The sequence below is a fragment of the Lepidochelys kempii genome, chromosome 8 (genome assembly GCF_965140285.1).
Source record: "Lepidochelys kempii isolate rLepKem1 chromosome 8, rLepKem1.hap1, whole genome shotgun sequence".
Taxonomy (NCBI): domain Eukaryota; kingdom Metazoa; phylum Chordata; order Testudines; family Cheloniidae; genus Lepidochelys; species Lepidochelys kempii.
The window spans coordinates 71,185,298-71,329,476 of NC_136387.1; the positions used below are offsets into that span (position 1 = coordinate 71,185,298).

Consider the following 144,179-nt stretch of genomic DNA (forward strand, 5'->3'; position numbering starts at 1 on the left):
TTGGTCTCTGAGTGCATTCCCTTAGGTGCTAGGCCCTATACATTCACCTCTTTCAAGTGGAATTCTGTGATTCTCCTACTCTTAGACAGGGTCCCTTACTCCTTTAGCTGACTAGACCTTTATTCTAACTCACAATACCATCTTGGCTTTGATCAGTCTTACATTATATAAAAGATCAGGACAAATCTTGTAATTTAGGATCCTGTATTTCTAAGCCTTCCTTTCTGGAGGAGTCACTTACTCAGCAGACCTCACCGGGTATGGGCTGGGTATGGCACTGGAAAAAAAAAAAATCTACCTTTCAGGAGCTTCTGACCAGTGGATAATAAAGGTGACCAGGCTGTTTTCTCAAACCAAAATATTGTTTAATATTAATAGTAGGATGAAGGCAAATCATAAGAGAAAAGGATTTTTAAAACAGTGTATATGCAGGCAGGGTTTGCTTTGTATCCACCTGTTCTCCTGAACAGCCCCTGACAACTGCCTCCCCGTCTCCCTGGAGGGTGACTTTTTAACTGTCTAGTGCCCTTTTGATCTTTCGGCTCCCAGCCTTAGCAAAACAAGTCTTATAATTTGCTGGTACCTGTAGGTAGCATCTTCCCAGCTAATAGCTCAGGAACTTAATTACCCCTGCCATATTACCTTCTTGCTAGTCTCCTAATAGCCCTGCTATTCAACTGAGCAAACATGGGCATATAGTAAACCTTCCCCTAGCCCAGTATACATTCATTATTAGAGATCAGCCCCCGTGTCATTCACATGGAGTTTCCACCATTTCACTGACAAAATAAATGCCACCATCTAAAAGATTTCACTGTCAGGAAATGTTGCATTAAAGCTAGTTTACACTGTAAACATTGCAAAACTGGACACCATTAAATTAGGCTTGAATAAAGACTGGGAGTGGATGGGTCATTACACAAAGTATATCATGCTAGTTTTCCCCCTACTGTCACTCACACCTTGTCAACTGGTGGAAATGGGCCAACCTGATTATCACTACAAAAGTTTTTTTCCCCTCCTGCTGATAATAGCCCACCTTAATTGATTAGTCTCATTATAGTTGGTATGGCACCCATTTTTTCATGTTCTCTGTATATATTATATATATCTTCCTACTGTATTTTCCATTGCATGCATCCGATGAAGTGGGTTTTAGCCCACAAAAGCTTATGCCCAAATAAATTTTAGTCTAAGGTGCCATAAGTACTTGTTCTTTTTGTCAATACAGAGGAGTCTCATTATACGCACATTTAACTTATGTGAATTCAACTATATGAGCTTGGCAAAAAAACTTGCGGTGGTGGAGTACTGTACAGGCGTCAACAAGAGAGCGCTCGGGGGGTGTGTGTGTCGATTTATCATGTCTAGACTAGACACGATAAATCAACCCCCGCTTGATCGATTGCTGCCTGCCAATCCGGTGAACATCTTGCCACGCTGAGTGTGATTCTAGTGTTTAAAGATATACGTATTTTTTGTACAACATGGCCCCCAAATGCAAGCCAACTACTTCATCTGGTGCTCAACTGAAGAAATAGCGATCTGTTCTAATGCTAGAGGAAAAGCTGGCTGTGTTGGACTTATTGAGAGACGGTATGTCGGTGTCCAACATGGTGCGTAAATATGGCTGCAACAAATGTAGCCTCCGTGCCATCAAGATTCGAGAGAGAGAAATTAGTCAAGCCATAGCATCAAGTGCTCCAATAACTGCTAAGGTGACGGGCCAGGTGCGTGATAAGACTTTAGTGAAGACTGAAAAGGCATTAAACTTATGGCTGGACGACATGAACCATAAACGTGTGCTTATCGATGGCAACACATTTTGAGGAAAGCTCTACAGCTCTACGCGCTGTTCAAAGAGGGACAGCCTTCTGATGAGAAGGAATTCAAAGACAGCCAAGGTTGGCTTAACAGTTTTAGGAACCGTGTCAACCGCAAAAACGTGCAGACTACTGGTGAAGCTGCATCTGCCAATGAAGAGGCAGCAAAAGCCTACCCAGAACAGTTAAAGAAAATCATAGAAGAAAAGGGCTATCTTCCAGAACAAGTTTTTAATGCTGACGAGACTGGGCTGTTCTGGAAAAAAAAGTGCCCAACCGCACTTACTCTTTGAAATCAGAAAGACAAGCCCTGGCTTCAAAGCAGCTAAAGACCATGTGATTGTGTTTTGTGGCAATGAGGCCAGGCATTTAATAAAGCTGGGCTGGCTCTACAGGGCTGCAAATCCCTGTGCCCTAAAAGGCAAGAACAAAAATCCTCTGCCTGTGTTCTGGCAATCAAATAAAAAGGCTTGGGTGACAGCAGCATTATTTCTGGATTGGTTCCACAAGTGTTTCATTCTGGAGGCCAAGCAGTACCTCGAAGAGAAAAGACTTGACTTTAAAGTGTTGCTGATCGTAGACAATGCTCCTGGCCATTCCGAGGCACTCTGGTTTGCGCATAACGACGTTGAAGTCATCTTTCTCCCTTTTATATTCTCTCATTCTTCCGTCTCTCTCTTTTTGAGAATGAGATTTTCGCCTTATTTTTTCGCTGATTTTAGAACCTAACCCCCATGTAAGATGCGACTCCACTGTACAGACTAACATGGCTACCACTCTGAAACCTATTGCAATGATTGTGTCAGGCAGCAAAGCCAGGAGACATTGCAGGCCGCCTGCATTTTGCTGAAATGATTTTGCGGCTACCAACCATGTGTGCACTACGTAACTTTCACTGGATGGGAAGAGAGGCAAATAGCTAGCGATAACTTCAATAGAAAAGTTTAAATGAAGAAACCTGTTTTGGCTGGCTGTTGGTATATCCATTAGTTTTATGTCTTTCATGACATGGTATAGTTTTGGAAAGCTCTGAACTGTGTTTGGTAGTACAGTCATTGAGTTTCTGTAGTGCTTGTGCGCAGACACACAAAAGAATAGCACTGTTGAATCACTTCAGATAAACCAGATAGGGAGAGCTACATACATGCTAAAACATTACAATGAAATAGTTTCCAAAGTCACCATTGTAAAGGAACAGTATGTTTTCCAAAGATTAACAGTCAGATTCTGGCATTCTTACTCATACCTCCCAGCCTGAGTGGACAGTGCTTCATGGATTAAGATGTGCTTGATGTGAATAAGAGATTATAATTTTAACTAATTTCTGATTAGAAGTATTGTACAAATTCTGCTGCTGATTTGTAAACAAAATTCCCCTTTGAAAGTAGGGAGTTTTCCATAATAATTAAATACATGATATATTAAGATGAATTGTTTTAGAATCTACCAGAATATTGGTGTGAGGGGATTGGGACTCACCACCGCAGCGCCTCCTGCTGACTCGTCAGGGAATTAGCTCAGTCCAGTGTGGCATGCCCTCCACTGGTGGTGTCCCATCCATCTCTCGCCCTCTCTTGGCACCTGAACCCGTGTGGCTCCCTACTTGTGGCATCCTCTTCAAGACACTGCCCTCCAGAAGTGCCCCCTAGTCCTCATTCACCCCTTTACAGAGGGAGGCAGTTATCAGCAGTCTTTCACTTCATCCAGCCACAGCAGCCAACCACACCCTAAAGTCTAACCCTTTTTGCCAGGGGTCTGGTGCAGTCCACTATCACCACATCCAACGGCTGTGTGATGTACAAGGTGGGGGGACGGACCCAGGCCCACCCTCTACTTTGGGTCCCAACCCAGGGACCCTTTGGCGGCAGCCTTCCTGCCCTCCTTCTCTCCCCTTGTCCACCTCTCTCCCTAGGTCGCTTCCCCTTCGTCCCCTTTGCACCAGCCCAGTCCAGCCCTTCCCTCGGGGCCTGCAGCCTGGCAGATACCAAGCTGGAGTTCCTTCTGTTCCCCTCGCCTGCCCCACACTGTGCTGTCCCTGGTGCTAGTCCCCCTCACACAGGAGACAAACCTTCACCCTCTGAAGGCCTGGGAGAGACTGCCTGCTCCCTTCCTGGGCCGCCTTTATATAGGGCTGAGCCTGGCCCTGATTGACTCTCTCTTACTCAGCCTCTGATTGGCTCTCTAGCAGGCCTTCTCTGATTGGCCACCCACCAGCACAGCCCCTCTGGCCTGCTGGAGCCCCCTCTAGTATAGGAGTGGGGCGGCCACCCCACTACAATTGGTTACTTGGATAAAAGCCCTGCAAGCTACAGCAACATCAGGATGAAGTGTCCTTTAGCACGTTTATGTCCTTATTTTACTGTATGTTAAAATGTGACGAGATTTTGACTCATAAAGCATTTACAGAATGTATACAAACTGCCTTTTATCAAAGGAAACTGAAGACAACAGATTTATACTGACAAGAGCAATTTATTAAACTGAGAAATGGATAAAATAACACAAAATCAAAGAAAAACTGATATCTTGCAGCATTTTCTTTTCAGATGGTGTTTCCAGGAGTAATCCAACACTGTTGTCTTTGGTTTTAAATGGTATTGCATCAAGAGTGCTGGGATAGGTATGATGGAGCAGGAAGCTGATGCCTTTCCTCACTCAGAACTCTGAGTGTAAAGATTTCAGAACTGGTCCCCAGCTAACTACCCATCATTTGGAAGAACACCATTTACTTGCCTTATTCTGGCACAGCTGAACATTGAACATTGAGGAATTGGCTTCATGAAACAACCAGTTTCAAAATCATGAAAATAAAAAAAACCTTGACAAATAAAAGAAATGGTAGGGTGGGGGGGAAATCAATAAGGAACTGCAAGCAGTAACCTCTGACCCCAGTCCAGGAAAACACTTAAGCTCCTGCGTAACTGCAAGCATGTGAGCAGTCCCATTGAAGTCAATGGGAATAATCGCATGCTAAAGTTGTCTTCACTGCAGTGTTAGCTTGAATTATTTAGCCTTGAGTTAACGCCTCTCGTGAGAGTGCTCACACTGTAAAACAACACTTGAGCTACACAGTGAGTGTTTGGATTAGCAGCTGAGTCCCAACTACATTAGTAGCTTGACTGTTAGCAACACCGTTTAGCACAGTTTTAACCCATATCCCCCTGAGGTTATGTTTACCCTGCAGCTGGGAGTGTACCTTGTAGCCCAGATAGACAGATTCACACTAATTCTGCTTGAGGTAGCATGCTAAAAATACCAGTGTGGACGTTGTGGCATGGGCAGCAGCTCGGACTAGCCAATCAAGCTTGGACATGGGGTTGGCTGGACTTGGACTCGGCAGCTAACCTGAGCCACCACCTATGCTGCAACATCCAGCAGTGCTATTTTAGTGCACTAGCTCAAGGAGAGCTAATGCTAGTCTATCTATCCAGGCCAGTAGACATGTCTTGACAGGCCAGCTAGCTTGAGTTTAAAGCAGCACTCAACTGGATTTTTGTGAGTAGAGTCAGGTTAAGGGCTACGTTGGAGTTGTACCTCAAGCTAACACTGAGGTGAAGACAAGCCCTTAAAAGATAGAGAAGGATATGTGATAGAGATGGCATTATATGAACAACATAAGATATTGGAAGAAGTTGCTGTCCATTAGATTTTACAATTACTGAACGTGTATTTTTCCTGATCTGCTTGTTCCATTGTACTTAGTGATTAGGGTGGCCAAGTGTCTGGTTTTCGAATGGAACATCTGGTCAAAAAGGGACCCTGGCAGCTCCGGTCAGCACTGCTGACCAGGCTGTTAAAAGTTCGGTTGTGGGGGGAGGATGAGGAGAGGGCCTGCAGCAGCTCTCTTTGTGGAGCTTACGGGAGGTGAGAGCCGCTGCGGGCAGGGAGTGGATACCGGGGGGGTGGGACTGGGAAAGACATTTGGCTGAAGACTGGGGCCAGCAGTTGCCAGGGACTCCCGAAGCGGGCGTTGTGGCCTTTAGGAAGTGCCTGCATCCCGCTCCCTGCCTGGCCCAGCAGCAGCAGAAAGAGGAGCCAGCCTGGCTCTCCACGAGCTGCATGCAGCCGGTGGGAGGGCCAGGGCGAGCCGCTGCCACCTGTCCTGTAGCCTGCTCCCCAGGGGCTGCTGTGCTGAGCTCGTCTCGGGGCCATGTGGCCAGCAGGTAACAGGCTGTGGGCTTGTCAGTCTCCTCCTGGGGATGAATGGGCTACGCAGAAGCATGGCACTAAAGTTGGGCTCCTGTCCCCAGGAATGGGTCCGAGCAGAGCTGGGCAGCAGCTGGGCAAGGAGGCTCCAGCTGGTGGCCGGGCTGGTGGCGGGGTGAAGGAGAGGGGCTGGCGGTCACTGCAACTGGTGGGGGGATGAGGAGGAGCCCTGCAGCAGCTCTCTCCCTGGAGCTGCTGTGATTTGGGTTACACTGGGGGCGCAGCGAGCCAGGGACCACAGTAGTTGTGGGGAACTCTCGCCCCCCCCCATTCCGGAGAACAGGAAAAAATTTGTCCTTGGTGTGCTGGATAAGCCATGTGTCCAGGATTCATGGCAGATAGAGCAGTCTTTGCGGCCCAGGAAATGCCAGGGCAGCGCTGGTGTAGCTGCTATTTAAGGGGCCACCTGACATCAGAGTCTCCCAGTGCCCCTGCGAACTGCACCAGCCAGAGCCACCCGGAGCCCGCACTGCAACCCCCTACCCCAGCTCAGAACCCCCTCCTGCACCCGAACTCCCTCCCAGAGCCTGCACCCCATGTCCCCTCCCACAGCTCCCTCCTGCACCCCAAACACCTCATTCCCAGCCCCACTCCAGAGCCCACACCCCACCCTCACCTCCTCCCACACCCACACCCCCCAGCCCAAACCCCCAACCCCAGCCCAGTGAAAATGAGTGAATGAGCAAGGAGGGGGAGAGCGATGGAGGGAGGGGGGATGGAATAAATTGGGGCGGGGCCTTGAAGAATGGACGGAGCCTCAAGCAGGGGGAGGGGCAAGTGTTCAGTTTTCTGTAGTTAGAAAGTTGGCAACCCTAATAGTGATATGCAAAACAATAACAAATAAAAAAAATCCATAATAACAACAAATAATTTTAACTTGTGAAACTCTATTTTCTCTGTAATCATCTTAACTTCATTTTGTTTGAGTTGGACATTACACAATAGGCCTCAGCTAGTGTAAATCAATGATGTTATACAGGTTTACACCAGCCGAGGATCTGGGCCTACGTTAAAGGCATATAGAATAATCTCCCTGTTTTCGGGAAAAGTTATTGACAATGGAGGTTGAACACCAGTTTATTTATATCATGCTAGGAGATCCCTCTGATTATGCAGATTGCAGAAAATTAGGAAAAAGCTTTAGTACATTTTGTTTGGCCCAATACTAAAGCAAACCTAAAGCCTAAAGCTCTGTGAATTGAATTCGCAGGAGGATGAAAGTGGGAGTGGATTTGCCTTTGTATAATCTGGTCTGTCAGATATGACATGTGGCTTCACAGCTGCTTAGAGTTCAGCTCTCTGTCTCTAGAGGTGTCCCTTGTACTCTCCTGTTCATCTGCAGCTTTTCACATCGTGTAATTTTGTTTAATTTAGATCTCTGTCTCCCTGTATAGAGGGAATCTCTTACTTCTGCCTGAAGCACTGGTGTGAAGTAAGACATGAAAGACCTTTCAGGGTGAAATTCACCTGTGGTACAGAGGGCCAGCACCATTTAAATGATGCAAAGGGACTATGCAGAAAGACAGCTGCCACACAGGGACGGTTGTATAACCCCTGCACTTTGCAGAAAAAGTCTTTATGCCAGCCAGGCTGGTGCAGAAGGCCAAAATGGGGGAGTCCAGGGCAAACCAGGAAGGAGTCAGGTTTCCTCAGATCCTGTTGTCCCGACACACCCTGTGCAATAGGTGTGGGCTCACTCGCCCTGGGTTAGTAGAGGGTGTTTCTGCTCCCCAGCCACTCTGCACTGTATCTGACATCAGTGGAGTCTTTGGGTCAGGTCCATACAGCCTGATCACTCATGCATTAAGATTGTGCTGTGGATTTCCCCCTTTATGAATATGTGGGTTTTGTATCTTGGGGAAACATATCCTCGTCCTTTTCCTGTTTTTCTTCATTAAAAGCCCATGTGCTTCCCTATCCCCCAGTGCCTCTGATATGTCTTGCCAGGTTTGGCACTTAAAGATATTTTCCTGTTATAAGGATTTTTTTTCCATCATAGCACAGTGACCTTGTTCTCCTATTTTCCTGGTACATTTACTATTCCCCAGTTACATTTTATGTCTACCTTCAGGCAAAGAATTACATTCTCATCATTCTAGGGCATATAAAAGCTACACATAACCCTAATGAATTTTGTTTATATTTAAGTACATTTGATTATTTCAGAACATTAATCTTTACATCCTGTGAATTATTCACATCTAATTTGCCTCTGGCCTGAGTGAAACTCACCCAGAAATTAAGAGACTTGTTATAGGGAATGTGTGGAATGGAATATGCTAATTGTATCTCTCTACTGAATCACAGATTTAGGGAAAACGATGGCAGAAGGCAAGCCTTATTTTTGATGATTTGGTATGATTTTACACCCACTTTGCATTGGGATAATGGACAATACAAGGAGAACCGAGATCATAATGGAGAACCAAGCCGAAGCGGCCTGCATTGCCAGTGCTTCCATTTTTGTTTTTGTTTTGTTTTTTAAAGAAAATGCTGGGAGGGTAAGTAGGTGAGCACCAACTATAAGAGGGCATAAAGGGTGCATAAAGGTTACAGGAATCCCCTCAGCCTGGTATTTACATTCTAGTTCACCAAAAGAATGTCATGTAAGATCTCTACTGAAGGCCCATGTCATACTGGTGTCAAAGTCAGAGTTAGGACTCACATAATTTGTTAGACCACTCTGTTTATTAGCAAAGTGCTTTGCTAATGCACCCAGATGTGAGCCCCTCTCTGAGGCTCAAGATAACTTATTTATACAGCTAAGCCAAAGCCAATTTAACATAAGAGACAAAAGAAAGCAGAAACTGACAAATATACATACATATCTTATTTGCATACTAACGTTTACCAACCTCCTAGCTCAGTAGGAGCTCTAAGTTAATTAGTTTGAGGACCCATTGTCTCACACTCCTTAATGTTTCTCTTCCTGACAACTATATTTCAACAAACCCTTCAAGTAGCATTTCTTTAATGAATTATAATTTCAATATAATTCATTCTACTTTCACAATCCCTCCTTTTGGTCAAGCTACGCAATGACCAGCAATGACTGGGTTCCACATATCAATCATTCTTTATCTCTTTGTTCATCAGTGATACTTAAAATCATCAAATTAGCACTCTGGTTTGGGGCAGCTATCGGTGTAGCATGCCTGACACAATTTTGGATACAACAGGAAAGTAGCTGAAAACATACAAAAGTTATTAGGATTCCAAACAGGAGAGTTAGGGCTCCCGGAAACAACCAGTTTCCTATGCCAGAGAAATTGAAAAGGTTACTTAGCCACTTCCATAAAGAACTTGGCTCTTCGTGGGGAAGATATGCGATTTGTTCTAAGTGGCTAGCACAATCTATTACCTCATTGGTATTGTCTGGTATATACACACAGCAGTCTTTTCCAATGAGAGCACAAGTCCCTCTTTTTGCCGCCAGCACTATGTCCAATGCCTGACGGTTTTGGAGGGCCATCTGTCGGATTGCTCCTTTTTCTTTGGCCAGGGCTCTTAAACTTTCTCCAGTTTCATTTGCCGTTATTTCAACTACTGCTTGTAACCTTAGGAGCCTTTTTACATGGTGTATTACTCCCCCTAATAGTATTAAGGAACCGCCAATGGCCTCTTCCCAGGTTAAGGGGCTTATGTTATTTACATACCATTGGGCATCTGTTAAGTCCCTTCTTTTTTGTCTGAAATTGCGGAGGCGTTCTCGAGGGAAGGTTCCTAGCACTCGGAATTGTGGGAAGAGTCGGGCGGGATAACAGATTCCTGACCAATTATCTGCTAGTGCGATATAAGCTCTGGTCCCACACACCCAGTGATGGCCTATTAAGGCCGGGAAGGGTCGGTTGCACCCATTTGTCATATCGGTGTTTTCAAAGGAGGAGGAGTATCCCCCAAAGGGTACAGGGTAATTCTCCTTACGAGGAATGGTGTTATTTGCATGACATTGAAAGATTGTATTGTTTTCACTAAGGTTACTGTAGGGGGAACATGAGATTGATTTCTCTGTTTGATCCCAGGTTGAGAAAAAATTCATATCTCCATACCCACTTTTTAGTTTTGTTTGAATAATCCCATACACCATTGGCCACAATATGCTGAAGGCAACGGCTTTTCCCCAGATTCAGCCCTGTCCCATTACACACCCAACACCAATGACCTTTTCTCTCCACCACACTTATCCATTTAGATGCATTTATTCCCACCGCTTCCCAAGTGTCATTGCTGTTCCATATTTTGTTAAATGGATGAGGCCCTCCAGTGAGATCTGGGGACTTGAGTGGGATAGCCAGGACAGGAACACCAGTTTGAGAGTGGGCTGTGATGTGGCTGCAACCCAGCAATTAGAAATATTAAGGGTCTGAGCTATCCACACCTGCTGCTGGATAAAAGAATTGTCATCGTGGTCTCCCCAGACCGTAAGATACCAGCAGCCGAGGAACAGGCAGAGGCGCATGTTGGAGGCAAGGCTCTTCTGGTTCTGACAACCTCAGCTGAGGGAACCGCAGTCACGGTTTTATGCCCACCAGGCAGTAGGCGCTAGGCTCGCTACTGCTTTTTTTTTTTTCGTTGTCTGCTTCTGGCAACCCTTACGAGAGCATAGATTGTAAGGTATTGCAGACTGTTCCTCTATGTCTTCTTCTGGAGTCAAAATTGACTCTGCGTTGTCCTGAGATGATGATTGGTTCTCTGGGGATGGTGGCTTCTTACACTGTGAAGCATGTATCCACGCTGTGATGCCAGATAGTTTAACAGCCGTCTGTATAGTAAGCAGTACCTGATGAGGACCCTTCCACCGGGGCTCCAAGACATGCTTTTGATGATGGCACCGTACGTAGACCCAATCACCTGGCTCGAGGTTGTGGCAAGCATCGGAGGTGGGTTCCATGGGCCAGGCGACTCGAACCGGTGAATGGAAGTGACTTACAGCTTGCATTAGTCCCTTGCAATACTGAAGGAGTGCACTGTGAGTCAAGTTCAAATCTGGAACGGGAGTAATGGTAGTCATAGCTAGCATAGGGCGTCCCATAACAATTTCAAAGGGACTTAATTTATGCCTTTGGGATGGAGTGGATCTCATGTCCATAAGGGCTAATGGTAAGGCTACTGGCCAGCTTAATCCTGTAGAGTCACAAATTTTAGCAAGCTTATTCTTAAGTACACCATTTCGTCTTTCAACTGCACCTGCGCTCTGTGGGTGGTAGGGACAGTGCAATAGGCGTTTGATATGCAATATATGGTCCAGGTGTTGAACAAGTTGTCCAGTAAAATGTGTACCCCGATCACTGGACAGAGTAGCAGGAATTCCCTTGGCAGACATAATATGATTTAACAAACATTTGGCAACAGACAGTAAGTCAGCCTTGCGACAAGGAAAGGCTTCAATCCAACCAGAGAATAAACATACCATAACCAATATAAATTCATATTGTTGACACTTAGGCATTTGTGCAAGAACGGTGCTTGAGGCAGGCCCCGGGACCCCGGGCCACTTTTACAGGTTTACCAATATTATGGCTTTGGCAAATGGTACAGGCTGCACAGTGGCGGGCTGCAAAAGAGCTAAAATGGGGGGGCCCACCATCCTGTCTTAGTTACAGCAGAGACCATCCCCTGCTTTCCAACATGCGAAACACCATGTAGCAGGGTGGCCAGAGACGTAGAGTGAAAAGGGGGCTACAAAGGTGCCAGTAGGCGAGTGCCAAAAAGAATCGGGATGTAGAGAGTAACCTTGGGCAACCCAGGATTCTTTCTCGGTTTCTGGGGCAGAGTCCTGGAGCAGGGTGAGGTCAGTGAGGGACCAGGAGGGTAAGAGGAGAGCGGAGAACAAGGGAATCAGACATTTCGACTAGGTACGCTGCAGCAGCCACAGCACACAGGCAGGGGGGTAAGCCTTGGGCAACAGGGTCTAAAGTGGCAGAGAAATAAGCCACTGGGCGGTTCTTTTCTCCATGCATCTGAGTGAGAACTCCAAGCGCACACCCAGATTGTTCGTGGCAGAAAAGGGTAAAAGGCTTAGAATAGTCAGGCAGCCCTAAGGCATGGGCAGAAGGCAAACCCTGTTTGAGGGAAACAAAGGCAGAATTGGCCTCAGGAGGCCATGGCATGAGGTCAGGCACAGAGAATCGAGTGAGTTCCTGGAGAGGTTTTGCAAGGGAGGCATATTGGGGAATCCATTGTCTGCAAAATCCAGCCATGCCGAAAAACTTCCAGACCTGGCGTGGGGAGTGGGGTCGGGGAAAGCTAAGGATAGCTTGGACACGGGTGGGAGAAAGTGCACGGGAACCCTGGGAGAGGAGAAAGCCAAGGTATGTGACAGAAGCTTGACAGAGTTGTAGTTTAGAGCGAGAAGCTTTGTGACCCTTATTTGTTAGGGCAGTAAGGAGCACTAAAGAGTCAGTTTCAGAGGCAGACAGTGAAGGGGAAAAGAGGAGTAGATCATCTACATATTGGACTAGTGTGGACCTGTGTAGGATTCATACGGGGTTCATGCACTTGGCAACATTCAGGGCACACGCGGAGTGTTGTGTAGGAGCAGTGCACACACGGCTCCTCTCAAGGGCATGAACCTTGGAATCTCGCCCAGATGACATGAACCGTGGGAAGCCTCCCAGGACTGGGCTCAAGGCCCGAGAGCAAGGAATGCAGTAGATAGAAATTGGTAAATAAGAATGTTAAACAAAGCCAGTGTATTCCTTTTATCTGTTGGAGAATGTAATGCGCGGGGGGAGAGAAAGAATAAAGGAGAGGGTGGAAAGCTGACATGAGCTGCCCGTTGGCAGACCAGCCTGCTTGCTTGCTTAAAGCTTTGTGCTGTCTTGTATTTGGACCGCAACAGACCTGGACGGGAAAACAAGGTCAGCAAGGTCTCTGGCTAATGCTTGGGAAAAATATGACGGGCTTTCAGTATACCCCTGGGGCAGTGTGGTCCATGTGTAGTGTTGCCCCTTGTAAGAGAAGGCAAACAGGAACTGGGAGTCAGGGTGAACCGGGACAGAAAAGAAAACAGAGCATAAATCAACAACAGTAAAAGGAGTTGCATCTGGTGGGATAGAAGCCAGAATCTTTGAGAGAGGCAAGTTTTGATTCTGTCCACCTATGATTTGCCTCTTCCCACCACTGCATGAAATAATCAACCTCTCCTTTTGCCAATTTAGTTTTAGGTTGGCCGAGTTTGTCTTTTAAGACGGCCTCTCGGTCTTGGTCTTTGTCCCAAGATCCTAACAGTGGCCACTGAATTTTGGGATTCTCCTGAGTTAGCCTTTTGCATTCCCATACACATCTTCCCCCCCCACCCCAAGGTCAGCCTTTTGAAGCCATCCCCCACCCATGTCATGAGGTTTTCTGTTCAGTAAAACACAACAATGCTAGCAACAAGACAAACGCCACAGACAAACAACACAAAACATAGATCCATGGTATTCTGAGTTATTCTTCCACTGGCGCCAGCTTGCTTGTAGAGTCTAAAAAACAAAAGAAACAATTTCCACCCCCCTGGTGGGGACAGATTATTGCTTAATAATAATACCACTTTCTTTTACAAATTTCCTTGCTAATTGCAGGAAAAACAGAAAAATTACCTCCAGGCTGTACTTATTTTGTTCTATAGTCAGGCTGTTCTATAGTCAGGCTAGTGAATTACCCCACTCACTGGTCATTTATGAAATTCATGAGGTGGTGTACCTCAGTTTCCCCTCTTGTGCAACAGGCCGTGTTTACAATAGTTTCTCTGCTGTACCAAGCTTTAAGTTTATTCTCAGGTAATAGCTGAGACACAGCTTCAGATTTTAGCACTATACACACACACACAAAATTCTCTTTTGCCTAACATCCCTTCACTGTGATTACTCTTTTACACAACTGTACCCCAATTACACTTCCATCTTGTACAACTAGACACAACCAGGAGCAGCCAAGTTAAGTTCCAATAGAAACCCCTTACATCCTTTAGTGATTTTGATTACATTACCCAATAGTCAAATAATTTTGATCAGATTCTCTCTCTGCCTGCTGCCTGCAGCAGTCTCTTATAGACCATTTCTGTGGGAAAAGGGCCCATTTTCCCTCAGAATAGCTGTAAAGGCTTCTGGGGACAGAAGTGTAGTGGTGGTAGTAGCCACTCTACCTGACCCCCTTAGCCTAGACCATTTTTCCAGAAATTTACAGGAGTCCAGACTCTTCCTAAAATACATAAACTGAGACAGCGTTCCTTTAGGGAACTGTCCCAACTTAGACGTCTGGTTACCCATACAGGAGGACTTTACACACCAATCACACAAGAAGGAAAGTCGGGTTCGTCAGAGCGATGCCGGTGCAACACACAAAAGGAGCCCACAGGCTACTGCCTCTATCGCCCTTGCTTTCACACCAAGGGTTTTACCCAAGGCGCGGTGTGGCTGCAATTGTGCAGATTTCACTCACTCAGACTGTGGGGACAGGAACCCTTTGGTCAGCCGCTCCCTGGATGGAGATGGCGCCCAGACTCAAACATACCACAGGGAGGACGGATAGACACAGAGACAAGACAGTCCTCAGTCCGGACAAAACACAGAAATAATTACCTGACCAGATTCCTGATGTCAGATCCCGGGATCCCTACCAGAACAGAGTGGGAACCAACAGGTTCGATGGCGTAGACTTCACTGTGGTCATGCACCCTTCCGTTCTGGTGGAGGACCGCTCGTGCCAAATGCCCAGGTGCTGGCTTGCCATGGCTGTCCTAAGAATAGTCAGGAGTCACACAGTCACACAGTGAAGACGGTTGCCATCTTGGTGGGACCTCCAAATTGTCAAAGTCAGATTCAGGGCTTACATCTGGGTGCATTAGCAAAACGCTTTGCTAATAAAGAGAGTGGTCTAACAAATTATGTGAGTCCTGAATCTGACTTTGACAATTGTCATCATAATCATTGCGAGATATATGTGCGGTGAATATGTGAGGAGTTATGTATATATACTAAATATTATGTTCTCTGGGTCTGTAGTTAAAAACATTCAAACTAGCATGTCTTGAGACAAGCTTCTCCAGACAGTGGGTGGGAGGCACATTTCTCTGGGTGGAATCATTGTGTGTTGCATGTCTTACAATGGAAGTCTATCTGCATTCCAAGTCAAATGCTAAGAAAGAGCTGGCAGAGATTTCAGAAGGAAACTAGCAAGAAGATGTAAACAGCAGGGGAGAGGGGAACCCTATCGTGAAGTAAACATCAAAGGTCTGCTCTGGTATATTTAAATGTGCAAAGAGACACCCAAGCATCCTTCACCTAGGAAGTAAACGTACAGTGAATTTGCTTCATGAAAAAGGGATTTCAACCAGTCTTGGTTGAAGATGCTGGAGAGAACTTTGGGTGAGTTTCAGCTTCTTTAGCTAGGAGGATAACTTGTTAGTTAAGTTTAGTCTCTAGAAAATGGGATATGATTTGGTTTTATATGTAACCATTTGTTTCTGCCTTTCATATGGATTTTTATTTGAATCTCTATTCTTTTTAAAATAAGTTTCTTTTTATTTTATAACCAATCTCAAGTGCTGTGAGTAATACTGGAGGTAAGACTGGTAAACTGAAGCATGCTGTTCTTTTGAGAACAGAGGATCTGGTATTTCTATGTGTATCTGGTAATCAGGGCCTGGATACCACAAGGGTCTCTTTGAATGTGCTGCAGTACATCTGTTGTCAACCTGCAAGTCAAAGGCAGGGCTGAGTGGCTGTCAGGCTGGTTGTGTTAGGGAGCTAGCACCCAGCCAGCCCAGACAATACCCCCTGATGCTGGAGGCAGATGATAATATGGTGACTCACAATCCTGTGTGCTCCGAGAGGTAGTCACCCTTGGACACCACTCAAACGACTCCATGATGCCCCTTTTGGGGCACTGATAGCTGTCAACATTGCTAGACAATCATCCTTTGTATCTAGGGAGCACAAGCAACAATCCTGAGGCTGTGTCCTCTGCAGCATGCTGTGGGAAAGGGCTCTCTGTGTGTTCCCATCCCCATCCTCAGTGAACCTCCACAACCAGGAGCTGGCCCTGTAAGCGCCTTGGCAGTGGGATTTTACTTTCTTTTGTTTTCTTCTCTTCAGCATACTCTCCACACTCAGTAAATAATAAATAATAGCCATGCTGGCCTCTCTTTTTAATGAACTGACCCCTAGCCCTAACATGCTGCAGCCATATATGCATATTTCCATAGGCCAGGTTAATAGCTTACATTATATAACAATGTAGGTTGGGAGGAGTGGGTCAATGGGTGTTTTGGCTGAGTAAGGAGTGAAGAACTACAAACTTCAGGATTTGACCTTGGATGAATAAAAGTAAATTGATATATAAAGGAGCCGTCATTTTCTGCTTGTTGGTAAATATGCTCAGTCTTTAACAATCAGAGGCAGATTTCAGGTAACACGTGCCATGCCCCTTGTTTTATGAAGCATTTTCTTCTTCATTGCTTTGTGTAAACATGAGCTGAATGCAAACAGTATTTGCTGCATTTGATATAATTAAATGCTGTCCTAAAAATGATCAGAATGACAGGGTCTCAATGTGAAAGCTACCCACTCCCAGCCCAAGCAATATGGCACTGAACAGGGCTACCACTCGTATGAACATCACCAGATTCTCCCTAACCCCACTCACACCGGGTCCAATAGATACTGTGGGTCTCTGGGAACCAGTTCACAAAGGCGTCACCCACACACTGGAATTTGTTTTTCTGATGTTGCTTGGTAGTGGCTTGTTTGACTCATCTCTTCAGTGCACTGTCTTCTGCATCCTCCAGTCCCTAACTCAGCAAGAAGTATGCAGAAGTAAAGCACAGGATGGAGGGAACTGGGAGGCAGATCATTAAGGAGAAGAACCAGCTGACACTGCCTTCCTTATTAATGCTCTAAATAAAGGAGAGGATACAAAGAGAGATTTGGGAAGCATGTAAGAACGAGATAGGAGAGATGAAGTGTGGCAGGAGAGCTACATGGGGCAGCAGAGAAAAGAAAAGAGAGGACATGGCAAGAACAAAAGACAATTTATAGGGTAATGGGGGGAAGCAAGACAAAGAAGCAAGGGGGAGAAACAGCAGAGGAAAGCCAGGGAGGAGAGAAAGGAATAGAACAAGGCAGGAATGCGGAATGAGACAATGAGAGAGAGAAGAGGAAGAGCAAGGGGCACAGGGAGAAGCAGAGAAGGGGACAAAAGGAAGTAAAAAAAGAATATTGGAAAACATAGGGGTGGGGAGACAATGGGGAAACGGGGAGAGGAAAAGGTCTGTGAGACCAGTGTAAGGGCCGGGGAAGGGGAAAATAAGAGAGAAATGGGAATGAAGATATATTTTCCAGGCAGATTCCCTGAATCCCTTTTAATGCAAGCCAATGCTGCATTTGAGAGAGTTCTAATTCCTATCCTTCCTGGCACAAAGCCTGACCATTATTTGGTCAGATCTTTTGAGTTCACTTAAATAAAGAAGAAGGATTGCATTTTTTTCTGGCACTTCTGCTTTTCATCTAACCTTCCCCACTCCAGGCAGCTCCTGTTCACCATGCCAGGCGATGCTCAGAAAAGTTGGAAGATGGTCACTGTTCATAGGCAGCAAAACTTGGGCTTGACCCCTCAAGATGCTGAGCAACCTCAACTCCCAAGGAAGTAAATGGGAGACACTCAGTACCTTACAGGCTCTTTACGTCCATCCCTATTCAGAAAAGCACTTAAGTATGTACTTAATTTAAGCTCCTGCTTAAGTCCCATTGCTATCAATAGGACCAAAACACAGGGTTAAGTAATTTGCTGAATCTTAGACCTTAGTCCATCCCATGCTTTGCTGCACATTGGGCTACCCACATTTGCCATCCTTGCCTGTCAACTGACCTTCTCTCCAAATCTTCCCATTTCATGTTGAGGTGCTCGATGTCATTCAGAACTGTTAGTTTCCATGTTATTCACAGTCTTCCTCTCTTTCTTCCTGTGTTTTCTGGCTTCCATTCAAGGGCGGTATTGGTAAACATTCTTTTTCCATTCTCAGCACATCCCAGCCACTGATGCCTTCCTTTGTAGGTTATTTATGAGGGGGTACCTTGTCCAGTAATTTTCTGACTTCTTCATTCATCTTCCTATCTCTATATGTTATTCCCAATATTCTTCTCAGACATTTGTGATGAAATGCATCCAGCTTTTGAGTATCTTTCTTGGTAACTTGCCATGTCTCACTGCTATATGTTGTGATGTTGGTAACAATTGCTTTGTACACATTCAGTTTTGTCTTGAGGGAGATGTTTTGAGTTGCCAGATGTTTTTGAGTCTTCCAAATGCAGCATTTGCCTTTCCAATTTTTCTTCATATTTCCTCAGAACTAGTACCATCTTGGCTGATGGTACTTCCAAGATACATAAAATTGTCCGTCTTCTCCAGTTTTTCTTCTTCAATTTTGATTTATGTCCCTATAGTCCCCATTAATATGACTTTAAATTTTTTTGCATTGTATTTGCTGAACAGAGATGGATTATTAGGGTTGCTCAGAACACCGACTTGCAAAGATTTAACTAAATTGATTTTAGGTGTAAATCTCTGTGTGGATACTCTTATTTTGGAATAAACATGGCTACATTCTGTGACATTACATCCTGTACTCTTTATGGAAATATGCTTATGATATGTATATGGCATAACTGAGATATATTTTATGCAAGATGAGTCTTGTAAGGTATCATTGGAAAGGTTATTATTTACTGAATGTGATTATCCAATTTGTATGCATGTATCATTTCTGTATCTAAAGTTAGGAATATTGACTACATAGCAATTACAACTGTTTGTGTATCTGGGAGACACCCACCAGACAACAGACCATCAGCTTTGATGGGCCATTAGGAAGAAACAACAAGACTTTAAAGATACTAATCTCTCTCCTTCCTGAGAGAAGTCCTGGGACATAACTGTGATACTACTAGGTCAGGTGGTCCTGTCACCTGGTACTAAACACTATCATGGACTTCTAGTAATTTTCCACTAAAAGGAGAGTGAGGTCAATACTGGGAAACAAAAAGATTCCTGCCTTATATAAATCTTATTTAAGTCTGGGGAGTAAGGCAAACAGGACTCTTCTCTGTTTGCCTTCCTGCCCAAGAAGAAAGACTGCTGAAAGTACCTGAAGAGACAAAGGAACTGAGTGGTGGGAAAGGCAAGGGCTGAGTCCAGACTGAGACAGAGGAGTCTAGTCTTTAAAGAGAAATAACTGGAACTCTGAGCTACAGAAACTCTGCATCCTGCCTAGTTCAACATTTAGGGTGAAAATTTACATTTTGTAACCTGTTTCTTTAGTGAATCAAGGTTAGTTTGCGTGTTTTGTTTTATTTGCTTAGTAATCTGCTTTGTTCTGTTTGCTATCCCTTATAATCACTTAAAATCTATCTTTTGTAGGTAATAAACTTATTTCTTGTTTATAACATAACCCAGTTTGTGTAATCCATATGGGGGAGGCAAGAAGCTGTGCATGTCTCTCTTCACATTGAGGGAGAGGACGAATTTTTATGAGCTTGCGCTGTGAAGATCTTCTATACAGTCCAAGATAATATTATCTGAGGTTTACCTCTTCACAGTGGTTGTGCACGTGAGTGCTGGCTGAATCTTCTCACACAGATCTGACTAAAAGAAAAGGAGTACTTGTGGCACTTTAGTGAGCTGTAGCTCACGAAAGCTTATGCTCAAATAAATTGGTTAGTCTCTAAGGTGCCACAAGTACTCCTTTCCTTTTTGTGAATACAGACTAACACAGCTGCTACTCTGAAACAGATCTGACTGCAGTCTGTGTCTGCAGCTGGATGTGGTCTTGCCAGGGTGTGTGCTGGAAAGGGGCTTGAGAGCCTGCACAGCAACCCAGGACAAGGGAAATCCAGGCTGGCGGGGCCAGAAAGCTGAGTGAGACCCCAGCACAGCAAGTGGCATCCTGGATGGCGGGGGCGGGGTCTAACCCATCACACATTCAATTTAGCACAGGCCAGTAACAAGCCAACCTTACCAAAGTAAACTTGAATCACTTTTATTCCAGAATTAATGTCTACAAACAGACTGGCACTGAAAAAACTAAATCAGTTGTAATTAACACTTATTTTGGTGCAAGTTTGTGTGTAAACCAGTTCTTATTTGGTCTGCTATGAGCAAACAGTTCTTGACAATGTCAAAATTTCCAGTAAATTCTTGGAATGTATCTGGAGCAACTTTTTGTTCCAGAAAGTGGAGAAGTAAACAGGGGGATAGCCATTTTTGACTTGATTCTGACCAACTAGGAGGAATTATTAGTGAATCCAAAGGTGAAAGACAATTTGGTTGACAGTGATCATGAAATGATAGATTTCATGACTCAGGAAAGGAAGGTGTGAGAGCAGAAGAATAAGGATAATGGATTTCAAAAAAAAGAACACTAACAGAGATGCAGGTAAGTTCCCATGGGAAGAAAATCTAAAGGAAAAAGAAGTTCAGGAGAGCCTGCAGTTCCTCAAGGAAACAACATTAAAGACACAACTGCAGCCTATTCCAATGAAAAGGAAAAATAGGAAGAGTAGTAAGAAGCCAATAGAGCTCAAACAGGAGCTCTTTAATGACCTGAAAATTAAAAGGGGATCCTACAAAAAGTGGAAATATGGTCAGATTGATAAGGAGGAGTACAAAAGAATACCACAAATATGTAAGGACAAAATCAGAAAGGCTAAAGTGCAAAATGAGTTACAACTTTCAAGGGACATAAAAGGCAATAAGAGGCTCTTTAAATACACTTGGAGTGAGAGAAAGAGGAAGGAAGTGACAAGGAAGGCAAGCCAAAATAAGGAAAGGACAGGTTAAAAACTATTTAGGTAAGCTAGAGATATTCAAGTTGGCAGGTCTTCATGAGGTTCATCCTAGTGTACTTAAGGAACTAGCTGAAGCAATCTCAGGGAGGTTAGGAATTACCTTGAGGACTGGAGAGGTCCCATAAGACTGGAGAAGGGCAAATATAGTACCTATCTTAAAAAGGTTTCAGAGTAACAGCCGTGTTAGTCTGTGTTCGCAAAAAGAAAAGGAGTACTTGTGGCACCTTAGAGACTAACCAAAGGTGCCACAAGTACTCCTTTTCTTTTTATCTTAAAAAGAGGAACAAGGAGGTCCCAGGGAATGCAAGACCAGTCAGTGTAACTTCAATACTGGAAAGATACTGGAGCAAATTATTAAACAATCAATTTCTAAGCACCTGGAAGCTAATAGGGTTATAAGAAATAGCCAGCATGGATTTGTCAAGAACAAATCATGCTAAACCAACTTAATTTCCTTCTTTGATAAGGTTATTGACCTATTGGATGTGAGGGAAGTAGATGTGATGTACCTTGATTTTACTGAGGCTTTTGACACAGTGCAGTATACCATTCTCCTAAGCAAACTAGGGAAATGTGGTCTAGATGAAATTACTATAAGATGGGTGCACAACTGGTTGAAAGAATGTCCTCAAAGAGTAATCAATGGTATGCTGTCACACTGGGAGGGTGTATCTACTGGGGCTCCACAGGGGGCATCCTGGGTCCAGTACTATTCAATATTTTCATTAATGAAGTGGATAATGGAGTAGAGAGTATGCTGATAAAATCTGAAGGTGACACCAAACTGGGAAGTGTTACAAGCTCTTTGGAGGACAGGTTTAAAATTTAAAATGACCTTGACAAATGGGAGGAGATTTGGTCTGAGTTGAGCAAGATGAAATTCAATCAAAACCAGTGCAAAGTACTTCTGACAGGAAGGAAAAATCAAATGCACTACTTTTACAAAATGGGGAATAACTGTCTAGGTGGTCATACTGCTGAAAAGGATCTGGAGGTTATAGTAGACCATAAATTGAATATGAGTCATCAATGTGATGCAGCTACAAAAAAAAAGACTAATATGATTCTGTGGTATATTAACAGTATTGTATATAAGACACAGGAGGTAATTGTCCCTCCATACTCGGCACTGGTGAGGCCCCAGCTAGAGTGCTGTGTCAAGTTCTGGGCACCATATTTTCACCACAGTTTAGAAAATATGTGGACAAATCGGAAGAAGTCCAGGGGAGAGCAACAAAAATGATAAAAGGTTTAGAAAACCTGACCTCTAAGGAAAGGTTAAAAAAAATGGGCTTGTGTAGTCTTGAGAAAAGAAGATTGATGTGAGTGAGGGACCTGATAACAGTCTTCCAATATGTTAAGAGCTATTATAAAGAGGACCATGATCCGTTGTTCTCCATGTCCACTGAAGGTAGGACAAGAAGTAATGGGATTAATCTGCACTCAGGGAGATTTCGGTTAGATATTAGGAAAATCTTTCTAACTCTAAGGATAGCTAAGCTCTGGAATAGACTTCCGGGGAAGTCATGGAGTTCCCACTTTTGGAAGCTTTTAAAAACAAGTTGGACAAACAGTTGTCAGGGATGGTCTAGTTTACTTGGTCATGCCACAGCACAGAGGGCTGGACCTGATGACTTCTTGAGGTCCTGTCCAGCTCTACATTTCTATGATTGTATGATTCTATAATTCTTTATGGATGTACACAATGTGCTTTATTTCCTTCACAGGGGAACATGATTTCAAACAGCAGGCATCAGACTCGGAGAAGCTACACAGTTTTACCATGCTTCATATTAGTTGAGGTAAGAAAACACTTGAGATACACTGAAAAGTTACCAGAGATTTTTCAAAGAAAGAGCTCTCACCACATGAACATACTTATCAAAGTACTCTGACGTTTTGGTACACATTATTGAATGTCATCTATTAGCTGGCAATCACATTTCCCTGTATGAATAACATTTAGGTCCCATCACTGCAATTTTTTGTTTCATTTTGAGCATGAAAGGGAAACAACAGGGTCCTGCATATTGGCACTTTCCATTTTAAGTGGATCACATCCTGGAGACTAAAGTACCTCTCAAAAAGACCAGCACAGACATTGGTGGTGGAAGCTTTCCCTCATTGGCTTGCTAATGTACTAATTCTCAGTACTATACTCCTCTAGTTCTTTTCACCCATTGATCTCAGAGCACTTTACAAAGGATGGTAAATATCATCCTCCCCATTTTAAAGATGGGGAAACTGAGGTGATGGGAGGTTAAGTGACTTGTTCAAAGTAATACAGTGGGTCAGTAGCAGAGATGGGAATTAGGGCCATCACAGAATAAATTCATAATGGGTAATTTGACATCTCCTGGAAATGTGCTGGAAATGGCCCACCTTGATTATCACTTCAAAAGGTTTTCTCTCCCCTCACCCCACTCTCCTGCTGGTAATAGCTCATCTTAAGTGATCACTCTCTTTACAATGTGTATGATAAACACCCATTTTTTCATGGTCTGTGTGTATATAAATCTCCTCACTGTATTTTCCACTTTATGCATTCGATGAAGTGAGCTGTAGCTCACGAAAGCTTATGCTCAAATAAATTGGTTAGTCTCTAAGGTGCCACAAGTACTCCTTTTCTTTTTGCGAATATATATACAGTTAGTTAATTAGTTATAGTTATCTATCTATCTATAGTTATATATATTGTTATATCCATATATACATAGTTACAGCCAAGAGAGGTCCAGTAGCTAGAGTGCTTGCTTGGGATTTGGCCAGCTTGGATTCAGTTCCTGTTCCATCACAGACTGCCCATGTGATCTTGGACAAGTCACCTAGTTTCTCAGTGCCTGTTTCCCATCTGCAAAATGGGGATAATAGTACCTCCCTACCTCACAGTGGTGTTGTGAGGAAAAATGCATTGATAATTGCAAGGTGCTCTGATATTGTAGTGATAGGCCCATAGAGAGATATAGGGTAACATAATCTGTTGGAGGGAGACCATAACAACACACCAATCTGTTGGAGGGAGACCATAACAACACACCAAACAAAGAAGTCTTTCTGATGTGAAGGTTGTAACTTGAACAACCTTCTCTGTACAAGTTTCTAATCTCCTCTTTTCTTCTCCTGGCTACATTACTTTTCTCCTTTATCAGCACATTTTAAAAGTTACTTCTGTTTGGATGGTAAATGCCTTCATTGTCTTGTATTATTTCTGTCACATAATTTCAATGAGGTTTGTAACTTGGCAATTTATGTTCACTCCTTTCAGGTAATGTTTATGCTCTGCAGTGACATACATACACTGCAGATCCATTGGCTTTCCTTAGTTGTGTTATGTGGCACTGAGACAACATCAAGCTGCAAGGCTTCCAGACTGTCAAATCTCAAAGTGTTCGGAGATCCAAAAACTCGTTAATGTCCTGATGCTATCTGTACAGTTTGCAACATAGAATCTACTACATAGAATCAGCATAGTCCAGCAGGTAGGGCTGTAGACAAAGAGTCAGGAGGCCTAGATCTTATTCTAGAATCTCTGTGTGGGAATTTGGGAGAAAATCACCTAACCTTTTCATGCCTCTGTCACCTCATATGTAAAATGTGGCTAATACGAATGACCTATTTTTGCTAAAGGCTTTGAGATGCATGGGTAAAAAACACTACTATAGAATATCTATACTCTACTTATAAATACTATGTTGTTATTAATACTATTCATCATCAAAGGCCAGTGCATGTGTTAAACAGCTGTAACTTTCTTTTAAGCAACAGATAGGAGAAATATGTAATCTTTGAGCTCCTAGTGTAGAGTGGAATGGGCTGATGAAAAGGTTTGCCTTCAACATTTGTTCTGAAAACCCTGTTTCGCTTGTCTCATTTTTCCAGGAGAGGAAATTTATTCAATCACAGCCACGGAAGACATGATAGGGTATAAATCATATATTTACTTAGATTGTGGAGGGGTTTAGGAAAGGGCTAGTGGATGCAGATCAACCAGTCAAACCCCCTATGTGCAGCGGGAGGGCACAGGCATCCTGGGGGCTGCTGCAGCACTGAGGCTTCTGTTGTGGCCATGAAATAGCCCCTTGTTCCCTCAGTCTTTGAAGTCCTAACCCCTGTGCAAAGCTCATTTGGCTGGGCGGTGTATTAGGGGGAAGTTTTGTTCCCAAGAGTGCACACTAATAACTAAATGACTTGCCTGCAGCTTCATCCAGTTTTATTTCAACAGTTTATTCTACAACTAACCCAATCAGTGCGTAAATCTATCAGAAAATTTCCTTCCCTGAAAGGTGATGAACCAGTAATTTCTTATCTGCTAGAATACATCTGGAGACAAATACACATCACTTTATGTGATGGGTTACATGTCTTTTAGTGCCCCTTGGGGACTGGGGGGAACCTCATGCCCTGCCACACTCCACCCCAGGAATTTCCAAGGAGAAAATCCTACTGACTCAGTTAGCGGCTGGGGTTTGCAGGGTTAATTCCCAGCCAGAGTACACGGGCAGCTCAGGTAGTCACTCCCAGCTGGTTTTCAAGTAGATGCAGCTGAGGCTGTTTAAATCAAGCTGAGCCTTATATAAGGATCTACTTCCTAAAGCCAGAGAAGAAAAGATGTGGGATTGGTCAGAAGTTAGATCAGGGCGCTCTGGAGATAAATAATCACTACTCTAGTTAGATTCTATTTTTAAGTTTACTCCAGGTAAAGCTGCACGGAAGGAAGGGAGATAACACTCTGTCATAAATATAAAGGGAAGGGTAAACCCCTTTGAAATCCCTCCTGGCCAGGGGAAAGCTCCTCTCACCTGCAAAGGGTTAAGAAGCTAAAGGTAACCTCGCTGGCACCTGACCAAAATGACCAATGAGGAGACAAGATACTTTCAAAAGCTGGGAGGAGGGAGAGAAACAAAGGGTTTGTGTGTCTGTCTGTATGCTGCGCTTGCCAGGGACAGAACAGGAATGGAGTCTTAGAACTTTTAGTAAGTAATCTAGCTAGGTATGTGTTAGATTATGATTTCTTTAAATGGCTGAGAAAAGAATTGTGCTGAATAGAATAACTATTTCTGTCTGTGTATCTTTTTTGTAACTTAAGGTTTTGCCTAGAGGGGTTCTCTATGTTTTTGAATCTAATTACCCTGTAAGATATCTACCATCCTGATTTTACAGGGGGGATTTCTTTATTTCTATTTACTTCTATTTTTTATTAAAAGTCTTCTTGTAAAACACTGAATGCTTTTTCATTGTTCTCAGATCCAAGGGTTTGGGTTTGTGGTCACCTATGCAAATTGGTGAGGCTTTTTATCCAACATTTCCCAGGAAAGGGGGGGTGCAAGTGTTGGGAGGATTGTTCATTGTTCTTAAGATCCAAGGGTCTGGGTCTGTAGTCACCTAGGCAAATTGGTGAGGCTTTTTACCAAACCTTGTCCAGGAAGTGGGGTGCAAGGTTTTGGGAAGTATTTTGGGGGGAAGGACGCGTCCAAACAGCTCTTCCCCAGTAACCAGTATTAGTTTGGTGGTGGTAGCGGCCATTCCAAGGATAACGGGGGTAATATTTTGTACCTTGGGGAAGTTTTGACCTAAGCTGGTAAAGATAAGCTTAGGAGGTTTTCATGCAGGTCCCCACATCTGTACCCTAGAGTTCAGAGTGGGGGAGGAACCTTGGCATGGTGGCACAGTGGTGGGATTAACCTGAAATCATTTTGAGATCCAGTTGAGATTTTTTGAACTAGAAATACAGATTTTAAAAAGGAATTTTTAGGAAGTCCAGAAGGCAGCTTTGAAACTGAAAGCAGCTTGGTTTCTCTCTGCTTTGTGGCCAAGCAGAGACAAAAGGGGATTATCTTGTGAATTGCAGGTTTTCTTTGCCTGGAGGCAGGGTACTTAACTCCTGCAGGGAAATTCACAGTCTTCCAACCCACAGGTTTTTTTTTTTTCTTTTCTTCCTAAAAGTAAATAGGGGGTGTGTGCTCTACCCATTTGCCTGGAGACAAAAGTGGCAGGGTTTTTTTAGGATTTTGATTTTTTTTTTTTTTGTTTTACAAGGAGCACAGGTTTGAAAAGAAATTTTTTTTCTTCTTTGGGCTGGGTAAGCAGGTTTCCAAGTAGTTGGAGGGTTTTTGCTTTAATTTGGGCCCAGAGCAGAGACAAGGGAATTGTCTTTTTCTGTAGGCTGACAATCACTATCAGAGAATAGGTATTCTATTCCAGCACAGCAAAATTTTACAGCCAAGTTTTGTTTGTTTATTTCTAAACCTCGGGTGTAAAGTTAGTTAAAAACAAAGAGGTTAGAATGGTCAAATCCTCAGCTCGACTACAGCTGGAATTAGCCAAATTTCAGGCTGAGGAAAAACAAAGGGAACATGAAAGACAGATAGAACTCATGCAGCTGAAGAAGGAACAAGAAAGGGAGGCAGAACAACACCAAGAGGCTGCCCACAAGAGGGAAATGGAGGCAAGGAAGCATGTGGAGGAGGAGAAGGAAAAAGAGAGGAAGCATGTGGAGGAGATGGAGAGGATAAAGGCCCAGCAGAATATACCAACAAACCCTAGCAATCCTTCTCCAGGTACCACTTCCCATCCCAGAAAGTTCCCCACCTACAAGGCAGGTGATGATACTGAGGCCTTCTTAGAAAACTTCGAAAGGGCCTGCCTTGGGTACAACATCTCTACTGACCAATACATGGTAGAGCTGAGGCCGCAGCTCAGTGGACCCTTAGCTGAGGTGGCAGCTGAAATGCCTAAAGAACACATGAACAAGTATGAACTGTTTAAATCCAAGGCGAGAGTCAGAATGGGGATAACACCCGAGCAGTCTCGTCGGAGGTTCAGAGCCCTAAGGTGGAAACCAGACATGTCATTTACCCGACATGCCTACCACATTGTAAAACATTGGGATGCCTGGATATCAGGAGCAAGTGTTGAATCTCCAGTAAATTTGCCCTTCCTAATGCAAATGGAACAATTCTTAGAGGGTGTTCCTGAGGAAATAGAAAGATACATCCTAGATGGGAAACCCAAAACTGTAATTGAGACAGGAGAGATTGGAGCCAGATGGGTGGAGGTGGCAGAGAAGAAGAAAACTGGTCGCAGTTGGAGCGGAGACCAGAAGGGACCACCCCAGACCACACCCTATTACCGGGGGCCGCCCAAAGCCCCACCTACCTCCCAAAGAACCCTCCAGACCCCTTATCGTCCCACCACCCCGTTCTCCAGCAACCCTCCTCGCCCCAGTGACCCGTCAGCTGGACGATGTTTTAAGTGTAACGAGCTGGGGCATGTAAAGGCCAACTGCCCCAAGAACCCCAACAGATTACAGTTCATTGCACCGGAATCACACCAGAGGTCCACAGGCCCAGATACCTCCCAGATACCCTTGGAGCGGAGGGAAACTGTGAGTGTGGGTGGGAAGAAGGTCACCGCGTGGAGGGACACCGGAGCACAAGTGTCAGCTATCCATGCTTCCTTAGTGGACCCCAATTTAATCAACCCAGAGATCCAAGTGACGATTCAACCCTTCAAGTCCAACTCTTTCAATTTGCCTACAGCCAAGTTGCCTGTCCAGTACAAGGGCTGGTCAGGAATGTGGACTTTTGCAGTCTATGATGATTATCCCATCCTCATGCTGTTGGGGGAAGACTTGGCCAATCATGTGAAGCAGGCCAAGAGGGTGGGAATGGTCACCCGCAACCAGGCTAAACAAGCCGTGAGGCCTAGCTCTGTTCCGGAAACTTCTATCAGGACCCAGTCAGAGGTGATGGACCTGGACCCCAGGCCAATGTCTGCAACAGCAGTAGTGGATCCAGTCCCAGAGACCCAGACGGAACCAGTCCCAGAACCGGAACCAGCCGAACAACCAACACCAGACCCCGTGTCAGCACTGAATCCAGTACTTGCAACCTCAACACCAGCGGGCCCCACCGAACCTGAACTGGCAGCAGCCGATAACCCTACACAAGAGGCTCAGCCAGAGCCTGAATCCCAACATAGTGCACCAGCGGAGAGCGGTTCACAGTCAACAGAAACAGCTCCATCCCCTATATCGCTTCCAGAGGGACCAAGCCTAGGTCCACAATCCCATGAGGAACTGATGTCTCCAGCATCAAGGGAACAGTTCCAGACCAAACAGGAAGCAGATGAAAGCCTCCAGAGAGCTTGGACGGCGGCACGGAGCAACCCACCGCCTCTCAGCTCTTCTAATCGATCCAGGTTTGTTGTAGAAAGAGGACTTTTATACAAGGAAACTCTTTCTGGGGGACACCAGGAAGACTGGCATCCTCAGAGACAGTTGGTAGTTCCAACTAAATACCGGGCCAAGCTCTTGAGCTTAGCCCATGATCACCCTAGTGGCCATGCTGGGGTGAACAGGACCAAAGACCGTTTGGGGGGGTCATTCCACTGGGAGGGAATGGGCAAGGATGTTTCTACCTATGTCCAGTCTTGTGAGGTGTGCCAAAGAGTGGGAAAACCCCAAGACCAGGTCAAAGCTCCTCTCCAGCCACTCCCCATCATTGAAGTTCCATTTCAGCGAGTAGCTGTGGATATTCTGGGTCCTTTTCCGAAAAAGACACCCAGAGGAAAGCAGTACATACTGACTTTCATGGATTTTGCCACCCGATGGCCGGAAGCAGTAGCTCTAAGCAACACCAGGGCTAAAAGTGTGTGCCAGGCACTAGCAGACATTTTTGCCAGGGTAGGTTGGCCCTCCGACATCCTCACAGATGCAGGGACTAATTTCCTGGCAGGAACTATGAAAAACCTTTGGGAAGCTCATGGGGTAAATCACTTGGTTGCCACTCCTTACCATCATCAAACAAATGGCATGGTGGAGAAGTTTAATGGAACTTTGGGGGCCATGATACGTAAATTCGTAAATGAGCACTCCAATGATTGGGACCTAGTATTGCAGCAGTTGCTCTTTGCCTACAGAGCTGTACCACATCCCAGTTTAGGGTTTTCCCCATTTGAACTTGTATATGGCCGTGAGGTTAAGGGGCCATTGCAGTTGGTGAAGCAGCAATGGGAGGGATTTACACCTTCTCCAGGAACTAACATTCTGGACTTTGTAACCAACCTACAAACCACCCTCCGAACCTCTTTAGCCCTTGCTAGAGAAAACTTACAGGATGCTCAAAAAGAGCAAAAAGCCTGGTATGATAAACATGCCAGAGAGCGTTCCTTCAAAGTAGGAGACCAGGTCATGGTCTTAAAGGCGCTCCAGGCCCATAAAATGGAAGCATCGTGGGAAGGGCCATTCGTGGTCCAGGAGCGCCTGGGAGCTGTTAATTATCTCATAGCATTCCCCACCTCCAACCGAAAGCCTAAGGTGTATCATATTAATTCTCTAAAGCCCTTTTATTCCAGAGAATTAAAGGTTTGTCAGTTTACAGCCCAGGGAGGAGACGACGCTGAGTGGCCTGAAGGTGTCTACTACGAAGGGAAATGTGCTGGTGGTGTGGAAGAGGTGAACCTCTCCATGACCCTTGGGCGTATGCAGCGACAGCAGATCCAGGAGCTGTGCACTAGCTACGCGCCAACGTTCTCAGCCACCCCAGGACTGACTGAACGGGCATACCACTCCATTGACACAGGTAATGCTCACCCAATTAGGGTCCAACCTTACCGGGTGTCTCCTCAAGCTAAAACTGCTATAGAACGGGAGATCCAGGATATGTTACAGATGGGTGTAATCCGCCCCTCTGAAAGTGCATGGGCATCTCCAGTGGTTCTAGTTCCCAAACCAGATGGGGAAATACGTTTTTGCGTGGACTACCGTAAGCTAAATGCTGTAACTCGCCCAGACAACTATCCCATGCCACGCACAGATGAACTATTAGAGAAACTGGGAAGGGCCCAGTTCATCTCTACCTTGGACTTAACCAAGGGGTACTGGCAGGTACCGCTAGATGAATCTGCCAAGGAAAGGTCAGCCTTCATCACACATCTCGGGCTGTATGAATTTAATGTACTCCCTTTCGGGCTGCGAAATGCACCCGCCACTTTCCAAAGACTTGTAGATGGTCTCCTTGCGGGATTAGGAGAATATGCAGTCGCCTACCTTGACGATGTGGCCATATTTTCGGATTCCTGGGCAGACCACCTGGAACATCTACAAAAAGTCCTTGAGCGCATAAGGGAGGCAGGACTAACTGTTAAGGCTAAGAAGTGTCAAATAGGCCTAAACAGAGTGACTTACCTTGGACACCAGGTGGGTCAAGGAACTATCAGCCCCCTACAGGCCAAAGTGGATGCTATCCAAAAGTGGCCTGTCCCAAAGTCAAAGAAACAGGTTCAATCCTTCTTAGGCTTGGCCGGTTATTACAGACGATTTGTACCGCACTACAGCCAAATCGCTGCCCCACTGACAGACCTAACCAAAAAGAAACAGCCAAATGCTGTTCAGTGGACCGGAAAGTGTCAGAAGGCCTTTAACAAGCTTAAAGCGACACTCATGTCTGACCCTGTACTAAGGGCCCCAGACTTTGACAAACCGTTCCTAGTAACCACAGATGCATCCGAGCGTGGTGTGGGAGCAGTTTTAATGCAGAAAGGACCTGATCAAGAATTCCACCCTGTAGTGTTTCTCAGCAAAAAACTGTCTGAGAGGGAAAGCAACTGGTCAGTCACTGAAAAAGAATGTTATGCCATTGTCTACGCTCTGGAAAAGCTACGCCCATATGTTTGGGGACGGCGTTTCCACCTGCAAACCGACCATGCTGCACTAAAGTGGCTTCACACCGTCAAAGAAACTAACAGAAAACTTCTTCGGTGGAGTTTAGCTCTCCAAGATTTTGATTTCGACATCCAACACATCTCAGGAGCTTCTAACAAAGTGGCTGATGCACTCTCCCGTGAAAGTTTCCCAGAATCAACTGGTTAAAATCGTCCTTGAGATGTGGAAAATATTGTTAGTCTTTATGTACTTGGTAGTATATTTAGAGATGCATGTGTCTTATTAACTCTGTTTTCCTAGAGCTCCAGGAAGAAATCCCAGCCAGTGTTTCACCCTAGCTGAGATTTGGGGGGCGTGTCATAAATATAAAGGGAAGGGTAAACCCCTTTGAAATCCCTCCTGGCCAGGGGAAAGCTCCTCTCACCTGTAAAGGGTTAAGAAGCTAAAGGTAACCTCGCTGGCACCTGACCAAAATGACCAATGAGGAGACAAGATACTTTCAAAAGCTGGGAGGAGGGAGAGAAACAAAGGGTTTGTGTGTCTGTCTGTATGCTGCGCTTGCCAGGGACAGAACAGGAATGGAGTCTTAGAACTTTTAGTAAGTAATCTAGCTAGGTATGTGTTAGATTATGATTTCTTTAAATGGCTGAGAAAAGAATTGTGCTGAATAGAATAACTATTTCTGTCTGTGTATCTTTTTTGTAACTTAAGGTTTTGCCTAGAGGGGTTCTCTATGTTTTTGAATCTAATTACCCTGTAAGATATCTACCATCCTGATTTTACAGGGGGGATTTCTTTATTTCTATTTACTTCTATTTTTTATTAAAAGTCTTCTTGTAAAACACTGAATGCTTTTTCATTGTTCTCAGATCCAAGGGTTTGGGTTTGTGGTCACCTATGCAAATTGGTGAGGCTTTTTATCCAACATTTCCCAGGAAAGGGGGGGTGCAAGTGTTGGGAGGATTGTTCATTGTTCTTAAGATCCAAGGGTCTGGGTCTGTAGTCACCTAGGCAAATTGGTGAGGCTTTTTACCAAACCTTGTCCAGGAAGTGGGGTGCAAGGTTTTGGGAAGTATTTTGGGGGGAAGGACGCGTCCAAACAGCTCTTCCCCAGTAACCAGTATTAGTTTGGTGGTGGTAGCGGCCATTCCAAGGATAACGGGGGTAATATTTTGTACCTTGGGGAAGTTTTGACCTAAGCTGGTAAAGATAAGCTTAGGAGGTTTTCATGCAGGTCCCCACATCTGTACCCTAGAGTTCAGAGTGGGGGAGGAACCTTGACACACTCTTGTCACCATTTCACTAACCCATGATATTTTCATAGATAGTAGCTAGAATCAGGAGGAGAGGAAAGGAAAGGCAGGTGCTTATACTGGTTTAAATTTAGGGCATACTGAAGAGAGTTGCTGGGGGTGCTACAAACTGGAATAAGAGCTCGCTCTTTCTGAAAGTTGGCTCCCAGGCCAAACTTTCTGCTAGTGTCATACTCCTCTCTGTCTTGCTAGTATTTTCATATACCTGGTTATTTATAAACTGGGAGGGAGGGAAGAATCAAAAGTAGCCTTAAAGTACTCTGAAAAGGGACTCTAAAACACTGTGGGGTTCCATGTTGTCAGAGCCCCAATCATGTCTTGTCCAAACTTTGTTGAATTTTTTTATTTGTAAACAATGAGGTTTTCTGTGTGTGTTTTTTTTTTTTTAAATGCTAGCTTGTAAACTCCTTCTGATCTGGAAGACAAGTTGGGTTCTACTCTATGCTTCTAGAACAAAAGATGTTAATGCAAGTGCAAAGTTGAAAACTCACTCAGTCCTGCAATTCCAGAAGTTAAGGTTTCTTCTGTACTGCTGACTCAATCATTTTATACATCATAGGGGCATTGATGTCTTAATAATCTAGGCAATAATATATTAAAGTTCACATTTCACAAGAAAAACATGAAAAGGAAATTCTAAATATGTGCATTAAGGCTCTGCTGAAGTTGTGACAAAATGTAACTTCAGGACTATCTGGACTGTGTCTGATTATCCTCCAGTCAAACCGGTACAAATCAGGAAGTTAGTGTGGGTGTACATAGCTAACAAACCAGTGTATGTCAGAGAAGAATTGGGTCTCTGACTTTAAGGTGCTTGATTTCTCAATGTTAAGGTTATACTGATGTTAAGTTATGCAGTATAATTTTCCTGTGGCCTTTTGGGTGGTTTTTTTCTTAGGGAAAAATGAAAAAAATCCCAAACGGCATGTCTTCTGGAGCTTACAGGCTCTTCAGGCTTTGCTGATAAAGTTCAAAATACTTTGAACCAGCACTGTTGGGCTTGTAGAATATACACGCTCCACCAGCTTTACAAATAGACCTCAAAAGTTCCTTACATGGCCCTGTAGCTGCAGTATTTTTGATGGCTTAATGCTCTACATAATCAGGCCTGAAGAGTTTATGGAGCTCTTACCCTATTTGACTTTTGGGAGAGAACAAATGCATCTTTAATTGAGCCACCTGTAACTGAAGCCTGCTTATCTGTCATTGTCAATGGAGTCTGCTTTAACTCAGTTGCCATTTAATGAAGTACACATCCTTACAACACATATCCTTAACTGTCCATATCTGAGTGATCCTTAAATATCCCTCCTTAATTGAGGTGTCCTTAAATAGGTGCTTGTAGCACAGCTGTCCAAAGGGCCTTCTGGAAACATTCTAACTATTCCAAAGCACTTGCATAAAATTACTTGATTTAAAGCCCCAATACTCACTGTCACGGGCTTGGGGTTTACATGTTCAGGCCATTAAAAATACTGAACTGGTACTGCTGAACAAGCCAAATGTGAAGTTTCTAGCTTTCATCTGTTTTTGAGAAATATCCATGCAAAATATCTGACTGGAATCTATAGTAAAACTATTTTTTCACCCCCACACTCATATACCTTTAAAAGCTGCTAAACTTATTTTTCTCTAATTCATATAATATAGGCTTGAATTTGGCCTTAACTTTGACAGTCACTGCTTGGAAAAACTGTAATATATGTGTCCAAATACTGATTTTTTTTAAAATTATTATTTGTAAGTCAGATGGTAGATCTACCTTCTGCTACATTCTATCTAAATTTCATGAAAATTTTACTTCTGTGCACTTGGGACATAGGTTTTTCAGAACAGAGCCCCACGCGCTATTTCATCATGCTGATGAGATTACTCTTTTTTTCAGTTTTGATTTTGTGGATATTTTTTGGGTAGCCGTAGAGTAGTGGTTTGAGTTTGTTCCTCAAGACATCCTGACATGATCTATATCTGTGCTTTGGTTCTGCACTCTGCAGAGCATGTTATGCAATCGTTTCCCATTGAATCTTAAGTTTTCTCATAGATGAGCACCAAAATGACTTGGATAATTTACAGCTGACTCAACAGTATGAAGTCAGTCTTATTCTTTACTTTACCCTTTGGGCTTTTCAGTATTTATTTTCTGTCTAGGAAAGATGTTTTAAAACTTACTGCTCAAAAAATTATCACATCCTACCAGTTTCTTTTCCCTTTTTCCCCTGCTACCAGTACCTACATAACTGCTACCAGTACCTATTAATTGTTTCATAAATCTGACCAGTGGGGAATTTCACGTAAGATACAGTAATGCGTCCCAACAAAGCAAGTGAGCAGCAGCTGATTTATCAGTGACATTGGTAAATAAACAAGGAAGTGAACAGAAAAACCTATTAGTATGAAGCTCTGTTATAAATACCTATCACTGCCATGTATTGGTTGCCTTTAAACAGCTTAACAACAGGACTGGATAAAAAAAATGATTATTTTATCCAATTGAAAATACAAGGAAATATAAGAATTTAGGGAAAATCCTACTTATTTTTTTTTCTCTTTCTCTTTCTCTTTCTCTTTCTCTTTCTCTTTCTCTTTCTCTTTCTCTTTCTCTTTCTCTTTCACACACACACACACACACACACACACACACACACACACACACACACACACACACACACACACACACACACACACACACACACACACACACACACACACACACACACACACACACACACACACACACACACACACACACACACACACACACACACACACACACACACACACACACACACACACACACACACACACACACACACACACAGTTTAGCTGGGTAGAGCCTTTATTTCACATGAACGGTGACACCTCCAGTGCCCCTTATCACCTTGCTGGATCATTGGTTCAATTCTGACTTAGGGGAAGCATACTGCCTATTGAATCTCCAACAGCGCTTCCTGTAGCATATGAGTTTTTTTGTAAGCGTCTTTCAACCAAATACTAACTTGACCCAACCATATTTGGCTTATGAGTTCTGATGGGATCACAGCCCAGAAGGCAGAAGAAAGATGCAGAGGATGATCTTGTGACATATGAAGAAATGATGAACAGCTCAGGTGGATCACATGACTGATTTAATTGCAAATCTGTGCACCAAAGGAGTTTTATTGCTGGGCCTTGAAAATCTTATTTGGATCTGATATGTGGAACATTTAATAAGTAGCACTCAGAGACAAATACATTCTTAGGAATTGAATATTGCTCCCACATGGCAATCATTCCTCCTTTCTTGAGATGAAAGCAATAGCCATAACCTGTTTTATTTTAACCCAAGCCTTTTGTACAACGCTGCCATATTCTGATGCTGTAGTAATCACTTAGATTGCTTTGTGGACTGCATTATTTAAACTTATTGCTGGATAAACTTGTTTGTTAAAAAGGAGAATGATTCACTACTAATTTCAATTTATTTTGGTAGAGTTGTATTTAAAAAGTTATGTAAGGCAATCAGTCTTCTGTTAGTAATTGCTAGATAGGAACAATACATTATTAGAAAACAAAGCCATATCTAACGGTGTTTGAGATTTCAATTTTAGAAGTAGCAACAAATTATTTTTGGCAATGAACTGAAAAATTAAGCTTCCAAGCACATCTAATATGGAGATAAATATCAAAGAAGAAGATTTCAGCACTAATCATTCACTGAGAGCAATGCAACTATAACAGGAAAAGAACTGATGATGATGAAAAATGGTAATTGTGCTAATCACTTTTTTTAATGTCCTCTCCTGACAAGAAAAGCACTGGAAGACTGTCATTTGTTCGAAAATGGAAAAGACCAACAAAGCAAAATCATTCAATGAATGCTCTTTATTTGTAGAGCAATTGTCTGAAGCAATTTTCCAGCTTGGCTTTTGTAAGCTAGTTTAACCCGAGTAAGCAATAATCGTTTAAAAAATTTAAAGATTTGCTGAACAGTAGAGAATAAGCTGTGAATAACTGATGCATGAGAGACTCGCGAAAGGGGTAATCCTCTCTCAAATATAGTCAGCAGTGAGCTAACTGCCATTCAGTGTTTCTCCTGAACTACTGGTGGATTTTCAAGAGGAAAACAATTGAAGTAATTAATACCAATGGAACCAGCATTGAGTCTCTCCCCTCCCAATGCCTTTTTCCAAGGGAATTGGGCACAACAAAAGGAGGCACCAATGACAGCATGACTCCCTCAGGAGCTATACTGCCAGGGGAAGCAGAATTCCAGGGGTCAATACCTCCTAACACCCCTGGATTCTAGTTTTCCAGGTTTTGACCCTCCCTAGCCCCTCGTCCCACTATGACTCTTCAACCATTATGCATTGAGAGGAGCTTAGTGAGGAAACTTCATGATGAGGTGTACCTCAGTAGTAGTTACTTCACTTGATCTCCCAGGGAGATGGAAACTGAGCTCCTTACCACACTGATATGAAAAAGAACTCTAACTTCCTTCTCTCTGTAAGCCATGCACTCCTGATGTAACTTTTTGATATTTCTAGTAAAGTAATGATGGAAGGTTTTGTCCTTCTAACAGTACTTGTGGCTTATAAATCTGATTACTTTGTATTTCTTTAAAACACCCAGGTTGTGAATATTTCTCCTGGATGCACAGAAACAGAGTGACCGGTTTAGCTGAAAGCACCTATTCAAGACATTATATAAATTTGGCATTAAGTAGAAACTACTGTCAGTGGATTTAAATTGCTGTATAGAAACAATGATGAACATTTCTCATTCTAAGCCTCTCTACCTTTAAGAGAAGGGTATCTGGCAAGAATTCCCCAGTGTCCCCATTATCATTACTGTTGTCTCTGGAGCTGCTAGCTACAAAGTCAAGAGAGCAAAATTATTAAGTATAGGGTGCATGAACACAATGAGACCTTATGTACAGATATATGCATCTATTACAGATCCACAGCTAATACACTATAACTGATTTTCTTAAGCTTATTACTGAGTTTGGCATCACTGTATATATATATATGCAAGGTCAGTTGGGACAAATCTGAGATCATGTTAATTCCTTCTGGCTGTCACTCTTTGCTAACTGGAATTTTAAATGTTGCTGGATAGAAATTCACCACTCAGCAGATCAGATTAGTAAGGCAAAACACCCATAAACAGTGATCAGTTACTCGCAAGTGGGAAGCTTATTGTAGGAGAGTCTTGTGGTGTCGTCCCAATCAGTTCATGGCTTCCCTAAGTTTTTTTGTTACACTGGCTATATATAACTTTTTTTGTTATCTTTTCTTATACATATGTATTAGCCTTTAATTTCGTTATTAACTCTCCTTTCCTGTCAGTACAGGTTTTCTGCAAATTCAAACCAGTCTTTTCTAGCCTTCTGATTGGTTTATCTTCTGTTTTCTTGGAAACGGGATTATTCTGCATTTTCTTACATATGCACAATTCTGCATATGCTAAACTGTAAAGCCATTAGATCAGAGCATGCTCTGTCAGGCCTGAATGTGCCTTCACTCCCAACAAATGTGTTCCTAATGAAATTAAATAACTGGACATTAGGATGTCTAACAAGCTAAATAATTTGGTTAAATCCAATTTGGTTCCTCTCCTAGTTACTATAAAGACAGTCCTCAGCATGCTGGAAACCAACAATGACTTTATGGAACAAGGCTAAGACCATGAAAATATATGGCCTCCCTAGACATTTATATCTTTTTAGCAAACTGCCCATTGCATTTTCCAAAGGTTATTTCATGAAGGCTTAACAAGGAGGACATGGTTCTGCAGTCTTTATGTAAGATATTCAGGTCTCACACTTATTTTAATGTGTAAATAGCTAAAAGAACAGAGTTCTTATGAGACAAAGACTAATAAATAAAAATATCATTTTAAAATGCTTCTACCTGTGAGAGGGTTGTATTTTAAATGTACAAGTCTGCCACACAGCTTTTATTTTGAAATAAATGGTTCTATGATAGTGGGTTAAAAAATGATCTTCTTTGTTGGGTTTATGTAGGCAAAAATTGCATGATGCTACTGATCCTTCCAAAATGAATAGAAAACCATACAAGCAAGCTCTGCTAGCTTCTTATGGACACACTGGAGTGTGAAGAAGTTTTAGCTGTGACCATCAAAAATAAATAACCATAATTCCTTTTATCGTCAAATTGCAATTTCTCCATTATATATTGGTATTTAGGAAGGAACAATAACCATTCCCTATTCAGCTAAGAACATAAGAAAAAAAAACATAAGAACGGCCATACTGGGACAGATCAATGGTCCATCTAGCCTAGTATCCTGTCTTCTGCCAGTGGCCAATGCCAGATGCTTCAGAGGGCATGAACAGAACAGGCAGTCATCAACCGAGCCATCCCCTGTCATCTATTCCTAGCTTCTGGCAAACAGAGGCTAAGGACACTCAGAGTATGATGTTGCATCCCTGCCCATCCCAGCTAATAGCCATTGATGGACCTATCTTGTATGAACTTATCGAGTTCTTTTTTTAAACCTAGTTATAATTTTGAACTTTACAACATCCCCTGGCAAGGAGTTTCTATGAATGACTAACCACTGAGTAAGAACATAATCGCCACACAGAGGTGCCTAGATGGGCTGAGAACTTTCTCAGTTAACATCAGCATAGATTTTCAAGTGGATAAAAGGCTAAGCTTGTTACCTTGATGTGATGACGGATACAGTGCATTTATGATCATCTTTATAAGAGCTATATAATATGTTTAAATAATTATTGTATTAATTAGTCTCGTTTATTTACTGTGAATGAACTGCAAATACAACTCTTTTTAGGAGAAGAACAGTTAGATCAATAGCAACATTACCAGATCCAAATTGGTGAAATGACTTACATAACATATAAAGGGAGTTTCATGAATTTGAACATAAGACCTTTATGCATTGTGCAAATATGTGAACTAATTTTGGAATGTGTATAAAACCTAGGCATTTAGATATGTATCATGTAATGTGTAAATAGTGCAGGTCAGAGTAATTTTTCAGTTGCATGCTGCACTATTAAGGCAGAACTCTGCTTATATTAGCTATTGTTTCAGCCCACAGCATTCCATGCTAATGTTCCCTGGCCATTATTTCTTTCCCTAAGGAAATGCTACTCAATGACTATATATTCTAAGCTGATGAGACTTGGAAGCTTGTTCTTAATTGCTGAGGTTGCACGTGCAATTTTTATCTAACCAGTAGTGCCAAAAAGTGAGCTAAAGTTTGCCAAATGCAGAGTAATTTACAATCTTAAACTCAGTTACGTATTATGTGATAGTAATGGAATGCCATCTACCAGCGATGACAATAACTTTATAGCAGTGGCAATAATTTTCTAATTTAATTTATAGTTTTTACATCAGATAACATTACCATTATGACAGTCAAATATTCGAGTTACATGAGTATTCTGATTTCTGGGAAATAGTTTAAACTACTAGACATAAAAGACTGACTTATACATTGACTAAAAATCCTGTTCTTTTTTTATAGTAAGAGTTTAACAGTGGGTATGCAACTACAGGCTGTAAATTTTTTGGCAGATGTACAGGCCCAATATATAATGCCCGTTCTGCTTTTCCAAATGTATTGTTCTACCCTGCTGAGAACTTGCACACAACAATGATTTTCACCTCCACTTTCATCTGAGGATAGCAAATCGCTTTACAAAAATTAATCACTTTTGCCATGTGCATCATGGCTAAATACTTGATGTGCAGTGACTGCTACTCATTATTTCAAACTCCAATCACTTCTCTGTTACCCTGTCCTCCTTCCCATTTGTTTTACTTCCAGCTGCAGTATCTCTTCATATGCTTAGATTGTAAAACCCTGTAAGCTTTTTGGGGAAGAGTGTGTTTTGTTTCACATGTGTTGTGTCTAGCATAATGGGACCTTTAAGAGCTACTACAATACCAATAATACTAATTATTTGTCTCGTCATCACTAAGTGATTCATAAATTCTGTTATTCCTATTTCACAGATGAACTGATGGAGAGTTGGGAAATTTAGTAACTTGTCTAAGACCACACATTGAGCTGGGAACAGAACCACAAACTGTTGATCCTCTGTCATATGCTCCACTCCTAGAACATATTCTTCCTTATATCTTCCTAATTAAGGATGTGATTCCTCAAGTACAGGTGTTTTGTAAATAAGAGCCCAATCCAATTCCCAGTGAAAACAGCAGTAGTTTTTTCATGGACATAAGCAGGGTTTAAATTCAGCCAGAGCTGTCGGGAGCAGAACTCTGGTAAATATTTTCAGACCTTTACTTCAGCCTGACGCTGTTGTGGTTCTCAACGGGATGGGGCGGAGGGTGTCTGTTGCCCTTGGGGAGCCATGAGCCAGTTTCAGGGAGTCAGTGGGGCCCTGCAACTGAAGCCCAGAGCCCTGGTGTATCCCTCTGTGGGGCTGAAGCCCTGAGCCATGACACCACAGGTGGAGAAGGGGTGGAGGGGCTTGGTGGGATCCTGGAAGTATTCTATGAGAAGTTAAGCCCTGGACAGAAGTGGGAGTTGGTTTGGGCTGTAGGTCAATGGAACTACTCATGTGAGTATAGTTTTTCATCTGCATAAGTATTTACTGGATGAAGCCTTAAATCAGACCTAGATCGGATCTGCCAACTTCCCCCACTGAAGAATTCAAAATACGCTGTTGGTTAACTCTTAAAGGTGTCTCGGTTATTGAACATGGGAGAGAGAACTGTATGTTTTACTTCTGAAGAGTGTAAATTGCAGCTGGCTTTTTGTTACAAGTGAAAAACAATTAGGAAGTCACATACCAAGAAAGTCACACTGTTTGTGTTGAGTAGAGAGACAAGATTGGAATTACAAGGGGGGTGCAGGTTTTGTATTGGTGCATTAACAGAGCTGTGTGGAGGAAGCATGCACAATGTCTACCTGCACTATGCCTGGCTGTTGTCAAAGCTATTACTTCCTCAGCTTCATTTACATCAGATTCACCCACAACATGTTTAAAAGAAAACAACACAACCCACAATCAGTATTTTCTTCATATTCCACTACAGCTAAAGTAATCAGATATCACAATTCATACAGGATATGGCCTTCATTTTCAGAGGACTGTCAGTACCACTCCTCTTTAATTTCTAATGTAATCCCCATCAGAATCACTTTGTGTTCCAAGCCCCAGGAAGATTTGCCTAAAAATAAACATTCATCCTGCTATTTGCAGGAATTCCTGTCTTGATCCCCTCTGATAAATTAGGGGCTCTTACTAGTTATTTTTTCCTTCTCCTGCCAGAGCAAAGGAACCTCCACAGATTGTGTGTGTGTGCTTTACCTTTTTTCTTGTGCCATACTAACAAGAAATACTCCTACAGAAGGACTGGCTTAGCGTAGCATGGAAATGTGGCACTGGAACAGCAATAGGGTTGGCAGATTCTGTCACTTTGGTAAAGAAAGTGCTAAACAGGAGAATATATTTAGAAAATGGGGGGAAATTATTCTTCCAAACACCCATACATAGCTCTAATTGCAGTTGAGGGGAACTGTGAGGAATATTACCCCTCTGCATGGGTCCCATGGGCCTATGCAACTCAAGGCTTCAGTGGTGTGTAGACTTTATATAAGTCCTCTGTACAAGGGTGACAATCACCTTGTGTGAGTATAACCATGGGTAGAATTGGGCCCTGATATTTCTTGGTTTTTAACAGGAATGGGATGGGAGACAGAAGGTCTCCTACAGCAAGATACACTATCCTCCCCATCCTGAGCAGGTTCCTACACCCTTCCCTGAATGTTTGTGGCACCAATGTCAATGCAGTGAGTTCAAATATACACCAGTGTAGCTGAGGGAAAGAATTTGGACTAATAGATTTAATAACATAGCAGTAAATATGTGAGTAAGGACCCTACCTAACGTCCTGTGAAGGATACTGAGTTGGATGTACTTACAGTAGCTTGTTCATCCTTTCTGACTCACCAGATTTCATTTCAGTAAGTTATTGGCTTTGTTTCTTTCCCACCTTTTTGTAGGGATAATATGTTTTGCATTGGGAAATATTGTCAAACTATGTGAGGCACCTGAAGGTAAATGGATTTAAGTCTTTGAATGGAACAGTGTCCTCAGTCTGAAGGTCACTATTTCAAAATATTACAAGAGAGTGAAGCTTCAGCTCTATTTATGGAAACAAACAAGAATCCATAAGGCCCTTCACTGGAAATATTTCACTGAAATTAATGAGACTATTCCTGAATAAGATACTCTTTGATATAGGTTTTGCCACCTACTTTTTATCTGTGATTAGATGGGCAATTTGACCAATTCACTTTTTTATGCTATTTGCAGCACCTGGTGAAACTGTTGGCCCTTGGCCTTTCTCTGCCAAACTGCCACTGCATGTTATTAGTATAAATCAAAGGAATGCTGTAAGTAGAGAATATACTTAGTAGATTGCATTAATCATTGGGGTTTGTGTCCTTGGTCATGTATTTGTTTATTAAATCAAACATTTGCATATTTAACTGCTTAGCCAATAAATATTACATCCCATAATATAATGTGTAGCTGTGGTTTCACTTGATCAGCCAACAGTGTATTCACAGAATAAAGCTAATTCTGTACAAGATGTTTGTTTGTATGCACAAATGGGGAGTGTTTATGAATATGAAAACCCAAACATTTGACATTTTGGATTCTTGCAGAGTCTGATGCTGTATTCCAAAAGGAATCCCCAAGCATTTTTGTAAACTTTGCCATATCACATAGTTTCCTACTACATTGAAACATTCATAGTTCTAGAGATAAACCATAGCAAACACTCTTCTAGAACTTTTGGTTAAATTTCAGATACTAGATTAAATCACTGGGCCTTAACCTGCCACTTTTACTCATGTGAGTAATCCTTGCTCATGCAGATAATCTCATTGTCAACATTACAACTTCTTCTATGTGGACTAAGGTGGCCCTGCACCTTGGTTTATAGCAACTTCTAGAGGGCCTAATGAGAGGAAGAAACAGATTAATGGAAGATCTTATTGTGCTAGGATTCTAGAACACTTTTTTCTTCAATTACATTTTTAAAAAATGAGTTACAATATATTTGTGTCTGTTAAGTACAACACTGGATTTTGTTAGTCAAACACTCAAAGATATTTGGACTTTGCTCCTTGTTTCACAATATACCAAATATTCTGGACTGTTCAAGCAATTATTTCACAGTATGCAAATATATTTTACAAGTTACTTTTTTTTTAAGTGGCATGTTGATTTGTTTTGAAACAATGGAATTGTGGGGGGCCAATTCTGAGATACCCTGTGCTCCTAGGATGGTAAACATCGGTCCTCAACTCCAGGATGATTTCAATGGGAGTTGAATACTTCTTAAGCCACAAGAATGTCCCTGTATATTAATAGTGGACTCTAGTACTCCTCCAGAACTCGGTGGTAGCTGCTGCTGCTGGAGTCTTATACTTTTCCAGCTTGTTGACTGGCAAGAAGCAAGCATAAAATAAGTAATCTGAGTGATTTTAATCAGGAAATGTATTTCTTTCATTTTTAAGATGCTTCTGATTTAACAGAACACACTTAACAGGCATGAATATCTATAATTCTGTAGTCTTGCCGTGGGGTTTTTGATTATGTGTTTACTGCCATAGTTCAGGTTGTTTGTCACCATTTATATTATAAAATTCTTAAAACATTATCTAAAACAGCCATAAATATTCATTCAAGTCTGAAACTTTGCTTTCAAAATCTGTTTAAAAGTTATTTTATGTTTTTATACTTTTTTGCATAAAAATGTTTTAAAGGGTGGCTTTTAAATTATGAATAAAAAGGGGTGGGGGACATTATCCCTTGGTTCTAGAGGCTTGCTTATCCTCTTGTAATTTAAAATATGCATCCATTTTAAAATTGATTTTGGCTTGTCAAAGATGCAGGACTGATAGTCCTACAGAACCAAATCCTCTAAGGATTCTCAGAATAGCTATAGCAAGGGCAGCAGCTGCACAAGTCTTGTTACACTTTTTTCAAAATATTATTCTATATTGGGTCAGATCCTGCATCAGGATTCTGATACTAAGAACCACAAGCAATTGTGGCTGTGAATATTCCATTTAAACATGTACAATTTTCCACTGGTATTCCACTAATAAAATTTGCTCAGATCATGCACAATTATTCTCAATGAAAAACAAAATGTGTAGATTTTTCTATATAATTTCTCCACTTTTTGGAATCATAACCCCCCATGGAAGAGCTATCATAGTGACAACGATTGTAAACGCCAATTTGACTTTAGGGGCACGGGATCAGACTCTAACTCGGTAAACCTATTAGTAAATTACTTATCCACTTGATAATATTTCCATTAAAATCCAGGTTTTCTTGGTTGGAGTGGATGGCTCATTTTTCATTTTCCATTCGGACATTGTTTTTTCTACTGAGATAACCAACAGGGTGCTAATTGTGTAATGGTGTTTTCTGAGATTTAGTGGGGACTAGATTTTGTGATGTACTGGGAACTCAAATGAAAAATGTATAGGAATTAATATGCTGAATCACATCTATTCCAGTCTGCTGTACAATATATTTAAATGTTTCTGGAAGCCACATACTTTAGAGTGCCCAGCTAATATTTGACAGCATTATAGAGCAAAAGAAAAACAAGAGTAAAGTCTCTTAATTGTAAGCTTTTAATAATTTCTTTAAAGGCCCTATGTTGAACTTAAAAACAGCAGATAATACATTAATCATATTAACAATGAAGACCCAGCAGCCTTAGCTTACTTGTTCTTTCCCAAACATGCATCACTTTTTTGCTACTGATGACCCTCTGTACAAGCTTCAAACAGGCTCATTTTATCAGCACAAGAAAGACCATTTCCTGCCCTTTAATGAGTGTGTGCAATGGCAGTTCTGTTTGCATATCCAGGAGGAGAATTTGCCACACAGCAGGTATTCCAGAATGTAGGATGTTCACATATGTTGCATTAACTAGAAATTAAAAAGATAACATTCTCTTGGTGATTTTGTCCTGCTCCAATACACCATTTGCTGAAATAAATATTCAATTACTTTAAAATTAGTACCCCCAACAAGGAACAATTTTACATTAGTAAAAGACCAAAATCCTTGTTACACAGCACTACACCATATGCTCATATATTAAACATCAAATGTTGCCACTTTTCCTGTAGCACTCCCAGTGAAGTACAGAGGAAGCTATGGGCCTGAACTGATGCCTATCAGCGGGAGTCTTTCCACTGAGTTCAAAGGGCATTGGATCAGGCCCTGTAACAATACTTATGCATATTTTTAGCTAACTAACAATGCACTTAACATTGAGCGATTTTGACACAGATAGGTCATTTTCAGTGACTCCTGGCAGCTGCACTAAGGAAAATAAAAACTATTTTTGGGCAGAGCAGAGTTCACCACTAGATGTCTCACTGTATATTAACAGGTTTCAGAGGAACAGCCGTGTTAGTCTGTATTCGCAAAAAGAAAAGGAGTACTTGTGGCACCTTAGAGACTAACCAATAATAAATTGGTTAGTCTCTAAGGTGCCACAAGTACTCCTTTTCTTTTTGTATATTAACAGTTTATCTAACAAACTAATGAAATCTGATAAATACAAACAAATTCTTTTAAGGCCTCTTTTGGAGAATAAGTTCAAAATGAACAAAACTAGACTTGGTTTGCTCCACAGCTATAAAGAACATATTCTTTCATGCAGTAGTTAGAAATGAGTGCATGTAGATGAACATCATCTTACAAGACCATGATAATACCAAGTTAATGCTCCTGAAGCTGGGAAGTAAACCAATTTTTCAAGTCTCAAGTATGGCCAGGAAAACACTCATATACTGCATGAACAGAGAAAGCAAATCTGGTTCACAACTGAGATCAGACTTCCTGATTGCAGTAACAAAGCCAAGTAAAGTTCTAAATGAATTTAAGGTTAGCAGTGTGGCCTTGTAAAAGACCGTTTGAGCTTTTTGATTACAGTCTCTGGCTTTTGTCCTTTTGGGGCACAACCTTAAAGTTACTTATCTGTATTTGTTTCTGAGTTCTGATCTCAGAGCATAACTTTTTGAAGAATATATTAGTATATCTGTAAAAGAATTTACCATTTTTTGTTTAATCTTTAAAAAGCTTCCATTTTTAAATGAGAAGTCTCCTTTTCCCATTTATACTGTAAGTGTGATTTCCCCAAAGGATGGAGTATTTATTTGTTTTATTTTACCAAGTTAAATATACATTGTCCTCTTTCAGGTAAGATCCAATTCATGTGCTGTAGCAGCTTATATAAAGGAAATATACATATGAAGCATTTAAAAATAACACAAAAAGAATGAGGAGGCACCTTAGAGATTAACAATAACACAGTAAAAGCATTTAACCATTATACTGCTGTAAGATAGCATTGTTATAGTACTATTGAGAAGTATATTGTGGTTTCTGAGAATTTATTAGAAATTTAAACATTCTTAATGCCCATCTGCCTAAATATTTGTTTGAGGAATTAAGTTGTTTTCACATAAGAAGCAGAGCACAGAAAGTGTGTGCTTAGGGTCTGATCAGAGCCTCACTAAAGACAACGGAAAGACGGCTGCCGACTTCAGTGGGTTTGGGATCAGCCTCTTATAGTCTAACCTGGTTAACTAAATTAAAGTTCGATAAGCCTGGCGGTGAAACAGGCTCTGGGGAGCTCTCAGTCCATTCTGCTGCTGTCCCACCCTCTCATTGCCCACTGGAGTGCTCCAGGTGGGACTCTCTCAAGGGTCCTCTAGGGAGCTGCCCGCTGATCGCGAGCTGCACCTAGCGTTGGCACTAAAGAGGCAGCATCAATGTGCTTGTCTTGCAAACAAACTGCAACAGGGCAGGGTTTGGGGGGCAGGGAAGGCTAAACTCCCTGGAATCCCCGTGCAGCGTTTTGGAAAGCGAGGTTAAAGCAGATGATGAGCAAGAGGAGTCTGACAGCGTGCGTTTCTCACGGGCTGCTGTGGAGGAGAGCTCTGCACCGCCAAGTCTAGCAAGCAGCTAGCGTGGAGGAGGCGGCGGCAGGGGCTGTGCGCAAGGCTGCTCAGCACCGGCAATTATTGCTCCAGCTGTTTGGACAAAGACACAAAATCCTAAGGGTGGCGGATTTGGCAGCCCAGGAGCGGCGGCTGCGTTGCCTACCCGGAGCCGGGCTCGTGCGGACTGAGCTGGCGGACTCGGAGTGACTGTGGGATTCCCTCCCTCCCGCGGGAGGCTGGCGCTGGGCAGAGGCGTCAGGCACCTGCCCGGGGGCGGGCTTGGCTCGAACGCTGCGGCCCCAGCGCCACTGGAGGGGAACCCTCGGATCCGCTTCTCAGCCGGGCTCCCCGCTCCGGCGGCCAGGGAGGGGACCCGCCTCCCCCTGCACGTGCCCGCACGGAGCTGGCGCGGCTGCCCGGGTCTAGCCGCCGCCTGTTCCCCCAGTGCACGAGCCTGTGCCCGGGCGCAGCCGCCTGAGAGGAGCAGCCCATGGGCACGGGCTTGTGCCCGGGCCGTGCTGGTGCAGCTGCCCGGCGTTAGCCCATGGGCCGAGCCGCTGCCCGCGACTAACCAGCCTCCTGCGCTGCCCATGTGCTCCAGCCTGCGCCCGGGCGCCGCCGCCGCTGCTGGCTCGGACTAGCCGCCTCCTCCCCCGGTGGATGCCGCCGGGGAGCGAGCGGAGCGCGCAGCCGGGGAGGGGGGCTGCCGCGGCCGCCGGAGCCGGAGTGCCTGCCAGTGCCCTCTGCGCTCACCAGCATGCTTTACTTCCAGGTGGTGATCATGGCAGGGACCGTGATGCTGGCTTATTACTTCGAGTACACGGACACCTTCACGGTCAACGTGCAGGGCTTCTTCTGCTACGAGGGCTCCTATCGCAAGCCCTACCCGGGCCCGGAGGACAGCAGCGCCGTGCCCCCGGCGCTCCTCTACGCGCTGGCCGCAGGGGTCCCGGTGCTGGTGGTAAGCAAGAGCCGCTTCTCTCCTCCCCTCCCCTTCTCCAGTCAGGCGGCGCTCCGGCCCCTGGGCTGCGCTGCCCAGCCAGCGCCCGCGCGTGAGTGAACTGGTTGGCAAGGCACCCTCCGAGCCCGGGGACCCTGCTGAGAGGCAGCTGCGGGCTTTGGTGCAGGGCGAGGGCTTGGCGGAGGATCAGAATAACGGGGTATTTCCTTGGTTAGTATGAATCAGCAGCCACCATTTGCCGTGGCTGAGAGCAGGAGAGAGCCGATTTCTTGGGGGGACAAATGCCGGGGGGGGGGTCTTTCCCTTTCAGTCCCTTCTAGGAAGGGGCCTGCTGCTTTCCCAGATACCCGTGTGTTTGGGCTGCAATATACCCCATCAGTGGCAATGGAAACCAGGGGCAACAAAGCCCCCCAACCTCCCCCCATCCCCAACGCCCGGGGCCATTTCCTAATGTCTGCAGGGGACTGCTCCGAAGTTCATTTTTATCACGGATGTCTTAACCTGCCCCTTTCCGTTTGAAACCACAAATCGATTCCTTTCAAGAAAAAAAAGTGTGTGATTTTATTTATTTTTTTCAAAGCATGTGGGTTAGTCACCGATCAGTGGGCTATATTCGGGGAGCCTATGCTGCTAACGTCCACAAGCCAATATTTCAGCTACTAGTCATCAAAAGCTATATTTCTGTGCATTCATTTTCTGAAAGTAAGTTGATATGCAAACTGGACTAGACAGTGCTCTCTTTAGTGCACTGGGTAGGTGGGAAATAAACCTGTGCACTTGTTACTTTGGTGTGAGCTTCTGTAAATAAGGTTTATGTAAGGTTAATTTCAGTGGTTTTCTTTGTTTAGAAGCATGCAAATGGAACCATAATAAAACATCTGCCTTTAAGTTGATGAATGTACAAGTTGTAATGTGAGATGACAGGGACATTGGCATCATATAATAATCCCTGATCATGCTGTGGAGGAAAGAGTCAGAGGATCAGCCAGGGGAGTATTTAACCATTTGGGATGGGGGGGGGGGGGGGCACACAGGCACGCTGCTGTTGTTTCCACAACACTAAAGACCAGAAGGAGCTTGACAGGCAAGAAAAAGAGCTCTCCAGATTGAAAATTATTTATTTTACACATATATTCCCCTTCAGCAAGTTACCTTTAAAACACAATTGCTTTCTCATCAACTAGATTCTGTCAGTAATCTCTTAAATCTAATTTCATCATGCCCCTGTATCACCATGATGTTTCTGATTGTGTCAGATCCTCCAACACAAAACCTTAGGGCCAAATTCTGTCCTCATATTGAAGTCATTGGGGTTGGATGGGTGTAATTATGATGGATTTGGTCCTTGTTTTCTAGGGTTGAAATTGCACCCTCTGGTAGTATGTGTTGTGGAGGTTTTTAGTCCAGGATTCATTTTGATTTTAACAAGTGTTACTAAAACAACCAATTCTGTCATTTTTTAGGTTGTAGGAAAAAACGTTTTGTATGTCTGGACTATTCTTTTGCTGTTTTCAATGCCCAGATGTCTGTTTTGTTGTGTTTTGTTTTAAACTTTAACTTTTGCAACAATTTGATGTCTCCTGGGGTTATAGTAGGATTTGCTATAGCCAAGATGGTAGTGACCAAAAACTATTAATGTCTGACAGCCACTTGGTGTTTTAGGTAAAATAAATGGGTGGTTTCCATCCATTTTCTAATAGTTATATATCTACATCACAAACACCATCTCAATTGGTATTCGTTGGCACCCTTGTCAAAGGCAGTCTCAACACAATAAACTACTGATTGAATTGGTAGTGCTGTGGAAGTTAAACACAGATAAATTGAGTTTACCCACTTCTCGTTTGGGGAATATGGAGTTTAATTTAGGCTAGTTTGCCCATTTCTTTGTTTACCACTACACCATTGCTCTCTTCCCCTAGCAGAGGCCCCTCTAGAAAAGGGTTTGAGACACATTGGCAGGTCAGGGCATGGAAGCTTGCACGGAAGTTGCCTATCCTGTACCTCTCCCTTGGATAAACAGAAGACTTCAGCCTTTGGGGATGTCAAGCTGGCATCTGTAACAAACACTAAATGAAATTAATAAAGAAAATATGTTGGGCAGGCCACAGGCTAAATTCTACTATGATTCACCCTGGGTAATCCTGTTGAACTCAATGGATTTTCAGGGGATGTATTTTAGTGCACACTTCCAGGCCCATCATGCATAATATGGATGGGCTCTTTTATTTTACTTTGTTGATTTGGCTTGTTTCTTTTCTGTGGAAGAAGTAAAGCTGTTTGTTCTTTCCAAATCCAGAACTATTTATAAGCTGTTGACCAGAGTAAATCATGGTTGAACTCCACTGTTTGAATTTTCCTAGAGATGAATTTGGGTCTTTGCTACTGTACTAAGCACTCCTTTCTACCTTTGTAGTTCTTCCACATACTGGTGTGCAAGAGAACTAGTCAGTCTTTAAAAATGAAATGCAGGGAAGATCTAAAACACGTCACATGGCTAAATCTCTGCATGCATAGCTGAAAATGTAGGCTGAACACGAAGTTATGTTTCCACAAATAGAGATATTAACCTTTTAAAATGTTTGATATGGAAAAACTGTTTAATAAATATCATGTTTTGAAGTGTGTAGGAAAAAAAAAATCTCCCCCCACCTGAAAAGTTATAAACAGGAAACAAAATCCAAACAATACTCTTATTAATGCTAAATACTAGAGCTGGTTGGAAACTTTTGACAAAAACAATATTTTGATGAAAACGGCGGGGGGGGGATCACAAATTCTTGCAACGTTTTCTCTCCCGTTTTCCAAACAGCTCTGATCAGCACATGTTTTCATCCTTAAATTCACATTATTTTCCACTTAAGCTGACCAAGAATGGGAGGGCATCAGGAAAAGCTCTCTGACCCACTTTGGTACCAGATGAGCTGGAGAACACGGGGGGAGCCAACAGAGGGAAGCTTAAGGTATTTCTGCGGAGAAGGTTGTTCTTTCTTTTTATGGAAGAACATTTCTGACTGAAATGGGAGAAGTGCCCTTTAAGGAGTGTTGGGAAGGAGCCACTGTGATTCAGATTTGTTGGGCAGGACAGCTGCTTTTTTGAGGGAGGGGCCTTAGGCCATAATGTCTTACGCTGGTGGAGCTTCTCTTAATAGGTGTGAGTGAAGGCCTCTGTGTATCAAACTTGGGGGCAACTGTGCTAAGTGGGGGAATGAGTGAGCTTCCCAGTGACTTTTCTCTTCCCTAATTCCTGGAGACTGCATAAGTGGGGAGAGTCAGTTCACGGAGGAGCATGTAACGTGTATGTTTGTTTTGAATTGGATGAGTTGCAACATAAACTATCATAGTATATACTGTGATTTACATAATATTTTAATATTATACAGAACATGTTGCTGCTAATGAGAAGTTCCATGAAAGACCTATTCAATTCAATAATAAGCAACTCATCATCCATGCTTTTACACATCTAGTGACTAGAAATCCCTATGTAGAGGGAGGGGCTGCAGCTGCTATTGCTTCCCATTGAATGGAGCAGCAGCTGTGGAAGGCCTGGGGTAAAGTCTAACAGCCTGCTTGCGGGTTAGGGAAAATTCAGACTCCAATGTTATACCTGTTTTATGTGATCTTCTTGCTGGGAGATATGAATTTCATATTATTAGGACATACTATAAGAAAGCAAAGTGTGTGAGGTGTCATTTTGAGATCAGGCTCCATGCTATTCAATGTACATTGCAATATTATTTGTAAATGTTTCCCACTTTTAGTTATGCCTTTAGATATAAAATCATGACATATACAAGAAGACGTAGCTGCACACAGGCATACTGTTTACACTGGGAGATATTAAGTCATATCTTTTTAGAACACACTAAGAATACAGTGCAGTGCAAAATGTGGAAGAAGTTGAAATTATGAGATCTCAGTAGAAGAATTTAAATGGCTCCAGTGATGTGAGGTCAAGATCAATGGATCTGAAGATCCAATAGATTGTCAGTAGAATCCATAGGCTTGGCTTTTCCTCCTGACTTTTAATGTGAGTTGAGGATGAAGTAGCAGCTTTAGCTGAGACTCCTTAATTTTCCCGGTTGAAGAAAAAAATGTCCAGAATGACACTTGTATCCTGAGAAATTATAAAAACCTTCTTTATAACTTGAAGTCAAATGTAAAGGTGAAAAGAAATATGGTCTTGATTCATTCTATTTAAAAATATGAAAAAAGAAGCATAGAAATTGTAAGTTTTCTGTTCGGTGCTATTTAAACCTTTTCCCAAAGTGCCAGATTTTGCTCAGCAGGCTGGTTGCTTTTTTAGATTTGTTATGACAGATGTAGTTTGAGAAATATACGTCAGTCTAATCTTTTAGCTTCCAGTGGAAATGATTTGTAGAATTCTCATCTAGTTGCTCATGTTTTCAAAAGCTACAAAATGATCCGGTCTGCACCATTTCTTTCTGGTAGACCTTAGTAGTGTTTTGTAAAGGTCAAAATGATTAATTGAACAAAAGAATGACTTTAGTGGATCCACATACTATTGCATATGATTGAATTTGACAAAATTATTTAAGCAAATAATCAGTGTGAAACAATGGATGATAGGAACTATAATGTATACTGACTGCTTTATATAAACCAGGAGGAGATGACACATTTTCATTAATACATTGTGTAAACACTAAGAATTACCTCATGCTAATGTTGTTTGCTTTTATATCCAAGTAATAAGCATAAAACATTCACAGTTCTATTTGTTTAGGCAGATTCCTAGCATATTCATATTTTCCCTCTAAATCAATTAGTAATTTGTATTTTAGCATAATCCTCTTAATATCATTGAAAAAATGAGTTTCATGTAGAGCACTGTGTTGGTTTTTTCGGTAGCCTGCATGAACTTTTGCATTGTTGCAACCTAAAGAAGTAACCGATGTCAAAGTCAGATACTGTTTGGGCTAACTTAGATGCAGAAACTCCCTTCTCACTGCTCTTTTGGAGCAAGGACTTCTGCATCATATGTAATGCATATTGAAAAACATAATTCCAAGTATACATACAAAATGATGCACTCTAAATTAGCTGTTACCTCTCAAGAAAGAGATATTGGAGTCATTGTGGATAGTTCTCTGAAAATATCCCCTTAATATACAGCTGCAATCAAAAAAGCTAATAGAATGTTCGGAACCTATAAGACCAGGGGTGGCCAACCTGTGGCTCCGGAGCCATATGTGGCTCCTTGTCTAGGCACCGACTCCAGGGCTGGAGCTACAGGCATCAACTTTCCAATGTGCCGGGGGTGCTCACTGCTCAACCCCTGGCTCTGCCACAGGCCCTGCCCCCACTCCATCCCTTCCTACCCCTTCCCTCAGCTGGCTGTGTCCTCGCTCCTCCCCCTTCCTCCCAGAGCCTCCTGCATGCCACAAAACAGCTGATTGGGTGGGAGGGGGAGGTGCTGATGGGCAGGGCTGCCGGTAGGTGGGAGGTGCTGGGAGTGGGGCAGGGGAAACTGATGAGAGGCTGATGACGTATTACTGTGGCTCTTTGGCAATGTACATTGGTAAATTCTGGCTCCTTTTCAGGCTTAGGTTGGCCACCCCTGCTATAAGACAATATAAGATAATAAGACAGAAAATATCATAATGCCCTATATAAATCCATGATATTCCACACTTTTGTGTACTGCATGCAGCTCTGGTCATCCCATATAAAAAAAGATATATTAGAATTGGAAACGGTACAGAGAAGGGCAACAAAAGTGATTGAGGGTCTAGAACAGCTTCTATATGAAGAGAGATTAAAAAGACTGGCACTGTTCAGATTGGAAAAGAGATGACAGAGGAGGGGATATGATAGCGGTCTATAAAATCATGAATGGTGTGGAGAAAGTAAATAAGAAAGTGTTATTTACTCCTTCAAATAATACAAGAACCTGAGGGTCACCCAATGACATTAATAGGCAGCAGATTTAAAACAAAGAAAAACAAGTACACAAAATGCACAGTCAACTGTGGAATTCCTTGCCAGGGGATGTTGTGAAGTCAAACTACAATAAGGTTCAAAAAAGAACTAGATCAGTCCATGGAGGATAGGTCCATCAATGGCTGTTAGTCAAGATGGTCAGGGATACAACTCCATGCTCTTGATGTCGCTAGCCTCTGACTGCCAGAAGCTTGGAGTGGATGATGGGGGTTGGATCAGTTGATGATTGCCTGTTCTGTTCATTCTGTCTGAAGCATCTGGCACTGGCCACAGTCAGAAGACAGACTATCCAGCTTATACAGACCATTGGTCTGACCCAGTATGGCCATTCTTATGTTCTTATGATCTGGAAAAAACACTGTAAAACTTCACTTTTCTTTATGTCAAATTACATATGTATGCTTGCCCATGTGGGTAAGTTAATACACACTTACGGTTTACAAAGACTGGAACTGAGACCACATTGAGAACAAGGAGAAAGTATCACCACAGCTTTCATAGATCTCTGCTCTTTCCTCAGCACATTTGCCCCTACAGGTTGCCACTATCTGAGTTCATCAGACCTGGGACTACTACATTTAGTTAAGACTGGTTGAAAGTTGTGGGCCTGTGCATATGTGCACCTCAGTTCCTATTTTCTGTGCAGAGCCACAACTACTGTGTTTTTGTGTGTGGGGGGGAGATACAGGAGTCGTATGGCATCCTATCAAAATTGTTTTCATCCTGTTGATGCCTCTTTCAAAACTGCTGCAGGTCTCATACATTCTCCTTCTTATACCTATGATTGATTCCTTGTGCTATTGCTCCGGGGACTGCTCTTGTGTCACCCGCTTAAGAGTGTTCAAAATATTCTTGCAAAAGTGTAGTTTTTAGTTCACTAGTCACTTCATTATAGGTTTAGTCCTGTGTAATTTAGTGTAGTGCATTTTAAAAAGAAGAGTTGCTGGATTGTTACATTTGGGCGGGGGGGGGGAGGTGTCAGAATTTTTGTTTTCTTTTGGTTTTATTCTTCTTGGTGCTTCTTAAAGGATTCAAGTTCTGCCACAAAATATTTCCTGGAGATGTCTCTCAGTGAATTCACTGTGCCATGCACAGGAAAAAATTTCTCCATCAATTACTCACTTCTCAACCCAATCAGAAAGCAGAGCACCTTCACACTGAGTCCTCCATCCACTTTGGCATGGTCAATCATTCCATGCTCATCCATGGTACCAAGTGGATTTGGTTTTGTTTCTCTGTGTGCTTTGGTACCATGGGAAAGATCAAAGCAAAAGAAAAGGAATGCTTGATGACAGATCTTTTAAGATACTTTAATGCCTTTGAGCGTGGCGCTAAAGCCCTTAACATTTAAGTGTGTCCACAGCGTTGGGTTTCATGGCACATGTACACTGAACTCATAGCTTTTCCCAAGGCTTATCCTGATAGCCACCTTAATATTCAATAAGTTGGTCAGAACTGAGACAGGCTGATCTTTTTCATTCCTTGAAAAATACAGAAGTCACCTTTGATGTTCTGTCTTGATGCAGACACCAGGGACCTTCTGTTAGGATTCATATTCACCATTCACCATGTTATTGCCTCCTTTGAGTCTTTCTGCTATGTAAGTGCTATGTGCTTCAGTTAGAGCTGCTTCCTTGGACCCTTTCCAGGATTACACTTGGCCATGTGACCTATATAACTATAGCTATGTCCTCCTCCATAGATCTTTTTATAAACACTGGTGAAATATTCTTCAGACCTGCTTTATGGTGATTCCAAAGTAGATGTCTAAGGGTATGTCTACGCAGCAACTAGACACCCACTGCTGGCCTGTACTCGCTGAGCTGGGCTGCAGAGCTCATCCATTGCAATGTAGTCTTCTGAGCTTTCGCTGGAGCTTAAGCTCTGGGACCCTCCCACCTCACAGGGTCCTAGAGCTTGGGTGTTAGCCCAAGCCCGGAAGTCTACACAGCAATGAAACATCCCCGCAAGCCCGAGTCAGCTGGCACAGGTGTCTAGTTGCTGAGTAGACATACACTTAGTGATTTCTGTACAGTCCTAAGGAGACTAGAAAGACTCCTTTCATTTGATCCCTCCTGACAAGAAATCAAGGAAATTGGATAATTGGGGCAGGAAGGCATACACACCCACAGCTCCTTCTAGCAGGGCAATAAGTCTCTAATTTCTGATGTCCTGGTAAGATCATCTTTTGTGTGGCAAAATATTAATTACTGAGAGTCCTCCAGACAGTAAGTCATTTAAAGGTACCATCCAAGAAAGCTTGGATTAGTCCGAATGTTCTCTCGGGATGGATTTTATACTTGGCACCCATCGCTGTAATATCTGAACTCCTCTGCGTGCTATTCCACAAATAAATGTTTTTCCTCACATTATAGTTGGATACCCAGCTCCTAAATAAACCCTGCATCTACACTTGCACATCAAATGGAAATGTTTTTTTCACGTGTATAATGAGAAAAATCTTCCTTCCTGATATGTGACCTATCTAGTAGTTCTGAAACATCTTTGATTAGCTAAAGCTGATTTACAAGTGACTCCTTTGATGGTACTTTTGACAGCTATTAACACTTGACATGAAAAGCTAGCCAATAAAGCTCTCTTCTCACCAGCTAATCAAATCATTCCCGAAGGGCCCCTGCATCTTTATATCCTGTTTAAATCCAAAATGCAACCATGGGATATGAATTTAACTTCCATATGCTGAATTTAATATTTAAACAAATCAGTGAATGACTGCTACATTTCATTTTCTGAAATTGTTTTTTCTATTAACAATTGTCTCATCCAGACTAGTTATTCAGCTCCAAGCCCTTATGTCTCTACAGTACTTCCACCTTTATAGTCTTCTGTAAGGGCAAAACATGTTTCCATTTTCACACAGAGGTTTTCCCCAAAATGCTTTCAGGATTCCATTTGAACCAGCCATGTCAGCTTTTCTGTGTGAGATTTTTTCCTTCATCCTCATGCTTCACAAGAAACTAATTTCCACAAATTGTATGTATAACATGCTGTCAGTTTTTACCTGTGAGAAAAATGAGTTCTAGAAAGTCTCCATTTTTCTTGTTGGTGCCTGATGGTAAAGCAAAGCGGAAATCTATACTGCATCAGTTTCTGTGTGAAAGAGTAGTTGCATCGCAAACGTCTATTTTTTTAGTTTACTGCTCTCAAGATATCTTAAGGTTCATCCCACCAGATCTGAAGTTATTCAGTACTAATTTATTGATCAGACAGGGTTATACCTTTTGGATTGTTGTCATAGATGTCAGGGCAAATACACTGTTTTAGAATCTCATTCTGCTCTCATTTACCCCTGGGTAAAACAAAGAGGCCAGTGAAGTTGTAACCTGTAAATACAGGATGTAAATCAGGACCTTAACCTTTCTTCATTGGGGGTCATTCAGTTGTGTGTGTTTTCTCCTCCTGTTGACATTTTCTGGGAATCCAAACCACCATAATGCCACAAAAGATATGTATGTATACCAAAAACGGAATTCATAACGCCCACTGTGTTCACTACATGCAGTGCTTAGGAATGCCAGCCAACTCTGGGCCATGTGTTTCATTCTATGGGATGGGTCAGGAGTCTGTTTTCAACAGCTGAATGCCTGTTTGTCCTTAAATGATGCACTTATGGTTAAGGGAGAATGTTGTTAGTTCAACTAATCCTGTGTATAAATTCCCAAATCACACGGCACATTGTTTATAATCTAAAATGGAAAGTGAAAACTACTTACCATGCTAAGTAACTGTTTTATTCATTGTACATAATTCAGGATTGAGGATTTATATGGCCGTATGATGTGTAATAAATGACAGCCAAAATCGAATTATACGTAGCTTTTTACTATTCTTGTTCTGCATTGAAAAGGTGTGATATGTTTGAAATTTTGGAATTTACACACTAACCCCACAGGGTACATTCTCAGTGAACACCATCAGTTTTCACATATGCTTCCACCATAAACAATACTAATACAAATAATGAATAATATATTTTGGGGATGCATATAAAAGCCTAGCTGAGGCCAATAGGTCACTTCTCCAAAACCCAACAGTTCTGTGTGATGTCCTATTTTTAAAATGAATAATATCTGTGAACATTTTTTGTAACCCAGCCTTTACTATTCAGTTATGTAGATGCGGCATGGTCTAGTGGGTAAGGCATCAGAGTAGGCGTCAGGAGATCAGAGTTCTATTCTTGGCTATCACTAACCTGCTGTGTATCTTTAAGAAAGTAATTTCATCTTTCTGTGGCTCAATTTCCACATCTGTAACATGGGGATACTTGTTTTCCTTTGAAAAGTACTTTGAGATCTACAATTGAAAATCACTATGTAAAATATCTGAGATTTGGTTATTTCAATTTCATTTAGTCTACTTGTCTGATAAATTGAATGAGTACATTTAAAAATAAAGTCCTGATCCCACATGTACATGCTGTTTCATATGATTTCAGGGTCATATGCAACATAAACCTCCAATACCTGTACTGTGATCATATTGAGCCTAATCCTGTGGTCCTTACTCAGGTAAACTTTTTTCTTTTTGTTTATGGGGTTAGGGAGAATGAATGCAAACCTTCTCTCACAAGGTAATTGGGAGTTTTGATAGAAATCATAATACACAACCTTTCAAGAATTTATATCAGCCCATTAATGTGGTTTGCTGATTATTCTTCCTTCTCTACATAACATTCTCAAACACCATTTTGGTGGTGCTAGGCATGTGGGTGGCATGCAGTCACTAAAGGAATCTGACTCATGATTTCATTGTCACTCAAACTCTGAATAATTTTCTGAACATTTTCTTTAATCAACTAGTAGCCTGTCTCTCTTTTTATTCAAGAGTGATGTTGGAATCAGTAAGTGGAACTTTGTTTCCATATATAGTTGTCTTGGTTTGTAATAAGGATTTCTGTTACACAGCTATAGCAACTAAGGTCCTAGTTCAGGAAAACACACTTGAGTATTTGCTTATTACTCTGTCCTTATTACTTAATTATGTGCAATTAGAGAGCTGTTTCTTTTGTTTGTATGCATAATTAAAATTAAAATAAAATTTTTTTTGATCTTTAGTGCAATCGTTTAGATCAGGGATCATCAATCTTTGGCATGCAGCCCATCGGGGAAATCCGCGGGCAGGCTGGGACAGTTTGTTTACCCGCAGCGTCCTCAGGTTTGGCCGATCAAAGCTCCCACTGGCCGCGGTTGGTCGTTCCAGGCCAATGGGGGCTGTGGGAAGTGGTGGTCAGCACATCCCTTGGCCCACGCCACTTCCCACAGCCCCCATTGGCCTAGAACGGCGAACCGTGGCCAGTGGGAACTGCGATCGGCCGAACCTGAGGTCAAACCGTCCAGGCCCACAAGCGGATTTCCCTGATGGGCCACGTGGCAAAGGTTGACGATCCCTGGTTTAGATGATATTGAAGTCTTGAACATTCTAAATAAGACAGTGTTCTCAGGTGAAACCAACTCCTCAAATCATCTTCTGGGAGCTGAGAAAAATAACAATGTATTTATGTGAAAGTGAAACTATTACAATTAAATGGAATGGAATAAAATGCCATTGGTTGTATGCAGTCTTGTAGCTGTGTTGGTCCCAGGCTATTAGAGAGACAAGGTGGGTGAGGCAATAACTTTTACTGGACCAACTTCTGTTGGTGAGAGAGAGACAAGCTTTCAAGCTTATACAGAGCTCAAAGACCTGAAGAAGAGCTCTGTGTAAACTCAAAAACTTGTCTCCACCAACAGAAGTTGGTCCAATAATTGCTGGCTTGCAAAATTCAAAGGATAAGCCTTAGTAGGAAAAATGAGTATATATTCTAACTAATTTTCAAAACAACATTTTTGAATATAAATATGTAGGTAAAGTGTCATTTTCCCTGACAGAAAACAGCATACTTGTATGGCTATATCATGGAAACATTTTTCTCATTTATCCTTGTTGTAGCTTCACTGAAGTCAGAAGAGATGGAGCAGGGAGGAATCTGGACAGTTTTGTAACTGGAATAATTTTTCACAAACAGCCCTAAAAGGTTTAATGTGGTTTTGTTTGTCCATCAGAGTGAGCTCTAACCTAGAAAAAAAAAGAGAAATTGTGGCTTTTCCTTGAGCTCCATATGAGGGGCAGCTAGTAGCTATCCTTGTTGTAGCTTTTAGGAGCTACCCGGGAACCAGATTGAGAGTCACAATTTGATTGCTGGTTCCCTGGGATGGGGGAAGTACTCTGCACCATTTGGCACAGGTTACTTCCTCTGGTGCATTGGCTCAGCATTGGCACAGGTTACTTCCTCTGATGCATTGGCTCAGCTGTGTTAATTAGAGCATTGTGTGGGAAGGAAGGGGGGAGCCAAGGCTCTGTCCACTTTCCTGCCCTGCTACATCTCACTCACATACGCAGAAGGGAAAGAAGTGGGCCTGTGGCGGCTTTCCCTTCTACACCCCCTGTTCCTCAATTCCCTGTGCAGCAGCATAGTTAGGTCACAATTTGCTAAAACTGTTTATAATTCTAGCTACATGTGTTTGTAATTCTTCAAGGGGGCGAGGGCAGTTGTCTCATCTTTTGCATGAAAGTCATGAGTTTGTAATATTAGAATGTGATGCACAAGACGACTGAGGAGGAGGAGGAGATGCAGAATGCACATCAGGAAATATAGCAAAAAGCTTGAGAAACAGATTTTGGGCCTGATGGAATCTGTCCTCTGGAATTAGTGAAAGCCAAGGACAATGAAAGAGCCATATAGTCACCCAGATGGAAAAGGAGTGACAAGGCTAGAATGCCAACAAAGAAATAAATCTTCTGTGATTGATACCATTCAAAGTGGCAGGCATATGGTAACACTACTCCTGAAACCTAAACACCTGAAAAAAAATCATAATATCACTGAACATGTATATACACCCAGCAGCACAACTCTGCATTCCCAGCACACCTGGAACTCCTCTTTCCAATGAGAGCTCTGGCTGTCCAAAATATGAGAGATTGGGCTAAATGCTGTGTACACACACATAGCAATTACATATTTTAACGAAATATCTGTTTATTATCTTCACAGAGAGGAATAACAAGCCACAATAACGTCTGCATTGAAGCCCATCCATTTTACAACTTTTCAAGCCCTAGTATTCTAATACATATATATTCAGGTCTTCATTAAAATACTAGTCTCTATACAACTGTTGAGTTTTTCCTCAAGACATTTGATATACTCAACCACATCTAATTACTGTTATTTTACAGCTAAATACAGAATGTATTTTCTTTGAAAGGTAAGTACCACTTGCATTGTTTTATGAAGTAGATAGAGATATACACAAACACTGAAGAGAAGTAACAAGACTTACTCAGCTCACCTTAGTATATAGCCTTTACAATATTTTTACTGTAAGTTCACATACCTAGAAAAAGCTGTTTTATACTCCACTGTCTTGGCAGTAAAGTGCATGATTTTCTTTTTGCAAGGCCTTTTTTATGCTAGAAATGTTTGCTAAAATTGCCCACTGTTGCTACTACTGGTTCTGCTCCACCCAGTGGCATAATGAAGGTACTTGGGACCTCTAGCATTTTAAGCATTGTATTATGTAGACCTCCTAAACTGGGTCAGATAACATGTTGCTTACAATACCAGTAGCCATCTGGAGCGCTATCTAATCTACCACCCAGTACAGCTAAAGCGGTGGTAGCAATAGTGTGGATTTTTTTTGGCAAAAAAGCCTAGTGTAGATACACCATTTAGGTTTCTTTGTCCTATGGAAAAAAATGATGTTGAGCCATGCTATTTTATCGTATACTCCTAAATTAAAGTAAATACCAAATGTGTTTATGCTACTGGTATGTACTGTACTATGAAAAGACTTATTGTATGGATTAGCTAACTACCGTTACATAGTTAAAGTAACCATTAAAATCTCTAATACTCATGTTATAAATAACTCTTTGTTCCCATTTCTGAGCCTTCATTAAATTTTTATCTCTAATAAACATCACTTCCATATACTCATTTATTATAACAACTTTCTCAAGGAGAAATAATTGGACACAGTAAAATTATAGCTCTTCAAGTGTGGAGGGAAAAAAGGACTGCAAGAAGATGGTCTTACACTGTTGTATTTATATTTATTAATCACTACCACTGAACCTGTTATTTTTGGGCTGCTAGATTATTGTTTTCTAGTCCTCTCCCTGCTGATTGGTACACACTTGTAGCATCTCTTCTGGGCCTCAGATTTGGCTATTGATGATTTCTGGGGTAAAATCCTGGTGCACTTTAAGTCAATGGGAGATCTGCTCTTGACTTCTGTGAGGCCAGGATTTCACCTGGGCTCCTTCTATGTGTATCAAACATCCAATAAAGATTGCAATCCCAGTCCCTCTTCAGGGTTCTTTCTTCTGTCTTCTGCATACATAATGTAATTTGTATTTCAGTGTTGGGGTATTCATAATTTTACTGCTGCTTTTGTGCTCAAGATATAGTATCTTTGAGCATATGCTCAAAGTACAGAAGATAAATTACATTACAGTTGAGATTAGACTAATAATTCCATGCCATCAAGTATTTCTCCATTAGGGATGTTAGTGTGTCTTTAATTCATTTCTAGTTGTATTTTGTCCTTATGCAGTAATTGCTTAGAATGTTGAGGAAATATTTTAAGATAATTACAAATGATCATGGGCAAACCTCACATTTTTGTCGAATCTCTTCTGTTTGATTTATATGAACCATTAGAGTCCTTTCCCATATGTTTATACGTAGCCCTTTATCAGTATGCTTTGCTGGCATTACTTCAGCTCGTTTTTGGGACAGCATTCATTTCTAGAATTCATGGTTCAACCCCACATTTTATTTGAAGTGCCTATCTCAACCCTAATTGCAAAACGATTTAGGGGCCAATCCTCTTCCCATTGAACTCATTGGGAGGTTTATCGTTGACTTCACTGGAGAAAGATAGATATATTGGGTTGGTAATTAGATAGTAGCCTTAAGATATGTGTGAAAGGAGAGACTTTTATACAGAGGCACTTATAATTAGAGCAGTGCTAGATGTGTAGCTTCAAAGGAAGCAGTTCCATTGTTCAGAAGATAGAGACGACATTTTGCAAAATGGTGACTTTTTTTTAATTTAGTTTTATTTAAGCTTCTTTGCAATCGTGGCTCAAATAATAATTTACAGTGACAAATAGGAGCCAAGAGGAAGTATAAATATAGGCTTTGCAGATGCATTTGTCTGGCATGAAAAGCCAAAGCAACACTAGTGACAAACATCAGTCAGATGGGCAGCATCATTTGTTTAATTCCAATATTAGAGCATAATGTGTTAATAATGATACAGGGTCTGATTCTTCAATCTCAATGGCTTGAGTAAGGACTAGATGATCTAGCCCAAAATCTGCAAAATATATAAGTTCAGGCAGCAGTTCCATCCAGGAAAAGTCACACCAGAGACTCACTAGTTCCCAGGTAAATCACTAGAGGCACCAGCTCTACCCTCTTAAACACACTAGGCAGTGATATTCAGGAATCCCAGAAGTGCTTTGTTTTTCCTCTTCTTGAGAAAATTGGAGCATTAGAACAGGTGGAGGATAGGCAATGTCCAAAATCCTGCAGAATTACTGAAATTAGTTTTTGGCAAGCTGCAAGTCAATGGCACTGTTGAAGCAGGAAGTACCACCATTATCAAAGCATTGGACAAGAGACAGGACTCATGGGGAGGGGAGAGAAAGTTGTCACCCCATGATTTCTGTTCAGTTTTGGTTGGACTGGGGAGAAGCTGGTGCGAATTGAGGACAGGATGAGAGGCAGGAGATTCAGAATTTCTATCTCCCACCAAACCTTGAGAGCACACACAACAGGGCAGCAGCATGTAAGTTACAAATTCCCCAGTTAATTTGTCACCACGATTTTCAAAGACATACTGTTTGTATGCCCAGTACCTGTTAAGACAGCTCAGGCACTGTGGAAGATAGTATAGCATGAATTTTGCCATTTAAATTTAAGCATAAATAAGGGATTACAGATGTGTAGATCAAGTAAGGTTTAAGGAAATATAAAGGAACATAGCTGTTGGAAATTGCTACGGCGGGGGGGTGGTGTAAATATCCTAAATGTAGGAATTATGCTTAATGATGAATGTCTTTTACACCATGTGCAAGAGACATAAGGAGACAAACAACTGCCCCATATGATAAAAAAGCTTATGACTTCTTTGCACAGTCAAATCAGCACAAAGGGGCTGTCTTGGAGGCAAGGATCTGGCCCAACAGGTAAAGGGGGAGATCTTGCATCAGCCCTCTTAATGGGAGCTTTGCCATTGACTTCAGTGGACTGAGAATCAGACCCAAAGGCATGCTCCAGCTATACTGCATGGCATTTACCTTCTCATAAGAAAGATACATTGTGGGGCCTAACCAGGCTGACATCACTTTACAAATATCAGAAACCCTTTGAAAAGCCAACACTACTAATCTAATGTCTTTACTGATATTTTACATTTAGGATGAGGTGTTCATACTTGATTGAACATGGACAACTTTATAAGACATCTGTGAGCCTGGAGGAGATTAGCCCTTCAGTTTTCCAATTGCTGAACACTGTTTTAGCCTGCAGCTTGTTAATATTACATGGCTGATAGGTTTGCATAGTTAAGCGTGTCTAGAACAATGTCACCAATGCACTTTATTGGGCACAAACAAATCTTTGCGTCCCACCAATTTTGCATTCAATCACCCCGTTTCCCAATATCCCCCAATGTTAACTTGGTGTAGCAATGAATTGCAGCATTCATGCCTTTCTCTGAGTCCCATTTACATTGATTAAGTGGTAATGACAACTGATAATCAACCCCAAGTCCCTCTACAAATAGAACTGGTGAGGAAGGTGAGCAGTGGCATGATGATCTATTCTGCCGCTTGTAGTGTGACATTGCCGAATATGCTCCTTGTCCCAGCAACATGCAGCTGTACCAGTGACAATTTTAAGAGAGCAGCCCCAAATAGCAATACTAGGAGCATCTCCATAGTGATTCCATAGTGTTTTATCCATTTCCTGTTCATCCAAGGAGTTTCCATGCAAAACAGACCACTGGATGCTGCCTTTTTTGTGACACAACACTACAGAGAGGGCTAGACTGTGCCTTTTAATTCAGAGCCTTGAGTAGGGGAGGTAGTGCAGAGCTACACTGTTGGAAGAGGAGTAGCAGAGAGATTATTCCTCAGACAGGCAGAATCTCTCCAAGGCTGCTCCTTTCACACAGGGGCGTATTGTTCACCTCCCCACCTCTGCATGATCAGGCATTAGCATCTCAACACCTAGCCCATGTTGTGTACATTTCAGATCAAGACTTACACTCTTCCCTTATGTGATGGTCATGTAAAGGAGATTCTCATAACAGCATTAGAAATAGCCTAAATCTAAATCCCCATAACCATATCTAAAACCGGTCTTTTATGTGTCTGAACTCTGGCCCCAGGTGATGCATTTCCCGTGTTGGAAGCATAATCTACTATGCAGAGAACTCACCTCTGGGGCCATATAAACATTCCATAGGGAACGGGAGGGTACTCACAGATAAGTACAAAAGATCAGAATAAGAAAGCTTTTAGCCACAATGTCCTTCAAAAGATTCTGTTTCATGCTGCTGAAATACAAAAGTCTAACAAATTATTGTAATTCAAAGGCTGAGGGCTGAGTGACAAAGCTGGTTACTTTTTATAAAGTGCTTTCTCATAGCATTCCCTTGAAGACGTCTGGTTATAAAATGTCTGATTAATATGCATTTTTCACATATAAGCAGGAGTAAAATTTGTATGAAGTGAACAGCTTTCACTGTTTTTACATAATGACTAACCATACCATTTATCATAAAGTGAGATAAAGAGCATTTAATACTGTTAGAAATAGCTAATTTACTGACGGACATGCACCCTACATTTTTCTACATTATAAAAATTGTGCAAAAGCTGCTAATATTTACAAATCTAATTTTATATACTACTGTTTTGTCAGTGGTAACTTTAAATGCATTGAACTGACCCCCTTCCTAATTATGGATAGGGAACCACACTGAAAATTAAGGATATTTTCCAAGTTTTCCTTGCTGCTCATTTACTGATAAATTGTTGCATTCTGTTTTGTCCTCTTACAAAACATGCTGAGTGGTTACTCAATGTGATTGTATTTCTACATGCTGAATGCCAGGTGGATTATTCTCTGTGTAATTAACAACAGATACATTTCCTTCAGAAGGATTTTTTTCTCAAACCTTTTGGTCATATTTACAATAGAAAATGTGTTTAGGAGGAAACTAGCGGTGACTTTCTCAGTCAGCTTAAACAAGCAAGAAGGAATGAGAATGAGGAAACCACAAAGAAAATGGCCTCAAGGGAAAGCTCTGCATAATGAACTTGATATTGCTACTGTTTTCCTGCCAGGGCTATCACCTCATAAGCCAATTTTAGTTTAAAGGAGATTGTAGAGCTAGTCTACAAAATCACTAAGCACCACAACTTATGCTGCTAGATTTTGCATGCTCTATAGGATGTTGATGTCACTTGGAGGTGAATGCTGGCCAGAAATGCAACACCATCTTGTTTTATTTTAAGGAAACAAATCTGAAGGCAGATTAGCAACAACAAGACAAACCCCTCAGTCCTGCAGCCCTTTCTGTGAAAAACTCTTATCTTGCAGGCCCTCACATTGGTTTCAATAAGACTCACATTTTGCTGAAGTTATTTCTCCCACAAAAAACATACTAGAGAGAAACATTCCTCTCATCCATCTTCACTTAAACTTTTTATCTTGGGCTTTTTCCTCTCACTAATTAATGCTTTCTGGAAGAAAAGCAGGACTTGTGAATTCAGGCATGAGGTTCTTGTGCGCTGGTCTCTGGACCAGGTTGATTTGGGGAACTCTTTCAGGTGGGCAAGCGGCTCTTAGTGGACCATGTGGTGCTGTCTGTCATTAGGTACACTCCTGTTGAAGTCAATGAAAAGGCTCCTAGTGACTTCACTGGGTTTTGAATCAGGCCCATTGTTTCCAGCTGAGACAAACAGAACTGGTAGGAGAGAGGAATGAAATGAGGAGCAGAAGTAGACAGCATATTTTCAAGAAGGACAAAACATTTAGCACATTAAAGAACGTGTCACATACATAAATATTTTCCCAGAATTATTTTTTCATGTGAGCAATTGCTGTAATTGGAACATAAACATAAGAATTGACATGGTGGATCAAAACATTGGTCTGTGTAGTCTAGTGTCCTGTCACATACACTGGGTACTGTCTGATGCTTTATTGGGAGGTTCAGTAAATCCTAAAGTACGCAGTGACAGGAGACTCTGTTCCTAGAACCATTTCCTTCTAATCTCCTAATATTATAATTAGATATTCTTATCTGCATACGTGTTCAATCTTTTTTTAATCCTGCTAAGTATAACCAGGGGTGTTATGCAATCGTGAATGAGAGAGGAGATTGAACCAAATAACTGTGAATGAGAGGGGAGGTGGTCCATGAAAAATCTGTCTGTTAGTATGTCAGGAGCCCAGTGCTAGAGTAATTCATCTACAAGGTTGTAAACAGTAGAGGATGCTAAAGAAGGGTGAGTGTTTATGGAGTTAGCAGAAGGTTACTTCTTTATCCAATACATTGAAGAACCAGCGAGGTCACAGCTAGTCTAGATCTAATAATTGGAGTGAGCTAGGTGTATTGTGATATTTCCAAGTTAGAAAAGGGTTCAGAATTTTGGACCTCTGTTCAGAATATACCATATGAATGGTAAGGTGATACAGAAAATAGATATCTAAATGTACACATGATGCTAAAACTGAAAGGCAGATGAGCACCAGTGCAACCTGACTTGAGAAGATTTGGATTGTTTAGGAGATAGTATCAGAAGATGACTACTGCAGAAAAAATGGAAATAATTTTGGCAGTGGAAGCCAGTCTAGGAAATATGTGCTAAATGCTACAATCATCCTGAAAAGTGAACAGAAAAGGGACTTACATTGTAGAACACTATTGAATCTGTGGGACCAGTGCATAACAGCCATGAAAACAAACAAGGTATTAAGTTATATTAAATGAAAGTAATATTGTTAGACTTCCCTCCTCTCAATTTAAAGAACTGGACGTAGTATGGGTCACACCGCAGGAAACTTTGTGGGTTGTTCCAAAGTTCCTGTGGGTTAGCATCTGGTGCCCTTTCTCTGGCTGATTCTTCTTTTCCTGAGTATGTATATCTCTGCCTCTCTCTCTTTGTGGAGATCTTAGTATTCATAATGAAGCTTGCAACATAACATGTAATGTACATATCCTCTGCAATCTATCTTACAGCTTTATATCACTCTCATTATGTTAGTATCTGAGTACCTCACAATCCTTTAATTACAACATTTTGCTGAGGTAGGAAATTATCACTATCTAGAGTGACCAGATGTCCCGATTTTATAGGGACAGTCCTGATTTTGGGGGCTTTTTCTTATACAGACACCTATTACCCCCCACCCCCTGTCCCTATTTTTTACACTTGCTATCTGGTCACCCTCTCACTATCCCAGTTTTACAGATAGCAGAATCACTTCTGGCCATCTTTTGTCTGATGTGGAGAACTGGAACCCTGCCAATCGCCTGGAAGGACAGTATTGTAATCTCACTCTATAAAGACAAAGGACCACAGAGTGAATATAAGAGCTACGGACCGATCACCTTGCTCTCAGTTCCAGGGAAGGTGTTTGTACATGTTCTGCTGGCATGCCTGGAGCCTTTGCAACATCAGAAACATCATCCCCAACAGTCAGGCTTGACAAGGAACAGGTCCATATTAGATGCCATTTTGGCCTTTTGCTTGTTGTTGGAGATACACTACCTGCAGGGGCTTCCTGAACTCGCGATGTATCTTGATCTTAAGGCTGCATTTGATTCAGCAGACCGTGTCGCGTTATGGAAGACCTTAAAGGGTGTAGGTGTCCCTACCACTGTGCTGGACTTGATTAGAGAGCTGCATAATGGAACCACTGCCTGTGTTCGTCTGAGGAACCAGATGTCAGCACCTTTTAAATCAGTACCTGGTGTCAGGCAGGGCTGCATCTTGGCCCCTGCACTCTTTTGTCAGGCAATAGATTTCATAATGCAGCATTCCTTCATGTCCATCGGCATTGAGATTGGTGATCTCTCGCTCACAGACCTTGACTATGCTGATGACGTTGTTCTCTTAGTACAGAGCCCCAACAGGTTTTGTGAGGCACTCCAGCATATGGAGGAGGAATCAGATAAGATTGGTCTCCATGTTTCATGGTCAAAGAAAATTCTGCAAAATCTAGGACTAGGTCCACCTGTGATTCCAATCTCTTTAAACAACGAAACCGTTGAATCAGTTTCCAGCATTTGCTATCTGGGTTCTATACTTACCAACTCCTCCAGTTTTCACATAGAGGTTCCCCCCGCGGATTTGCATCACAGCATCTTCCATGAGCCATTTACAACCAATATGGAATCAACATCATCTTAGTATGACAACCAAGTTCAGGATTTATTCGAGCTGTATCCTTCCCATACTGTTATACGGCTGTGAAACATGAACAGTACGCCACACAGACTGGACAAAGCTGGAGGCTTTCCATACAAAATGTCAATGTCATATACTGGGCATAAAGTAGAATGACTTCATCTGTAATGCAGAAGCTTATGGTCGTTCTGGTCTACAGACTACTGGGGCTGTTGTCCACAGGCGGCGCCTTACGTTTTTGGACATGTCACAAGGATGCCACAAGACATTCCAGCAAATGCCGTTCTCTGGGTGGCTTGTAACATCTGGGATAAAATTCCACCAACTGAGGGGTGAAGGGAGTCCAGAGGCAGATCCACTATTACATGGGTTCATCAGGTCTGTTCTAATGTTGGATTCTCAGGCCGTCAAGCCTTTGCAGTTGCTCAGTAATGGACCAAAGGGTGAACAATCACTATGGCCGACTGTCTGGCTAAGCGTTGAAGAAGTAGTTTTACAGATAGGAAACTGAGGCACAGAGTCTGGGTGACTTGCCCAAGATCATACAGGAAGGCTGCGGCAGAGAAGAGACTTAAACATAGGTCTCCTAAATTCTAGGCTAGTTCCCTTAATCACTTGCACCATCCTTCTCCTGCTAACCCTACTAAGACAGCCAGGTAAACCGCATTTTCACTTAAAGGTTTTTAAAGATGTATATATGGTAAATATTTTATTTAGTGTACAATTTCTTATGTTTGGAAAATTCACATCTTGTTTTTCTGATACCTTATACATTATAATTCTATCTCAACAGTCTCTTCTAAATCTGGGATTCATTCTTCAATAACTATAATAATTATAGAATCCATCCTTGACCTCTGAATTCTTGAATGTGCTCTTCCCTTTAGTGGTCCCAGCTAACAAGCATGTCTCAGACAAAACAACCTAATGAATACTGCTACTATCTTCTCTGTCATTTTTTTCATCACTCTCAGTATGTTTGTATCCCTATAAGTGTATCAATGCTACCATGGACAGCAGGATTACTAATTTATTTAACATAATTTTTCATTTTGGGCTTTGGACAATATGAGGGAAAATAATTTTGTTTGGGGAGTTATTGGGGGGAAAAAGTACACAGATAATCACATTTAATTCAATATACTTGGGATAATCTTCTGTCGTACCCTCCCATTACACATCTTTTCCATGCAAAGCTAGGCACTGTAGCAGCCTCTGTACTACGGGGATTGCAGTGATTGCTCCTTCTTAGTCTGTACTGGGCATTCAAATCACACCAAAGAGGCAGGAAGGTGGTGAGGTCATGGGCCCTTTGCCCCCTTCCCTGTAGAGATGCTACCCACATGGAGATGGTAGGGGCGAGGGATGTGTGCAGTACTAAGATGCAGTGGGAAACAGAATCTGGCCCAGGATCTGCTGTGAGAATCTGAGAGGAGAATTACCTTCTAGCAGCAACTAGAGGCTGAATTCTGGGCAGAATCATGCCCATGTAGAAGGCTGCAGGGAGGGAAGAACAGCTTATCTGAGCTGCCAGCAGAGCTCTGTCACCAAACTCTGGGAGCAATCCATCAGCATCAGGCCTTGGAGGAACACACATGGTTGCCTGTTGTGCACAATGACTTATTCCACTCATTGTACGTTATATCTGAGGGCACAGAGCAGGGCCTTGCACAACAACAGCTCTACTTACAGCAGAGTGCTTAAACATTCTGATCCCCGAAACGGCACATCAAGTACCAGAATAATTTATTTCACTGTTGCATAATATGCCATGGGTAGTACTTGTCTTTGTCTGGCCTACCAACAGAGATAGGAGGTGCAACAGGAGAACCATCACTGCTGCTTGTCAGGGCTCAGATACAACCAATAGAGGCAAGCTGGCAAGTGATGGACAAGGGCGCCTGTCCCACATAGAAACATGAGATACTTGGAAAGCCTGTTTGTCCCATTGAGAAGCCCCAGTTTTCCTGTAAACCAAGAAGGGGAACCCATATTTATGCCTCCCATGGATTAGCAGATTCAGAGATGCTAAGCAACTTTGACATTGTAAGCAGTAGCGGAAGGTTCTGCATTCTTTCTCATGGCATGCACATGTAAGGAATTCATACTAAGGGCCAGATACTGCTCTTAGTTACAATGTGGAAATTTGGAGTAATTCCACTGAGGCTCTTTGGATTGGCACAGGTACAACGGAGGGAAGAACCTGGTACAATATGTTCAAACTGTCTAATATTAAATCCTAGATTATTCTATTCTCCATGGGGGTGGGGTGAAACCTGTGAAGCACATAACAGATCTTAAGAGGTTTCAGCCATCACATCCACTTATTTAAAGCTTTTTTTCATGAAAGCTGTAGGAGTTAAGCTGAGTTCTTATCATTGCCATTGTTTTGATGAACTTAGATTTCAAGGTTGAGTTAAACTTCACACGTGGGCTTCACTGTTTCTGAATCAGAACTTGATAAAAGGAGTATAGAAAGGAATTTACTTCCCAGATGCAGAAAATTTGGATCAGATCAAAATGGAGAGGAAGGAAGTTTGGTAGCTTGTGTACTGGATTTGTTGTGTTTAATCTAAAAGGTATGCAGTTGGACTGGCTTATGATTCTACAATCAGAGAGAATCAAAGTTCAGTGTATTTGACCAAATTTTGCACTCCATTCCAATCATTTAGCCTTCCTGAGTTTGTTTGTTTGTTTGTTTGTTTGTTATTTAGACTACAGTATTACAAACAGGCCATTTCTTACCCTGTGTGGGTAAGTGGTCCATGTCACAATCTATTCTAGCCAAAAGTTTTCTGAGGGAATCTAAATAATAACTGAGTCAGATAATGTGGCATTTAGTTTGTGGCTTCAACTCTGTCATTGCATTTGCCTGCAGTTTTCTTTATACCCTGGTGTGATGCTTTTGTGAATAATTTTAAAAAAGATTATTTCCTATGTGAAGATTTCTAAAAATTTGGGCCATAATACAGAATTGTTTTTGAATAAGGGTTGCTGTGTTTCCAGAATGTAATAGCAAGGCACTCAGTATACTGCTTTTCATCCGAAGTTCTCAAAGTGCTGTGTAAATGGGTATAAGTATTGATATCCCCTTAATGTAGCTGGGTTAACTGAGGGCAAACAGGTCAAATGGTTTGCCTAAGATCACATAGTGAACTGAGCCCTGGCAGACTGGTCTACAGTATCTCAACCCTATGCTTCATTCACTAGACCATCCTTACCCCCACAATACTGTACATGATATAAAACTTCAGTTCTCTGTATACAAAACTTCAGTTGTATATACACATGCAAATCAAGAGCAGTGTATATCCATACAGTAAAATGATGTACACTTTATGAAGGTTATTTTAAATTTCAACTTGGCATTTGTTAGTGTTTCTGAATGTTTCAGTTTTTACTGACAGAGCTGAAAAGCGTGTGATCTAAAAGCATTTCAAATATAAATTCACTTTCGTGTACAGACTGTAAAGTGTGAAACAGGACCCAGTGAGTGTTCAGATATCAGCAATTACATTTTGTTGAATTAATATCGAACTTGACAAACTCGCTTAGCAAAATAGGCAGTAAGACTTAAATAACTACTGTGGCCAAACAATTCCTGATGTGAACAGAAGCTTTAGAGTGAGTGTTTCCTCTGTGATCAAATGATTTAGGGCCCAGTCTTGTGGGGTGCTGAGTGCCCATTGAAATCAATAGGATTTGAGTGTTCAGCACCTCATGGCATCAGCCCTTCACTCCTGATGTTTTTACGCATATTTCAGATATTATGTAGTTCATGGCTCTTGACTAACCATTTTTTTTCCCTGAAAACTGGGTTCTGGGTATAAGTGCCAAGTCTCTGTTATGAAAAGTTAACCTCTATTTTTATGCAAATAAATTAAAACAAGCTATATGGCATATTTCCTTCACAAGTAGATTAACTGTGCAGGACTTGAGTCACTTATGTGGGTTTCTGTTTTTGTATTGTCCTATTGTAACCCTCCCCCAAACCAAACAAACAATAATCTCTACATCATTCGTATTTATGCTTGCTGAACTCTGATGTACCATGTCTTCCCCTTTTGTTTCCCTCCTTAGATAATCATTGGAGAAACTGCAGTGTTTTGTCTACAGCTAGCTACAAGGGATTTTGAAAACCAAGAAAAAACCATATTAACTGGAGACTGTTGTTATATAAATCCACTGGTGCGCAGAACCATCCGATTCCTTGGTATGGGTTAAGTTAATGTTTTTATGGTTTAATGAACGCAAATAGTCATCATAAGATTTCAAATGAGGAAAAATTTTATGTAACATCAAATGCTTCACATATAATCCTAACAACACATGTAATGGGTTTCTTCCCCATGTATGCACTCCTCTGTAGATTTAGCAATGCTCTTTTGGGCAGCCAGTGGGAGTTTTGGGTGAGCAGTTGTTATTATTAGCAGCACAGATAGCAAGAATTGGGTGCAGGCAGTGCTTAATTTATGCCAGGGCTTGCCTGGGCTGAGCCCTGGCACCTCTCGGCTTGACAGTTCATAGCCCCAGCACTTCTGGGCTTGCTGCATCAGTTATGAATGTAAAAAAATTACTTGAGCCCCGGAACCTAAATGCTTGAGCCCCAGGCCTCTTTCATTACAAATTCAGCACTGGGTGCAGGCCAAGTGAGGGGTAGAGACATGGTCAGCGGACTTGCAGCAGGGAAGATTGCCTGACCAGGCCCACTGCAGACAGGGAGTACAGAGGTATCTCAGCTCCTAGGACCTTCGCCTTGGCTGGCAGCAAAGCATGTGCACATGCTCAACTTGAAGTCAGTGGGACTTAATCATGTGCTTAAAGCTAAGCACATGCTTAGTTACTTCACTGAGTCAAAGTCTGAATTACAGTTTTATACCCCTAGGGTGAAACTCTGGCTTCACTGAAGTCAATAACAAAACTCCCATTGACTTCAGTAGGGTCAGGATCTCACTGCTGCTGTTCAGTGCAGTGTAATCTTTCATTGGGGAAAAAATACCACTTAAAATATCCATAAAATAGTTTCCAAATGTCACTTTTTGGAACCTTTGAATAAATATGGAGATGCCATAGCAGGGCTCAGTTGGGTCTGTAAGACTCAGCCCTGAGCAGGAGGTGAAGCCTCAGGGTTGCATAATCCCTCCCTTATTGCCCTAATGTGTAAAGGGAGGGCACAGCTGTGCCATTCTTTACAGCCTGAAAGTTTCTGCGGCATCGCTATCTTACATCAGAGCCGGTCATTCCAGCTGGTTAGCGGGTTTGTACTCGCAATAATATTGGGCTTGTAGAAATCATTAAGGACCAGACTGTGCCGGGGCTTTGCATGGATCTATGGGGATGGGAAGGGATGGTGCAAAGGAAGCTACCCCTACTTGGTTTCTTTATGTAGGGACAGGTATAATCTGTGCCTGCACTCCTGCTCATTCAAGGAGCCCTCGAGTGCACAGAAGCAAAGAGCAATCAGGGAGAGTAGGAAGGAGTAAATTTTACTGTTCTTTAAGGCCAGTGAGGGGGTGGGGCCAAAGCCATGCATTCTCGTCACCTTCCCACCTATCGGGGGGCAGCGTGCCCCTGGGGGACTGAGGGAGTCCTTCCATGCAAACCCACAGAGGCACAATCCACCTTTTAATGATTTCTAGCCATCCAAAATGAATGATCATTGGTATGGAACAGTAACCATCGCCACTTACTGTCTCTGAAGTTAAGAGGTACGAAGCCACCTCAAAAATAATTCTGGTTCTTCTAAGCTTTTCTGAGATGTCTAAAAGAAGAGTGCTACTCTGAAACCTAAAAGAAAAGTGGTCATTAGCAGCATAGGTACTTCTGCCGCCCTCTCCTCCGTAGTATCCAGGTGGCTCACACTTGTTAATATATTTATTGTCACAACACTCTGCCAGATAAGGAAGTAATATTGTCCCCATTTGTGCATGGGGAACTGGGACACAGAGAGGCTTAGATGACTTGCCTAGGAAATCTCTGTCTGGGCCAGATTCTGCCAAGTCTTAGGCTAGTGTTCTAATCACTGGATTGTCCTTCCCTCCAGGGCTAGCTACTGGTCCCAGCAGGAATGGTAAGAAACATGACATGCACATCAAATAGTAGCAAATCTGCCTTTCCTTTGAATAATCAGATACATATATTTTCACACTAATAAAACAATGCACACAAAAGGCTAATACTTCACTGATATGTGTTTCATAATAAATCCTTTGGCATAAATATCTCCTATATAGATCTTTACCATGCTATGCTGATGTTTTGATAAACATGCCATGTACAGAAAGGTACCCAGCGGTAGACAGTTGAAGATGGCTTGTGTACAGCTATATTAAACAATTCATCACTTCAGCCTGTTTATACAGTTGAGGGGGAAAAGAGATGCTTGTCGGAAAATGTGTGGTGCCTAGTATGTCAGACTTTCCTGGTTCTTGAGCTGGTGTGTTGGATGGAAAGCTGAAAGAGCCTGCCCACTGTCCCTTGCACTGCTGCCTATGGGCCAGGCAAGTTGCAGTCCCCATGCTCTAGGTGCCAGTACCACTAGTTAGCCCAAAAGGTTAGAAGGAGGTAGAGCTAGGATCCTCTTCTCAACCGTAAGAGCTAGTGAAGCAGGCAGCCTTCAAAAGGAAAGAGCATACTGCACCAAGGTGCTTGGAACTTCTCCAAGGTGCTGGGAGTTTCGGGTGCCTTCCAGTGCCCCTGCGAGGCTGTGTGGGTATGGACCATCTCCAGCACAAGCCTGGAGCTTAATGCCACCCTCTGACCCTTAGTATGTGTGAGGTGCTTTGAGCTGTCTTGAATGGTAGGGCCTATTAAAGGTATGGAACAGCTTCCATGTGAGGAGAGATTAAAAAAGACTGGAAACGTTCAGCTTGGAAAAGAGGTGACTGTGTGTGTGTGTGGGGGGGGTGGAATATGCTAGAGGTCTATAAAATCATGAATGGTGTGGCAAAAGTGAATAAGGAAGTGTTATTTTCCTCTTCACATAACACATGTGATGGTCAGGGATGCAACCCCATGCTCTGAGTGTCCCTAAATCTATGACTTCCAGATGCTGGGTCTGGATGATGGGATGAATCACTTGATAATTACCCTGTTCTGTTCATTCCCTTTGAAACATCTGACAGGATACTGGTCTAGGTGGACCAGTGGTCTGACCCAATATGGCCGTTCTTATGTATTATTAATATAATAATAAATAATAGAGATACAATATAACGTACTGGAGTAGGAAATTAACTTTGTTTTCCTCTTTAGGAATCTATGCATTTGGACTGTTTGCTACAGATATCTTCGTAAATGCTGGACAAGTAGTAACAGGGAATCTTGCACCACATTTTCTTGCACTTTGTAAACCCAACTATACAGCACTTGGATGTCAACAGTTCACACAGTTCATCAGTGGTGCACATGCCTGCACTGGAAACCCAGACCTTATTATGAGAGCCAGAAAAACATTTCCATCCAAAGAAGCAGCTCTCAGTGTATATACAGCTACGTATCTGACTGTAAGTACATCATACCATGTAATTTCATTGTATTTTGAGCATAGACTGTATATTAGCAATCAGAGATATTTTTATTACTTTTTGAATTTAAGATCATTATCAATAATAGGTCACATATCTGAGATTTTCCATCCACTAAAACTTAGATGTGAAATATTGTGTGAAAGTAATGAGGCTCCTTAGAAAATTTGAATCTTTAGGCCAAATTCTGCTGTCAGTTACATGGATACAACTCTCATAGGCTCTAGAAGTAGGGAGATTAATAAGGAAAATTTTGAGGAGGAATTGGTTTTATGAAAAGGAAAATATGTTTCAGGTTTGTTTGTTTTTAAAAGGCAGTTCTGTTCATCCTTAAGTAATGGAATAGAACAGTGATCAAAGAGAGAACCTCTCTGGGTGAAATTCTGCACTCACGTTAGTGTAAATCATGAGTAACGCCATTGAATTCAGTGGAGTTACTATGGAGTTTTGTGTGTGCATCTAATCTAGTGGTGTCCAGCCTGAGGACCAGACATCTTTCAGAAAGACAAAGCTGCCATAGTCAATATTTTGGAGCAGATTTCCTGTCCTGTTCTGCTCTTTTTGTGCCAAAGGGAAGGCATCTGTAAATCCCCTGCTGGGGTTCAGGAGAAGCCAGGTGAGCCCTTACCCTGCTCTCTTGGCCAGGGAAGCAGGGAATGAAATAGCCAGAACTACTGTTTCCTCCCTCTCCTGTGACACAGCTGGTGGCCAGCAGGGGAACTGCTGAGCATCTGTTGCAGGGCAGGGACAGGAGCTGCTCTGGGTAGACCTGGATCACACCAGAGCTGCTGCAGAGGCCGTAGAAGAAGTGGTGGGAGGTAGTGGAGGAGAAAGTAGCAATGGAGCTGATTCAAACATTACAGTTTAAAAAGCATAGGGTGTAGCTCACAGAGCACATTTTCAATTCATAGCCAACTCCACATTTTTCTTCTGAATATAGTCACCTACAGGGCCTCAATTTAGAGCCTCTTGGTCTAATCTAAGCTCATAACATCTGAGCACCAAGGCAATGTATAGGTCTGTGGTCCTCACAGGGCTGAATAGATAATTTCATTGTTAGATAAACTATTGCCTTCAAATGGGGTAGTCTTTGGATATGTTTATTTTTTAAACTTATTTATATTTAGAAACCTTTAGTGAGCTGACAATTTATATTTGTCAACTGAATTCCTACAGGCAGGCATCCCTTTATGTCCACTGACCCCCAGTGCACGTTAAGACATCGTTCCTAGACTACCTTCTTGCGCTTCTAGAAACTGTGTTAGGGCCAATAAATTAGTGTTTCCAGCACTAAATGTAGCATTTACAAAAAATTCCTTGAGTACTCTAGGAGCATTGATCAACCTTACAACGAGAGTGTTATCTGCAAATAATTAGGGATGCAAACAGTAAAACATCCATCTCAACTATTGGAAAGAGCAACACTCATGTTCAGCAATCTCTCTTGCTTTGGGGACATACCTGAGGCATCATTTCACTCATTTAAACTTACTTCTATATTTGTCTTATCCATCTGTAAAACTGTAACCATGAGTCACGGTAACTAAAGAAAACCAGCTGCTACAGCCACTGCAGAGCAAAAGAAAAAGAAATAGTACTAATATATTTTTTAAAAGCCAAACAATTATAGACTAAGTTTTCTTAAAAAAATATTGTCAGGATTTTAAGGTCCAATATCTAGTGAATCATCAGAGCAAAGTATAAATGCTTTATTTCACATATCACTAATGTTTCCAACTTTCTAATTGTATAGATCATTTTGTTGTAGCCCTGACAGTTTGCAAACTCCCAGTGGTCCAGACCTGAGTAATACAAGTCCTGGTCCTCAGACCTGTGTCATTTTCAATTCCTACTCTTATTTGATCTGAGAAAGAAGAAAACATTTTTATTGTAGGGTTTATTAAGAAGATACTGGTGGCTGTGCGGGAAAACTGATTAACAAGGTTGGAGTGCTTGAAGTATTTCTGGTGCAGTTAGTGTGCAAGTATGCAGGTGACAAGGTCAGAGAACCAAATAAATGGGGTTTATTTCATGTTTTCCACTTTTCTCTCTGGTTTCAGAAATGAATGGAGCCCATGGGTATCATGACTACATATGTCTTTGCATTGTATATATATCAGTATTGTTAATTATACAACAGTGCTATAAAACAGTGACATGAATTGAACTCTGAATTATCTTGTGGTGGATCATATGTATCCATTGAATGATCATGATGCAATTCACCCCCTAAGTCATGACACAAATATAAGTACAAGGTACAACATAGGGAGAAACTTGTCCTTTTACATTTTTAATTCATATTTCCTGCTTTCATCATTCATTTTATAAAAGCTTTGTGGTGCGCATTGTTAAAGCTAGAAAGTCCAGTTTAGTACATGTAAAGGTAAGAAGTGCAATGTCCTGGGATTTGGGATGGCTGTTCCTGATATTTATATGTACCCACTTCTTGTCAGCTGACCTCCCATAGAGTTACTCATCAGGGAGGAAGTGTTAATTTGTGTCTGGGGCTCCATGAGAGCCTTGCTAGCAGGGGTAGTCAGAGGATGCACAGAATCAGCTATGTGCATCAGGTATGTACGTAATGGCCAGGCTGACATGAGCCGTTAGCATTACTGGAGTACTGAGCTGAACTCTTCCCTCTGCTTTCTGTTTGTTACCAGAAGTATTGTTTGGGAATTGTTGCAGCATCCCAGTTTCGCTCCCTTTGCATTCCAGCCAGCTATGCACTAAATACACTTTAGGATATAAACAGGCAAGGAACTATTTCAGTGATTTCACCCTAAGAGCAGGTGGAGTAAACAAAGCAGGTTCGGTGTGATTTTTACGAATCAGTGTGTATGTGTTTAAACCTAAACTCAGGAACCCTACTTGTGCTGTCTTCTATCTTGGTCTATTGACAAACATCTATGGCCCCTGTCACCTAATATCTGAGAAGAGTGGCTTGTTAACAATAGCTTCTTTTTTTGGCTAACTCCTTTGCGGTGTGTTTTTTTGTTTTTTGTTTTGTTTTTGCACGTGGGCGGCTGCTATGGCAACTCTGAATTCCCTCCTGCTGAAAGCGCAGCCTTCTCAAACAATTTTATTTCTAATATTTGAACTTTCCTTTACTAGGGACTTCTCCAGATGGCCTTAGCAACTGAAATGTTGGACTATAGCAATGTGGCCTGATGGCTTCCCTGCCTTCTCCAAACATAGATGATTGCAGTGATTCAAAACTTACCCTTTTTCCTAGAGTTTTCCCCCCACAACAAAACCCAAAACAAAACTCAAAATGAAACAACACAAAATCCAATCCAAACCTTCCATCCAGGCTTGGCTACTCCTGGGGCTCCTCTTTAAAGATTGCTCAGCCCAGAGACTAGATCCTTCTTTTTCCAGAGAGTCACTCCCCATCCCTAATATCCAGTTGTGGTAATGAGTCACCTGCCTCAGTACAGTAGAACCTCAGAGTTAAGAACACCAGAGTTATGAACTGACTGATCAACCACACAGCTCATTTGGAACCGGAAGTACACAATCAGGCAGCAGCAGAGACATGCCCCGCCCGCCCACCCCCTCTCAAAAGCTAATACAGCACTGAACTGTATTAAACATAAACTACTAAAAAAAAGAGAGCAGCATTTTTCTTCTGCATAGTGAAGTTCCAAAGCTGCAGTAAGTTAGTATCCAGCTGTATCTTTGAAAGAACAACCATAACATTTTGTTTCTGAGGTGTTCGTAACTCTGAGGTTCCTCTGTAAATCATCAGAACCCTTTCCCAACAGGATCAACCCTGCTAACACTGTGGGATGTGTCAGGTAACGACTGCCAGTCTGTTAAACAGAACAAAATAATATCACCAGAATTTTGACATGCAAACAAATAGCAAAACCTAGTAGAATAAGCTGAAATTTTGTCTGGTCTCATTAAGTTGGGGGCATATTAAAATGCATCAGTTATGAAAAAACATAAATATATGCATAACCGAACACATGAATGAGAAGTCATGAGTCTTTTGGGTAAAATTTCAAAACAGTGTATTGGGATCTCTCCTAGACTTTAAAGAGTCATGTGGCTAACAACTGTCGCTCTGCTTTGAAAATGTAGGGGCTGATCTTTGCAAGTTGCAACTTGGGAGAGATTTTAGTTCCATTTGGGAGATTAAAATGTTTTGGACTTACACATCTGAAAAATATTCAGTCCATGTTCGGTTTTTGTTCTGTATTTTTTTTATTGCATTGGTGAAGGCCATTAGGCAAATTCAGTTTTTAAGATTACAGTAATATCTAGCGTGTTAAGATCTCCTAGATCCCTTTCTAATTGGATCTAGACTGGATATGGTAAGGAATCATCTCAGGACATTTTATTTGACTTCTTGACGCTGGAAAAACTTTTTGATCCATTGCTTACATTTGATATCATTGATTGTGAAGTGTTGACATGGCTGTGCTCTAGGCAGGGATTGAATTTGGTGTAAAGTGGCTCCATTTTTTCTCTGAAATCCTAATGTTGGGCACTTGATGTTCTGTCCTGAGAGAGTGTCATCATCCTTCCTGTTTAATGCATGTATAAGGCTGTGGGAGGAGACAGTGAGGGAGTTTGGGTTCCATTGCCATCAATATGATGGTAACAGTCACCTCAGTGCATCTCTTATCAGATCCAGATGGTGCAGTCTCTCAGCTTTCCCTGTCTGATTAATGGGGTCTGGATAATAGGTAGCTGTCTGAAGCTCAATCCAGACAAGATGGAAGAATGGTGATAGCTATGGGAAACATCTAGATACGATGGTGGCATTAGTATTCACAGGACTGAGAGAGAGAGAGATAGGGCTGTCCATCTTTTGTTAGTAAGGTGTACAACACAAGAGTCCTTTTGAATCTTTGGCTGCTCTTGGAAATCAAGTTGCAGCAGTATCCACAAATGGGATTTGTTTCCAACAATGGGCATGAAGATTAAAACCTTTCCTCTCTGATACTGATCTTGCCTCAGATATTAGATGCCTCTATCACCTTCAGGCTGAATGACTTCAATGGTAGTTTATCTGGGGTTGGGACTACACCTGAAGACCACTTGGATTCTTCTTCTAATGTCCAATGTGGCTGCCAACTTATTACTGGTGTGTCTCACACTGAACACGTGACACCTGTGCTCCATTGTCTGAATTAGCTTTCAGTTGATTTTGCGTGGACTTCAAGATGTTAGTTCAGATCTATAAAGGCTGTGGTCCTGGCTACATAACAGGCCACCTCTCTCCTTGTATTATTCCCCACCTGTTGAGATCAGATGAGGTACACCAGCCCGCAGATTTACTTGCCTGAAGGCTTGTAGCAGAGCATTTTCTCTGAAGGGCCCACAACTCTGGGACTCGCTCTCCCCTTTGACACAAGAGCCTGACTTTGTGGGTGTTCAAGGCATATTGGAAGGCACACCTACCTGCACAAGTTTTTGCCTGAAGGGAGGACTGGAGGAAGCTGAGGTGGTTCTTTGGAACTGTGATGTTAGAGTCCATGTTAATGTTTGTTTATTTCACTAATGTATTTCAGTATTGCTTGTAGTCTTAGAAGTCTGAAAAGCACATTTTATAAATCTCATGACTCAGTAATTAAAACACTGGAGACTAAACTGAGAATTAGTAATTTGAGTGCTATGTGTGTCAGAAAATCCTGAACCCTAAATCCTGTGGTTCTGAATAATTGATTAGCACAAGTTCTAGGAAATTTTACATTATTTTACTTAATGCCTTCCTCAGAAAAGTTCCCAGAACTTACACTCTGAGCATCTCTAAAGTGGACAAATAAGATTTCTAATAACACCTTATATTTTCAATGCTATGGAAGAAGTGCAGGTTTGAGTATCATAACAGAAGACCTGAGGAATTTTCTGTAGGTCTTGCAACTCTTTTGTTTGCGGCAAGACTCAGAATATTGGAAAACAGACGTCTTTTCTATTTGCCCTAAGGACATGGCCATGGAGTTACTCCAGGACTGAATTTGGCCCAGTGATTATTGTGTAGACCAAGAAGTTGGAGACAGCTTCCAAAAGAATATCAGAACAGGAATAGGGTTCTCTGAACCTGCAGTATGGTGCTCATTAGTCCATTTACTTACCTACAAAACTTTTGCATTCCTTTTTATTGTTTTCTTTCATCTGAGTATCCTACTCCTTGCAAATTCAACCTATATGGTGGTTGCATGTCCCACAGATGGTGCAGATATGATCTCTTTTATCTGTACAGTCCAGGAGTTGCCTGTTTCTACACAGTATGTTAAACAGTCATGGGCTAGACTGTGCTTTTTTTTTTTTTAGACTGTGCAGAAATTACTGCCCAGAGTAAGTGACAGCACATTGATTCCCTTCCTTTTCACCCTTGCTTCATGGGGACAGTAATTTCCCACTGGTCCATACCAATGACTATCCTTCCCTGCACACCGTTGCTTGGCACCATCTGCTTCAGCACTGGAGGGAGTGGGAGGGAATAAGCTGGCAGACAGCGCATCCTTCCCGCGGCACACCTGGCTGTAGGATCTGGGGAAGTCGCTCAGGAATGTAAGAGAATGTAAGAGTACTTCTCTCCCTTAGGCTGTGCACCCTCACAGGGCTTGACTTACAGTCTAGGACCATCTCAACTGTGAGGAAACTCCAAACCATGGGATACCTTGATCCAGTGTGTGTGTGTGTGTGTGTGGAGGGTAAAGGAGAATAGGATGTAGTGTCATTGAAAGAAAAAGCGTAGAGAGAGCTCTTACTGTAACCCTGCAGGTCATCTGTCCTGTGTTTGACACATGGTTTATCTTTTATTCTTCATTTGTATGTTTCTGGATTGTTTCATTTACCCCATAATGTGTGTGTACAGGATATATAAAACCAGCATTTTGTTACATATTGGGCAGGGTTGGCTGGAAACTTTCCTGTTAAAATCTTAACATGTACAATATATATGGTCATTCTTCTCCTGGTTAGATCTTTAAAGACACAGCCCTAACAGAGGATTACATTTAACAATTTTCTTTTTATTGGGTATAATGATGATGATCATTCTGACCTCTAGTGGCAGTAGCATGAATTGCTGGTTACAACCAATTTTCAATAACCAACCAGTACTGATGGTTACAACCAATTCTTAATTTTTGAAAATAACAAATGTGTAATATATTATGTTTGGGGGGAAAAGAATATTATACAAAGTTCTTCTTAAAAGAAATATGCATATTAATCACAATTAGACTACAGAAAGGCATTATGGATTTATAAGAGGCAGGTCTTCATTCTATAACTTGCCAGTGTGTCTCAAAACCATTACAGTCCCATGAGACCAAGGGAAAAGTAACGAATATGCTATACTTAGGTTGTCACAAAACACTTGATAGGTTTTGACATAACCATTGGAAAATATAAGCATGCAAGGCAAAATAGCTTTCTTGGTAGAATCTTGATTAAAAACAAGGCGCCTACATTTTCATTTTTGGGATTGGGATTTTCAGAAGTTCCTAGATACCTAAGGCCCATATCTTTCGGTGCCTACATACCTTTAAAAATCTGGTTCATTGAAAGTAAGTGGAGTTTTTTTTTTTTTCTGGAGAGAGGTTACCAATATAGTACACTATTAGCAGGTTTTGAGAATATAGGTATCAAAAGTACAATCTCCCATACAGCTTATGATGCCAGCATTTTGTTTCAATGTACTCAAAAGAAAATGAACTAGCAAATATTTATTTTTGGAAACACTTGGCTCTAGATAGTTCTTTCAGTTTATGAAGCGGCTTTGGCAACCTGAATTCCAATACCTTGAGGACCGAAAGCAACATGAGTGTTTTACTGAATGTCTAGTAAACGGTTGTCTACAAAATCACCACATGACTAGTCACTTTCTTACAGACTCCATGTCCCCGTGTGCAAAGTAACGTCTTATCCTGACACAGCTAGACCCATGTTCAGGAAAAAGCAAGATTAGCAATAGCAGTACTGCTGATCAGGATTTAACAAGGAACTGATACAGAAAGAGAGAGAGAAGAGTGCGGTCTGTGATAGTTCTTTCGTGGGTCATCTCAGGACACTTATCCTTGATATTACAAGTATAAACTAATTTGTTTATTGGCCCTTTTGCTAAGCTGATTACTTTACAAAGTTTGGTTTTGTTGTTTTTAATTTTCCCACACTTTTGGTCCTTGAAATAAACTGAAAAACATTTTCAGTAAGTAGCTTTATTCATCCGACATCATTCAGCCTCACTAATGAGAGCATGGGTTTAATTCACTGAGCTGTTTTCCCTTTGTTGAGATGAATTTAATATTTATGAAAATTAACATTTTTATTCACCATAGCAAAATAACGCAGCATGTTTATCGTGTAAACGATTTGTTTACTCTGTTTAATGCTACTTTGCTTCAGGACAAGGAATAGAAAACATATTTAATTATATATAAATATATTGCAAAGCTAATTTTTGACTAAGTTAAATATCAGACTATATTCCTCCAAAATTGTAGGAAATCAATGTTAGAAACGGATGGCTGTGATTCCTAGTTTGTAATGTCTACAGAGAACATTGCAAATTTGAAATGCCCAATGGCAGAAGGGAGTGTCTAAAGACAGGTTCCTATTCCCCCGATTCATCCTCTGTAAAATCAGTTGTGCCTGTGATATAAAGATAAGGTAAAAATGGTGACCGTATTGGCAAAATTCTCAGGTTACCATTTTGAAGAATGCCAGGGGCATTACCATTTTGACTGTAATTATCAGTGGACCCGGAAGGTGGAACTTATCATTAGTTATCCAAGGAGGACAAGGATGCCTATAGGGCCTGATCCTGCAGCACTTTCTGACTCAGGCAACACTCTCGTTTTGTTCAAGTGAGTGTTTTGCCTAACTAAGGAGTTCAGGAGTGCAAAGTGCTGCTGAACACCTCCTGCAAAGTGTTGAATCCAGAAAGGATTTAAGGGGCCTTGGCCCACAACAGAATTGGCCCCTTAGATTGTAATGTTCTTGACACTTGAGTTAAAGTTAAGATTGTTTTCTGGAGCGATGAGAATAGAGCATCGACAATTGATCTGCATCACCTTCACTTGCCTTTGGAAAAGTCTTTTATTTAGTTGATATTTGCTTAGAAGTAGTAATTTTGACTTAATACCCCATGGTGCAGAGTTGAACCAGGGTAACCTGCTGCCAGCTCTCTTGTCAAAACTATCTAAACTATGTTTGAATTCTTGTGGTCCTGCTGTGCACTTAAGATATTGCTATATTTTCCCTGATCCCAGGGTGAATGGAGTCCTGTGTTACATGGTGTGCCTCACAGTGACTGTAAAATACTAAAATGCCCAGTTAGTCTGGGGAACTAAAATAGAGGGTCACTGGGTAACCCAGACTACATTGTACTTGAAGTGGGTTTGGATATTCAGTACCTGAAAAAAATAGCTGACAAAAGACTGCTGGAAGTTTAAATCATTATTGTCTCATCGATATTTGACTTCAGTACCGTAGCACACAGAAATATGAGAAGTGAAGATAAAACAAGATTAAGTAAAGGGAAAAACAAGTTTCCTAAAATGAGTGAGGGAGAGAGGGAGGAGGAATGGGGGTTGGGAATACAGCCTAAAATGCTTATTCTCATGGTCAGTTCTATGCCTGCAATAACTATATGTATGATGATTTCTTGCTGTACATCATACAGTTTGTGCTACAGGTCAGTGATGAGCAAGTTTAAGCAGCATGTAAAGTATGTTGTGTGTGTACTGCCATGATTTTAAGTTTCCTAATTTGGTGTTTTTTTTTCTCTATATTATGTTTCTCCCTCTCATGTTCTAAGCAAAGTACTTGGCATTTATCATGTTCTATGGATCTATAGTGGCAAACTCACATGTCCTTTGTGTCTGGTGATTTCTGTCTTTAGTGAGCACATTCTAGCTCTTGGTTTGGGGCTGGGATTCAAGATAATGGGAGTGGGGATGTGCCTTTGGCACAGTCTGACTATTATCTCCTATGCTTAGAAGTCATGGCTCACCATTGCTCCCATAATGATAGACTCATAAAATACTTGTCTTATCTTCTGACTAGACTCTTGCAGTGCTGTGTGATAGGCTACGCCTGAAAATCAGTTGGAAGCGTCAGGTAGTACAGAATGGGGCTAGCCATTTGTCATTCATAGGAAATATAAAGCATCAGTTCTCCAGTTCTGCCTACCTGTTTCCTTGTGTAATTCAAGGTTTTGGCTTTCATCCATGAAGCTTTATATGGCTTAGATCTCTAGAAATGTTTATTTTATTTTTAATTCTACACAGGAAAAAAAAACCTTTTTGTCAAAAATGAAAAAGTTTTGTGGTTTGGAGTTTTTCAGATTTTAGACAAAAAAATCAACATTTTCTTCAGAAAGCAAATACTTTTATTGAAAAAAATTGTTTTGTCAAAACCCCAATTTTCCAATGAATAGCATGGATGAAAAGCTTTCAATCAGTCATAGAACCTACATTAAACAGCTGGGGGAGGACTGAAAACATGGCCTTCTCAGCGGAGAGCTTACAGCTCTGGAATTTACTTCTGTGGGTCTGTTAGAGCCTGAAACCTTGTATATATCAGGATTGTAAGCAGTGTAGCTACACAGATGTAGCTGCATCATTGCAAACCACTAGTGCAGACATGCTGCACCCTCAGAAATCACTGCAATGGTGACTGCACTGATAATGTTATATAGAGATAATTAGGTGATCGGAGGTGGAAATAGTTTAGGAGAATTTGCCATGCAAAGTTGCTGTTAAATACAAAAGCTTCAGCTTCTAGGTCTATTCACCCAATGAGATTTATTGTCACTAATTGCCTTCAGTGAACATCTGAGGAGTGCAGGTATACTGTCCAGCCAGGATTTCAGAAATTGCCACACTTTCTTTTTTCAAAATGTAGTCGTGGTGGTGGTATAATTCTCGATATTGGTAAATCCCCATGTACCGTCAGATTATGCAACAGGCAAATGGACAAGTCTCCCTCTTTAAAGCTGCTCACATGCAGGTGTGTGAGGGACAGGCAATTGCCTTGAGAGGTCAGGAGCTTTGCAGGACAAGCATTGTCTCCAGTACTGGCAACACCAAGCGTTCAAAAATCATGAGTCAGCTGCCCAAGAAAAAGCATGAGACTGGCATAAAATCATGAGATTTAAAAATGATACATTTGGGGTTCTTTTTTTTTTATTTGCCTTCTGGGTTTTCAGCCTTTAAAGAGTCATGTTTTCAAGATTGTTTCCACAGTCATGAGAGCTAAATACTTGCCATTATTTTTAATGGAGGTTGAGAGTCTAGCATAATCCTAGGACCCCATGAACACCATGTATCACAAGACTTGCAATAAAATCACATGACTTGGCTACGCTGACTCCTAAGATGCACAAGAGAATGGTTCTCTTTTGCATGCTTTTGAAGCTTCACTAAAGTAGAGCTAGGGCTGTCTCTTGGGGTGGGAAAGCCGGGTCCTCCTCATATAGCATTGGAGCTCTGGAGATGTGAGTGACCTGCAAAATCCCTGAGCTCTCACCTGCTCAGCTTTAACTTTAACAACCCTGCAGCCAGAGCCTCATTCCCAGTCTTCTTAACACCCAGGCCAGACTCTCAGGAGACCCTCTCTTCCTCCTCACTATTGCTATGCACAGAGTTTAGAGCTAGTTCATGCCAGTAGCTGGAAGGGGATTTCTTTGCTGGGCAAGGCTAAACTCTGAACATCAGGTGTCTTGTGGGTAGGATTTTGCACTTGTACTGGGCCTTGAATCATAATCCCTGAGGTTTTGCTATATATTGTATATTTAATATGCGGCACGGTATGGGAGGGGACTTGCATATTGTTAAAATGCTGCCACCCTATTTCACAATATGAAATCTGAAGATTTTGCTATAACACTGCAAGACCAGTTTTTGTTTTTAAAATAACTGGAGATTGGTACATTTCCATTTAACTGTATTTTAAGAGTTATCAAAATAAAATAAAATAAAAAGAGAGAGAGAGAATGTAAAGCAATGAGAATGTAAACTACATAGGGAAACCAATAAGGAAAATGTACATTTGACAGCTATGTACGATTTTTAATAGCCATATCATGTGCCACTCTTATTTTTAATGTCTGTAATGCGGAATCCTATGTAAAGAATGCACCCATCTAATCTCTGGGTACAAAGAGAATGAAACTGGTATGTACTGCATAATGAGCCCTACTTTTTTTTCTATACAAAAATCAAAGTATGCATAGTTGTCTTTTCCAACCAAACTACAAAGATTTCCCTTAGAGGTTATAGTCTTATGCTTCATTTTTTCTAATTTTCAGATGTATATTACCAACACAATAAAAGCCAGAGGAACAAGGCTTGCAAAACCTGTTCTGTGCTTAGGCTTAATGTGTTTGGCATTTCTTACTGGTATCAACAGAGTAGCCGAGTATCGAAATCACTGGTCAGATGTGATAGCAGGATTTATAATTGGAATATCAATAGCAGTGTTTTTGGTAAGTGCACATATATATATATGTGTGTGTGTGTGTGTTTGGATGTGGGTGAGAGAGAGACAAAAGGTAAAATCTTAGCCCCATTGAAGTCAATGGCAAAACTCTCCTCTACTTCATTGGGTCCCTGATTTCTTACCTTAGTGATGTTGCAGTTCAGGTGTCTGGTTTGTATATTGCATATAAAAAGATGCCATTTTTCTTGTGGGACTGGATGCCCCTATATTCTGAGACCCAGATCCATGGCCTCAGTTCACATGAACAAATGTCTACATCACATTAAAGAATTCCATGTGTAATTTTATGCTGTTAATGGGAGTATTGATGCCTTAGAGTCTTTTACAGAAAACTAAAATGCCAGACTTAGAGGCGGGTCTCAGTTTTCTAACTAAAATGCCAGTTTTCATAGATGCATAGATTTTAGAACAGAGGGCATACAATTTCATGCCATAGTTCATACATCAAGCCCGTGACTTGTTGAGCTAGGGCATTTCTTTTAGAATGACATCCAATCTTGATTTTCATTATACAACATTAAAGTGCTGTATTAACTGATTGATAATGCTGCTCTTCGTGGCTAAATGAAACAAAACAACAATCTGGTAAATTTACTTTGTATTCATTTATATTTAATTGAAAATTATGTGGTTTACCAGAATAAAAGACTTAATTTAGCTTTAAATCCTATAGAAGCCGACAGAGTGATTTAATGTATGGTTTTCTGTTGTTGCAAGTGTAGCCATTAGTGATGCTGCAATTGGTATCTGGTTTGTATATTGCATATAAAAAGGTGCCCTTTATCTTTTGGAGAGATTTTTGGAATTGGATGCAACTTTATTATGGTACCCAGATCTCCGGTCTCAGTTAATGTGGACAAATGTCCATATCACAACACCACCACCACTCTTGAACACTTTTATTGACAATCGCAATAGAGAATTGAAGTTTGTGAAAGAGCACAGATGCTGATCTACACTCAAATTCCCTATAGGTCTGTCTCTCTGACACCTTTCACTCATACTAAATTCATCCTCCCAAAAGTTTATATATATTTTCCCCTAAGAAACACTCTGGATGTAATCCTTGGGTATGACCAAGCTACGCTGGGCTCAGAACCCAAAGAGTGTAAAGCCATCACCCCACCTTCAACCTTCCTGATCCTGGAGATACATTTGAGAGCAGCCTTAGGGCATCTCTAAAATGTTGTTCCCCCTCACTTCCAACCATTTCAGAGGTGGTCCTGTTGGCTCAGGATCAAGGGAGGGAGTGTAAGACACTTGGCCACATATACCTCCTACCCAAGAGAGTCAGGAACAGGTGGCTTTGAGCTATCACATGGGAAATCCTCTACTCTAAGAGAATTCCTTGCCTGCTGTTTAAGCTAGCTCTCTATCCAGCTAGCACCACTGGAGCACCACAAGGAACATGTACTTGTTTTACATATTTCATTGCTATTGCCATACAGCATGAGTCCTTATAAAACTGGTAGGGACATTAGATTTAATTAGATTTTGGAGGAGGTTCAGTGGTAAAACCCCCAGCCTACAATGACATCTTAGAAGGAACAATAAAAAATTGTGATGTTTAAATGTTTGACTATTCATTAGCTGTTTCGGGGAAGGGAAAACAAGCCATACAAACTTGTGTGAATATCATCCTTCTATTCAGACATTCATGGTAGAAATCCCTCCATTTGATTAAGTATTTATTTAAAGAAATAAATGACACTCTACAATAAACGTGAAAAAAGTGCAGTGCATTTTTATTAATTAGCTTTTGGAAAGGGAATATAAATAAATTTTGATCAAGACATTTAATTTATACTCCAATAACTGCAGGACAAATTGTTTAACATTTTGAAAAATGTCTTTCAAACTAGTCCATTGTCACTAAAATCAATTTCCACTCTGCAGAAGTCCAGCCATCCATTTTGAAAAGCCTAGTGAGTGAACAAGTTGAGAACATACTATACAAACAATTAATAAAATAAAACAACTGATTTTTATACCCATTTCTAGAGGAAGTGTTTGTGAATGCTCATCTTGGTGTCAGGATAGTGCCAAATGATAAGCATTTAAATTATACTGTGTGAGAAACACTATCATGGACTTCAATATTTATTAATCTTTATGGGAGTTCAGTGTTGTTGCTGTGCTTTCTGTGCATTTATTTGATAAAACTTGATTTAAACATATACTTAGTTTGAGATTTAAATTACTATTATTTTTCCACATCAGCAACAGATCTTCTTTGAGGAAGGTCGCTTGTACTATGATAATGCATGGGACAATATATTGTTTAAAATAATATCCTCTTGAAATATTAAAGACTTTTTGTCAACATGAATCTGACTAACACACTCACATGATTCTTTCAGTCAATCTCGTTCATTTAGTCACATTTACGATGTTACCTTCACGAGAATTACTGTGCCGTTGCTTCTGATGAGAGTGGGTCCACTCCTGACTTTTCCACTGTGGTAAAATGTTCATTGAACTCAGGATAGTTTAAAAATAATTGGTATTTAGAGGGTTAGGTACAGGAGGACAAAGTGGGTATCTTTATTTTATTTCATTGATATTTCTGTTTTCCTACAGTAATCTCTTACTGAAGTCAGTAGGAGTTTTTCCTGAGTAAGGAGTTCAGGATCAGGCTCAAATAAGTAAAACGTTTGTTCATTATTCTAACTACCTTCTGACCTTTTTAGGTTGTATGTGTGGTAAATAATTTTAGAGGAAGACAACCAGAACATGAAAATTCTCATATGGATAATCTGGCCCAGATGCCAATGATCAGCATCCCACGAGTAGAAAGTCCTTTAGAAAAGGTAACGTCTATCCAGACGGTTTCATTTTAAATACCAAAATGTGGTGGTGATTTTGCTAACTTTTCTGGATTGACTGAACATTGATGCTTGTATCCTGTATCCCAAACTGCCTCAGTAGAGTGGTAGCAGGAAATGCTACCATTAAGGAGTGTTTGTTTTAGAAGCAGGGAAAAGAACATGAGGCTTCCCCTGTGAGACCCTTCTAGCAATTGTGTTTTGGGAATGATGCGAAGTCTGCCAGCCCCTAGACACGATTACGGCAATGTGCCCTTCTCACAGCCATGCCTAGTAATGCTGCAGACACATCAGGTCATGTACAATGTGACTGTGAAACACCCCTGAGTAAATGGGTAAAGGCGGGAGCACGTGCTACTTGCATTTTCCATTCATGCCCTTTATGGTTTGGTTACATCGGAAACCAATCCACTTCTCATGTTCCATCTCATCAGTTCAGGTCAACTGGGTGTTGAATTAACATCCCACAGATTTAGGGCTGAGTGCTGGTGTTAGGATGCTGACAGCGAAAGACTTTCAGGTAAGGAGATTTGAGGGTGAAGATTTCAGTGACTTCCTTAACTATGCTAATTGATCTTTTAATAGACACCGGCACTGAGTATTCAGGCTGAGATTGTGTGGAACATGGAGCAGCTGGAGTCATGAAATCTGTGACCCAAGCCCCAGGTTACATGTAGGGTTGCTATGCAGTTGCTCCAAGCCAGCTGCATACAGTACGGGGGCTACTTATATACATAAAAGCACAAGTCTAAGTGGGGTCAGTGCAGTGACCTTTTCTGTGACATATAGGAGTGCGCAGCCAATGGATCCCTGTGTAGGGCTGAAAAGGTGCAAGGGGGTGTAGCACTGGTCTTGTATACTTGGACAACTTTCACCCCATGTACAGAACTCCCATTCAAGTAAGTGAAAGTTCTGGGTATGTTAACTTTGCAGACCAGGTTCAATGATATCTTTGCTTCAGGAAGGACTGCAGGATTAGGTATACCTCCTGAATGAGAGTGATGATGATGTAGGATAAAATGCATTATACACCAGTGGCACAGTAACTGGAGAAAAGCTGTGGTCTCTTGCCAAAACAAATCAGATTTTAGATTAGCACGTACTAGTGACAGGATCCTTGCGTAAATCAGAATGCTTGGCATGATTAACTATTGCATTGTATTTAAAATTAATGTTATCTTGCTGTACTAAAAATTTTGCTTTTGCAAAGATGCTGTTCTGTTATATAAATGTTAGGTATGGCTATGCCAGAACAATTCTGTTAGCGAGCAGGCATTGAAACAGATAACATAACTAAGGAACGACAATACTCCAGACATATTTACCTAAAGGAAAGTTTGAACTACTAATGCAAATTTTAAAGTAAATCTAATTTTTATAATGAGCTTTTCTGTCATTACTTGTTAAAATATTTTCTCTTCTCATTTGAAGATGGTAAACAAATTCATATCCTGCAGGACACTTAAACAAAGTTTTACATTTACAAACATTGGAGTTCACTTTAGTACAAATTAGTATTAATGTACTTCTTTGTATTAAGCATAAGAAAAAAAGTGCATTTTTTTAAACCAATTCACATCACATGCCCATCACTTGAAAATGAGATTTTTTCCCCCCCAGTAAGGATTGCTGAATGAGACCCTAGTTTCTGGTTCATTTCCTTGGAAGAGAAAGCAGATATCTTTTCAGAATTATGTAACATGCCTTTTATAACCACATATGTCTAGGTCAGTTGTGTTGAGTTTTTGTTATAAGGAGGTCACAGTCTCATTTGCATTTAGTTGATGAATATATACCTTCAAAATACTCCATTCAGTAAATTCTCTATAAGGTGTCAAAACAAAACAAGATGTTAGCTGGCCTAAAACAGACTGTATTAGTAAAAGAAAACATCCCTTATTTTTGTGCTGTGTTATCCTAGGCTAAAAGCCAGTGAGGCAGGGCAGGACACATCATAGGTCACACATTTTAACTCTGCACAGAGCTGACCTATTAATCAGAAATCCAGTCAGGCCACTAAAACCTTTCTCTCCTGGCTGTTCTGGGGTGAAGATTTCATAGAAGCTACTGTTTTCTTCCTTGCTGTCCCTCTTCCATCTCATCCAATAATATCTGTCTGAGGCTTAATTCAGGCAAGATTTATGTAATGGTGGATTGGGTGAAGCCACTGGATGAGTTTGCGAGCGTAATACCTTCATTCTGCCTGAGAGAATGTGTCCACCATTTGTGAGTGGTTTGGAGAGTGCCTGTCTCTCCAACTCATATTCCCTCAGCTGAGATCTGTGGTGCATTCTCAGTTTGGGGGATAGCAGCAGGTGTTTTCCATGAGAGTCCTCAGCACTGTAATTCATTTCCTCCCGGCTCAGCCCAAGCCCAGGGTTTGCTGCAAAGTCCACCTTGTCTTTCAGATTCTTAGGCACGTTAGGGGTCCCGAGGTAGAGAGGCTGAAGACTGAAGGATGATTTAAGCAGTGGGAAAATCATCTTTCTTTTTTTCAGAAAATAAGTTAACTGGAAGATTTATCATTGGAAAATAATTGATGAACTAAAGTCTTGTATTGAAATTTTTAAAATTTTCAGTGGTGTGATTTAAATTTTTGGAGCACCCTACAGTTCTGGATAGGATCCAGAGAAACAGTCAAATAGTAATTCATAATTAATAATAAATAGTAGAGAGATGTGTAAAATTAATCTAATTTATGGCTAAATTAGTTCAAACTCCAATCTCTTGCTAGATGCTTTTATTATCGACTCATTTTTTTGTTTTCTAGCTAACCTCTTATAATATGGTCTTCTCTGGAGACAAAGGCAAGCTTGAAAGCTGGCATGCACGACACTTTTTCCTTCCCTCACCTGTTGATAAGCATATACCAAATGTGACTATCCTAAATCGAAATCCTGACTTTGCGTGTATTGGAATATTGCAGTATCTCTTTTCCTTATTATCAGTTTACATGCTGCTGTAGCAGTAGTCAGGATAACTTAATGACAGCAAATCACTACTGTGCATGACTAGAACTCTGACAGGATCATGTTGCCATGGACCAAGGCAGTGCTGGGGAGAAACATTTCAATTATTCTGTTTCTCGTCAATAAAAAAAACAAAACAAAACCCTAAAATGGAGCCACTCTCTTGCTTAAAACTGACTTCACTTGTTGCCCCAGTGGAAGGGGTGTTTGCTCATCCATCCTAGAATTGTATATTAATCTCTTCCCATAAATGAAGACAATATACTGTCACTTCCTATGCCTGGAAACTCCCCGATGTTCTGCTACCAGGCCCAATACCTATATCTGTGGTGCAATACTCTTCACATAAGGCTAGATGGCACCCAGCACATTCCTGGGTGGCCAATGGAGGTGAGTGCACAGAGCCTTCTCCACTGCAACCACTTGTGCTAGGACCAGTACGCTTCCAGCCCATGCGCTCTCGTGACCACAGTGAATGCTCCCGATTGCCATCACCAGGGGCACAGAAAGGGGAATGAGAGAAAGGAGAACCATATCTCTGCCACTCCCCACAGCTCCATGCCAGCTGGCAGAGATGGCCAGCTGCACAGGGGAACTTGTATTGCTCCCTTATATGACTTAACAACGAGCAAGCTTCCTTGTGTGTGCACCTATTGGAGACATTATACACTTAACTGGAATTTTTCTTAGCAAGCTGAATTGAGCCTAATGCCACTTAATGGCAAGGAGTGGTTATTAATTAGCGAGAAAGTCTGTTTAATTGGGATGCATGGAGGTGATTAAGTAGTGCTGAAAGAAAGATATCCGGTCTTTGTGAGTGTGAGCTGTGGGTGCTGTGTCTCCCCACGAAGGATCATTGCCAGTACTGGCTCAGCAATGCAAAACTGCTGTTTTAGGGCTGAGTACATTTATCCTTAGAATGCTAAGATGGAGTGTTTTTATTATTATTTAATTCGGAGGTGCTCAATTGCTATGGAGATGAGGTCCAGGTAAGTATTGAGGTAGCCATACATGCATATTTGAATCTGTGGGTTGATCTGCTCTCACTTGCATGCCATCTAACCAGTATCCATGGGTTTAAATTTCTTATGAGAAATTTTGCTGACCTTTTGTGGCCATATGGCTATATCTTGATCACTCAGTATGTCAACAATATGTATAGTAAACACAGGAGAGAGCACATTCAAAAAAGGATAGAAAGCAGTTTAGCTCCAAATTTTACTGAAATCAAGCATCTGAATGTATGTTCTCATCATCCCTTTCCCATTGTTACACTACAGTTGCCTCGAAGTAGATGTTTATGTGAAAGTTTTATTTCAAATGCAAATTACGTGATCACAGCATCTGAGTTTCAGTAAGTAGTACAGTGAAATAGCAGTTGAACAAAAGAAATTTGAAAATATGTTTAATGTGATTTCTATAAAAATACATATTGTAGGTATTACAGAATCCAGATATTGATAACAAACAAGAAGATCCTTTACAACAAAACTCCTTCAAAGCACACCTCATTAGGTTCTTCTCCTGGATAACACGAATGAACCGTTTCAAACATCTTCACATAAGGCAATAAACGTATGTGCGCAGAAGCGCACTAGTGTGTTGAAGTGTGGCTTTAAAGCAAAGGCAGATATAACGTATGTTAGCCTTCTGTGCAGGTTGAGAACTTCGCAAGAAGTGACATTTCACTGAAGGATTACTTGCTGTGTTCTCTAAAAATGCATCTCTTTCCTGTAGAACCAGGAGATATTCTTGTGTGTTGGGACTTAAATATGAGAGAGCTAATTTTCTGCGACTACAGAATTTTTCTGAATTGCTTCTTTTTAATTTTTCTATTAACTTTAAATTAAACTCCACCATTCTAGGCAGCGTGGGAACTTTTTTTTAAAGTGTCTTGAAAAAAGAAATTTTGTTGCATAAATGGCTATTTTTAAAATTCCCAGCTATAGTAAAGACTGTTTTTATAGAACAGAAAAGAGTATGTCCTACTCTAAAAATGTGAAATCTGTGTAAAGGAAAATACAAAACATAAGTAAGAGGATGTGGAATTTTTCATGTACAACATGCACTTTACAGTCTGTAGCAGGTTATAAATCAAAATTAAATACATAAAAAACATGCTACAAAACGTGGGATTTTTCCCCAGAAACCTGCACTCAAGGTTTAACTTTTAGCATTTCACTTTTCTAGTTTTTATTGGTTTGAAGGAATAATTACAAAGCATGAAGTGTTTAAAATCTTCTCTTTCTGCTTCCACAAACTTCACACTGTCAGTTTAAAATAACACAAAACAGTGTACCAATGTGTAAAACTGCTAAAATTTAACAGAACCCAACTGTATCCTAATTCTTTTGAGCACTGAGTGGTATAACTGTTTCCCATGGAGTTTGAGGATTTGAGCTCTCATGCATGTGTTTTTGTTTGTCTGTTGCATCTGTGTGCGCCTTAACTGCTGGTATTGTTGCAAATTTCATACACTGAATTCTCTGTCATAATAAAGCTAAACTGAAGTAAAAGGGCATGGTCAAGCAACTGAAGAGTCACTTATTCTAGAGGGAGTCTATTTTTTCTCTAAATATCATCCTTCCTCAGAATCTATGTCTGAGAGGGCTATATCTGAAAGCACGAACAGTGCCACACTTGCATGCATCAGTACTAATCAGTCTTGGCACAAGAAAGTCATTACTTTTGATCTATTTAAAATGGCATCTTGCAAAATCCATTAAAGATAACTGGGCAAGTTTTAAGGATGGTCACACGATCAACCTCTCCATAACTGGAAGGGATCCTAAGTTAGCAGATCTTGCTGAGGATCTTGTGCAGGAATTCCTCTTCAGTAGGATACTCTTTGCCCTGAGCCTACACAGAGGCACCTGTGTGTGTGAGCTAGGGGTTTGGTGACCAGCTCGTTTTTAGAGGTAGGAGGATGAAGCTACTGTCATTGGCATTCTCTTTTCCTTAAGCAGTAGGTATCCACTCCTAAAGTAATGTCAACTGAAACAGCATTAAACTTGGATTCTGTGCATTCTCTCTCCCTCTCTCTCACTCCCTCAGGGGGATTATGCACAGTAGGTGTGCTACCAGAGAAGTGCAGGTGGCTCAGTTATCTGCAGGACTGTGTTCCCTTTCATGGGGATCCCAAGGATCTGTGGTTTTGGAAGGCCATAACTCCTGCTTCCTTCACACCCCCAAGGGAAAAGATGTCCATGAAACTCAGTGTTGTCCACCAGTCTGGGTTCCACTAACCCCTCCATTGGATACTTCTGTGGAAGAGCACTGTATCTCTAGAGTGAAAATCTAGCCCATTTCAAAACAATGAACTAAGCAGTTTCAGTTCTACACCTTCTACACCAGGGTTACCTGCCAGCATATGTTTCCTTTTCTCCGTTGCGATGTGAAAAATCCACATAAAACAACAGGAGAAACTGAATATTAATGTAAAGTATCATCAAGTACGCAAAGGGTAAAATGTTCAAAATTACCTAAGTCCCATTTTCTGAAAATGTTACCTAAAGAAAAAAGAGTAAAATTTTTTTCTCTAATCTCTTTCAATGAGGCGTTTGCTGTCTAAACATAGTTTATCTATTGTTATAATAATCAGATTAAGTTGACAGTATCATTTTTCAGGTCTAAATAGGTGTCAAATATAAATACATTGGGCCAAATGTCATAATTCCCTACAACTGCTTTGGGTTCAGTGGGGTGGCACAAGCATAACTGAGAGCAGAATTTGGCCCAGTACGTAAATAGTTCCCTGAGCTTCATCTGAATATGTTGTTTTCCATTTCAGAAATCTAATTTTATTTCTGTTTTATTGACGACAGTCCAGAAACCTCTGCCAAGTATTAACACTGTTAAACTCTGAAAACTTCTTCACATCAAGTTCTGTCATAATCCAAAATGATCATTAGAGAAAGTAATTTGCTAGCCATTTAATCAACTGTCATTTGTTTAAAGCATTTTTGTTATCTTTTTGAGTAACATTGAAACAGAGACTTTACAGAAATCCAAAAGCTTTTCTTTTTTATTCCAGTATTTTTTTAAAAATCCATAATAGAAAACATGGGTTATTTCCCCTCCCTCTACCTCACTAAATAAAACATAGTTATGTCCCTTTGCTGCGAGGCCAGGAACAAAGTCACCAGCATGACTGGGGTTAGAGGTAGAGGGACCTAGGGTGTAATGGTAGGATGTTCCATCTCTCCACCTCCGATGGGTAACTACTTCCATAAAATGCCCCTATCCCCATAGGAGACTGGTCTAAAGGAAGAGCTAAGAAATTTGCACTTTAAACAGCACCTTTCCTCTCCTGCACAGATTAAATTCCTCCTAAAAAGTAAGGATGGTGCAATATGAATGACCCATATGTGAGCTCTGAAACCCATCACATGAGTCACAAAACCAGCCCACAGCCTGAGAGAAATTGAGAACACAGTTAGGAGTGTTACTGGCAAAGAGAGATGATGATGGAAGGAGCACCTAGGAGAGTCAAACTAAGTGACAGTAGGATAAGGCATGTACAGAGTTTCTTTCATATCCTTTACCCATTTTTCTTGCCTTGCACTGTCTCCACGTTACTTGGGGTCCTACTGCTGTGGAATATGAGAAGGTGGCAAGAGAAAAGATGTGATCCTACAGCAGTACACCAAAATCTGCAGTACTTCCAGATTAAATTTTCCTCCATGCATTTTCACATGGGAGGAGATGCATAGGGACCTATATCAATAGGACTGTGTTTCATTTTGTCTGTTTAAAACATGTTTCATGGTGGTGGCTTAAACAATTCCTTAGAAAAGAGATTGTATGTTGAAGACAATAGGAGTTGAGAACAGGTGGTACCACAGAATAGGCTGTCAGTGCCTTGCAGAATCCCACCACTAGGGACCAATGCAAACACTTCAGCAGGTATGTGAATGAGACTCATGTGAGTTAAAAAGAAAAGGAGGACTTGTGGCACCTTAGAGACTAACCAATTTATCTGAGCATAAGCTTTCGTGAGCTACAGCTCACTTCATCGGATGTATGCTGTGGAAAGTGTAGTCAAGTTACCCACCTGCATAAGTAGTTTCAGACTGGAGCATGACAATGGACCACATAATTATGCTAGACACTACAGTTTTTTACTGTGTTGTGTTTTAAGTAAAAAGTGAAGTAAAACCTGTTACATATACATACACACACGCTTAAAGAATACACTTGTTGAAGGAAGCAACAGAAGAACATTGCAAATGATGCAATTTTTAATATGTTCTATCAACTAGTGAATTCTAGCATTTCACTACTTCATTCCATGCCATCTGGCTCACAGGGAGCAATTAAACTTAAAAAGAAACAAAACATTAAAATTGTAATTAACACTAAAACAGAATACTATCAGCTGTCAGGTAGCAGTTTGCATTTCCAGAAATTTAGCTTTTAGTTATAAATAAGACAGCGATAAAACTACTAATTTAAGTATTCAAATTATTAAATGAAAAATACATTACAAGCTAAAATGTTGTAGAACTATATCACTGAGTTACTTTGGTCACTGTACTTATGTATGCAATTTTTGCAATATTTAAAAAAAGATTTGCTATGGCAAGGGATGGATAGCACTGCAATTAGGAACATTTTTATTTACATTATACTACAAAACTCTCCAAGCATAAGAATGTTTCAAAAGCCAAAAATAGGAATAAACTTTGTTATGATGATTATACATAGCTAACTGTGTGCTTTTCTTTTTTTTTTTTTTTTTTTTTTTTAATTTCTAGAACCACATCACGGCCTTTGCAGAAATCACATGATGATGAAGCTGATGTATATTCACTACACTGGACATCATCTCTTTTCACAGTCCACTCATACTAACGGAAGTGTGTTGAAAATAAGACAGTAAAAATTGTCTGATTTATAACTTGATTTTTACAACATTAAAACTACATCAACATTTGAAAAATACTTCTTAAATATTAAAAGGTCACTTTACTTTCCAACAAAAGCATTGCACCATTATTTATGTATTTATTTATGGGGGTGGGAGTGGGAGGGAATCTGAACACTAGTCATGTTTGTATGACAATGCCCTCTCTAGCCTTTTTTTGGCTATTTATCATTTTAATTATTCATATATCTATTCAGCAGTACATCATTTTCTGATTGATTTGGATTTTTAAAATCTGAGTTTTTAATTCAGCATGACATTGTTTCCATTTGAGCAGATTTCAGTGTATGAAATTTTTTTTTAAAATTATGTTCTGTACTAAAATTCTATTTGCTCATTATATTATGCTGTATTTCACTTAAGATATCATTCATACCATATGTTACATGTAAGACTGGTGCTTCTGCTTTTGAAGAGAAAAAATGCCAATTTTTACTGTAATAAGTATTGTATCATAATTAAAAGTTTATTTGGATATTTTCCTGACTTAAGTGTAGTCAAGTGGTTGATATGTAGTTCCTGAATGTCTTGGATGATGTACATTGTAGCTAGGATAAAGGACATGATAAAATATAGAAATTCTGGCCATTGGTATATATCCTTTTTTAGTAATGATTTCTCACTCTGAGTTAAGGGCTCCATTCTTAGTCCCAGGATATCTTCTTTCTGTAACTAACATCAGAAGTACAGCTATTGCAGATCACTGAAACTACATGGAGTCTATATTCTCCTTCTGAATATGTTTTATGCATCTCAGGGCACCCAACTGACATGCTGGAAGTGCGTGTGTCAAGGTGAATGGGGGTTAGAGGAGGGAACTAGCCTAACAAGCAATTTACATATTTCTATACCCTATGTTTTTGTTTCAGGGAATTTGTGGGAAACGTGGCTGTGTAAATGTAAGAGGTATCACAGATATCTTGGCCCAAATTGCTAAAGATATTTAGGCACTGCTGAGTTCAGGGTGGTCAGTAACCTTTTGGCTCCTATGTGCCTAAATCCCTTTTGAAAATGAGATTTAGGCTCCTAAATTAGTTAGGTGTTACAATGCTGAGTGTAGCACCTAAATACCTTGTAAACATCCGGTCTCTTTGGCTAACATGACCAGAACTTATATAATCAAGCACAAGGGGGTCTTACTGACCTTGGGAGCATAATGGGGGACATATTTCAAATTAATGCATTTTCCAACCATTTTTGTAGCGTGTAAGCGAAAACCTGACTTGTCTTTAACTTCATGCATTCATATCTTCTTTTTCACTCATTGTTCACGATCAAACCTACCCATTGGAAAGGCAATCCAGCTCTCCATTAATGCTGAAGTTGGCCCATATAGAGTAATTTTATAGAAGTGGAGAGCCCAAAAGAGTTTGCAACTGTTTGATAGAGTGAATGTCTGACCTATCTCTGGAGACTTAGCTTTGGCAACTGCAGATCTAATGCTACAGCTCGTCACACATCAAGAACAGCAGTGGTGGTAGATCTGTTGAGACAAGCAGAGCATGCCAAGCCTCACGTTTTCCATGCACTAACCAGTGGTGGAGGCTGCCCAACCAATATAAAAAAACAAGACCCTGTGATGTCAGGTGTATATGAAATGTTTAACTCTATACTTTCCCTTCATTTGGTCAATAAAGGGAATGCCCATTTAATCTCTAATAACCTAAACACTGCCTGGAGGACAGAGCAGGATCACCAGTGTGAACATTGTTTGAGTAGAACAGAGAACAGATCATACACTTATCCAACTAAACTGAAAATCCAGAATAAAGATGCATGTATGTGAAAAAAGCAAGAATAGAGCCCTTCACCACCACAATGCTACTTAAACAATTGACAACAATGTTCATTAAAATATCAATTGTTTAAAAAATTGTAGTATTTTTCAAATGTGTGTGCCACCCTGCTAAATACATTTACCCTTCTTCCTCTAGCTGTTTAGGAACCAACCCACTACAAATTGCTCTATGTGCAGCTTAAAGTGAAATCTTCACTTTTTTTTTTGCATGGCGGTGATCCTGCAGATTTTATATATTATTATCAAGAGGCTCTTTTATGTTGAGATTTTTTCCAGCATACTGTGTACATTCAGCTTGTAACTGGTCTCTCTCTCCCCCTCTCAGGGATCTAGGCCAGTCAAGCATTTGGGTTAAATTGATCAGATGTTTTTGTTGTGAACTGACAGTGGATAAACAAAAAGCGACACTTTCCTGTGTACTGTATTTTTAAATAACTTTTTTTTCATTTATAGGTACAGTATTTTTTTAGACAAGTGATCAGGGCCAGTAGTCAGTTGATTGTTTATCTTATTTACTTGTAGACTGAGTAATTTAAAAGTTGATGCTGACTGACTGTCTTCATTATTATAGGATGCACTAGAATTCCATGATGTACCTCTACAGTATTTAACTAGTCTTCATCTACTGTGTACAGCTGAGGGGCTGGTCTTATTGCACTTCAGGTAGCAGTCGGTAAACTTGCCCACTAACCACTTTTACCCTGTCATTTATCTGTTTGTTTACCCTGAGGGCTGTTTTTAGACGTACATGGTACCATGCAGGATTGACGATTCCATTCTGAGTAGCCGTCATGACCCTCCTGGAAAATCTATTAGCTAGGGCAGTGTTGTTCCTACTAAAATATACTGGATGACTGTAAAATGTCAATTATTTTCAAATGCAACTATTTTCATGAACTCTTGATGGGCCTGTTTTGATCATGGTGCAGAAAACTTCAGTGCAACAACCCAACTTGTATGTTTTAAAGAAGACGCCTACGATGCAGAAACCAGCTCTGATACTATACTTAATTAGATTTTTATCAGAAAATGTCAGCAAACATTGATTTCACCAAACACATACAAACCAATGGAAAAATGTCTCAATCCATAATCAAAATTTACAGCTATGCAAAGGAAGAAAGACACCGCTGGAGAACTTAGCGTTTAATTTAAGGAACATTATTTGTATGTTCTCATATGTGATAATTTTGTGCTTGAGTAGTTATAAACCTAAACTTTTTGAATCTCAACATCTATCATTAAATAATTGTCTGGTAACATCCCCACCCCTCAATTTTCCCCAAATATGGAAACTTAAATAAATCAAAATGTAAAAAATGCTTAAAAATAAACATCTTTCAAAATTATATTTAAAAAAATCAAATTCCGCCAAGCTTATATATGCTCTGCTGTGTCCCTACACAGTGCAATTCATAAGGCATATGGGGACACCATCTGGGCTCATATCCAGACCATTTTAGATGGCTTGATAAGGATTCTGCACTTTGTTTGTAATCATGAAATGCATAAGACATACGGAGACAGCATCTGGACTCTCATCTATTCAGCTTGTAAAAATGTTCATTTTTAACAATATATATTAAAAGGGAATAATGTTACTATTTTTCAGCTGCAATTTGCTTTGCTATTTGTTACTTCTTCCTAATTCTACTGCTTTCTTGGATCCTTGCAAGGGCCGCAATGCATTTGGCAGTCTATTGTCATGTTCTGCTAGCAGGGAGCTTTCTGCAATCTAGAAAGTATTTGATTTTGGTATTCCTGTGGCCTGTCAGCGGAAAGCAGGGGCAATACATTTTATGGACAGATAATGCCCACCTCCATTAGTATAATCAAGAGGAATGAGAAACTGTTGACCTAGATGCTGTGGGAGGCACCAGTGAAGATGGAGGAAAGGAAAATCAGACTTACTACTTAAAGGTACAGATGGATTTATTTAGGCATATGATAAACACTTATACCAGCACCCGAGCCTGGTGGGAGGAGCCCAAGTTGGCCCACTATTACAGCTGCAGTCTGCTTCATTCCCTGGCTCTCTTCAGTGGAAAAACAATAATGAAAAGAGACACACTGCTGTGTACTGTATTTTTTAGGAAATAAAATAATTTATCATGATTCTCATAATTTTTTTTTCAGGCCAGTGCCTACTTTTCTTTTGCCTTTGACACCAAACTCCTTATGATCCCCACATCATCAAGCTTTCATATATAGTAATATCCAGGTTCCAGTACACAGGATTCAATGCATACCTCACTACTGCCTTATCAGAGCTTGGGCCAAGCACCTGCCTGGAAGCCCTAGATCAGTGGTTCTCAAACTTGTGTACCCCTTTCTCATAGCAAGCCTCTGAGTGCAACCCCCCCCTATAAATTAAAGATGCTTTTTTAATATATTTAACACCATTATAAATGATGGAATCGAAGGCGGGCTTGGGGTGGAGGCTGACACCTCGCGACCCCCTGAGAGGTTCTCAAACTGGGGGTCGGGACCCCTGCCCTAGAACACTCCAGCATACCACTTTTGAAATCAGTGTCTTAGCTGGGGTCAACTAATCCCGAGTACTTGGCCCCAACAGCAGCTGAAATCATCAATGCTTTCAAAGAATGCAATAGTCCAGACAGATTTGAAGGAGACCACACTAGGTGCTAACAAAGTTGTCAACTAGTGCCCAGTTTCCAACTTCTTTTTTTCTCAGCCAGGTCCCTGAGACAGTGGTGATATGATGGTTGTTATTGGAGTTTAGATATCACATTCCATTACTTGGATCTCTGCCATTCAGTTTTCAGACCAAGACATGGCACAGAGACAACCTCTAGGGCCATACTGCTAGATCACTCAGCGGCCTTTGATACTGTCGGCTATGTGGCGCCGATGACACCACAGACAGCCACTCTTTCTGCCATACAGGTCACCAGAGGTTCATGATGGCACCTGAACATCCTTACCCAGGCCCCACACATGTGGCGTCTCCTGAGGTTATTACTGTCAATCCTCCACTTCAATAGTCTATCACCGACCTCCTGGGACAAACGGTGAGCAGCTAGAGATTCCATTGCCATCAGTATGTGGCTGATGCTCAAGTGTAAGTCTTACTCGTCCCGTGAAACCTTTACTATCACTAAAATGTTCCACAGCCTGGAATAGCTAAGTAGATGCAGAACAGCAGCCAGCTGAAACATGCTCCAGAAAAAGCAGAAGTGATGCTTTTGGGAAGAGAACAAATATTTTAAAGACATTGCCAATAATCTATCACCTCCATTGACTGAAGGTGTTGGACTGTGGATAGTGAAAGCAGAGCAAAGCCTCAGTGTGGCATCATGTCCCATTACTCACAGACACACACTACATCAGTAATAAGGAATGCTGCTTTCCATCTTTGGTTGGCCAGAAGCAAAGCCCTCTACTCCCAAATCATTTTCTTTTTCATATGGCCGATGTAACTGTAGTGCAACAACTATAATTTTACATTTGAATGGTTAAGCCAGATAATTGCTTCTGGAATAGCAGACTGTATTTCTGTGATGCCTCCTTTTTATTTGTGAATCGGGCATTGAGTTGTTATATGTTATATGTAGGGCTGTCAAGCGATCAAAAAAATGAATCACGATTAATCGCACTGTTAAACAATAATAGAATACCATTTACTTAAAATTTTTGGATGTTTTCTACATTTTCAAATATATTGATTTCAGTTACAACACAGAATACAAAGTGTACAGTGCTAACTTTATATTTATTTTTGATTACAAATATTTGCACTGTAAAAACAAAAGAAATAGTAGTTTTCAATTCACCTCATACAAGTATTGTAGTGCTATCTCTTCATCATAAAAGTTGAACTTACAAATGTAGAATGATGTACAAAAAAACTGCATTCAAGAATAAAACAATGTAAAACTTTAGAGCCTATAAGTCCACTCAGTCCTACTTCAGCCAATTGCTCAGATAAACAAGTTTGGTTATAATTTGCAGGAGATAATGCTGCCCATGTCTTCTTTACAATATCACCTGAAAGTGAGAACAGGCATTCGTATGGCACTGTTGTAACCGGTGTCACAACATATTTACGTGCAAGATGCGCTAAAGATTTATATGTCCCTTCATCTTCAACCACCATGCCATGGACAGGTGTCCATGTTGATGATGGGTTCTGCTCGATAACTATCAAAAGCAGTGTGTACTGACATGTTCACTTTCATCTTCCAATTCAGATGCCACCAGCAGAAGTGGTTTTTTGGTGGTTCAGGTTCTGTAGTTTCCGCATCAGAGTTTTGCTCTTTTAAGACTTCTGAAAGCATGTTCCACACCTTGTCTGTCTCAGATTTTGGAAGGCACTTCAGATTCTTAAACCTTGGGTCAAGTGCTGTAGCTATTTTTAGAAATCTCACATTGGTACCTTCTTTTGCGTTTTGTAAAATCTGCAGTGAAAGTGTTCTTAAAACAAATGTGCTGGGTCATCATCCGAGACTGCTATAACATGAACTATATGGCAGAATGTGGGTAAAACAGAACAGGAGACATACAATTCTGCCACAAGGAGTTCAGTCACAAATCTAATTAATGCATTGTTTTTTTAACGAGCATGGAAGCATGTCCTCTGGAATGGTAGCCAAAGCATGAAGGCATACAAATGTTTACCATATCTGGCATGTAAATACCTTGCAACACCAGCTACAAAAGTGCCATGCAAACACTTGTTTACACTTTCAGGTGACATTGTAAATAAGAAGCAGGCAGCATTATCTCCCATAAATGTAAATAAACTTTTTCTCTTAGTGTTTGGCTGAACAAGAAGTAGGACTGTGTGGACTTATAGCCTCCAAAGTTTTACATTGTTTTGTTTTTGAGTGTAGTTATGAGACAAAAAATCTACATTTGTAAGTTACGCTTTACCGATAAAGAGATTGCACTACAGTACGTATATGAGGTGAATTGAAAAATACTATTTCTTTTAACATTTTTACAGTGCAAATATTTGTAATAAAAATATAAAGTGAGCACTGTACACTTTTTATTCTGTGTTGTAACTGAAATCAATTACTTGAAAATGTAGAAAAACATCCAAAAATATTTAATAAATTTCAAATGATATTCGATTGTTTAACAGTGTGATTAATCGATATTAAGTTTTTTAATCGTGATTAATTTTTTAAAGTTAATTGCGTGAGTTAACTGCGATTAATCAACAGCCCTAGTTCCATGGTCTGTTCTCAGTGACCACAGTCACATAATGGAGGGTCTTTAATTTTCCATTTGTGCAGCAAGTATCCGCATCTGCCATGGTTTGTGCAGATACGATTTAGGGTTGCCCATGGGTAGTCCCAAATGAGAAACTATTAATCGATCCATGCTTTCATCACCTCCTGAATGGAGTTGGACAACTGCAAAATGTTTGTTGCACAGAGTCACTTCTTTCTGGCAGCACCTAGCAGCCTGCCTCCTAAGCAACCAAGTCAACAAAATAATCACACTCAAGTTCTAACAAACTCTAATGACTCCAACTGGTCTGAATTCAAAGAATTTGTCTCAATCTACACCACTGGCAGGGAGCTGGTTGCCTCCAACGGCCTTCACCATCTATGATCCATTGAGATAGATGAGGAAGTAGAGGAGGACCAAATTAAAACTTTTGAGTCCAGGGTCAGAGAGTTCTCAGAGGCATCATCCTGATGGTGGGACTCTTTGTAAGAGGAGATTCAGACTGATCCCTAACCTGACAATGTTCAGCTCTAAATATATAACCTTGTTCTTTGATAAAGCCTCCCCAAATAACAATTATGGAGAGACAGAGAGGGAGAGGGAAGAACAACACCTAGTGTATTGTTGGTTACTTTTAACATAACTGTGTTTCCATTGAGATACCCAGATGCCAGGCACCTTAGAAGTGACGCAGGGAAACAGATATCCTGAAAATGAAAGCAGGCATTTCTGTGATTTTATTATAAAAGGAAAACTGAAGCCATGAAGAGACATTATCAAAATGAGAGTGAGAGATGAGGAGAAATTCACAACGTTCACAAGACCATAGGAACTGCGAGAACTAAATGCACTAACTTCAGAGAAAAGAAAAGGAGTTCTTGTGGCACCTTAGAGACTAACCAATTTATTTGAGCATAAGCTTTCGTGAGCTACAGCTCACTTCATCGGATGCATACCGTGGAAACTGTTCGGCAGTTTCCACGGTATGCATCCGATGAAGTGAGCTGTAGCTCACGAAAGCTTATGCTCAAATAAATTGGTTAGTCTCTAAGGTGCCACAAGTACTCCTTTTCTTTTTGCGAATACAGACTAACACGGCTGTTACTCTGTAACTTCAGAGAGACTTTGCTGTACTTTATCTAATACAGCATAGAAAGCCAATAGTTTGGCAGAAAACATTTCTTTAGTCTTGAAATTGCATCAGAAGAAGAGAATTGCTTCTATTAGCAAGCTGTTCTGCTGCTAAATTGTCTGCTGTTACATCCTATGCCGCTACTGTTGCTTAAAGAAGCAGTGACAGTTGCTTTCTTAGCACTGTATCTGCACACTGCCAGCTGACAACTTAAAGATTTCAGACTCAAACCTTCTAAAAATAGGCCTGGTGCGATGAGAGCAACATGCTCATTTTAGCAAAACAAAACCACAAATGCCTTTTGCTCCTATTTGAGACAGAAGGCTTGACTATAATCCTGCTGGGAAACACTACGTATAAAACAAGACTTCACAATTTGTCAGTCTGCTGTACTGCTGTAAGTAGGATGTGATGGATCTTTACAGATCGTGTTGGTGACTAGCCAATTTTGGGGGGGGGGCAATTAGCAAAAACAGAAGTATACAGGCTTGGAGATATGCTGTTCTTCTCTTCTTGCAGTAATAGTGTGTCCTTTTAAAATAGATATACAGTTTTATTCTCACAGGAGAGAGAGAATTTTAAGACCCTAGACTACTCGTACTCTGCCAGTGGAGAGAACTATGTAAGAGCTTTCTCATTTTGCACTGTTTTAGGGAGAAGGGCAAGGATTGTAGGTCTTGTTTTGGGAATCAGTACAAGTACTTTGTATTAGAAGGTTCTGTAACTGTCTTTCTGACAACACTCCCACAGCAAACCTGGGGATGACAGGTTGTTTTACTTACAATAAATACATTTCAGGCATTTCACATTTTACTTGGGGGGAAAAAAGACAAACAATATGTTTGATCTATAATTCCTTGTCAGCTTGTCAGATATATATGCCATGGGGATTGGACACTGTAGTCTGCTAGCATTATTTATTTATGTACTCCAAAATTGGAGGTAACCTTCCTATCCAGGAATCTGGCATTAATAAGATTGCTGTTAGCTGCGCACATTGTAATAACAGGTAAACACCCAACATTTTAATTGTATAACTTCTGAAGCAATGCTGAAAGCTAAAATGTGCATAATTTTACTATTAATTATTACTTCAGTCTGTTCATGAAGACCAAGGGCTTTTCATATGAAGAGATGAAAAACATTCTCTTAAGTAAAGCTCATTTTGAGGGATGTCACTCATTTTAGTCCGAGTTACCTACATTCCCACAAAATTTGGGGACCTCTTTCTTTCACTGTACACTATTTAAATAAAGAAGATGCGGTTAGAGTTATTTACACTAGCAGGAGGAATCCAACAGCATTTTAAGTCTACTCAACGGGGATTTTTTGGTATTTCCCTCATTTTAGGTCTGTGTCACTCATTGTGTCTCACGTTTGGGCCTTGGCCGGATGCAGACTCCATATCTGCTGCTATAGTCAAGCACAGCTGAAGTCCTATTACAATACTCTCTCTGCGTGACTCACGAGAAAGGAAAGCAGTATGATCACCAGGGGAACTCAAGCTGAACTCACTTACTTGTTATGGTCAATGGGTGAAATTGAGCCCAGTGCACAGGACCTGAACAAGTCCCAAAAGCTACACTTAAACTTTAATGTAAAGTGTACCCATTCTAACCCAGTGTGGTCCTTTGTTGCCTTCCAGTGACCAAGCCATGGATAGAAGCTGAAGAAACTGCTACGGTCTCCAAGCAGCAGATGCTCATGCTTTTAGAGCCAAAGTTCAATTCCAACCATGGACTTCATTACAAGGGGTGCTCTATGTGGGGATGTGAACTGCTATGTACTTGTAATAATGCAGCTGGCCAGATTGTTTGCAAGGATCTCAGGATAAAAAATCATGAGCCTCAACAGCTTAAGCTAAAAGGGCCATCTCCATGAACTTAGAGACTCAAACCTCTCTGGACAAGCTACTACAAGGAAACAAAGCATGGGAAGTGTTATTTACCCCTTCACAGAACACAAGAACCACAGGTCACCCAATGAAATTAATAGGCAGCAGGTTTAAAACAAACAAAGAACTACTTCTTCACACAATGCATAGTCAACCTGTGGAACTCATTGCCTGGGGATGTTGTGAAGGCCAAAAGCATAACTGGGTTCAGAGAAGACTTAGCTACATTCATGGAGGATAGGTCCATCAATGGCTCTTGGACAAGATGGTCAGGGACGCAACTTCATGCTCTGGTTTTCTCTTAACCAGTGATTGCCAGATAATGGGACTAGACAACAGGAGGTGGATCACTTGATAAATTGCCCTGTTGTCTTCATTCCCTTTGAAGCATCTGCCACTGACCAGTGTTGGAAGACAGGATACTGGGCTAGATGAACCATTGGGCTGACTCAGTATGGCCGTTCTTATGTTTGTACGAGGTTACGTAAGACAAGGTTTCAGTGGTCCTTAAGGCTCTATGCTGGCCATCTGAACTGGGGTGATTTTCACCTAATATGTTCACCCTACCAAGTCTGTAGTTTCAGTATAAACAACATTTTAGAGGAATATACATACCAATAAAAAAGGAAACACTTACAGAACTTTCATCTTCCTCTCTCCCCTTTTAATATATCAACACCTTTGAACTGTACTTTGTATTCATGGTTCCCCTCCCCCACCCTTTGCTTCTGACAGCTGCATGCCTTTCTCATCAGATATTACATATTGCTGTGTCACATTATGTAAGGACCAGCAAATGTACCTGGGGCTCATATCTTTGTCAACAGAAAAATACATAAATAAATATAATCAAAGTACCTTAAGCAGATCCTAGATTTTTGGATATGACATTTGTGCGACAGGCACAAATATGGACTGGGTTTGTGTAAAAGACAGCTACAAAGAAGAGGAAGACAGAGTTGCGCAAGGCTGTGGGCTTTAACCTTTATGGAGTATGGCAAAAAAGGAAACTGGTCAAGACAATAGTTCAGAGTGGATTTTATGGCTTGATTTTTATTTCACCCAGGTTTTACACTGGTGTAACTCCATTTACTTCAATGGATTCATTCCAAGTTTACATGGGAGATTTCTTTAGTGTTTCAGGTCTGTTCTATGTTACAGACCTCTTTACCTACTTGTGATATTTGCAGCTCATACCATATCAAAAAGCCAAGAGCTATATTTGTAGGGTGGTTTTGCAATGATCATGGGTGGAACAACTAAGACTCGGTATTTGGACCAGATATCAGCAGACCTTAGAGAGCCCTGTTTGCATGACAGCTATGCATACAATGGCTATAAAAGTCACTGACCCAGAATAGAGAAGTGCCAAGAAAGAAGAAGACCATATCAAACAGCCATTGCATAAGCAGGATTCCCACTTGAGAGTGTAATTAAAGATTTACTAGACTGTCAGAAACAGAGTAGAATTAAACTTAACACAATTTGCACGCTCTGCTTTGAGAAATCCACTTTTTGCTACCGTGTGCCACCTCCACATTGACCAAACCTGGGGATTTTAGCTAAGCCTCAAACATGGACCACCAAATAAAAATACGATTCCTTAGCTATATCTGAGCCCTAAACAGAATCTGTTTTATACAAGCACACACCTGCATTTGCAGTGGCTATTAGTATTGCTTCTCAGGTGCATTAGCTGTAGCCCATTTGGGAAGTCATGAGACAGTTGAGGTATACGCTGCCATCAGACAGACAGCCTATGATTCAGTGCTGGATGATGTGACAACTGTCCCACATCTTTCCCTTTTAGTTAAATAAAACTATGCCAGACGTTTTAAATAGGGTGTTGCAGACCATTGTTTATGGTCCTAAGCCTCAGAGAGGATTTGCATATTCATTTTGCTATGATAGTATTGTCTCTTCTGATAGACCTTATTGTGACAAGAAGCTAGAGCTGATACAATATGTCAGTGCAATCAGTGGTTACTGCTACAGCATAGGAATGTTCTTTCACTTAGCAAGTATAATCATCATGCAAACACAGAAATTATGCTTTCTAGAAACTTCAAGACATCCTGGCCTAGTCCATTTACAGTACAGCACATTATCAGTGAGAGCATGCTTTTGTGCCTGTCATTTCTAAATCTTGGAGTAGTAGATGGATGCAATTTCCATTCACTCTCCGTAACAGATGCTTTTTTCTTTCATATGTCTAGTCCTTATTCTTGATTACTTTTCAAACTTACTCATTTTTCCATATTGGCCTTTTATTGCTCTTATTGCCAGATGGCACAAAGAGCCTTGCAGCACACGTTAATCTAGCTTTAAAAAATTTCCATTTCCTCTCGGTGTCATTCCTCTCCATTGCTTCATTCCACTCAGTTTACACTTTACATTCTACTTCAGTTAGCATTACTTACATGTATTGCCCTCTACCATTTTCCTTAACAACTTGTCATTTGTTTTAGAATATATTACAAGAAGTGGAAATTTGGACAGATGACAAGGGAGGAGTATAAAAATATTGCTAGAGCATGCAGGGGTGTAATCAGGAAGGCCAAGGCACAATTGGAGTTGCAGCTAGCAAGGGATGTTAAGAGTAACAAGAAGGGTTTCTACAGGTATGTTAGCAACAAGAAGGTCAGGGAAAGTGTGGGACACTTACTGAATGGGGGAGGCAACCTAGTGACAGATGATGTGGAAAAAGCTGAAGTACTCAATGCTTTTTTTGCCTCAGTCTTCATAGACAAGGGCAGCTTTCAGACTGCGGCACTGGGCAACACAGCATGGGGAGGAGGTGGTGAGCAGCCCCCAGTGGTGAAAGAACAGGTTAAGGACTATTTAGAAAAGCTGGACATGCACCAGTCCATGGGTCCAGATCTAATGCATTGGAGGGTGCTGAGGGAGTTGGCTGATGTGATTGCAGAGCCATTGGCCGTTATCTTTGAAAATTCGTGATGATTGGGGGAGGTCCCGGGCGACTGGAAAAAGTCCAATATAGTGCCCATATTTTAAAAAGGAAAAAAAGAGAACCCAGGGAACTACAGACCAGTCAGCCTCACTTCAGTCCCCGGCAAAATCATGGAGCAGGTCCTCAAGGAATCCATTTTGAAGCACTTGGAGGAGAGGAAAGTGATCAGGAACAGTCAACATGGATTCACCAGGGCAAGTCATGCCTCACCAAACTGATTGCCTTCTATGATGAGATAACTGGTTCTGTGGATATGGGGGAAGCGGTGGATGTGATATATCTTGACTTTAGCAAAGCTTTTCATACGGCCTCCCTTAGTATTCTTGCCAGCAAGTTAAAAAAGTAGGGATTGGATGAATGGATTATAAAGTGGATAGAAAGCTGGCTAGATTGTCGGGCTCAATGGGTAGTGATCAAAGGTTCGATGTCTAGTTGGCAGCTGGTATCAAGGGGAGTGCCCCAAGGGTCAGTCCTGGGGCCAGTTTTGTTCAACATCTTTATCAATGATCCAGATGATGGGATTAATTGCACCCTCAGCAAGTTTGCAGATGACACTAAGCTGGGAGGAGAGGTAGATACATTGGAGGGTAGGGATAGGGTCCAGAGTGACCTAGACAAATTGGAGGATCGGGCCAAAAGAAATCTAATGAGGTTCAACAAGGACAAGTGCAGAGTTCTGCACTTAGGAAGGAAGAATCCCATGCACCTCTACAAGCTGGGGACTGGCTGGTTAAGCAGCAGTTCTGCACAAAAGGACCTGGGGATTGCAGTGGACGAGAAGCTGGATATGAGTCAGCAGTGTGCCCTCATTGCCAAGAAGGCCAATGGCATATTGGGCTGTATTAGTAGGAGCATTGCCAGCAGATCGAGGAAAGTGATTATTCCCCTCTATTCGGCACTGATGAGGCCACACCTGGAGTATTGCGTCTAGTGTTGGTCCCCTGACTACAGAAGGGATGTGGACAAATTGGAGAGAGTCCAGCAGAGGGCAACTAAAATGATTAGGGGCTGTGGCACATGACTTACAAGGAGAGGCTGAGTGAACTGGGGTTATTTGGTCTGCAGAAGAGAAGAGTGAGGGGGGATTTGATAGCAGCCTTCAACTAGCTGAAAGGGGGTTCAAAAGAGGATGGGGCTAGGCTGTTCTCAGTGGTAGCAGATGACAGAACAAGAAGCACTTGTCTCAAGTTGCAGTGGGGGAGGTCTAGGTTGGATATTAGGAAACACTATTTCACTAGGAGGGTGGTGAAGCACTGGAATGGGTTACCTAGGGAGGTGGTGGAATCTCCATCCTTTATGGTTTTTAAGGCCTGGCTTGACAAAGCCTTGGCTGGGATGATTTAGTTGGTGTTGGTCCTGCTTTGAGCAGGGGGTTGGACTAGATGACCTCCTGAGGTCTCTTCCAACCCTAATATTCTATGAGTCTATGATTCTATATCATAAACAACTACCTAACTTTCTCAGCACATTTCTATGTATTCCAGATAGGGAAAGTTAGGTAATACTCAAAATACCTCAACTTTCCAACACTTTTGCACTTTGTTACACAGCAAAATCCATATAGCCATCACCTTTATTTTCCTTCAAATTCTTCCTTAAAACAGGTAAAATCCAGCTTGCTGATCATGGACAGGTGACAAGATGTGACAGTCTTTCTTCTCCTTCTTTCCCTTGCCTGTTCCTATTTCCTTCTTCTTAGTAATTCCCCCACTCCTGCTATGCCATTCTCTCACCCTCCTTCCATCCTAATGAAAAAATATAAATAACAAAACGGCACCAATTCATAACCATATTTATTTGCTTGCATGCTATATTCCCTGTCTGCAACTCTTCTTCTGTTTTTATCTTTTAAATTGTAAGATCTGTGGGGCAGGAACTGTCTATAACTATGTTTGTACAATGTCTAGCACAGAGAAGCTCTCATCCTATTTGAGACCTTTGGATACCCTAATAATATAATAATGTACCTTTATCTAGCTAAGCCAATTTTGGTATCCCACCCCTGTGCAATATATTTGGCCACAATTCAGGAGCTGATGCTAGCATTCCTTGAGCTGCAGCACACAGTCTATAAATATGAAAGCAATAAGATTGGATGTATAAGCATCTTTTAAAAGCTAATCAACAATATTGTTTATGGCTTTGGAAGGAACTTAGTCTGAGTGGGGGAAGAAATAAGAAAAAAACAAGATAAAAGTTAGGAAAATACTAAACCACTGCTATGAATTTCTTTTTAAGAACAGTTGCTTATTAAAGCTATTAACCAGAAACTGTACCAACTAACAACACCACAAATTCATATTTATTCCAACCAAATTCTTTATAACTTTTTGAATCTTTTTATTAAAGACACCATGTTAGTTTCCAGAAGGGCAAATGGATTTCTCTCATTTTTCTGTGACTCAGCTTTTCTCTAGTGAAAAATTTCCAATTTATGTAAACTGAACAAAAGAATAAATTGTCAGAATATATTTACAAAAATGGATTTGTTTTCTCAGCAGCTCTTTCCTGGACTGAACCCTTAATGAATGCAAAGCACAATCAAATGGAATTTTCATTTGATACGGACTAAAATCAGGAAGTCCTGGTTTTATTTAAAAGAAAGAATTTGGGGGTAGGAGGTGCAGGGAGATGAACAACAAGTGAAGGAAACCCTTAGTAAACAAACACACTACAGTAGATACAGATTACTAGATAATACTTAGTCCTGCCTTAGTGCAGGGGAATGGACAAGATAATCGCTCGAGGTCCCTTCCAGTTCTATGATTCTATTATTACAACCAGGCAGCTTGATTTACTACCTTGGCAATAGCAAAATATTACTGACTTCAATATTTTTTTGTTCTCCTTTGATGGAATTTAAGTTCTCTAATTATAGTTGTTGAGGATCTTCTGGATAAAACAAATATGATAATTAGATCCCAGTTTTATTCATAGTATTGTAGGGTTTATACTAGAAAGTATCATAATTGATAAGTTACTTTTAGAGAAACAGGGGGAAGTATTTTCAGGTGCAAGGTAAAGGGGCTTTAGAAGGACAGTAACTGCAGCTTGCTAACACTAACCTTCAAGAGAAGTTCTGTGGCTTTATTGAGCATGCATGTTCCTCAATCTTCTGGGACTCTTAAATACAGTTCTGCCAGAGATATTTTCCCTAGGCAAACAAACGACAATATAATAAACAAAATTATATACCATGGTTCGGATTTGTCAGAGACTAAGGGAATTAAGTGCCCAAATCCCATTGCATTTCTATAGGAGTGGGCCAGCTAACTCCCTTGGGCTCCTTTGAAAAGCCCAGCCTATATTATTAACTTAAAACTCTCATGTCCCCTTATATATAATAGCTGTCTAGGATTCTAGGATGCCCCCTTAAATTGTTTACTTTGGGGTCAGGAGCTCCCCAAACCAAAAACTTTCTTCTACCAATAAACAACAGAGATATATTTCTCTCTTATGAAAGCAGTAGCCCATGCAACATTCCACTATAAAGCTAGGAGACCTGGGTTCTATTCCCCTCTCTGCTGCAGACTTCATGCGAGACATTGAGCAAGTCACTTAATTTCTCCGTCTGTTTCTCTGTCTATAAAATGAGTTTAATACTTAGCTCATACAGAGGTGCTGTGATTTTTATTTTGTTAATGCCTGTAATGTACTTTGAGTTCATGAGATGGAAGTTATTATAGAAATGCAAAGTATTATTATTAATTACTTTAGTCAGAGAGCTTTGTGAACAATTTTCTCCACAAAAAAAAAAGTTTTTCAGTGATAGGGTTAGAAATGGGAATGGAGCAGATAGGTCAGCAGGAAGTTAAAGTTAGTGCCATCTGATGGCCGTTCAGTGGTAAACGTGAAAAAACCAACAGCCCTGCAGTTTTAAGTTCTTTATATATACACAGAACAGGTATTCAAGCTTTCACCAATTTGTTTCAGCAGTGAAAAGGAACGATCATTGCTAGAAGTGAAAGGACAATTTCCAAGCCCAGTCAGTCCTTGGTCTCTCTTTTGAAAGAGCCCAAAAAGAGCTACCTGTCCTTCAGGAACTGGATGTAGACCAGCTTTATAATGTTTCATGTGTGGAACAGCTGTCAGATAGTAGTGTTCAGTCACTAATAATCTGTTTTACTATAATTTCAAAACAATTACATTTAAAACAAATTTGGTTAAATTATGTCCTCGCTCTGAGTTATTGGATACCATAATTCAGACCAGAGCAAGTTTGCATGACTGTTTTAAACCAATGAAAAACTGGATTTTAAATAGAAATTCTATCAGTTAACTATAGTTGCACAAATGGTTCTGCTGTAGCAATTGTATCTTTGTGCCTATAAGCATTCTCCTCATGGGTAAATTTTCTTAATGCTATTTTGACACATTATACCATCACCATCCCAGAAGAAGGCTTCACTCCTGCAAAGACTGAGGCATATACTTAATTTTAAGAACATGAATATTCCCTGTGTGTTCAGGATCAGGACATAAATTATTTTTAAGACTACATTATTTTATATTCCACAACCATTCATTTGTAAATCCTATTGATGTGTCTTAATTCATGTCTGCTTATTTAACATACTTACCATAAATTATGCCTCACTGTTCAGTACATCTGAGTTTTACACTTTGTCTTATTTTGAACTACACCAGCTTTTCTATCTTAATTAAAGTGACCTATAAAGGCCCTGATTCTGGAAGGTACAGAACATCCTTCTTGGATGCAATTAAGAACCCCAGCTCTCATTAAAATCAGGAATTAGCCCTGAATCTATGTAGGCTCTAGATAATTTTTATGTAACAAATTAACTTTGATAAAAGTTTATAGCATTTTTTCTGCAGCATGCAACTCCTGCTTCCATCAGACATACCTGCTGTATAGAAGTTTAATACTGACACTAATAGTGTATTCTTATTGTATAGGCAATAGGTGTGTTCTGGCAGCATTTTAATGCAATGTCCCAACACTATAAATAATTCGGGGCAGTATTCCAAAGCCTACTTGTAGTTCAGTTCTCTTAATAGGATAATCTATGATCTGCAGCATTTCTAATGGTGCATTGTGTGTTTACAAGCTAAGATATCACTTAGAAATAAAAATCAGATTTCAAATACTTCTAAGCAGTAAATAAGCAAAGAATGATGTTCATCATGCTCTTTATTGCCGATGCTTTTCCCTTTAGAGGTATTCAGATCACCTCTGGGCCTACCTAGTAGTTTATAGATAATTCAACTATATAGTTTTGTTCCACACACTACCTCCTTGAAACAGCAGGGTGGGTGGTGAGCCAATTAGACCATGTGGAACTTTTTGTTTTTATTGATTCAGTGTCAGATTCCCTCTTGTACCAAACTGCTGCCAAATGAAGAATTCATCATTTTAGAGGAGTTAGAAAACGCAATTCACTCTCCCCTCCCCCAGGGTGGAGGGAAGGCATGTGTGGGCAGGGAAAAGGGGGGAAATTAACCTCACTTATCGTCTCACGTGAGATTCATAATTCTTTGCAACAGATTTCTTCGTAATTATTTTAATGTTTATTTAGAAAACAACTAGATACAATATGTCATTCCAAACTATTTATAGTTGTGGCTATGGTGTATTTTCTTTGGACAAAGGCTGCTGTAACACCTTTGAGAAATGTTCCAGGATGGCCATTTTTGACAACTGATAGCTAATTTTCTGTCCTATATTTGGAAGTAATTCTGAGCTATGACTCAAATTTTCACCCTTTAGATGCTTTCCTGGAACTTCAAGGAAGAGTTGTAGCTAGTGCCGAGAATGACAGCCAACCGGCAATTTCTCTGAACTTGGTGGAGTCTTGTCATTGGTGATTTTCGATTAAATATTTTCTTGGCAGCTTTGTGGCTTCCACAGGACTCATTAGACTTTCTGTTAGGAAGATCTAAAGTACATTGCTCAATTCTGTCATGAAGAGTACGCTTCAGTTTCTTGATGGAACTGCAACGTCTGTTTTTCTTTTCTTTTTTATCTCTGAATTCAGAACTAGGTCCTTTGCCTTCTGGCACATGCCAGGGCAAGTGCCTTTTCTTTCTATGGCTTTTATCACCAGAATTGTATTTTGATGCTTAGCACACAACAGGGGGCTTGGCACTACTGTGTATTTTTCAATAGGAACATTTCCTTTGGACAGATTGTGTGATCCAATTTGATCAGATTTTTCCTCATGAACAGCACATCTTCTGAGTTCCTGATTTCTGAGAGATGAGCAGTCATGTGTCAGACATTTTAGTTCTCTGGCTCTCTCAGCACTACGCAGAGTGTCTAGGGAACTTTGCCTATACAGAAATGCGAAAGCACAGTACTTTGATAGAGTAATGTTTGTAGTTCTCATAGACTTTAAGGTCAGAAGGGACCATCATGATCATCTAGTCTGACCTCCTGCACATTGCAGGCTACAGAACCTCACCCATTCCAGTAATAGACCTATAACATCTGGCTGAGTTACTGAAGTTCTCAAATAATAGTTTAAAGACTTCAAGTTACAGAGAATTCACCATTTACACTAGTTAAAACATGCAAGTGACCCATGCCCCATGCTGCAGAGGAAGGCAAACCTCCCCAGGGTGTCTGCCCATCTGACCCTGAGCTTGTGGGCAAGTCCCACAGGATTCTTTGTATGCAGTGTGTTTTAGCCAGGTTGGTTCCAGAATATTAGAGAGACAAGTGGATGAAGTAATAGCTTTTATTGGACCAACTTCTGTTGGTAAGAGAGACAAGTTTTTGAGTTTACACAGAGCTCTTCCTCAGAGAAGTTCTTCTTCCTCAACAGAAATTGGTCTTGTAAGAGATATTACCTCACTCACTTTGTCTTTCAGTGTTCTTTGTCAGCCTCAGTGGTAAAAGGAGACATTTAACAAAGCTGTCGTCTGTTTCATGTGATATTGCCTTGTTTTTCAATGAATGTGCCTTGCTCACCAAATGAGAAGATATGAAAATATCACTTTCATTAAGATGTTTGCATTTTGCTTTGAGTAAAGGGAAACTGAATATTTCTTCTGGAAAATCAAACACACCTTTATAAAGAAAAGGGAAAATGACTCTGGAAAATAAACAGTGGCACTGTACTAATACAGAAATCCCTACAGCAATGCTGCCTAGTAATAATACCAATAAACATTTCATAGTGAAAAGATTAAATAAAGTTATGTATCAGCAATTTATATTCACTAGCATAACAAATGCATTATATCATTAAGCTGAGTGTACAATTTGAAATGAATAATTTGTCCAGTGAATTCAACCTTATTTATGGATTTACTTGAATGTATCCATTATTTAATTAATTATTTTGTAAATTGAGGCCTAGGGAAATTTCCTTATGAGAAAAAACTGAAAAGATTGAAGCAGTATAGTTTAGAGAGGAGACAAATAAATGGAGGACTTGATACAGGTAGAGAAAATAATACATTGCATTTGAAAAAGTAGATAATTCACTCCTATATATTTGTGATACAAGAACAAGGGAACTGTTCTGGAAGGTAAATTTCAAAGAGATTACTTTTCTAATTAACCTAGGGCACCCAGTGCCATAAGGTATCATTGGGGCTAAGAGATTAGTAGGATTAAAAAAAGGATTAGATACATGTATACAAACATCCACAATTATACTAGATATGGCTTTTAAAAGATACTTCAAGGCATAATCCACCCACTATCTGACAGAATGAGGAAGAGATTTCCCTTATGGGAAGATTATTCCATCATTGTCTACTATCCAACTTCATGTGAAGAATATGGTACTGACTGCTTTGAGAGAGGATACTGGAGTAAATGGACCACTGGCCTGACCAGTCTGACAATTTCCGTTTTTCAGTGTGAATGTTTTACTTCTCGGAATTGATTGTGAACTGCATGTATTCCATATTCACGACTAGAGCTGTGCTGGTTAGCTGCAACAGGGCAGCTCAGTGACATGGTATTGTTTCTGCTCTATGACTGGATATGAGTACACTCAGGTGCATGAATGTTTCAAATTCAGTTTCCATGAATACTTGTGCATGTGACTTTGAAATTCACTTTCTCAAATAGTCATGCCAAAAAAACCTGATTGGAACAATGTCAATGTCACGGAAAGCCAACAACAAAAGGGGATGAGCAAAGTCAAAGGACATTTATTTAAAAATTCTAGCTAATGCTTGCAAACATTTATGTAGTATTCATCCAGCTCTCTCTGCTCTACTGCCACCATTGCAAATGGTAGAGGTCCTGATTCTGAATGTCTATGAAATCTGGTATCCAGCTTGTTCTGTTGACTCTGGATATACTGCAAAGCCCATCTTTTTCTCTCTGTTATTTGGGGCAATTCTGGTTGGGGGTTTATTGAGATGCCTGTTGTGCAGGGGACAAATTTTTAATTTACCTTTATCTCTGCTATTTCTTCTGAACCCCATATGCCGTTGAGTAATCTCTATATGCTGGAAGCAGTTTATTGGCATAAGTTTAGACAGGTAAATTTAAAGTGCATTCAAAAATCGACCACAAGGGGGGAGGTTGCATGCATTGAATACATGATACTGGTACTGTCAGTAAAAATTTAGTTAATAGATGTTTTAATTTTTTCACAAAATGCAAAAACTAAAGATTCTCTGGAAAAAATGCAAATTCTGTGTTTTTCTGTCAGAAATGGATTTCTAGGATCCCTGCTAATCAGTTACAGTTAATATGAGGGTATATGAGAGAAATGTAACTGCTCACATGGACATCACTGTCACACATGGTTGGTCTGAGTATGTGTGTGGCTGAGGAGCCCAGTTCCTCTGTGCCAAGGTATCAGGCGCCTGATAGCATGCTGCCTGAGCTGTACTGTGCTTTAAGACATCACAACAGGGGGAGCCCTCAAAGCACAGAAACACTTGGACTAGGGTTCTTGGCTTGCCTCATTGCACCAGAGCCACAAAGCATAATGTTGGCGTCTCTAACATAGCTCCCTACCTCAAACACATTTTCTCCCCCAGGCCCATGTACATCCATCCTTTCTTCTGCTCCTCACCTTAGCCCCATTCCGCCCATCTGGCACCCTCACTCACCACTCATCCCATGCCTTCCTCAGAGATTACCACTCTCCCACTCACTCCATTTGCTCTATGATGTACTGCTTTATGGTAGTTGGAGGAAAGCAATGCAGAGTGAGCAATGCAGAGGCTTATGGGGAAAGCAGAGATGTGCATGAGGGTTGTGTGATAAAAGTGGTTATGTTAGGAAGACTGGTGCTTAGTGAAAGATGAGTGGGAGGGAGACCAGTCCCTGAACACTGAGGTTTCTGTGCTTTCAGAACTTCTGTACTCTTTCCTCAGCTGTCCTGGTGTAACGCCGACAGACCCCGGTCATCAGCAAGCGGGATCGAACCAGGGACCTCTGGAGCTTAGTGAATGAGCTAAAAGCCAACTGGCTTTTAGCTAAGGCTATAAAGCAGACTCATTTAACTCTCTCTCTCTCTCTAGGTGGGACAGAACACCACACCCAGAAGGAGTGTGGGTTACAGACTTCCCCTAGCTGAGGAAGCGCATCCTGAGTTTCAGAGTCTTCCCAGTTAAATCCCAAATGAGACCCCACTTGTAACGCAGAGGGCGGGATCAAACTAGGGACCTCTGGAGCTTAGTGCATGAGCTTCTACAGCATGAGCTAAAAGCCAACTGCCTCTTAGCTAAGGCTGTAGAGCAGACTCATTTAATTCTCTCTTTAAGTGGTCTCAGTGCCACTAGATGGGACAGAACACCACAACAAAGGATGTGTGTGGGTTACACAGGCACACTGTGGAACTGAGGCAGTGAGGAGTCTTTCAATGCCCACACTAGCATGCGACCACCAAACCTTAAAAGAGCAGTGACAGCTGGGGACAAGCAAGCTATCAAGAGAACTCTTGGCACATAGAATCATAGTGTAGGACTGGAAGGGACCTCGAGAGGTCATCTAGTCCAGTCCCCTGCTCTCAAGGCAGGACTAAGTATTATCTAGACCATGCCTGACAGGTATTTGTCTAACCTGCTCTTAAAAACCTCCAATGATGGAGATTCCACAACCTCCCTAGGCAATTTATTCCAGTGCTTAACTACCATGACAGTTAGGAAGTTTTTTCTGTTGTCCAGTCTAAACTACCCTTGCTGCAATTTAAGCCCATTGCTTCTTGTTCTATCCTCACAGGTTAGAGAGAACAATTTTCCTCCCTCCTCCTTGTAACAACCTTTTATGTACTTGAAAACTATTATGTCCCCTCTCAGTCTTCTCTTCTCCAGACTAAATCCAATTTTTTCAATCTTTCCTCACAGGTCATGTTTTCTAGACCTTTTATAATTTTTGTTGCTCTCCTCTGGACTTTCTCCAATTTGTCCACATCTTTCCTGAAATGTGGCATCCAGAACTGAGCATAATACTCCAGGTGAGTCTTTATCAGTGCAGAGTAGAGTAGAAGAATTACTTCTAATAGCTTGCTTACAACACTCATGCTAATATATCCCAAAATGATATTTGCTTTTTTTTCCCAGCAGTGTGAAACTTTTGATTCATATTTAGCATGTGATCCACTATAACCTCCAGATCCCTTTCTGCAGTACTTCTTCCTAGGCAGTCATTTCCCATTTTATGTGTGTGCAATTGATTTTTCCTTCCTAAGTGGAAATTAAATAAGGACAAATGCAAAGTACTCATCCTATTTACTTCAGACCATTTGTCCAGATCATTTTGAATTTTAATCCTATCCTCCAAAGCATTTGCAACCCCTCCCAGTTTAGTATCGTCTGTAAACTTTATAAATGTACTCTCTATGACATTATCTAAATCATTGATGAAGATATTGAACATAACCGGACCCAGGACGGTTCTCTGAGTTCAGTTTTGGACGTGTCCAGTCTCCTTCATACCATCTGATGAAGTGAGCTGTAGCTCACGAAAGCTTATGCTCAAATAAATTTGTTAGTCTCTAAGGTGCCACAAGTACGCCTTTTCTTTTTGTGGATACAGACTAACACGGCTGCTACTCTGAAACCTTCATACTACTGATTCATTACAGCCAATAAAATTGTAGCATGCAAATTAGCTGTAGAGGGAGGGTGAGGATTGGTTGAGGTACCTCTGACATAACCCCACTTACTTATTCAAGTAAGACTAAATGAGCCGTTAATCATATCAATTATTTTAGCTTAATTATAACTTAATTTCCCGAAACACAGCCTGTGCATGAGATTTCAATTAATTTGAACTGTAATGGAAAGTTTGAAGAATCTGTATTATTCTCTTATGATCTTTCAGGACAAAAATATCTGAGTGCTGCATTTCTTCAAGGATCTATTTTAAAATTAAATTTTAAAGCTAACCCATTTACTTGTAAATTATCAGAAAATCTATTCTGGGCTCAAAGAGCAAGTACTGTAAAGTTGGGGAGAATACAATGTATTCCTCATAAATAATAAAGGTGCATCTCTGCTTTAAGTTCAAATCTCTTTCTTATTGGCTGAGTGTCCAATGTACCATAGCAAACATACAAACATCAAAATTCCTTAGCAGCTGTGTAAACAGAACAATACATTTAAGACATTCTGTTTTAAACATGCACATGGATAATTGAACTTCAAAGCAAAAGCTCAGTTAATTCTTTTATAAGGATGCAAATTACTAGTGTGACTTCTCACCAGATTGGGAGCACAGAACAATCAGTCTGATCTAAATCCTCCCTGAGGCAAGTGCACAGTTGGGGGTACTTCTGTTTGTCTAATCTGTATTTTGGAAACTCTAGGCTACGATTAGCTTTGCACCCTGGCTCTAAGTAGAAGTTTTCATCTTTAAATGCCGACTAGTACAGTTCTAAAATGCAGTTAACATCCTCCTGTATCCTGTTTTATTTCCAGAACAAAGCGTCAGAGTTTGGTCTCATTTTCACTAGTGTAAATCAAGTGTAATTTGACTGAAGTCAATGGAAGTGAGATTCTAATCTGGCTCATGGATTTGGCATATTCTTGAACACATGTGATGAACAAAGGCTATGTATAGTGGACCGCATTCAGGAATGCACAACAAAAGTCCTTTTGTTGGGTTTGCTACATGGCAATAAATCTTACAGTCAACGACTCTGGAATGGGATAGAAGTACAAGCTAATCTTTCACGAAAAGGATATATTATCAGTATGGTATTCTGAGAATTAAGTCCATAAATCCAGTCAAGAACAATAAAAAGGTCTATATTTAATACCCAGTGATGCTCACAATAAAACATTGCCCTGAATGTATATATTATGTTCAGCTTCCTATACCACAATCAAACTATGTTCACAAGCCCTTTGAACGTTTCATACTTGACCATGGCATACATATTTCCCGTTGTGCCTTTAGAATGATCTTAACTGCTGAAATTCTGCCAGAAACTAACCTAACCTTGCAGTTTTGTCCTATGACAATTACTGTTTACAGTAGTAGTTAAAGTAAGCATTTTGGGCCTGATTTTGCAGCTCTTGCTCATGTGCCAAGTTCCACTGGACTCAATAGGACTACGCGTGTAATAGCTGCATATTGGGACCAACCATGAAGGACTGCAGGATTGGCTCGGTCTATGAGATTCAGCTGCTTGCTTTCTAGTTCAGAGGTGGTAAAGGCATGACATTTTTAATAGGGGCATTTCCTAACCATTGGAATGTTTGTCTTTGCTTAATTCCATTTCACTTATTGACTCCTTTTCCCAATTACATGGGGTGGGTGGCATCCACAGTTCTATGCATCTCCTTCTGGTCCATGGTATGGGTTTGTAGGTCTTGGACTTCCAGTCCTTTTCTCTTCAAACTTCTCTTGACTGTCTCTTTCCATCATATTGTTGGTCTTCCATGTCCTTTCTTGTTCCCTCCTTCTCCCATGCTTTCTTTGCTGGTTGTTTTTCTCTCATTCTTATCACATATCCTGTCACCTCAAATGTGTGCTCTCCAGCCGATCTGTCACTGAGGCCCAAGTAAATCTTCCTCCTATTTTCTTCCATGCACACACTGTGTACCCTTTGCCTGCCTGCCATTCTCCTCAGTATATAATTTTCTACTATCTGGATCTTCTTTTCTTCCATCTCCATAAGACCCACCATTTCCAAACCATACAGCAGGTAGCACACACTTTTATTTTCAGTTGGTTACTTAATTGTTGGTCTCACAGTACTCCTGCCACCTTTTTCACTGCTGACCATGCATGTTGGGTTCTTCTTTTCAGTTCTCCAGATTTCTGTCTGATGGCACTAAGTGTACTTCCCAAGTACACAAATTCTTTCTTCTAATTCAGCTTCTCTCCTGAAACTTCAATCAATAACTCCTCTTCCACCTTCCCAACTTGAAAAACTTCAATTTTCTTTATATTTACCTTAAAACTATGGTCTTCAAACACAGATGCCCACTCTGATACCATATTTACCAATTCCTCTTTGCTAGCAGCCAAAAGGGCCAGATCGTCAGCTTACATGATGTTTCTCTGTGGCTCCGGAGGCTTGGTGGTTCTATTAATTAACTTTATAATCAGGATGAAGTGGAATCAGCACTCTAAATTCCATGTATTATTACCACCTTAGTTTTCAGAAGGGTACAGCTATCATCTCCACTTTTTGAAGTCCTCCTCCCACCGATCTCAAAACCCCGTACACCAGCTCCTATGGAACCAAGTCGTATGCTTTCTCAAGATCAATAAATGGTACATAGCACTTATTCCCTCCATTTATCATTCTTTCAAACTTCTCTCTCATTGCAAATATTGCATCTATATTACTCCTTCCCTTCCTAAAGCCATACTACTCCTGTTATATTTTCCTCTATCTTGGACTTTAACCTTGCCTTCAGAACTCTCTCAAGCATTTTGAGAAGCTTACGTAAGAGGGTGATGCCTGATAGGTGTTTGGATCATTTGTATCACCTTGACCCTTCCAGAGAGGCACAATCAGTCCAGTTCTCCAGTCATCTGATATCCTAGCTTGTCCAAGAAAGCATAGCATAATCTGTAAAGCCACTTTACTACAGTATCTCCAACAGCCTTGATCATATCAACAGTTGGCTCACCTTTGCCAGATGTTTTACATTCTTCAGCTTTTTCAGGGCTTCTTCTACCTTGTCAACAGAAATCAATACCTTTTCCATAATTGTCAACAGTGCCTACACTCACAGTTCTTTCTTCTAAATTAGTGACCTTTGGAAATTTTCATATCTGGTTAGTGTTAGTCACCATACACCAATGTCTTTGCTAAATTACCATGAACAAAAATGAATAAATAATACAAGTTTCTGCATCTGGTGAGTAATCTTGAAGATAAGGGAGGAGGAACTACCTTAGGTTGGACATTTAGGTGCTTTATACCCACTCACACACATGAAAACTAACTGAAATGAAGAAAAGTTTCTCTTGCTTTGAGAAAACATACCATATGCATTCAAACGCCATTTCAAAGCTTCTAATGCAACCAGAATTTCCATGAAAAGGTATATAAAAATCGAAAGCCGAGGTTCTCAAAAGAGAGTAGTAGGCCACCCAACCTGAGATACCATAAGAGGGCCTGATTTTCAGAAAGTCCTGGGCATCTCTACTCTGAACACTCTGACACCATTAAGATGTGTCAATATAGCATGAGTGTGTGAGAGAAAGGGGGAGATACCAATTATTGTTCAACTAAATGCTGTCTTTTCTCTGCCTCTCACTCCTTTAACAGCTTATTTATTTTTAAATCTTAGGAAATTTGGCAGTTCTTCAAGGTTAAAGATCCAGTTCTGACTCTTTAGAGGTGAAGAAATGGGATGGCAGCCACCAGTGGAAAATTCGAACAGGGATCCAGCCCTGCATAAGAGGACATTTTCTTGGGGAGAAATAGGGTGATCAAACTTCTTGGAGCTGATTTTACAAATCTCACACACTACTGGTGAGTCAGATAACATCTTTTTTCTTGTTTGCAGTGTTGTTTTAGCTGCGTTAGCCCCAGGATATTAGAGAGACCGGGTGGGTGAGATAATATCTTTTATTGGATCAACTTCTGTTGATGGAAGAGGCAAGTTTTACCAACTTTATTTTCACCGTTTATTATAGGATCCATTTCCACAATGGAGAGAGGTAAACAGTGTGGTCCCCCAAAGGGGAACCTGTGCTGTTCAACATATTCATAAATGATGCGGAAAAAAGGATGAAAAGTGAGGTGGCAAAATTTGAAGATGATACAAAATTACTCAAGAGAGTTAAGTCAAAATATGACTATGTACAGGTACAAAGGAATCTCACTAAACTGGGTGACTGGGCAACAAAATGGCAGATGAAATTCAACATCAATAAGTGCAAAGTTATACACATTCGGAAAACATAATCCGAACTAAACCTATAAAATGATGGGATCTAAATTAGCTGTTATCACTTAAGAAAGAGATCTTGGAGTCATTGTGGATGATTCTCTGAAAACAGCTGGTCAAGGTGCACTGGCATTCAAAAAGGCTAACAGAATGTAAGGAATCATTAGGAAAGGCATAGAACATAAGACAGAAAATTTCACAATGCCACTATATAAATCCATGGTAAACCCACACCTTGAATAGTGTGTGCAGTTCTGGTCACCCCATCTCAAAAAAGATATATTGGAAATGGAAAAGGTTCAGAGAAGGGCAACAAAAGTGATTAATGGTGTGGAGCAGCTTCCATAGGAGGAGAGATTAAAAAGACTGGGAGCGTTCCGTTTACAAAAGACAAAACTACAAGGGGAATAGGACAGCGTTCTATAGCCTCATGACTGGGGAGGAGAAAGTGAAAGTGTTATTTACCCCTTCACATAACTCAAGAACCAATGGTCACCCAATGAAATTAATAGGCAGCAGGTTAAAAATAAACATAAGTATTTCTTCATGCAGCACACAGTCAACCTGTGAAACTCATTGCATGTGAATGTTGTGAAGGCCAAAAGTATAGCTAGGTTAGAAAAAAATTAGATACATTCATGGAGGATAGGTCCATAAATGGCTATTAGCCAAGATTGTCAGGGATGGAACCCCATGCTCTGGGTGTCCCTAAACCAGTGACTGCCAGAAGCTGGGACTGGATGACAGGGCATTGATCACTCAATAATTGTCCTGTTCTGTCCATTCCCTCTGAAGCATCTGTCACCAGCCACTGTCAGAAGACAGGATACTGGGCTAGACAAAAATTGGTCTGACCCAGTGTGGCCGTTCTGATGTTCTTAAGCTTTTGAATTTACACAGAGCTCTTTTTCAGGTAAGAAGATCTGTGTAAGCTTGAAAGCTTGTCTCTTTCACTGTAGAAGTTGGTCCAATAAAAAGATATTACCTTACCCACTTTGTCTCTATCTTTTTTCTTGACATTTTAAACCCATTTTCCCCCTCCACAGCCAGTTCAATTTTATTTAAGAAATCAAACATGTTTCTTAGCTAGAGGGCTAGACTTTGTGTGATGCATTACTATTAGAAGAACACCTCCTAGCTGGCATAGATGGGTGCCCGGCACATGAAATACAAAACAAGCATATAATAATCACAGTCTCTCTACATTTTTCATTCTGCCCTTTTTGCTCCATTCTCCTCTCTCCCTATTTTTCCTCATTGGATAGTTTCCTCCTGGCCCTTTCTCTGCTCCTTTTTCCACAGTATTTCTAAGCAGAACACTTGCCAAAGAAGCCTCAAGTCTAAGATGAACTTTCAACCCCACAATGCTATTAAACAATCAATTTGTTAGCACCTAGAGGCAAATAGGGTTATAAGGTCAGCCTGAATTTGTCAAGATCAAATCATTCCAATTTCCAGTTCTAATTTCCCTCTTTGACAGGCTTACTGGCCTACTGGATGGGAGGAGAGCAGTAGACGTGCTATATCTTGATTTTAGAAAGACTTTTGACATAGTCCCACATGACATTCTTATAAGCAAACTAGAGAACTGTGGTCTAGATGAAATTATTATAAATTGGGTGTACAATTGGTTGAAAGACCATACACAAAGAATAGTTATCAATAGTTCACTGTGAAACTGGGAAGGCGTATCTAGTCGGGGCCCACCGGAGTCCGTCCTGGGTCTGGTACTATTCAATATTTTCATTAATGACTTGGATAATGGTGTGGAGAGTATGCAGATGACACCAAGCTGGGGAAGGGGGTTACAAGCACTTTGGAGGACAGGGTTAGAATTCCAAATGGCATTGACTAATTGGAAAATTGGTCTGAAATCTACCAGATGAAATTCACTAAAGACAAGTGCAAAGCGCTACACTTAGGAAGGAAAATACAAATGCCCAACTAGAATAAGCGGAATAGCTGGCTAAGTGGTAGTATTGTTGAAAAGGTTCTGGAGCTTTGGTGGGTCACAAATTGAAAATGAGTCAACAATGTGATACACATGCAAAAAAAAGGTTAAGATCATCCTGGGGTGTTTTAACAGAAGTGTAATACATAAGACACGGAAGGTAATTGTTCAGCCCTACTGGGCACTGGTGAGGCCTCAGCTGGAGTGCTCTGTCCAGTTCCAGGAGCCACACTTCAGGAAAGAAGCGGACAAACTGGGGAGAGTCCAGAGTCAATAGAAGAGGTTTTAGAGTAAATCAATAAATTAAACAGTAATAAGGACCAGGACCAGATGGTATTCACCATGGAGTTCTGAACGAACTCAACTATGATATTTCAGAACTAGTAACTATAGTATATAACTATATGTAACTACTAACTATAGTATGTAACCTATATCACTTAAATCAGGCTCTGTAGAAGATGACTGGAAGGTGGTAATGTAACACCGATTTTTAAAAAGGGCTACAGATGCCATCCTGGCAATTAAAAGCCAGTGAGCCTAACTTCAGTACTGGGAAAATTGGTAGAAACTATAGTAAAGAACAGAATTATCAGACGCATAGATGCACATGATTTGTTGGGGAAGAGCCAACACAGCCTTTGTAATGGGAAGTCATCCCTCACCAATCTATTAGAATTCACTGAGGGTATCAACAAGCATGTGGATGAGGGTGATCCAGTCGATATAGTGTAAGTGGATTTTCAGACAGCCTTGACAACGACCCTCACCAAAGTCTCTTAAGGGCACTAAATAGTCATGGCATATGAAGGAAGGTCCTCTCATAGATAGTAACTGGTTAAAAGATAGGAAACAAAGATTAGGAATAAATGGTCAGTTTTCACAATGGAGAGATGTAAACAGCAGGGTCCCCTTAGGATTGTTACTGGGACCTGTGTTGTTGAACATATTCATTAATGAGCTGGAAAAGGGGGTGAACAAGAAAAAGATTAGGATGTTCAGCTTAGAAAAGAGACAACTAAGGGAGGATATGAATGAGTCTATAAAATCACGAATGTGTTGAAAAAATGAATAGAGAAGTGTTATTTACTCTTTCATACAATACAAGAGCAGGGATTACCCAATGAAATTAATAGGCAGCAGGTAAGTACAAAAAAAGAGGAAATACTTTTTTCACAAAATGCACAGTTAACCTGTGGAACTCATTGCCATGGATGTTATGACCAAAATATAACTGGATTCAATAAAGAACTAGAGAAGTTCATGGAGGATAAATCCACCAATGCCTGTTGGCCATGATGGTTAGGGAGGTAACCCCATGTGAGGTGCAACCCTTAACACTGACTGCCAGAAGCTGGGAGGGGAAGACAAAGGTCAATCTCTCCAAAATTGCCCTGTTCTCTTCACTCCTCCTGAAGCTCTGATACTGGCCACTGTTGGAGATGGGATACTGGACCATGGTCTGACCCAGTATGGCTGTTCGTATGTTCTTATGCTCTTACAGGAGAGCAACAAAAATGATAAAAGGTTTATAAAACCTGATCTATGAAGAAAGGTTATAACAATTGCCCATGTGTAGTCTTGAGAAAAGAAGACTGAGGGGGACCTGATAATAGTCTTCAAATGTGTTAAGAGCTGTTATAAAGAAGATAGTGATCAATTGTTCTCCCTGTTCACTGAGGTTAGGACAAGGAGGATGTCAGCAAGGGAGATATAGGTTAGGTATTAGGAAAACTTTCTAACAATAAAGGTAGTTAAGCTCTGGAACAGGCTTCCAAGGGAGGTTGTGGATTCCCCATCATTGGAAGTTTTTAAAAATGGGTTAGACAAACTCCAGTCAGGGATCATCTAGGTTTTCCTGGTCCTGCCTCAGCACAAAGGGCTGGACTTCATGACTTTTTGAGGTCCCTTCCAGCACTACTATAGCCTTTCTATGATTCTCTGTTTGAGGGGCGTTCAGCATCTAGGTGAGAAAAGTTTAACCATCCCCAAGCACAACTCCTTCCTCCTGTTTGAGGAAAGGAGACAGAGAGGTGCTGGTGATTTCTGTCAGCAGAAAGGTGAACACGTACATGGGTGACTGGAGGAGAACAGTTAAGCAACATACAAAGATGGTGCTGTATAACAATCCCAAGAACATTTAGTCGTAGTAACAGCAGCAGTCTGGTAGAAAGGACTAATATTCCAGACTGCTCATCTGAGACTGTGAAGATAATGCAACTTTTTCAAACTAATGTCATCAGTGGTCCCAGAAGACCACATAATCGACCCCATACCTGTCTGATTGGGTGGGAACACTAAAAAAACATCCTCCAAGGATTCTCTGGAGTTACTCTCACGCAGAAGCACCATTGTTTTATAATGAGCAAAAGAACTACTGCAGCCAGTAAAAAAACTCAAAGTGCTCATCACTGACACACTAACAGTCACGACAAGGGAAAGCAACGATGGCCTTCAGCAGCTCCGAGACAAGGATGCAGCTTCCCTTAATGGTCTATTAGGAGGATATACCAACAGAAAGCATCATATCTGAGCCAGCAAGTCAGAGGATGACAGGCAGCAACTGACACTATCCCTAGCAGGAAAAGGGACACAGATGGAGAATGGATTAGTGCCATACTGCAAACCCAACTGCCCTCACCCCCTTCCAGGAGTTTATAGTGCTACTGAATTATCTCTTTAATGAAAAGCAAATGCTAACAGCCAGTGGAGCCGTGTGCAGCAACCACTGAAAGACATGGCCTCCTGGCACTTTCTGTTTTAAACCTGGCATTTAAAATTGCTCAGACAGATGGAACAAAAGTATGTAATGAAATGTGACATTTCATTTTATCATCTATATTTGTTAAGTGAATTCTTATGATCATTCCCATTGTCATCAGTACTGAAGGAGAATCAGATTCTGATAGTTGCATTTAATATAAATCTGATATTGTTTCTTTGGGTCAAACAGGAAAAAAATAGGTAATTATTAATTACACACATATGTGCTAATGTCACCAATGGGCTTGATGACAGCATTGCTTATTAATGTAGGCCTGGCTTGATATGTCATTAAACATGGGGGAAGGCCTCATTTCTTGGAAGAAAGGATTAGGGAGGGAACTAACCCAGCAGATTGAAAACAGTTGTCCAAGGGCAACAGTGTGCCCTTGTTGCCAAGATGGCTTATGGCATATTGGGCTGATTAGTAGGAGCATTGCCAGCAGACCAAGGGAAGTGATTATTCCTCTCTATTCGGCTCAGGTGAGGCCACATCTTCAGTATGGTGTCCAGTTTTGGGCCCCCCACTACAGAAAGGATGTGGACAAATTGGAGAGAGTCCGTGGAGGGCAATGAAAATGATAAAGGGGCTGGAGCACATGACTTACGAGGAGAAGATGCGGGAACTGGGCTTATTTAGTCTGCAGAAGAAAAGAGTGAGGGGGAATTTGATGGCAGCCTTCAACTACCTGAAGGGGGGTTCAAAAGAGGATGGGGCTAGGCTGTTATCAGTGGTAGCAGATGACAGAACAAGAAGCAATTGTCTCAAGTTGCACTGGAGGAGGTCTAGGTTGGATATTAGGAAACACTATTTCACTAGGAGGGTGGTGAAGCACTGGAGTGCGTTACCTAGGGAGGTGGTGGAATCTCCATCCTTTGAGGTTTTTAAGGCCTGGCTTGACAAAGCCTTGGCTGGGATGATTTAGTGGGGGTTGGTCCAGCTTTGAGCAGGAGGTTGGACTAGATGACCTCCTGAGGTCTCTTCCAACCCTACTCTTCTATGATTCTATTAATTGCTTTCCCCAGGATTGGTATGGTTGCCAATATTCAGATGCCTTCACATATGACTGCACTGTATTTAACTTTCCTTTTTATTTAGGAAAAGCTCAATCTAAAGGCAAATACTTTCCAGTTTACCATCTGTAGCATGAAGAGAAGGTGAAAAGTTGGCCCTAGCACAAGCACTGCAGGCTGCTGCCAAGCCAGTACTTTCACTTGGAAAACTGGCTCCCCCACCCCTTTCCCACTCTGTCATGGGTTTCAATAGCAATCTTGCCATGTAACATTCAATGAGAGCTAAATTGGGAGCACTAAGCACCATATGATTGAGCTCTAAATAAGCAACTAAATTAAAAGCAACCATCAGATGTATGGGAGAAATGTTACTGAGACCTAAGTCTCATCAGACAGTGTTTTGCAAGCAGTTTTAAAAAAAATATAGATCAAAATTTCAGTGGGCCAGCCTTGCATTGGTGAAACCAGTCTGCATCTAACACAATGAACCTGCATTTCTTTTTTGCAAGTACAGTTCATTGCAGAGAAATCTTCTTGTTGTTTTTTCCGCCCATTTGTCAATCTGCTTTATGTATGAATGAGTCTAAGTCAGTGTCACTGATAAGATGGCCAGTCAGAAGGAAGTGTAACATACACTCCCCTAAGTATCATCTCTGAATTTGGTGCAATGGAATATTTATGAAAAGGGTGACTTAATAATGTTTTGAAATAGTTCCTCTAATCTGAAGAATGATAAATAAAAAACAAAGTTAAATAAGTTTATGATGTTTGTTAGCTCAATAAACGTCTCATTTACAAAAGCTGTCATAGACTCACCCATCTCCTCTTCATTGGACAGTTCCCAGTGTTGGCATGCAAATTCTTCTTTTGCATGTCTGCTCAGAAAAGCAATTAGTTATAACCTTATGTTACAGAAGCACATGCTACATCTAAAGAACCAGAAGAGACTATTAAGCTCAACAAATTTGCCCCTTTTCCCTCTTGCACATTTTGTAGGAGCCACACAACACGGGGAGTGTGTGCCTTCTCATCATCCACGTCTGCTCTAAATTACATCTTGGTTTGATGGCCTCCAAGGGGCTATTCTTCAATCAGCGATTATTGGTGTGCACCCTTCCCATTGGCCAAGGTCCTCCAGCAGGACCAGGAAGGGCCTGGCATAGGCTAGTTATTCTGATTATACAGTACCTGGATATTTCCCTACACTGGAGGTATGCTCAGTTATGCTAACTTTTAAGGCTGCTTTGTGTTGCTAAAGTGTTGCAAGGAAGCATCATCAAAACTAAAGATCTGACTCTAAGAATTTAGACCCAGTCATTTAAAAGTTAATATTTTACAAAGAGAGAAAGAAGTCTGTATTTCAAAATCCGGTAAGTCAGACTGGCTTGCCCAATTTCCCTCAAACTATCCAGTACTTTTTGGGAGCAAGAACATCATGTAGTGCACTGCATGTAAGAATCCATCACTGTCCACAGAGAAAGACTCTGGGAAGGGAATCTGGGACTAAAAGGACTGAGATTGGCTTTCCAATAGAGTTAGAGTCCCATTAAGCATCTGGGATTTATTTTCATTATGCTCACATTAACTGTTCCTGTCAGTAACATTGTAGTTCTGTGATGAAGGTGTTGGAATAGGTCTGTGCACTGGAGTGATTCCTGGAAGAATTCCAACTTTCCCAAAAGTTGTAGAATGTTCTCCACTTAAAGGCAAAGGGCAGGAATTTGGAACAACTTTCAATGGGAAAGCTAGCAGAAAACTAGCAAGTGAAAGGAGCAGCTAAAACTGGATTTACTAGGGGAATTTGTTCCCAACCTCAACTATAGTCGCAGTCATAGCAGCATAATACACAACCATATAACTGTTAAAAACAGCAACACCTCAAAAAAGAATAATTTGAATCCCCAGTTTTGCAACGTGTTGCAACGTGTGGCTGTGGAACAAGTGGTAGGACTGGAATCTATACCTCTTGCTATATGGTCTGCAATTTTGTTGCTATGCAGTCAAGTGTTCAGACATGGACAGTGCAAAGCAAAAGCTAGTGAATGAATTTGTTTGAAGACATGGCAAACATCAGACATTTCTGGCCATGTCCACAGCATCTACAGCATAACAACAGAAGCATAACATTGTGTGGACTGAGCGGGAGTACCGTGGCCATGGAGTAGCCATTCAACACTTTTAAGAAGTGTGCTGGCCAAAGTGAATTCTGCAAGTGTTGAATATGAACTTCATGGGTTTTGTTTTCCTGTTTCCTTACTGATTTCGAAAACAATAAGTGCCAGTGATCACTATCCAAACTAATTACAGGGGGATTCAGTATTAAAGAAACACCATTTTCATTTCATCTCTGACACATTGCATTTAGTTGTTGCTGTTTAATAACTGTATTCTTCTTTTCTAAAATTTTTTTTCAAATTATTAACATTCTCTTCTTTCACTACGGATTCATAATCAAAGCTGCTGTACCTTCACCCTCCCCCTTTTCCTTTTTAGGGTTAATTTTGAAAAAAAATCCTCCTAATTATAGGAATTTAGCTTTCTTTATAAAATAGATATTTAAAGATCTGTTTACAAGACCACAATCTGAAACATCATTCAAAAAGAGGGTGAATTGATTACATCCTTCTGGAGAACATCAAGCAGCAGAACATGCATTTGTAGCTGTTGAGCTGCCCTATAATTGAAACGTCATTGCTTCCCCAATTCAACACATGTTGCTACTGATGGAAAACAGCTGAGATACAATGGAAAATGCTACACAGAAATCACCTTCCCAAACTTTTAGAAATTAACTCCAGAAATATTCTGATCAATACTGAATTGTCTGGAGTCTTGACTCCTTTAATGAATAATTTTCCCTACACAATGTATTAATTAGAATGCATGACCTGTTTAAAACACTGCTTATTAAGAGATATGATGCAAATCCAACTGAAGTCAAGGGACTTTTAGAGCCAGATTCAAAGAAATACATATTTTATAACAATTTTTTGATGGCCTTTGATGGAAAGTTGAAAATTCAACTTTGGGATTTCCATGCATCCCAAAATGAATGGGTGTGAAAATGAATATCAAAATTCTAGATTAAAAAGAAATTTCAACAATTAATATCCCATAAGAAATTGGGACTTTTAGGTGATTGATTGCTGATAGAATGGTCAAAGTTCAAATCTGGAATGTTTCATGCTCTGAGCAGCTCAAAATGGATAGCGGTATCAAATGTCAAGAGTTAGGTCCGTGGGAACACAGAAATGAAATATTCAGGTGCCAATTTTACACATACACATGCCACAAATATATGTGCCATACATGCTGAGTTGGAAATCCATGTGATAAATAGCAGAGTCATGTGGTGAGCTGCATTTATAAAACACTTTTGACCATCTCGCCTGAACTCTGACCACTAATCCACCCCCAGAGGACTTATTCTAACATTTAAAACCCCTCAGCAGTTTCAGACCACCATTTAACAATTCTAAGATAAATGTGAGCATGTTTCCTCCCCCCCGTGCCCCCCCCAACAAAAAATGTGGAATTTCCCCAGAAAAAAATGCCCAGAGCAGCACAATTGACTCTTAGGCCAGTGATTGGCTTTGGCTTGGCTATCTTGATTATTGATTATTATTTGTATTACTGTAGGACCTTCAAGCCTAATCATGGAGCAGGACCCATTGTGCTACGCGCTATACAAATATGAACAAAAGGATGGTCCCGTCCCAAGGAGCTTACAATCTAAGTATAAGGGACAACAGATGGATACAGACAGATGGAGAAGTAATACAAAGAAACAATGAGAAAATATTCCTAGGCAGGGATCTCAGCACTCCATCAGAACTAGCTGTTCTCAAGACACATGTAGGTAGAAATGGAACCAATGAAAAGGGGATAATCCCAGTTTTCCAGTGGGTTATACAACATTTGTTTCTAACCCTCTACAAATGTTAGTGTTTTTTTCCTTTGTTTAGTTATAATTTTCCCTCTCCTCTTGAGTTCTCAAAGTTGGTGTTAATATAGATATGGGATACTGGTTTATATGTGGAGGGATCCCAATCCAATTTTTGAAAATGATTGGAGATTGTTTATGTACTATATTGGGCTATACACAGAATACATTATAGAGTGATTTAAAAATCTTTATTGATACTCATTTGTGGTGACCTACAAAACTCATTCATGATTTTGCCACTCATGGCTAAGGCAGCCATTTCAGAGAAGCGTCTAGAAAGACTTTATTCTATACTACATCATATTTATTCATACACAACACAAGAGGAGAGTGCACATTCTTTTACTTTCCCACACCTACCTGTATACTCAAAACTATATTATTTATTTAAAACTGCACCCATCTGAACCTCTGGGTACCAAGTAAATGATACAATATACACAATGATACCACATCCAAATACAATATCCTCCCAAACAAGCCTCTCTTAGAACTCTCTTATAACAACATACAGCCAATTCAGCTCACATTTTCAAAAATAGCTTGAGAGAAAAGATGAGCTTTGTAATATGACCTATATTCAGGCTCTGGAAAACCTACAGGGTAAAATAAGATTCACAGTTGAGGGCCCATCTCTGAAAACCTCTCCTCTCCCTATTAAACCTTGGGATGGTTAGGACAAATGTTTTGTGTGTTCTCAACTACTAAAGTAGCACATTGGGAGAGAGTCAATTTCTGAGGTAGCCAGAACTTAATTTAAATATTAAATACTCACTGCTCCCTGAAATATAGGTAGAGTTTGTACGTAGAGATAATGCAAATGAAACACACTGGCTAAAAGTTCCCACCAAAAAAGCTAGCACAGCTCTTCATAGCTTAGCTAGAGGGAATCTTTGTTTTTCTTCTCCTATTGGAGTTACTTGCTATCCAACACTAATTTTTCATGAAACAATACAACTGTACAGTGCTAATTATTTATATTATTTTGGTCTATTTTGCTGTAGAGAGATTTCCAAAGAAAATATGCACAATCTCGCAATGTACACATTCTAAACAAACAGTATAACTAAATCAAAATGCAAATACATATTTCAAGGGCTTGACATAAAATAAGGAAAACACTTCTTCTGATTTCTGTGCCCTTGTTTTCCAAAATGGTCAGCATAGTAAATAAATGCTACTAAGGGCGAATGAATGTATATACAGCAATCATTTTGATCATCTTTGCCAACTTGCAAAATATGGCTGAGTAATGGAAAGAGGAATTCCCATAGCAACCCTTACATTATATGACCCAAATGCAACCTCTGAGATACAAACTTGTGAAGTAATTCATCTAAATTAGGAAAAAACTCTTACAGTTAAGAGTTAAGCTCTTCTATGGATCGCTAGACTATCTCATTCATAGCACTTGATCATCACCTCTTATCAGCTAATTGATGTTTCCATTTCCCTTCTCACGCTCATCTCTGGTAACCTCACCTATGCCTGGAATCCTCCTCTTCCTGTTCACCATGTCTGCATCTTCTCCTACAGGTTAGTTGTACAGGGAGCATGCGTGTGTTCCCATGTACCTGTTACGACCCTTTGACCACCTTGGGAACCAAAAAAGGGCCCTTTGACAGGATACAAGGACATTCCCTAGCCCAGGCCCTGAAGGCTTAATGCAGCAGCCGATTACCCTCACCTACCAGAGGGAGCAGGGGAAATATAAAGGGCTACTTGGGAGACAGGGAGAGGGGAAACAGCTGGGTGTAAACTGGAACCCTGCCCCCAGGTCTGTATGATTATGGTACTGACTGCGTTTGCTTTCTGTGTTTTGCTACTGATGTTTTTGTTCTGTTCGGACTCTTTATAAGTTCCCATAAAGGCATCCCTGGAAAAAAGGGACCACAACTGACTGACAGTTATCTGACTGGTTATTGGGGGGCTAGGAAATCAGTATACCAGCCCACATGCCCATTACAGATTTTATCCTGTTCTCATTGAATTCAATGGCAAAACACTCAGACTACAATGGTGCAGGATCAAGCCCCAAATTCCAGAGACCTTTGGGAATAAAAACCAGAGCTTTCTGGGTGCCTAGAAAAACAGCAAATATACTAACAAATATTGTTGGAGGAGAAGACTAGGAAGAGAAAATGAGGCAAGGAGGAGTAGAGAAAAAAGGTGAAAGAGGAAGATGAAAGGAAGATGAAAAATAACCTTTACAAGACAAATCTCACCAGCACAAAATATGACTGCAGAAATGAGGCCTACGCATCTTCCTAACAGATGAGTCTGCTACAGAATGCCTAGGGCAGTAGAAAAGATGTATAGGAATTTACAAAAAAACCCTTGGGATATTGTACAATTTAACATTAGTGAGTCACACTGTAGTCTATTAAAAGGTACTGTATTATGATATTAAACATATCTATTTGCAACATATGTGTTTGAAAAAGGTCCCTGTTCACTGGAAGTAGTGAAGTGGTTGCCTTGTAAAATCCCTGACTGAGATGCCAGTTAAAGCCTTTTGATCCTCTATGACAATCATGAAGAACACACACCTACCAAGCAACATAGAGATCTCATTCTCTGCAGAAACAGGGGACAAAGGTGGATACTGTGAATTTAAAACATCAGGATAGGGTAGCAGATAGCAGTAGCAAAGAAAACTCTACAATGAAATAGTAAAGAGAACATGAACCAAAAAATACCTCAAAACTTCAATGTTAATCTAATAAACATGAACCTTTCTGTAACTGCCCCGTTATATTTCTTGTCTGAAGTTTTTTTTTATTCTTCCACTCCATGAGATGGTAACAAAACATCTGCAGCTCAAGGCAATAAACTAACGTTCTGGGAGTCACCAATATATATTGAACAGCTTACTTTAATAGGACAAGCTGCCACAATTAATTTGGCTTATAAAGTTGAGATTTCTCCCAGTGGGCTGTCACTGAACCTAACCCATAGTCTGTTAAGAGCTATTCCCAATTAACTATTTCCTTTCAGCCCCAGTTTGCTATAGCTTTACAAGTTAACCCCCTTTTAATCTTCCTTTAGCCCCCCTCAAAATAAAATAAAGGAAAAAACAGATTTCCTTACGCTCTCAAATAGAATATCTATTTCAAATACACTGATGATGTTTTTCCTTTTATGCAAATGAGAATTCTATCACCCATGCGAAAGGTATGACATTCATCAGAGATTTTTAAGATCAGGTTAGACAAACGCCTGGTAGGAATGATCTAGATAATACTTAGTCCTGCCATGAGTGCAGGGGACTGGTCTGGATGACCTCTCGAGGTCCCTTACAGTCCTATGATTCTATGACCTGTGGACAAAACTTGGAGAGGGATAGGTGGCAAAACACAGCAAGTTTTTATATAAACTTTTCATCTTCGAAGATTAACTAATTAGCCCACAGTTCACCCCTTAGATTTGTATTGTTCCATTTTGCAAATGGAGAAACTGAACTGGAAGATGTAGGCCCAAATCAATCAAAAGTAATTTCCAATTTTAGGTACCCAAATTTAGAGCACCATTCTAAACAAGCTGGTTCCAATTTACTTTTTCTTTGCATTCCTATAGTTGTCTGCCCTTGTCATTTTCATAGGGACTTCCAGAAATAAAGAGAGATGATTTTTGTTTACATCAGATAAAGCATTCAGTTTTTTTTAATGTTGATTTAAGATTTGTTCTCCTTTGTTTCTCTAATAGAATTATGTATGTCAAGGCTGCTTCCAGAGATGCTGAGACCCAATCTACAGAATCTGGGTGCATAATTTTTCTTATTAAGAAAGAAAGTATGACAAAGTGGATTTTCTGTTTAGATCCTGATTTACAAATTTCCTCCTTCACTTAACACTTTGAAAAATAGACTTACTGAAGCTTGCAGACTTATAATTTCTACTGCAATGGCTCCTTAAGCTGATTGAGTTGGAAGCACAGCGTAGCACTAGAAAAAAAAAAAAGAAATAAAAGGAGCTGAAAAAAATTGCATCTGTGAATGTTAAGAGCATAATACGCTTTCAAAATGGAAAATCCTGGGAGTATCTCTAACAAATGTCCCTTATGACAAGTTTCAGAGTAACAGCCGTGTTAGTCTGTATTCGCAAAAAGAAAAGGAGTACTTGTGGCACCTTAGAGACTAACCAATTTATTTGAGCATAAGCTTTCGTGAGCTACAGCTCACTTCATCAGATGCATACTGTGGAAACTGCAGAAGACATTATATACACAGAGACCATGAAACAATACCTCC

The 144,179-nt window shown here is 40.8% G+C and overlaps 1 protein-coding gene and 1 long non-coding RNA gene across 2 annotated transcripts; one reads left to right on the plus strand and one right to left on the minus strand.

The window, feature by feature from the left end:
• Positions 1 to 45,486: 45,486 nt before the first annotated feature.
• On the minus strand, positions 45,487 to 48,865 carry LOC140916048 (uncharacterized). The gene is made up of 2 exons (XR_012160389.1): positions 48,582 to 48,865; positions 45,487 to 45,801 (listed from the first exon to the last, which is right to left on the minus strand). It is a non-coding gene; the product is annotated as an uncharacterized LOC140916048 (long non-coding RNA).
• Positions 48,423 to 102,236, plus strand: PLPPR5 (phospholipid phosphatase related 5). Its single transcript, XM_073356958.1, has 6 exons — positions 48,423 to 48,789; positions 74,335 to 74,467; positions 77,509 to 77,759; positions 90,058 to 90,234; positions 92,939 to 93,058; positions 101,799 to 102,236. Exons 1-6 carry the CDS (start codon positions 48,586 to 48,588, stop codon positions 101,829 to 101,831), a joined length of 918 nt encoding a protein of 305 aa, XP_073213059.1. The 5' UTR covers positions 48,423 to 48,585; the 3' UTR covers positions 101,832 to 102,236.
• The last annotated feature ends 41,943 nt before the right edge of the window (positions 102,237 to 144,179 follow it).

Excerpts from the sequence above, each read along its gene's own strand:
- PLPPR5 (XM_073356958.1), top strand. The coding sequence starts at position 48,586 with ATGCTTTACTTCCAGGTGGTGATCATGGCAGGGACCGTGATGCTGGCT. Across the intron at positions 74,468-77,508 it reads CAGAACCATCCGATTCCTTG|GAATCTATGCATTTGGACTG; the intron begins GTATGGGTTAAG and ends TTTCCTCTTTAG. Across the intron at positions 77,760-90,057 it reads ATACAGCTACGTATCTGACT|ATGTATATTACCAACACAAT; the intron begins GTAAGTACATCA and ends TCTAATTTTCAG.